The sequence below is a fragment of the Natrix helvetica genome (genome assembly GCF_964273705.1).
Source record: "Natrix helvetica genome assembly, chromosome: Z".
Classification (NCBI taxonomy): Eukaryota; Metazoa; Chordata; class Lepidosauria; order Squamata; family Natricidae; genus Natrix; species Natrix helvetica.
Genome location: NC_138554.1, coordinates 103,586,251 through 103,730,429, shown reverse-complemented (window position 1 = coordinate 103,730,429; position 144,179 = coordinate 103,586,251). Strand labels below are relative to the sequence as shown.

Sequence of the window (144,179 nt, the reverse complement as noted above, 5' to 3'; positions counted from 1 at the left end):
GTCACATCATCTGCCATTTAGAGCTAATAGGTTTGGATTTCAGATCTGACACTAAGTATATTGAATTAGTTGGATTTTAAATGCTTGGCTGGATTGCCTTCTGATTCCCAATACGGCACTAAAGTAAAAGTGCTTCTGTAGCCCTTAGCTGAAACCTCTTTCATAGATTTGAGAAATGAGGTGGAACATATTGGCCTCTCTTTGCCATCACCCTGGAAATATCGCCTTTTCTTTAAAAATAAATAAATAAATAAATCAAGCATTTTTTGAGAGCCAATATTTTAGGCATAGTTAATTCAATACAAACATTCCATGCACAGTTGAATAAATGAAAGACAGTGCTAAATAACACTCTATCTATAATACATATTTCATCCATGCATTGCGTAGACCTGCCCTAAGGCATATTTAAAAAAGCACCAGATGTTTCTTTGAGAAATGTATTTGTCTTTGTGTGATGACAGATGCTTTTTGAAATCACAGAGCCTGTAATGGCAGAGTTTGTCATTTGCACTCAGGAAATTTAATTTGTTTCCTCTAAGGCACAACTGAAGGGCAAACTATCCTTGTATTTTTAAACTATATAAATGAATCCTTATAAATGTTAAGGATGCTCTAATGAAGTTAATTTATATCCATGGTTTTGAAAACAAATGAGAACACCAATTTCTAAGATATTGCTACTATGAACATTAACTATGTCTGAGTACTATTTAAAAGGAACATTCACCTTACTTCAGCTGACTTTATTAAGCTGTATATCAACCACTATTATATAAAATGTCAGACTGCTGTATTAATTTTGAAATAAATAATTGTGTGAAAATGTGAAAACAACCTGAGCCTGTGGTGTGTAGCATCAAACACTTTTCTCCACTTAATTATTTATATATCAACATTATTATCCACCCATCTCCCTCACAAAGAGGGTCTGGATGAGGTACAATTTAATCAATGCAATAAAAATTTAAAAATAATGTAATATTATCAATTTTAAAATGTGAGACAATATAAAACTGTAAAAGATAGAAAGATGCAAGATGGGGAGTTGTTAATACAGGTGGGAGAATGTCATGGTGTTCCCCTGGCAAGACTTCACAGCCATGTTTTGACCCCTTTGTAGAAAATCAAAAGACTGGGGGCTTTATTCCGGGGGTGAAATGCTTCCGGTTCCGCCCAGTTCGCTGGAACCGGTAGTAACAAATGCTTCTGGTTCCCTGGACTGGTAGTAAAAAATGCTTTTAAAAAATAAAAAAAAAGATTTCTATGATCACACGGCACAGCTGATTGTTACAGCTGATGAACCTTTTTTTTTTACTTTTTAAAAAGCATTTAATACTACCTATTAGAACTAACTGTGACTGTGAGGCTCCTGCTTGTTGTATGAAGTCCACTGTTTCTGCATTGTATGGGAGTCAGTTGTGTAGGAGTCATTTGTGTAGGTTTTGTGTTAATTTTTTGTAAAGTGTGAAAGTTGGTTTTTGAGCTCCTTGTGGCTCTGTGAGGTTCCTGCTTGTTGTTGCAGGGGCCATTTGGGGTGCTTTTGATTGGGTGTGAGTCAGTTGTCTGGCTTTTGTGTTGTTTGTGTGTGAAGTGTGAAAGTTGGTTTTTGAGCTCACCCGGTTACATGACCATGACCACCAAGCCACGCCCATCCAGTCACATGACCACCAAGCCACACCCACCAAGCCACACCCACAGAACCGGTAAGGAAAATTTTTAGATTTCACCACTGCTTTACTCACCTCTATGGGCAAGATGTTGCACAAAGCAGAGACAGCGGCAGAAAAGGCCCTCTTCCTTGGCCCTACTATTCAGAATTTTCTGACTGACAGGGCGTGTAACATGGTTATAACTAGATTGGTATATTCCGTGCCATTTTGGATATATGCTGGTAGCCTCAAAATAACCTTCCTAATACCTTACAATTCCCCTGAATTCCAGCTAGTATTGTCAGTATTGAATAGGTATGCAATATAAATCTTCCAACCTATGGTCCACTCTCCATCACCTCTAGCCAAATAATATACAACCAGTAATCACCCCTTTTTCAATTAATCCTTCAGGAAATAAATAAATAAATAAATAAAACGTAACATTTTTAGTGCTGTTTTGAACCCTGCTTATCTGTCCGGCCATCATCCAAAAATAAGATTAATTCCTCACTCCCTACCTCTCATTTACATCAGTAAATGGTGCAGGGATCAGGAAAAGTAAATCCAAAATCTCAAAAAGCAAAGATTTTTTTAAAAATCAGTAAGAATAATTGAGATTTCAAATTAATTGAACAGTGGAGATGTGATGTTCTTTCTTAAAGAAAAGAAAGACCTCTGGGAATGATTAGTATCTATGTATAACTTGCTGTGCCACATTTAGAAAATGAAAAAACTCAAAATTCCATCTGATTCAATATTTCCTCTATCAGATGGGTAGTATACCTGATACTTTCCAGATGACTTGGTATTTAAAAAAAAACCTCCAGACTCCCTAGTTAATATGCTATGAAATGTGTAGTTCCAGATCTAAGGATACCTTGTTGCACGTTTGTGTTACTGCCAGATTTCCATTTTTCTGATGTCACATTTCTAAAATGCCAGCTATCATAAACCATTTCTTGGAAAAGAGATACCATGAATTGGAAGAACAGGAAACAAGAAAGACTAACTTTCTTCCTTTTGAATCTGGACCTAGAGGGGAAGGTTTTACCTTGTCCTTGGCAATTTTTTGAATTGCTTCTTTTCAACTAACTAGACTGATAGATTTTGTCTCTAATATTATGCTTGATATTCTTTTTATGAATTATTTTACGGTGGGAACATTCCATTGATCCATAGTAGGAACTATGTACCCATATATGGATGCATAGTTTGCTTCTTTTTTTTTTCCAGAAGAAATGAAAACCATGCATAGCATGGGTTTTCAGTGCAATTGCTTTAATTACTTTTTAAAATAAACTTCAAATGCTGGGTGAATGGTTTCAGTGAAAAGTGGAGCTACATTCAGTACCAGATATGCAACTGAAAAATTCAAACTACTGTGTGTGGTCTGAAGTAATGGCATTTTGTTCTGCTGAATTTTCTGAAAAAGGAAACAGACCTTCGTTAACACCAAGGTACTTCCTACTCCAATGCATCACCCAGTTAATTTCAATGCAAATGGACAACAGTAGAAAATAAAATATCTTTTTAAACCAGTTTTCACAAAATACCTGTAAGTATTGATAGGATGATTCTTGAATTCACAATATGGGCATTGCAGAAAGTGCTGAGTTTTGAATAAGTTCAATGTCAACATTATGATACACTGTAATAAAAGAAAGCAGTGTGTGTGTGTGTGTGTGTGTGTGTGTGTGTGTGTGTGTGTACTATTAAGGAAGATAACAACTAGAATCAAACTTGGAAGCTGACGCAATAATTTGCAATATGCAGATAGAACCACTTTGTTAACTGAAAATAAAGACAAAAGAACCTATTAAAAAGCAAATAAAAAGATAAAAATGCTAATATTAAAAACTAAACAAAAATGTCAATCAATATACTTAATGAATTCATTGTTGGCTATGAAAAAGAAAAAGGTGGTAAATATTGTTGTATATTTTACTTTTAAGAATAAATCAAGAGAGGGTATTAGAAAAAAAAGATTAATCTCAGAGAGAAACGCAATACCAAACCTAAATAGGATAAGGAAAATTGGAATATTTCAGTGACCACGAAATAAAAATTACAGTATCCCAGTGATTATTTATACCTATGTAAAATGTAGATACTGACAAAGATACAAAGACAGAAAAAGCTAATCCTGGATTAAAATATTGTCTAATTGCTTCCTTGAAGAGATGAGCAGCAAGTAGAAAATCTTCTGGCATATTACTTGAGTGGATGACAAGGAAAATATAGTATGTTTGACAAGGTTGAAAAAAAATAGAATAAGGAAAAAACAATACATAAAGTAAAGAGAGGGAATTAAAATGATTATTGGAAAGTGGCAGTTTAATAAATTTGGGGCCAAATACAATATCAGCCCTAGATTAACATTGCAGATAGATTCCTACAAAATGAGGGGCTAATACTATATATTCAACATGGAGTATTCCCCCCAAAAAATTGTTACAAAAGTTACTAGGCATTATAATTCCCACAAGTTGGTCACAAAGGGGGACTGACTTATTACAAAGAAAAGTAGACATGATAAAATTTGTCCATCCAGTCATTAGTAATTGAACCAAATTCAAGGTTTCTAAATTTAGCCCATATGAACCAAACTACTTTGATGTGTTTGGGAAATGTATCACATAACCATAGATCCAAAGACTGTCTCCAAATAAAAATAGGATTGGCGATTAAATAGATTTTTCCAACCTTGTCATTGAATAATAAACATGGAAGGGGTCTTTGGCCTATCAACTCCAAACTATTGTTCAGCACAGTATAACAATTCTTTTTCTTTCATTATGTTTTATATTTATGTGTTATTCTTCAATTCTGTACAGAGGATTTTAGTGCTTATTTTTTCTGGCTACATAATTACAGTACAAAGTAATTTTGGGCTTTAGAATGACCATCTATTCTTCTGAAATTTTTACCAACTTGCTTTCACTAACACATCATAGTGAGATGGCAGAAGATTCCTTGCCATTTAATAATGGCACTTTCAGCCAAAGTTTGGTATTACTCTCATACTATCGCTACACTCTTACATTCATATTGTCCATGACTAGTTAAATTGTTTTTATTCCTGCTTTCTGGCAAACACTCAAATGTCCAAACTTTCTTTGTGATTTGTGATTCTGAAGCTATATTGAATTTGGTGGCAGGTTATTTCATTGGAATGTTGCCTCCCTTACCTGAACTCAAAGCTTTTTATAAGATTTTCATAGTCACCTTGTTAATAAATCTAATGTTAATCCTTTCATCACTTTCACAAACTCTCTAAGAAAGTATCAAACTTATCCCCTGTTTATATAAGCAATGTGTTACAAACTCTTGCCTTATTCCACCTTCCAAGCTCTTGGTTCAAGTATTCTGTTATTCTCCTACATATATAGAAACCTTCACTGCAACCAATAAGTTGCAACTTGCTTGATACAGCTTCTGGGAAAAAAGAGTGCTTGGATGCAAAATGTCATACCATTATAGCTTTCCAAGGGAATTTACAGGATATGTAGAAATAGCACATTGTTGGTTGTTGGCCAAACTGCTGTAAATTGTGGCAGGAGCTCAAAATTTATGGAAAACAGTGAAACTGCACATAACATGTACTGAATATAGAGGGTATGGGGAGAATACAAATAATCCATTTCTCTTTTTCGATATGTATTGGATGCAGGGAGGCAGGTTTAATTGATATAGTGTACATATGGTTAGAATAAAGATGATTGCATGTTTAAAATAATTTGATAGGTGCCATATAGATGCCTACACACTGAAATAACATTGATTTGGGAATAAAAATGTTTTTGATATAACACAGGTTAATATCTGAATGTAGATTTTGTTTTTATATATAGGCATAACCATTTAAATTGTGTTTAGAAAGAGATCTGGAACACTTCATTTCTAACTATTGATGGTAGCATGCTAGGAATTGTAGTTCGTGATATGGAATTAAAACTTACCCATCCTTGTTTCATGTACTTATTCAATATATAATTTTTCACCCATCCTTGTTTCATGTACTTATTCAATATATAATGTACTTATTCAATATATAATTTTTATAATAGAATAGAGTAGAATTCTTTATTGACCAAGTGTGATTGGACACATATGGAATTTGTTTTTGGTGCATATGTTCTCAGCGTACATAAAAAGACAAGATGCATTCATTAAGAATCAAAAGATACAACATTTAATGATAGTAATAGGGCACAAATAAGTGATCAAGAAACAATCAATATCAATATAAATCATAAGGATACAAGCAATAAATTTACTGTCATGCAGTCATAAGTGGGGTAGGCGGGTGATAGGAATGATGAGAAGACTAATAGTAATAGTAATGCAGCCTTAATGAATAGTTTGACAGTGTTGAGGGAATTATATGTTTAGCAGAGTGATGGCATTCAGGAAAAACCTATTCTTGTGTCTAGTTGTCTTGGTGTGCAGTGTTCTATAGTGGTGTTTTGAGGGTAGAGTTGAAACAATTTATGCACAGGATGTGAGGGATCTGTAAATATTTTCACAGCCCTCTTTTTGACTCATGCAGTATACAGGTCCTCAACAGAAGGCAGATTAGCAGCAATTGTTTTTTCTTCAGTTCTAATTATCCTCTAAAGTCTGTGTCTGTCTTGTTGGGTTGAAGAGCCAAAGCAGACAGTCATAGAGGTGCGGATGACAGACTCAATAATTCCTCTGTAGAACTATCAACAGCTCCTTGGACAGTTTGAGCTTCTTGAGTTGGTGAAAAAAGAACATTCATTGTTGTGCTTTTTTGATGGCATTTTTGATATTAGGTCCATTTTACGTCTTGAGATGTAATATAACCTAGAAATTTGAAGGTCTCTACTGTTGATACTGTGTGGTTTGTATTGTAAGAGGTGGTAGTATGGGAGGGTTTCTTCTAAAATCTACCACCATTTGTACAGTTTTGAGTGTGTTCAGTTCCAGATTGTTCCAGTCATACCACAAGGCTAATTGTTCAATCTCCCATCTGTATGCAGATTCATCACTGTCTCGAATGAGATCAATCACTGTTGTATCATCTGCAAACTTCATATAGTTTAACAGATGGATCATTTGAGATGCAGTCATTGGTTAAAATCTAAAAGCTAACTATTGTTTCTGCCAGCCCAATTTGAAGTTTGTTACAGTACAGTAATCCAGCTTTAAAATTATTCAGAATAATCATAAACAAGTAGGTATAATTTGATGCTCAGGTATGAGCCCAATGATCATATTAAAATACCAGCAGAAACAAAATGTATATAACATGATTGGGTGATTAATATCATATTGGAAATAGAACAGACTTGGATATTTCACACAAGATTGTGTCTCAAGTTCTTGTATAAAATACATAGCTTTGTTAAAATATCTTTTCAACTTTCATATATTTGCCTTTGTTTTATGGCATTGGTTCAGTCATTTCTAAAGTTCAACTCAGTCTCAGACTCTTTAGGGGCATGACCTTTTAGTTCATTCATGGTACTGTGGTTGTCAAACAGAGAACAAATGTTAGGTGTTCTTTTTTGGCACTCAGAAGTGGCAAGTTTATTCAGAATAGCAGCCCCAATAGCTTTCAGAAGATGCAGATTTTTTTTCTTCAGGGAAAACATTAACTACATAACCTCAAGTAGCTTACAGTAACTTTGGGAACTGTCTGGTCCCAGTCAAAAGGTCATAAGATCCCGAGGCTTCAACCTAAACAGTGATGCAAATATGGGAAATGCTTTTATGTTATTTGCTCTAAATACTTACTCATTTTTGTTATGGTTTTTGAGACTTTCCTTTGGCATGAGATGACAGAGATGTCACTCAGGAAGATCAATGGATTTCTTTTTCTTCCTCCCCAATAAAAAAAATAAATTTTATTCATTCCTAATGTTGTTTGTTTCCCTTTTTAAAGTTCCAGCTCATCTTGAAAATGCATTCTTGTGTTCTGAAATTAGTTATTCCTGCACAACTATGTGTACTTTTCTTGTGGGTGGGAGATATATTTACAGTAATATCTCTTGAAGACTGAATATTTGTCATCTTGCCATAATACAGACATCCAAGTAAGCCATATTAGACATGAAAGTGAAAGGATGAATTCTGCAGGATTGCCTTGAAGCTGTAAATGCCTGAAGTACATTTCACTCTTTGGAATAGCTAATGTAAAACATTGATTTTTAACCCTGTTCATTTCCCGTCCTCTAAAATGCATTAGTTTTTGTAACAATTACTTCTTCATTCAGTATAGCTTTGAAGTTAAAGCAATTATGTGTTTACAGACACCATTATGTGTTCCTTTGACTGGAGATGAAACTTCACCAAACCTGAAGACTTATTTTTTCAGCAAAGGTGAGGATGGTTTCTGCTTCCCAGACACCATTGTGTAATTTGATTGCTTCAGTGGGACTTACATATTTATGGTATTGAGAACCTGTAATTGCCAGATTTTCTGCACGGCAGTATGCATTTTTCTTGTGGGTGGACTTTGAGGAAACTGCTTAAATGCACAATCCTGTAAAGTTCCAAAATAATTGAAGAACTGTATAGGATTTAATGACTAATTTTCTCTATGGTTCCATGGAGCTTCAGATTCACAATCAAGTGTTCTTTTCTAGACTGGGTAATATTACTTTTGATGTTATTATTATTAAGATATAGGCATACATGTTAGATTGGGTAATGGATAGGCACACACAGGCTTAACGGTAACAACAGCTCTTTATTAAGTACAACAAGTGAGAACAATCCAGCGAAGGTTGAGTCTGACAGCAGCCCTTTTATAAGGAGCTGTCAGACCCTTCGACCAATAGGATTAAACCTCTATTCCCACCGGAACAGAGGACATTGGTGGAAACCCTGTAGTTAGAAAAAGTATCTAATACCCCTCCCCGCTTGGATGGAACAATCCTACTTGTTACGTAGTCACGCAGGTAGGTGGGCTTTTGGGTAGCTCTGCCTGACCTGCACAGTTCAGTAGGAGGGGTTTCCTTGGACAGGTTGGACAGACCTGTTTTCTCTGCAGCTCCACTTGGTGGAAGCTCCTGGAACCTTTCACAGGCCGCGGCTGGAGCTTCTAGAGCTGGTTCGCTTGGAGCTTGCTGCGGGCCTACAAAATAACCAGATAAGTTTCCGGTACCCTCAGCCTTGAGCGGGCCATGGAAGGAGTGAGTGTTTGGGTAGGGCTTTGGCTAACTCGTGCAGGAGTTATCTCTGGTTGTCTAAGAGTGAAGTTGGAGAGGCGGCCACGGAGTTGGTCAATATGCCTTCTCCAATTCCTACCATTCTCAAGCTCTAGGAGGAAAGAGTGAGGGCTGGTGATGCCTATCACTGTTGCAGGAATCCACAGAGTTCCCCTGGCATAGTTGTGGGCATATACCGAATCCCCTATGCTAAATGTCCAAATCTTGCTTGTGGAGTCTGGGGACGATGAGACAGACTAATTGGGGTGTTGCCGGTCTAAGTGGGACCTTAGCCGGTGAGAAGCTCAGAGAGGCTTCTCCCTGTAGCAGCACTGGGTGTGATGTGCTGAATTAGCGGTCAACACATGTTTGCCAATCTCCTGGGCCCATCCTAGTGAGGGACTCTTTTGCAGATCTCACCATTCTCTCCGCCTGACCATTGGAGGCCAGGTGGAATGGTGTGACCAGGGCATGCCTGATTCACTGAACTGCTAGGAAGGTCTCAAATTGCATGGCCATGAATTGGGGCCCATTGTCAGAGACCAAGATGTCGGGCAGGCCGTGCGTGGAGAAAAGTCTCCATAGCACCTTGATGACTACTTCTGCCATAGTGAAAGTATCAGGACTACCTCTAACCATTTCAAGTAGGCCCCTATAGTGCGAGAAATGTCTGGCCATGAACTGGGCCAGTGAAGTCAATGTACACCCTAGACCATGGTGCTTGAGGTCGCTCCCACTCCTTAGCGGGCATCTCTGGGGGAGCTGGTCTGGACTCCTGACACGGTGTGCAAGTAGCCGCCCATTCTTCGATCTCCCTGTCCATGTTAGGCCACCACATGTAACTCCTAGCCAAAGACTTCATCCTGACAATTCAGGATGCCCTACATGTAAAACCTCTAATACTGCAATGCGCAGTTTGGCTGGAACAACGACCCGGTCCCCCACAGTAAACAGCCATTTACAACCGATAACTCATTGCATTTGGCAAAATACATTTTGAAATCAGCTCCAACAGGCCGCTGGGGCCACACCCAGTTCAAAATTTGTTTGATGGTGGAGTCCTTTGCAGAGTGACAGGCAACGTCGCTAGATGAGACAGGCCCAGTCTCAAAGCAGTCAATGAGGAGGACTGGAATCTCAGGGGTAGGGTCAGTGAGAAGTTCAGGCAGCAGGCGGCGGCTTTGAGTGTCAGTGGAGCCTGGTCGGTGGATGAGATGGTAGGAGTAGGCAGCTAGGAAGATGGTCCATCTTGTCATGCGAGGGGTAGATCGGTCCCCAGCCAGTAAGCCCAACAACAGTTGTGGTCCATAACCAGTTCAAAGTCATGGCCGTATAGATATTCATGGAACCTCTTTACTCCGGCCACTGTAGCCAAAGCCTCAAGGTACAGCTGGCTGTAGTTCTGCTCTGCGGCAGACAAGGTCCTGGAGTAAAATGCAGTAGGGGCTTTGGTTCCATTGGGGATGTGGTGGCTGAGGATGGCACCAACGTTGAACAGGGAAGCATCGCAGGTCCGCACCAATGGCAGGGTCTGGCTGTATTGTATCAGAAAGGAGTCCACCGACAGGAGTCGTTTTACCCTGGGAAATCTGACAGCCTCGGCTCTGCCCCAGCACCACTTTGTGTTCTTAGCCAGGAGATGGTGTAATGGCTCAGCAACAGTGGCTTTCTCTTTAAGAAAGATGCTGTAGAAATTAAGTAGCCCGAGTATTGCCTGCAGCTCAGTTTGATTGCGAGGTGTGAGGGCGTCCCGAATTGCTTTAATTTTTTGTGTGGTCAGGTGAATCCCAGAGCCATCGATTAGGTACCCTAAGAATTCAACCTTTGGCATGTTAATTTGGCATTTCTCTTTTTTGAGACGGATTCTCTAATTCGAGCCCAAACTGTTTGTACATGTTTGAAAAGTTGCGCCTCATTTGCAGCCGATATCAAGATGTCATCGAAATAGGGGACGACTCCTGGAATCCCCTGCAAAAGCCGTTCCATGATGCTTTGGAACAGTCCAGGGGCGATACTAATGCTGAATTGCAGGCGGTGGCATTTGAATGCACCCTTGTACATCACAATGGTTTGGGCCTCCGCCATAGCGCCATCTACAGGCAATTGTTGGTATGCCTGTGCCATGTCCAATTTTGCGAAATTTTTTCCGGGGCCTAATGAATGAAGGAGGTGCTGTACAATGGGTACAGGGTAGGCGCTTTGTTGTAGCGCTTTATTTAGTGTGCACTTGTAGACCATGCAGATGCGGACAGACCCATCAGATTTGACAGGTGTCACTATAGGGGCCTCCTGGTTTCTAGGCCAGCACATTAACCACTACCTCAAACTGCCTCTCTGCCATTCAATAGACAACAAGCATGGTATCTCATTATTAAACTCAGTAATGGAAATCTATTACTGAATGTAGGTTTTCACAAATCTGTCAATAATAGCTTGCCATTTTCATACCATGACATAGGCCCCCTGCCTTCAAATTGATAAAAATAATAAATAAAGGAATAATGTGACAAGTTTTACATTTGTATGTCCTGGAGCTTTCATGTGACAATATGGAGAAATTCTGAGATTTTCTGTCTTCAAATATTTCAATGATTTTATATTGTAGTACTCTTTCTAAAATGTAGCTATATTAGTCATAGCAAATATAAGCAGCGAGCTAATCTTGGTTAGCTTTCAAAGAAAGTAAATTAGCTACATGAGAGATTGTCAGTGATTTCACAACAATTCTAAATTGCTGGCATTTGTTGTCAAGAAAGTCATATTTATCTGGAGCCTTTACTTTTAGGTGCCATCTAGTGGTGTTTCAGGCAGTGGAAAATTACCCCAACCCCAACTGATGTCATATAAAATCTTGCTGTGGAGTTGTACTTAATGTTTAATTATGGAAATTCTGCTTTGAAAATTACACGATGCACCTTTTCTGCAAAGTGGACTGCATTAATTAGTCACACCCTGACCCAGGGTTTTCTTCTTTTTCCTGAAAAGAAAGCTCCCTGGTTTGTCATTAGGAAACAGCTCATTGTTCCTGATAATTGCTCATTTTTTGGAGGAAAAAGTGTAATTAATCCCTGAGAAATTTAAAGGCCAATAAGTAAAAAGAGAGCATAAATGAATGTTTATTTAAAATGACTAAATTTAATAAATGTTTGAATAAAACATATTTTTAAATTACGAATGCAATTCTTTGCATATTTATTTGAGAAGGAAATTCTGTTTGATCTATATTGTTCAGTGCAGGATTGTGAATAAAGCAGAGAAACCCTAGAAATTACTTTTGAAGACTCATATATAAATTGCATTGTCACTGGATAAATGATAAATAATATTGCACTCTTGTTTTTCACAGCTGTAAATCTATATGTCAAGTCATTTGCTAAGTTATGCCATGCCAAGGAAGACATCTGAAATTTGAACATTAGGCTAAGGTTACATGTTCTATTGAACTGAGTTAAATTGCTTCTGTTTTTCCATTTCAAATCTTTGTACTTTCATTAATTTTAATATGTTTACTCTAAGTGCATATTCATGAAGTGTAGACAATACAACATATTTTTTCTTAGTCCATTTTTTCCTTTTATAAATTCACTTCCAGAAAATATCATCAAGCCTAATGTAGATGCCAATCAACATAACTTCAACTACTACAGTATATCAAGCCCGATAATTTAAAAAATGACTGTCATGAGGTAAATTCCTGCAGAATGAATTAGTTAACTTAATTATAATCTAAAATTAAACTACTCAGAAGTTATTTTTTTGGAAATAAGCTACCGTAACCTCTGAGGTTACCTCTGAGGCTACCTATTTCAGTTACAGTGTGGTATTACTATCTATGATACAAAATTCAATAAAAATAATGAAAGACTTTCTATCACATTTATGCTTTTGGTTTTTTCCTTGATTCTTAAGATAAAGGTAAAATTCCCCTCACACATATATGCTAATCATTCCCGACTCTACGGGGCAGCACTCATCTCCATTTCAACTCCGAAGAGCCAGCACTGTCCGAAGACATCTTTGTGGTCTTGTGACTGGCATGACTAAACCCTGAAGAAGAGAACACTGTTACCTTCCCGCCAAAGATAGGTTCCTATTTTTTCTACTTGCATTTTTATATGCTTTTGAACTGCTAGGTTGGCAGAAGCTGGGACAAGTAATGGGAGCTCACTCTGTTATGCAGCACTAGGGATTCGAACTTCTGAACTGCTGACCTTTCTGATCGACAAGCTCAGCATCTTAGCCACTGAGACACTGCGTCCCTTTTTGATTCGTAGTTTGGGATAAATCTGTAATTCTATATCCTTAGCACAAGCATTGTTAAATGTCACTGGACAACAATTTTTTTCAATAGTTTTGCTTTTTAAAAAGCTTTTGGTGATTATCATAGAACCCTTCTAGAAATGAAGACAAAGATAATTTCAGAATGACTATATCACGTAAGAATCTTGAGAAATATGAAATTAACTTTTATTGACTATAATGTATTTAACCACATAATCTGACATGCTTCATGAGTTCAACAGGGTTAAAAATACTTTGCTGCTCATTTTCATTGGTACTCAGCGCCTGATGCATTGCAGTGTCCAACAAAAATCAGTCACCATTGATTGATTCTAGTTGCCCTGATACAGTTTTTTCACTGTTGCAATATCCTGTTGAAACAATACAATACAGTAGCAGAGTTGGAAGGAACCTTGGAGGTCTTCTAGTGCAACTCCCTGCCTAGGCAGAAAACCCCTTTACTGATTCAGACAAATGACTATCCAACATCTTCTTAAAGACTTCCAGTGTTGGGGCATTCACAACTTCTGGAGGCAAGCTGTTCCACTGATTAATTGTTCTAACTGTCAGGAAATGTCTCCTCAGTTCTAAGTTGCTTCTCTCCTTGATTAGTTTCCATCCATTGCTTCTTGTTCTACCCTCAGGTGCCTTGGAGAATAGTTTGACTCCCTCTTCTTTGTGGCAACCCCTGAAATATTGGAACACTGCTATCATGTCTCCCCTAGTCCTTTTCATTAAACTAGATATACCCAGTTCCTGCAACCGTTCTTCATATGTTTTAGTCTCCAGTCCCCTAATCATCTTTGTTGCTCTTCTCTGCACTCTTTCTAGAGTCTCAACATCTTTTCTACATCGTGGTGACCAAAACTGAATGTAGTATTCCAAGTGTGGCCTTACCAAGGCATTATAAAGTAGTATTAACACTTCACGTGATCTTGATTCTACCCCTCTGTTTATGTAGCCTAGAACTGTGTTGGCTTTTTTGGCAGCTGCTGCACACTGCTGGCTCATATTTAAATGGTTGTCCCCGAGGGCTCCAAGATCCCTTTTGCAGTTACTACTGTTGAGCAAGGTACCACCTATATTGTACCTGTACATTTTGTTTTTGTTGCCTAAATGTAGAACCTTACTCTTTTCACCAGTGAATTTCATTTTATTAGATAATGCCCAATATTCAAGTTTGTCAAGATCCTTCTGTATCTTTAGCCTATCTTCTGGAGTGTTGGCTATTTCTGCCAGCTTGGTGTCATCTGCAAATTTGATGAGTTCCCCATTTATTCCCTCATCCAAATCATTGATGAAGATGTTGAAGAGTACTGGGCCCAAAACAGAGCCTTGGGGTACTCCACTACATACTTTCCTCCATGAAGATGCAGTTCCATTGATGACTACACGTTGAGTGCGGTTGGTCAGCCAGTTATGAATCCATCTGGTGGTGATGCTGTCTAATCCAAATTCTTCTACTTTATCTAGTAGTAGGTTATAGGCTACCATATCAAATGCCTTACTGAAGTACAAGTAAACAATATCGACGGGATTTCTCTGATCCACTAATTTTGTCACATTTTCAAAGAATGCAATAAAATTAGTCTGGCATGATCTGTTTTTAACAAACCCATGTTGGCTTTTGGCTATTACTTTGTTTGCTTCTAGGTGTTCGCTAATTCGTTGCTTGATTATCTTTTCCAGAATCTTTTGTGGTATTGAGGTCAGGCTGATAGGTCTGTAGTTTCCTATATCTGTTTTTTTCCCCTTTTTTGAAGATGGGAACCACATCAGCTCTTTTCCAGTCCAGATCCCGGTGCTCCGGGATCTCTGAAAGATATAGTTCAGTGGTTCTGAGATCTTGTCTGCCAGTTCCTTCAGAACCCTGGGGTGTAATCCATCCAGTCCTGGTGATTTGAACTCGTCTAGGGTAGACAGATGCTCACTTATCATTTTCTTCCCTATTTCAACTTGTGTTCCCAATCTGATTTTTGTGGTGCTGTTTTTGATAGGTTGGACTGTTTTATCCCTTTGTGTAAAGACAGATGTGAAACACGAGTTAAATAGTTCTGCTTTCTTCCTGTTGCTTGTCACCTTCTTGCTATTTTCTCCCAGCAATGGACCAATTGTTTCCTTAACTTTTTTCTTGTTTTTAACATGTTGGAAGAAGCTTTTTTGTTATTTTTTACTTTTGTGGCAAGCCTTTCTTCATTGTGAGCCTTAGCTTTCCTCACTTCATCTTTACAGGCTCGGGCTATTTGCTTTCATCATGTTTTCATCATAACCTTTCATCATGTTCATCACTGACTGCACCTAGATTCTCGGAGGGAGGGGAGTTCATGGTGAATCTTCAGTGACATGTTGCACTTCAGACTCTTCATGTTAGAAGAAGTTTGCCAACCAACTGAATGTAGTTTGGTGCTCCTTGGTTTCTTTCCAGGAAATTATCTCTGGCCATATAAACAGATCTTTGAATTGCTTGTAATTGATGATATATCTCATTCCAACCAAACTGCCTCCCTTAATTTTAGCATCTTGGAAACATCTCTTTCAAATAATGAAAAACTTCATCTTCCTTGTTTATCACTTTCATGAATTTTTTCATCAGTTCAAATTTTATATGAAGTTGGGAAAAAAGTATCTTTGTTGGATTAACAAGGGGTTTATGTGCCACATTTTTCTGTACTAGAACCAAATTCTTTTGGAGTGACTATTTCCTTTTAATGTAATGCAAGTTTCTTGCATGGCTGTTCCATTCATATATGTAAGAACAGTACATGGTATATCTGAATTGCAGCAGCAGAGACACTACTTTTAGATCTCCATAAATATTCCAGTTGTTCTGAATCTACTTCAGTCATGGTCCCAGGTTTTTATATGTTTCTTTCGTGTGTGCATCATGGCCAACAGATACTGAAGTCTGTACATTGCCATTATGTAAAAACAGAAAATTTCTATAAAATGGTATAGGATAATTTAAATTATAGGTCATTTTTGCAATTAACAGCCCCAACATTTATTAGTTGTATTTCATTCTTTCTCAGTCCCTTAAATGGCCATATTTTACATTTTTTAAAAGCTTGCAGAATTCTTTCAGATAAACTTGCAGTGGAAGGATATCCTGAATAACACTACTGACTCATCCTGAAAGAGCTCAAATACTATTAGTATCACTTTCATACATTTTTATGATATGAACCCTGCATTTTCTAAAACAATGAGCAGCTTCAGGAACAACACTTACTAAAAAAAAATTCAGAAGGCTAATTAATTGAATGTTCTAATTTTCCAAAGGTGTTTCTTTATTTTAACTTACACCTTTCTTGGTGCCAGAAAAATAATTATGTTATCAATAAATAAAAAGCATACGTATTCCTACTGATCAAGAGTAGAATTCTTCTTTTAGCATTATATATTTATTTTCAACAGGACACCATGCCTCAAAAGTGTGTGTGTGTGTATACATACACACACACACACACATACATACACACACACATACATACATACATACATGCATGCATGCATGCATACATACATACATGGTGGCACAGTGGTTAGAACGCAGTACTGCAGGCTACATCTGCTGACTGCCAGCTGCCAGCAGTTTGACAGTTCGATTCCCATCAGCTCAAGGTTGACTCAGCCTTCCATTCTTTCAAGGTTGGTAAAATGAGGACCCAGATTCTTGGGGGCAATATGCTGACTGTGTAAAGAGGGCTGTATAGCACTGTGAAGCAATATATAAGTAAGTGCTATTGTTATATCTTTGTTGATTAAATATTACTTTTTATCTTTGTGATTGACACTGGCATGTCCTTTCTTCATGAGCTCTCTCTCTCTCTCTCTCTCTCTCTCTCTCTCACTCTCACTCTCTCTCACACACACACAGAGATCTGTCTCTGACTCTCTGTCTGGCGCTCTCCCTCTCCTTCTCCCTCCCTCTCTCTCTCTTTCTCTCTCTCACATACACACAGAGAGAGGGGGAGGGAGAGAGAGAGGGAGAGAGGGAGGAAGAGAGAGAGGCCAGGCAGAGAGTCAGAGAGAGAAAGGAAAATGCAAATTATATTTTTATTTAAAGAGTAGTATTTTTCCTTACCATAGCAAACTTTCTGAGCTCTTATTTGACCAAAGTCTAGTTTCATGAGGAAAGTTATTGAGTTACTTGACCCTTAGTTGAGCAAAAATGGAGAGCTTGTAGATTTTATATGCAACTAGCTGTTATTTTTTTCTTTTCTGTTGACTCATCTAGTCAATCCAACTATTTTCCCATTTTTTAATTTAAAGATTATGCTTATTTGGTAATACCTAATTGGAATCATTTAACGAAATTCCTTCTCTTTGAGGATGTTGAGTAAAAAAGGCATTTGATTTTTTTAGAAAGGTGAATTATTCATTTTAGCAACTGTCATCAAATTGGAATTAGGGAGAATTAGGGAGAATTGGGTTGGGGGTGGGGACACCTTTTCCTAACTATTAACAGTTTCTTTTGTGAAAGATGTTCAGCAACCAGTTCAGATTATTTTCATACTGCTCCATAAGAAAGAAATTAGTATAACTGCAATGCCTGTATTTTTAGACTTAAACAAGAATGAGAAAATTGCTATCTTTCTGAAAAAGAATTCGAAACAGGGACTATTGCTCATTTATGAAAAAATGTTTGTTGCTCAATCGTATGAGTTATTAACTGCGGGTGAAAAAGATCACCTATCTCCATATTTCCTTCTTTGTACGTTCAAAATTTTACCAGAAACATTTATTCAGTGTTTACCACTGTCTGACCTACAGAAGCCAGAAGGAGTAGGTAAGGTCTCTGTTATTCTTGATGCTATTTTCAGGGAGCTCAGTTCAGCTACCAAGATCTAGTTGGATGTCACTTCAGTACTTAATTTCCCCGTTCCCTAAAGTTTAATGCATTTTATCTTAACATTTCTTTATGAATTCTAACATAAACTCTATATGGTGTAGAGCAGGGAGTCACCAATGTTTTGGACTTCAGGGGCCACTAAATTCATAATTTTAAATCCTGCAGACCACTAATATAATTTGCCTAATGACCAGCTAGGTGGCCGTGGCTAGGTGGTTAGGTGACTGGGTGGGCATTCATGTCAAGGGTGCCTTGCCGGCCTCTATTCACCCCTCCCCTCTGAGCCACTCCTCCCCTGCCTGCTCAGGCTCCTTAGCAACAGGAAGCAGTTGTTGGAGCTAAGCAGCCACCATGAGAAAGAGTTGGCAAAACAGCTGGCTCAGTTCAAATTGGATCTGACTGAGAAGGAGGCTCAGCAGAAGCACCTCACTGGACTACAACCATAGGCTTTCCAAGCAGACTTGCGGGAGTGCAAGGCCAGGTACCAGTACCTGGAGGCTCAGTGGGCTGAGATAGTCAGCAAGTTCCATGATGCAGTCCCACTGGAACAAGGCCCTCCAGCTCTTTGGCACCAGAGGCGCTTCCCTCCAGCCTTCGCCCAAGCCCTGCACCAGGAGGTTGAAGCAGACCCCAAGTTGGAATTTCTCTTCCCCCCCGCCAATCCACCCAAAAAGACCCTGTAGGGGGAGACTCTCTACAGCAACACAAGTGTTCATTGCATGCAGGGGGTTGGACTAGAAGACCTCCAAGGTCCCTTCCAACTCTACTATTGTATTGTATTGTATTGTATTGTATTGTATTGTATTGTATTGTATTGTATCCAGCCCAGGGGCCATAGTTTGAGGACGCCTAATTTAGCGCAATATAAAAAATGCAAATAATTTTCTCATGGCCCACCAGTTGGTGAATGCTGGTGTAGAACACCGTTTCTCAATATCAGCAATTTTAGGATATGTGGAGCTCAATTCCCAGAATTACACAGCGAAATTATCCAGTCACAGTGATGGCAATTGAAGTCCACACATGTTAAAATTGTCAAGACTAAGAAATTCTTATGTACAGTATCTGAACTATGATGTCTGTCCTCTTTTTGTTCTTTATAGTCGAAGGATATTCCTAATAAAAATGTAATTGGTTTTATTCTCACAACCAAGGTTTTGTCTATATCTGGAATTTTTTTCCGTGTGTGTGTGTGTGTGTGTGTGTGTATGTGCATTATAAGGATATAATAGCTGGAAAGTGGAGGCATATGCCTCAGTTCAATATCTGGGAATACTTTATGCATTTCTCCTACTAATCTGTTGAATAAATCCTGTACCCAGGAGAAATTCAGAATAAGATCTATCCAATTTATCCACAAATTTAAATGAGAAGTTTGAAAAATAATTTATATCAAGCTTTGCAAGAAATGTTAATAAAACTGCTCCATTTTTAAATTGCTATCAAGTGTCTGAAATATTTAAAATATTTTCATTAATATTATCCATTTCTTCTATCTTGACTTGAACTGATAGAACTGCAAAATCAAGACTGTCAAACTATTTCTACCATTTTTGTTCATTCTGTTCATGGTTTCTAACAACATATTAATTTTTGGCTAATTTTAACCATAGGTTCTTAAAGAACTCTAGTCCTGATTTATAGATTGATGTTACGATATAAGTGTTTCACTTCACACATCACATTAAATCAGTGACGTGCAGTCAGGTGAGGCAAGTGAGGCACAGCCTAACCTCTCATCATCAGGGCAGCGAGTCATTCGATGGGAAACTTGCCTTTTGGGAGGAATGACCCAGCTTGGCTCCCGCTTTCGATCTGCCGCCCAACGACCGAACGGAGAAGCGAAGAGGCAGGAGAGACAAAGCAGGAGCCAAGCCGAGTCATTCCTTCCAAGAGGCAAGTTTCCTATCGAATGACTCGCTGCCCTAGACTTGAGGGGGGGGGGAGAGGCTTCCTCCACTCCGTCCGCTCCCCATCTGCGCTGCCCTTGCCCGACAAGCACGTCCCGGATTCCGCGCAGCTCTGGCAGGCGGTGCCGTGGCTGAATCCAAGGGCGGAGGGCGGCAGGTCGCAACTGAGCATGCCTGACTGTGGAATTCTGGGAGTTGAAGTCCACAAGTCTAAAAAAATTGCTGCCTCACTAGCTATAAGCCTCACCGCACGTCACTGCATTAAATCATATTTAACCAAAACATACTGTTCAATCATTGTCCAGGGATATAGAAATGTATTTTGAATTAATACTAGACCCATGCTTTTTAACTGATTGTCCAAAGGCAATAGAAGCAGTGAAGCAGAATGCAAGTTATGTGAATCTTAAACGTTTTTCTTCCTTGCCTCTTGCCTCCCATAGGGCTATTGTCACAACATTTCCATATTAAAATTGCCTGAAGGCAGAAGGAAAAGGAAAGCAGGCACCATCATTCACTGCTATCCTAGTGTCATTGTCACCCAACCTAAAAATTATTTATTTAATATTTATGGTGTTTTATGTACAATAATTTTTATTCTAGAAATCAGGATACAAATAATTATAATAAATAAATATTTGATCCCTCTCCTTAAGAACAGAGGAGAAGGCTTACTATGTGGATTCATTCTGATAACTGCCACTAGTGCATACAATTTATACATATACATATTCTCAGTATATCACTTTTGGGAACAGTGTCTGCCCCTCTACCTCTCTTGACCAAATGACATTAAATTCCAAGATATTTGGAATGGCAGCTCATAATAATGCATATCTCAGGCAGTGATTGTAATAAAATCTTTCACAGCTGGGTGGTATTATTGATTGATAACTGCTGTCATATGATGAATGTGCATGGAAGCTTATGTGTTGATGTAAAATACTGGCAAATCATGAGAAGTGAAGATGAGAATATTAAGATATGAAGAAGCCCAACAGCAAGCAACAGCTGTTGGGAAAATATTCTTGGGCTGAATGTCTTGGGGTTATGCCAACTATGTAGAAAGAAAATATTCTGCTAATGGGTTAGCCACTGAAAAATTATGCTGCTTCACTGGGCAGAAGTATATTCAGAAATAAATTAAAATGAGCTTCTCTTTATAATTCAGAAAACATTAAATGTACTATTAGAAGTGTTTTTTTACATTGATGAATAGTGGGGTAAAGGATATTAAATTAGCTTCACTCAAATAATAAACTGTAGAATCAAGGAGAGCAACAAAGATGATTAGGGAACTGGAGACTATAATGTATGAAGAATGGCTGCAGAAATTAAGTATGGCTAGAGAAAAGAAGTATTAGGAGTGACATGATAATAATATTTCAATATTTGTGGGTCTGCCACAAAGAAGGGGAAGCCAACCTATTTTTTAAAGCACCAGAAAGCAAGATGGGAACCAACAATGAATGGAAACTAAACAAGGAGATGAGTGACCTAGAACTAAGAAGAAATGAGAACAATTAATCAGTGGAATGGCCTTTAAAAGTTGTAGATGCTCCACCTTTGAAAGTTTTTAAAATGAGACTGGACAGCCATTTGTTGAAATTGTATAGGGCAATGATGGTGAACCTTTTTCTTATTGTGCACCAAAATGATGTTTGCGTGTGCGCAATTGTGCGCGCACGCATGCCCACACCAATTCAATCCTCCCTGCCACCTGCACATGCGCATGTGATGCCCCCTGCGTATGTAAGCACGATTCCTCCCCAGGCTCCAGAGGCTTTCCTGAAGTCCGGGGAGGGTGAAAATGGCCTCCCCTGGCCCTTTGGAAGGCCACAAATCAGCTGGCTGGCACACGCATATGCACCGGAGCTGACAGCTGGTATACCAGCAAATATGGCTCTGCGTGCCACCTGTGTGCCATATTTGCTGGCATACCAGCTGTCAGCTCCAGTGCATATGCGTATGCCAGCCAGAGTCGCCATCACAGAATTAGCTTGAACAAAGGGGTTGGACTAGATAGAAGACATCGAAGGTCTCTTCCAACTCTGTTCTTTTATGTTTTTCTAGGTTATTATTCTATGGTACTGACAACTAATATAAATGCTTTAAAACTTTATTAGAGAAACCTTTGGCCTCTCTATTAGTGATTACTATTCACGAGGATCAGGCTTTACTTTCAGAATCATATGTAGTCTGTTTCTGCTTAACTGCTGCTGGGAAACAGTATTTTATTAAATCTACAATCTCATATGTCTTTAAATCTGTTGCATTGTTTTGCTTAGTATGTCATGCCACTTTGAAATAGAGTTGTTATCTATAACTGTAGGCTTGAGAGAGCCTATCCTTGTTTTATAATGCAAATGATTAGGTGTATTATCCTCAAACTAATTGTTAGATCGGGTAATGGAAAGGCACACACAGGCTAACAGTAACAACAGCTCTTTATTAACTCAGTAGCAACTATGTACAATCCAGCAAAGGTTGAGTCTGAGAAGCAGCCCTTTTTATAGGGAGCTGTCAGACCCTTCGACCAATGAGATTAAGCCTCTGTTCCTGCCGGAACAGAGGACCTTGGTGGAAACCATTATAGCTGATGCTAGTATATAACACCCTTCCCCTCTTAGATGGAGTAATTGCTCCATTTGGGTAGGGCTTTGGCTATCTCATGCAGGAGTTACCTCTGGTTGCCTAAGAGTGGAGTTGGAGAGGTGGCCACAGAGTTGGTCAATGTGGCTTCTCCAATTCTGACCATCCTCGAGCTCTACAAGATAAGAGCGAGGCCTGGTGATGCCTATCACTGTTCCGAATTTTGCTTGTGGAGTCAGGGGGTCATGCGCCACAATAATTTGGGTGTAGCCAGTCTAAGTGGGACCTTAGCCGGCGACCCATGAGAAGTTTGGAGGGGCTTCTTCCTGTGGTGGCACTGGGTGTGATGTGCTGAATTAGCATTAGTGGTCAACACGTGTTTGCCAATCTCCCGGGCCCATCCTAGATAGAGCCTCTTTTGCAAATCTCCCCATTCTCTCTGCCTGACCATTGGAGGTCGGATGGAATGGTGCGACCAGGGCATGTCTGATTCCCTGTGCTGCTAAGAAGGTCTCGAAAGGCATGGCTGTGAATTTAGGCCCATTGTCAGAAACCAGGACGTCGGGCAGGCTGTGGAGAAAAGTCTCTGTAGTATCTTGATGACCGCTTCTGCCATAGCGGAGGTCATCAGGACTACCTCTAGCCATTTCGAGTAGGTGTCCACAACTACAAGGAATGTCTGGCCATGAACTGGGCCAGCAAAATCTAGACCACGGTGCTTGAGGTCACTTCCACTCCTTAGTGGGCGCCTCTGGGGGAGCTGGCCTGGACTCCTGACATGGTATGCAGGTAGCTACCCATTCTTCGATCTCCCTGTCCATGTTAGGCCACCACATGTACCTTCTGGCCAAAGACTTCATCCTGACAATTCCAGGATGCCCTACATGTAAAGCCTCTAATACTGCAATGTGTAGTTTTGGTGGAACAATAACCCGGTCCCCCCACAGCAAACAGCCATTAACAACAGACAATTCATCATGCTTAAAATGGTACATTTTGAATTCAGACCCAATAGGCCCTTGGGCCACCCCCTCCACACCCAGTTCAAAATCTGTTTGATGGTGCAGTCTTTTGCAGAGTGGCGGGCAACATCACTAGACAAGACAGGACCAGTCTCTAAGCAGTCAATGAGAAGAACTGGCATCTCGGGGGCAGGGTCAACAAGAAGTTCTGGTAGCAGGCAGCGGCTCAGAGTGTTGGCGTGCCCCAAAGTGGAGCCTGGTCGATGGACGATGTGGTAGGAGTAGGCAGTTAAGAAAATGGTCCATCTAGTCATTTTCAGTGATAATGACACAGGAGTAGGTCGGTCCCCGGCCAGCAAACCCAGTAGCGGCTTATGGTCCCTAATTAGTTCAAAATCATGGCCGTAAAGATACTCATGGAACCTTTTTACTCCAGCCACTGCAGCCTCACAGTCCAGCTGGCTGTAGTTCCACTCAGCAGCGGACAAGGTCCTAGAGTAAAACTCTATTGGAGACTCAGTTCCATTGGCCTTGTGGTGGCTGAGGACAGCTCCGACGCCAAACGGGGAAGCGTCGCAGGTCAGCACCAATGGCAGGGTCTGGCTGTACTGCACCTGGAACGTGTCTGCTGACAGAAGACTGTTTATGTGGCAAATGAGGCAGCCTCAGCTCTGCCCCAGGACCACTTCGCGTCCTTTACCAGGAGATGATGTAAGGGCCCAGCAATGGTGTTTCTGTTTAAAAAGACGCTGTAGAAATTAAGGAGCTCGAGAAATGCCTGTAGTTCGGTTTGATTGCAAGATGTAGGGGCGTCCTGAATTTCTTTAATTTTTTTTGTGGTTGGGTGAATCCCAGAGCTGTCGATTAGGTGCTCTAAGAATTCAACCCTTGGTACATTAATTTGGCATTTTTTCTTTTTTGAGATGGAGGCTTTTGTCTCTAATTCTAGCCAAAAGAGTTCGTAAATACTTGAAAGTTGTGCCTCATTTGAAGCCGATACCAAGATGTCATCAAAATAGGGGAGGACTCCTGGAATCCCCTGCAAAAGCCATTCCATGATGCTTTGGAACAGTCTAGGAGTGACACTAACTCCAAATTGCAGGCGGTGGCATCACAATTGTTTGGGCCTCTGCCGTAGCACCATCTACCGGCAATAGTTTGTATGCCTACATCATGTCCAATTTAGCGAATATTTTGCTGGGGCCTAGATAATGTAGTAAGTGCTGTACAATGGGTACAAGGTAAGTGCTTTGTTGTAGCGCTTTATTGATTTGTAGTCCACACAGATGCGGACAGACCCATCAGATTTGACAGGTGTCATTATAGGGGTCTCCCAGCGTGCTTGATCAACCAGCTCTAGGATTCCCTGGCCTATGAGCTTGTCAATTTCCAGATCAATTTTGGGGCGGGGAGCGAAAGGTACTCTCCTGGGTTTTAGCCTTATGGAGACTATGTTGGGGTCGAAATTAAAAGAGATTGGAGTCCTCACATACTTACCCAGACCGGCGCCGAAGACATCCTCAAACTCCTTAAAAATAGTTTCAGCACTCTTGTCTTTCAAGGCGTTGATACCGGTCACTTCTAGGCCCAGGGCTTTGAACCAGTCAAGCCTCAGGAGGCTCTGCAGGTCGCTGCTGACCACTGTCACTGGGAGCTGACCACTGTATTTCTTGAATTGCACCCAGAAGATGCCCTGGCCCACGATGGGGACTCGGTTCCCCTGGTAATCGCGGAGGTGGTTGTCAGGGGCATGTAGATGCTGCTGCTTCAGGCTAGGGATAGCCTGCTTGAGTGTAGACCATGGCATGATGGTTAGTGATGGAGAGCCCTTGATGAGGACTGTGACCTTCAGCTTTTTTGGGTGCCTAGTGCAGACTTGGCCGATTAAGGTGTGGTAGGTGACTCTAGTGTCGCCTTCTGAGCACCGTGGTGGCTTCTGCCATGCCCCTAGGTTGGGCCTCTGCTGACGGTTGGATCGGCTTCTTGGCTGCCAGGTCATCATGGGGTGCTCGCTTCTGCAAACCTTGGCTATGTGCCCCTTTTGCTCGCAATGCTGGCAGATAGTGTCGCGGAAATGGCAAGCCAATCAGGTATTATCTCCTCTGCAGCCAGCGCAAGGTGGGAAACCCTCTTTGAATTTGCACGCCGGCTTGTTGCCGCTACTGCGCATGCGGTAGCTGTTATCTTCTTTACCTTCTTCGCTCTCAGCCTCTGCAGCCTTGAGATGAACGCATGTGTTCTTTCGCGCATCTTGTGGAGTGCTTTGGCACTGCAGGGTTTCTGTTGACTTGACAGCCGATTCTGATGCCCTGGCTTTGTCCAAGGCAATTTGTAGAGTGAGGTTAGATTTGGTGAGTAACCCCCTCTGTAAATTAATGTCCCGCACACCGCATATGATGCGGTCAAGAATGAGTTTGTCAAGTTCTCGGAACTCGCAGTATACTGCAGCCTTTCATAGCGCCACAACGTACTAGTTGATTGATTCGCCTTCCTTCTGGTTGCGAATATTAAATTTGTGCCGGTGGACATGCTTAGATGGCTTGGGAGCATAGTGATCCTCAGCATCTGCTGGAGCATGGACCAAGTGACCGATTGTAGCGGCGTTGGTTCTGACAGGTTTCAAACACTTCCTGATCACAGTAACCAAGGAATATCTTCTTGCAGCCTTCAGAAAGGCCCATGAGGTCATTAGCTTTGAGGAAGCAGTCGAACCTCAGCATATACAAGTCCCAGTGCTCAGTAACTGGGTCATACAGAGTCGGTGGGGCATGCATGGCCATTTTGTGTTCTGAGGGCATTTTGAGTTTGCCGCTCAAAAATGGCTGCTCGAAGCCGTGCTGAGCTCCAGGCTGGATTTACTTGCTGGATTGCTACGCTCTTTTTGGTTCGCCTAATTGCCTTCCAATCCCACCTTCATCGCCAGTGTTAGATCGGGTAATGGAAAGGCACACACAGGCTAACGGTAACAACAGCTCTTTATTAACTCAGTAGCAACTATGTACAATCCAGCAAAGGTTGAGTCTGAAAGCAGCCCATTTATAGGGAGCTGTCAGACCCTTCGACCAATGAGATTAAACCTCTGTTCCCGCCGGAACAGAGGACCTTGGTGGAAACCATTATAGCTGATGCTAGTATCTAACAGTAATATTTTGTGTAAACATATTTTTTACTCTAATGTAGACTTTTCCAAATTTCACAACTGCTGGCTGAGGAATTCTGGGAATTGAAATACTCACATTTTAGAGTTGCCAAATTTGAAAAATATTGTTCTAATGTGCTTCAGAGATCCCTAAGCTTGTGAGCAGTTCATGCAAACTTAAAAATGTTAGATACATTTGCACACAATGTCTTTTATGAGGATTGACAATGTAATTAAAATGTTGAGCTTTGGAACATGTTAATTTTATTTACTTGACATGTGTCAAATAATTTTGTGCAGTAATGAATTCTGAAGCATCACATTTTCTAAGTTGGACTGGAATTCCAATCAGATTTATCTATTAAATGATAGAATCTGTGATTTCTTTATCAGTCTCCAACTATTTATTTATTTATTTATTTATTATTAGCGTTTATATACCGCCCCCTCTCCCGAAAGGGACTCGGGGCGGTGTACAGTCCGTATTAAAATATAACAGATTAAAACGTAGAAATAACTATATAAATACATGTATAAGAGGAGGGTAAAATATGCCAAACTGTACAGCTAATAAATAAATCAATACAAAAGTTTAAAATATCAAGTTAAATTTAAAACAATATCCCTCTAAAAACCAGTAAGAATGTGTATGCCAGGAGGAACTATACTAAACCATAATAAAAAAGTAAAGAAGATTGAACATTTACAAAGATATCTAGCCCAAGATAAAAGCAAGAGTTTGTAAATTTTGTATTTTTATGCTGGCACATCAGGAGTGATTGGATATTCATAGGCCAGACATATAAAGAATGGTACATCTTGAAGTCTGATTTCTACCATCACCATCCCACCCACACCATCCACTATTGGAAGACTTGGGCTATAATTTAGGTTTACCTTAATTCCACAGATAACAAGGTAAAAGTCCAATTTAGCATCATTAGTAGATGTACAAAATAGACATTGCTGTAAGGAACCTATACATACTGTATATACAGATGTATTTCTAAACCGGCAAATGCAATTTAGCTTGTTTATTGTGTTATGTGAACTCAGCCATCATGATTTGTAAACAATGATAATGGGCTAAATGTATGATGTATTACTATCAATGGTGGCTTATTCAATAAATTATAATTAAGCAAAGAATGACTTTGAAACTATGACACCAAGACTATTAGATGCCTTAGTAGAAGACCCCAGAAGCCAAGGTTTTATGGGCTTAAAAAAATTAATCTCTGATTCAAAATAAACATTCATTCAATTTGATTTGATTCAAACTTTGTGGCTTAAAATTCAGATACAAAAGCAAATAAGTCCTGATTCACAATAGAGGAAACCACAGCAGCTACAGAAACCACAGACTATAATGGACATGCCTGCAGCTGCTTTACTAGAACTTTTCAAGGATGTTAACTCTTCAAAGGTTCATCCAGATGGCTTCATAGATTTCATGGCAAAGATTTCTGAAATATTTTTATGACCCTGTTTAAGGCAGAGATAGCAGAAATGAAGGAAGGTTACTACAGTTTCCAAAGTGTCCTGCAAAGAGGTTAGAGAACTTGTCCTTGAGCAATGTTGAAAGAGTTGTACTTTTCAAATATTGGTTAGAAGTAAAGCCTTACTAAAACAGTATTACTGCCTATGAGTTGCAGAAATCCAGAAAGCAACTTCAGGGGAATTTTACTAATATAGAATGGTACTCTGGAATTTTGCAGTCCAGATATAGTAGGCAATGGGCCCCTGGTCCATATATAGATGCAGATTTGACCCCTAATTATTTTCTTTCATTATCTGACATACCCACAGGCATGTGGTTTTAGCATAGTTAATCTCCACATTACTTGTGAAATGTTTAAAAAATAACCATTGTATGTATGTCATATGGTTTCTTTATATCACAGCATATTGTACAAAGTAGTCCAATTATTTCAAACTTACACAAAAAAAGTAACTTCATTCATTACTGTAGGACTTTTGCCCTTGAGAGGATTTGTGTTAAGAATGCCCTTAAACCAGTGGTTCCCAATGTGGGGCCCATGCCCCACAGGGGGGTAATTTGATTTTTAATGGGGGAAATTCGAACCTTGTTTAGACCAAGTTAATGTCCTTTTAGGCTTTCTCCACGTGAGTAGAGTTTACTTTTTGAATAAAGTAAGAATTATAGATCACGGAGGGGCAGGGTACATTAGGATTTTAGACATGCTTAGGTAGGGCATGTCCAAAAAAAGGTTGGGAGCCACTTCCTTAAACCCTATTCCAAAACTGTTGGTCTTCGCACTTTAATGATAACATCGTTTGTTTTGTCTTTCTGACTGGTAAAAAAAAAAACACCTGGGTCTGAATAATGAAGAAAACAGATGCATTCAAACTAGTTATTTCCTGCTGCTATTTTACTGATACATGTGTCAACGTCACACCATTGAGAATGCAAGAATTGCAACATATTCTGTAAATCTGAATTAATCAAGAACAATCCTACATTACAGAGGGAGGAGGAGGAGGAAGAGTGGGGGAAAGGAAAAAATAGTGAAAACTGAAGGAATCAAAATGCCCTAGGGAACTAACATCAAGAGCTTAGATAAAGATGATAACTATCCTGTGCATTCTTCAAGATTACATCAAGTACACTGAAATCAAGAAAAAAGTGAAAAGTGAATATATCAAGAAAGTAAAGAAACTAAACTGGAGAAAATACCATCAGGGAATTCCAGTAATTAGATACACAACTGGAATAGTGGAGTAGACTCAAGCAAAACTAACAGCTCGAATAGAAAGACCAGAAAAATAATAACAATGGATCATGCCCTTCATCATTGCAGGATTGACAGATACCTACCAATGTTGCAAATACATGAGACAGTTAAGAAGAAGAAAATGGCATTGGAAAAAAATGTGAAGGATAATGAAGAGGATATGCTAAAGCTTAATATATCGGCAAGGCTTACTGGCTACTGGAAAAACTAAACTAGCATGCAAGAAAGACCAAATAAAGAACAAAACGGAGGCATGTTTTGACAAAGCATGACTGGTACCGATAATAAAAAGACCTGGCAATGACTAAGGGCAGAAAATGTGAGGAAAGAGACCGAAGGGCTAATTCTTGCTGCACAAGACCAAGCCTTAGTTAGAATTGAGAAAATAGCAACAGACAGCAAGCGCTGCCCATGTAAAGAAGCTGAAGAAATACTGGACCATCCGGTTAGCTACTGCAAGATTATACAGATTGACTGTAAGCAATGATATGACAAAATAGTAATAATGGTACATAAGCAACAACTTGTGGGAACATAAAATATTGAAAATCATAGAAAAATCATAGAAAATGAAGAAGCTAAAGTGCTCTAGGACTTTAGAATTCAAACAGCACCTGCAGCATAACACCCCAGACTGACAATTGTCAATAAGAGAGACAACAAAGTTTGTGTTAACAGTGTGTTGCCTTAGCAGACATGGCAGAACAGAATGGAAGAGAAAAAAATGGAGAAGATAACAAAACACAAAGACCTGCAAATTAAATAAAATGACTGTGGCAAAGGCAAGCAAGGATGGTACCAGTAGTAATATGTGCCTTGGTGCAATCCCCAAAAAACTTGGAGCACTACTTGAATACTTCTGGCATTTACAAATTCTCCATCAGTCAATTGGAAAAGGTGGCTTTACTTGGACAGTTTATATCCCTCTTTATATCTATATCTATCATCTATATCAGGGTTGTCAAACTCAAAGTCTGCAGGCCAGATCCAGTCCAGGGGATGCTTAGAACTGGCCTGCAGGACTGGCCTGGAAATGTCAAAGGGCTGGCACTTTTGATAAGAAGACAAATCCAGTCTGGCTAACTGTTTGTCAAACCATAAATGTATACAATAGGAATGTTGGAAAGAAGCGTAATCTATTCCAATATATTCCTATCAGTTTAAAGAGGTTTTTTTTCTTCACCACTACTAAAGGGTAAACACAAAAGTTTTCACCTGGCAAAAAGAGATTACCAAAATAAGAAAATATAATTAATTGGTACAACGTCCTTATTGATATTGGTTGATATTTAAATTTGCAGAGGTAACCATGAACCATTAATTACCTATTTGATGGAGAAAAATGCATGAGTCTGACAGAATTAGTGGATGTACTTGGCTGATGCACTGGTGGAACAGCACATTCTGGTACACAAAAAAGGAACACAAGAACGCTTAAATCCTGTACAGAACAGGAAGATCAGGGGGACATTCTTTGTTCTTTCACATTGATGCCTTGAGCTCAGTTTGATCCCTTTTCCAACTTTCTACAGGTAGAGGTCATATTGTGATTGAAGCAAATGTTGACTTCATCCAGCCTTGATTTTAATTACTAAGCTGAACAGCTGGCTAATAAAATTTGCAGCTGACTTTATTCCTGGCATTGCTGGTTTCTTATTTGTGTGATGTTACTTTTCTAGTATTAAACTGATGTTTTGGTTTTTGCTTTCTTATTTTATGGAATACATGTGTATATGGACACAATACACAGACATTGGTTTTCCAGGTAAAAAATAAAGATATTACAATTTAAATAATTGAAGCTATTTAAATAATAAGGGAAACAGCAATTCAAAAGTGACAAGCAGTTTCACAAGTATTTACCATACATAATTAATATTAATTTGTAATATTATATTTTGTCTGAATCATTTTAAACAGTTGTTTAAAAAACAACAGCAAGTGATGAAACAGTTATTAAGAATCCAGACTAAAAAATATTGTCAGAACCTTATAACAGAAGCAAAAAATAATAATTGAGGACAGCTTTTATCAATTCTACTAGTATTATATAAACAAACCAGGCTCAATCTCTTTTAAATAAATTAATTACATTAATAAAAGAAAATAAATTTGTAAGTGAAACTTTTTTAAAAAAAAATTCTTAATCTGTATTATAACGTAGAGACATGTTTGTGGGTCATGGCACCAGGAGTTTTGTCTACTTCGTTAAGCTTTGAAAACTGGTTATTGTTTTACATAAAGAGGGTTAGCTATTTTGTCTTTCAAAATTTTAAGTGCCAATGTATTGTTGAACAAACAAAATGTTCTGAGATAATATGATTGTCTTCCTAGAAAACTTCAGCTAAACGACAGGATGTTCATTTTGTGGCTTATCTTTGTAGCTAAGAACAAAAGTGATAGAAAACTGACTCTTTCAGTAAAATGCTGTAGGGGAATGTCAAAGCATTTTAATTATCCATGATTCTTTAAGTATTTTCTTAATCCTATTACAGATCTGTTTAGGTTGATGATTTTAATGTCATATTGCTCTTTTTTTCTTTCAACCTACTTTGTCATTTTACCTATATTACCATTTTTATAAAATATTTCTTTGCAAAACTTCCAAGGGCAATCCTAATTTTTTTTATGACTATCCTGTTAAATTTCTTTCTAAGTCAGTATTTTTTAAATTGTGGAGGACCAGATTAATAAGGAAAGGTTCTAGCACTAAAAGCTTCAGCTGGCATAGAATATGGCAATGTGGGCGGTTAATGGTGCCAGTTTCAGCACATGTGACTTACAGAACATTATCCATCTAGTTATTATCTACCCATCCTATACAAACCATCAGGAGAGTTATGCTATTAGTAGTATCAACTAAGGAATATAAGTTGGTTGAAGAGCATTTTCTGCCACAGTGCCATGGTGCCCATTCATTGAAACATTTTCTGCTTAACCCAACCTCACACACACACACACAAACACACACCGACATACATACATATTAATTTATGAGTTACCCAAAGCCATACATTTAAATTGGGTGGCCACAATAAACTATTAAAGTATATCTGTGCACACCCACTCTGTGAGAGTTTCAATCAGGGGGCATCATGGTAGCAAAATGGCTGTTTGATGAGACTTACAAATATCTGAAATTGAAATACTTTAGCCACCAAATGAGAAGAGAGTTGAGTGAAGAGAAGAAAATGCCTTGATGTTGGGAAAGATTGAGGCAAAGGGGGACAGCAGAGAATGAGATGCATAGATAGTGTCATCGAGACAATGGACATGAATTTGGGCAGATTCTAGTAGACAGAGGCCCTGGCATGCATGGTCCATTGGATCGTGAAAAGTTGGACACAACTTAGTGACTGAACCAGAACAACAATGTGACACTCTCCTATCTGTTAACATTAGATGTTAGAATGGTAATCTCAAAGGTGCTTTTTCAAAAGGCAATTGGACTGGGTTCTTTCCCTTGAAGAAGAAGAACTATGACCTGGATGACTGAGAATCTCCATAGATAATCACAATGGTATGTTTTCTAGTGCTGATATGGATAAATTTCCTGAACTCTAAAAGCTGAACAGAAAATGGGATTAGAACAGGCGTAAGATGTCAGTATCCCTCCTTATGTATTTTTTGTTTTCGAATAGTTTTCTGAGAATACTCACCTTGTGTTCTTGTGTTTTGTAGTCCAAATGCAGCCTAGTATTGTAGAAAAAGGGAAAAATCAGAGTGCCATTCCTGTAATGAATTTGACATTTATGATGAACACATAATATGTTGTTAACATGCTGCATGGCACATTGCTTCCTCTTATTGGGTAGAGTATTGATTGGCATAGAGGTGCTATGTGCTGTTTTATTCATCACTGTCCCTGGATTCCTAATGTTCTTCCTACAAAATGCACAAAATGGCTGTCTTGCTATCAAAAGATTAATGCAGCAGATAATGAAAGGATGCATTTTACTTATGCTCATACTTTTTAAGTTCCTTGAAGATGAATTAGAGATTGGCTTATTTTCAATCCAATCCCTTCTGCCTTTCAGTTTCTCTCTCTCTCTCTCTCTCTGTGTGTGTGTGTGTGTGTGTGTGTGTGTAAATGTGTATGCATGGTGCATGCCGATGCATGAGCATACACACCACAAACAGACACAGAAATAAAATAGCATTTACTCACAAGTAAATATGTATAGAATGGGAGAATTTGTATGCTTTGCAAATGATTAATTTCAATGTCTAGAAAAAAGTGAGGAGGGCTATTTTGTCAGCCCATGGAGTAGGAAAAAGGGATTGATTGACAAAGAGGAGAAAAAAAATGACAATTTTTGGCTCTTATTCCATCTTGTTCCAATGCTGTCATATTCAATTTTACACACTATTGCCTTGTGTTTCTGCCCACTGATTAATCCTGAAGAAATTTAGATCACACAGGGAAAATATAGTTTAATAATTAGTTTAGTGAATTTCTTTTATTACAAGGCTGTCTATCTAGCCATCGCTGATATGAATCCCTACCTTCATTACAGATATATAATTATATTCTGCCCTTGTCAGTGAAACATCAGTACACTGATGACTGGTTAGTGCTATATATAGATAGTATGGATTGCATATACATTTCCATGTATGGCTCACAGCCCTATCTTGAATCTTGTGTTTACAGGAATGATACACACTGTGTAATTGGGCAACTTAAGAGCTGAGACCTAGAGCCAAATATGTAATTGTTTTTTTCAGATCCATGGAATACTATTGAAAGGCAGTAGCAGTCATGTCCCTTCATCAGAATTGCATCATATGCACTATCCTATTACAAGTTCTCATGCAATATCTTATTTCAAGATAAAACAAAATAATCAATTAAAATGAGGGGGACACCAAGCCCAAACAGTGAAAAACCATTTTGTATAACTTGAAATATGCTCCTTAAGACTTCATATTGTACCATCTACAAAGGAGTGAAAAACCTATACAGGAGGTCTCCAAACAGAAGTTATGCCAAGCTCTAGCTGAAAATATTTTAGTGCAGCATATTTAAATACTATTCAAAACTAGCCACTAGAATGAAAAACTATGTTTATGCTTGGTTTAGAATAAACTACAATTGGTTGGATTGGCATAAAATACAAAGTTGTGCACAAACCAACCATATTTGTATTAAATGAGTATTATTTGGCAAGTTGTTCTCCTTCTCCCTCCCTCCCTCTTTCGCCTCCTCTTTTTGTACAAGTTGTCACCCGTTTTAAAGTACCCTTCCAAAACGGAATTTAGCTAGTATACTTTTGGTTTCTCAAATTTCAGATTCCTCTTTTAATGGAAACATTCCCATACATTTATGAAACATTGCTTCATGCAAGTTCCTTTATGTATTTCACAATATCTTTTAAGAACTTCTGCTTATTTCTCAGTGGAACAATATGAGTGAAGGATTTTAAATGGTATACTGAAAAGGCCCTTCTTTTTCTAAGAAATATGGACTTCTATCTTACAGTTGCACGTAACACATGGAAGACATTGTGTTTATTTTAAGCAACAGGGTAAACTAGTAGTAGTTGTTTATTGGGAAACTTTTGGTTACTAAAATGGTATGATTATAAGATTTCTTCATGCATATTCTCAAGGAGGCTAGGACAACAACATGTACTGAGAATTACTGGGAACAAATGCTGCTGACAACACTGTCAAAAATAGCTCCCCTGTTCCTATATTATTGATTTAAAAATGTGTTCTACTTCAGTATCTATCATCTTTGCTATCAAAGATGCTATTTTGCTGTTGCCCTCGATGGCTACACTTGAATTTCAATGCAATCCAATACTGTGTTGCACTCCAGTTCAGTATTATAAGGTAGGCCACACTAACATTTAGTACCTGAGTTAGGGATGTCTTCCATCTTTTTCACCTATAGTCCACAATAAGGTACAATAACAGTTACAATACAGATATAATACAATTTATATATTGCCCAATTCCCATGTACTCTTAGAGATAGCAATTATTTTCCTATCTTAAATAAATATTATGGAAAAATATTACATCACATATATTTTTGAGATGACAACTGGATGCAATGTGGTAATTTTTGACAGAAATTTAACAGATTAACAGAGTTGGAAGGGACCTTGTAGGCCATCTAGTCCTACCCCCATCCAAGCAGGAGACACTACCCCATTTCAGACAGGTGGCAGTCTAGTCTCTTCTTGAAATCCTCCAGTGATGAAGCATACACAACTTCTGAAAGCAAGCTGTTCAATTAGTTGATTGTTCTCACTGTCAGAAAATTTCTCCTTATTTTCACGCTGAATCTTTCCCTGTTCAGTTTCCATCCATTATTCCTTGCCTGGCCTTCAGGTGCTTTGGAAAATAGCTTGACTCCCTCCTCTCTATGACAGTCCCAATGGGGTTTTTGAACCGCTGATATAAGCCATCAGCTTTAATTCAATCTTTGTTGCAGAAAACAGTAACAAAGAGGAGGCTAAATCCTATGAATAGTTAAAATAATTGGACATGTTTAGCCTAAAGAAGATGAAGCTAAAGGGAGAGATGGATAGCAATACATGAAAAGCTTTCACAGAAAAAGGGTGTGGATTTATTCTCTGTAGTCTGTAGTCTCCAACAGCTATTAAGCAGTGGAAGAGTCCCTGTCTTGGAGTCATGGGTGCTCTATATTTGGAGTTTTTCAAACAAAGATTGAAGAGTCATTTGCCTGGGATGAGTTTTGCCCTTTTACAGGGGCTTGGACTAGAACTTCCCAGATTCCCTTCAACACAATGATTCTGTTACTTCGAATGGAGGTGGAAGGCTGCACACTTAGTCTGGAAATATTATTTTTTAAATGTTTTATCTAAATATATATATATATATATATATATATATATATATATATATATATATATATATATATATATATATATATATATATATATATATATATATATATATATATATATATACATACATACATACATACATACATACATACATACATACATACATACATATATATATATATATATATATATATATATATGTGTTTTCTGAGGTTTTCGCGGGTGTTTGTATGTATGTCTTTGGTTGTTCGGGTTTTCTCCCGCGTAGAATTGGAAGTATCTTCACGACGTTTCGATGAAGTCTCATTCATCATCTTCAGGCTGCTGCTTCCGGCTTGGTGCTTCTGGCTTGGTGCTTCCAGGAGCAATGTGAGATCTCAGCCGGTTCCTCTTTTTAACTGCCAGTGGGGGTTTGTGCTGATTGGCCCACCACGGAGATGTGGCACGACCACAAACGCGAAGCCAAACAACAGCAACGCAGCTCACCAGCTCAAATCCCTCTGCAACTCAGACTAACACAAGCACAACCAGGCCCCCACCCAAACAGAACACGCCCCCATCCAATCAGAGCACAGCCAAACTCCCATCCAATCAGAGCACAGCCAAGCCCCCTACCAATCAGAATACACCTCCACCCAATCAGAATGCAGCCAAGCTCCCACCCAATCAGCACAAACCCCCACTGGCAGTTAAAAAGAGGAACCGGCTGAGATCTCACATTGCTCCTGGAAGCACCAAGCCAGAAGCACCAAGCCGGAAGCAGCAGCCTGAAGATGATGAATGAGACTTCATCGAAACGTCGTGAAGATACTTCCAATTCTACGCGGGAGAAAACCCGAACAACCAAAGACATACATACATATATATATATATATATATATATATATATATATATATATATATATATATAAAGTTGTTTACACGGGAAAAGACCCGAATACAACTTTACACGGGAAAAGACCCGAATACAACAAAACCAGCATACCTACACCCGTGAAAATCTACGAATATATATATATTGTAATTGTACTGATAAATAAATAAAGACAATTACAACACAAATATAAAAAGGCAACAGTAAAAATAAAAATATGGTTTTCTGCCTGCATGGTCTTTGTGATAAGCCGAAGGACAGAAAGAGGGAGTAGTGACCTTCCTCCCATATTTAGTCATACCAGGGGTTGTAACACAAATACAAATACATATACATATACATATACATATACATATACATACATACATACATACATACATACATATATATATATATATATGGATGGGTCAATGGATGGGTGAGTGGACGGACGGGTGGTGGACATACAGAGATAGATAGATAAAGAAAGAGAGATAATAGAGATGCATATACACATACACATACAACATATATTCCCTTTTTATTGGGTTAGTGATCATCTTTGGTGATTTCATCAAAAAAAATGAAGATGGAAAGGAATAGATGAGTCATTTGGTTCTCCCCCAATAACTATTCAATTACACTAGAATGAATGTTTAATTTCTAATCGCAGCAATGCATGACACTATATGTGTAATGAGGCAGATCTAAATCATTAATGATAATGAACTCAATTTTTATTAAGCTGAAGACAGAAAGATTGTGTTGATCTCATAAATGTTACATATGGAAACATGATTAGCTTCCAATACACAAAGAAAGAAAAACATTATGGCTTTTATACAGTCTAAATTGTCTGTGAATTATCTGTCTAATTTGCAATCCTTCTAGTACTTTTCTCACAATATTTGCTGTGGCATTGTTGGAAGGTTGTTTTTTTACAAATAGAATATTTGAAATTAAGATAAATAAAACTTCTTCCCCAGTTTTGTTTGAATAAAGTTCAATTCCTTCTCACCATAATACCACATTGGCTGTATAGCCTGTACTGCTGAGTTCATTAATCCACATCTAAGAAGCAACAACTTCCCCATCCTTATTTCATAGTTATTGTCCTAAAAGAGTATTTCTCAATCTCATGAATTTTAAGATATGTGGACTTCAATTCTTATAAATTCCCCAGAAACCATACTGGTTAGAGAATTCTGGAAATTGAAATGTACACATTTTGAAGTTGTTCATGCTGAAAAACACTGCCCTAAGGAGTGAATAGAGGATGTGGTGGCTCGGTGGCTACGACACTGAGCTTGTTGATCAGAAGGTTGGCAGTTTGGTGGTTCCAATCCCTAGCGCAGTGTAACAGAATGAGCTCCCATTACTTGTCCCAGCTTCTGCAAATCTAGCAGTTTGAAAGCATGTAAAAATGCAAGTAGAAAAATAGGAACCACCTTGGTGGAAAAGTAACAGCATTCTGTGCGCCTTTGGCATTTAGTCATTCCGGCCACATGACCATGGACATGTCTTCAGACAACGCTGGCTCTTGGGCTTTAAAACGGAGATGAGCACTGCCCTCTAAAGTTGGGAACAATTAGGACATATATGTGAGGGAAACCTTTACCTTTACCTTTTAAGGAGTGAATGCATAGACTGTGTTATAAATAATCATTGACAAATTGTCTTTGACATTTACCTGTGTTGTGGGAATGGTGAAATATAAGAAAGGATATGATATATTTAAACAGCAGCAACAACAAAATACTCTTGACCAAAAATACTGAAAGCATTTTCCTTCAAAAGAATTCTTTCACTAGATCATGATGAAGTCATAGCTTAAGTTTCTGGTACTCTGAATAACTGAATGCTGTGCTACTATGTATGAGTCACTGTTCTAAAATGAAGCAAATACGCATACTAAGCAATTGGGTTCTTTATTTTTATTTTTTTGCACTAAGATGTATTTAGCATACATGTCAATGAGATGTATTTAGCCTACATGTCAATGAAATAATCTAGCTACTTTTTTATGTGAGTGCCTTGCAGCTGTTGTGACATCTCACACAACTGTTGCATTCAAAATCAAAGGTTCTGACTGACAGCAATCTTGAAGATCCTGAGATCTAAAAATAAATCTTATGGAAGTTTTGTTAATTACTTTTATTTGCTTTCCAACAATGCTTACAAATAAATGCTTCACTATGGTACAATAAAATGAATAACGATACCTTAACACTCTGCTATTCCTTTTATAGTATTTTATTCATCTAAATCAGGACCCAGCTGTCCCATTTTTTTAAAAAAATATATTTATTTATTTATTTTGCAGCTGCACTGAGAATGTGTTGGGCTGATTTTTTTTTCCCAAAGCAATGAAGGTCAGGAATCTGGCAAGGCAAGAATATGCCCAAAGTAGGCAAGTGAATTTCTTGAATCCATTTGTTGAAGAATCACACAGGAACATTGTTAACTGGAATAGGTATAGTTAAAATAGATTTAGAATTGGATGTTACAATAGTAAAGATAACGTAACCTACAGTTTGGCAGAAACTATGTACCGGTAACATTCATCTGAATGTACTTTAATATCCCTTTGTTTTTTTATTTAATATGGGTTTTTAGCTTTTAGTACCCATGTAATCTTGAAAGATTCAGTAGATGACTCTAGAATTAAAAAAAAAACCATCATGGCCTTATATCATAGGCTGCCATATTTTGACTGCAAATTTTGAATTACATTATTACATGAAACACATTATTACAAAATAAGCTTCAATATAAGTAAAAGCCATTCTCCATGGCGCTGCTTGGAGAGTCCAAGGAAGGGTTAACACAGCCTATCTGCCCAAGGACTGAGTTGATTTTTTCCCCTGGTCACGCCTCCTTTGCCTCCACAGGGTCAGTTTTAAAAACTCAGTCTGCCCTATAGGACGTACTCTGGGGAGTTCCCGGTCTTTGGACAAATAGGCTGGGTTTCCCAAGAAGAAAATTTTTTTTAGCTAGCATAATACCTATCAGGATTTTTTCCCATACCAATTCGGCCTTTTTTATTATTGGCTTTTATTAAAATGGACTAAATTAAAACAGAGGCATTGGAGGAGCCCACCTGTTGCCCTGGCAACGTATTCAGCTGTGACCACTAGTCCGGCGTCTGCCGGCGAGTGCGAGGACGATCCTGGCGTTGGCTCGCCCCCGGCCGCTTGCTAAGGGGATTTTCGGCTGGATTTCGGCCGCGGTGGCGTCCTTGCTAGCTCCGGAGGTGGCGGCGGCCATTTTGAAAGCTGCGTGTTGGCGCACTTTCCAACGGCCGTTTTAGACGTCTGGCTGCATTCTGGGCGCGCTTTTAAAGCGCGCGAAACTAGCGGCGGCCATTTTCCCTGCTCACTTTAACAACTAGCAGCAGGGAAAGAGCTTGGATTCTCCGCACCTCTCTGCCTCTCAGCAGATCGCCGCGGAGAGCTTGGAGTGTCCTGCTTGGGTCTCCAGCAGTACCGGAGCCTCTTGAGTGTCCCTTCGGCTGAAGGAGCGGCTGTGGAGTGTCCTGGTGCCTTCTTCCAGCCTCCAGAAAATTTGAAGATCTGCATACGCTTTGGACCCGGTTGGCCAGCGTCAACTACCCTTCTCCTGCAGTTTGAATTGATCCAACACCCGTGCAGCCATGGCAGACGAAGGTTTGGAGCAGAGGGACGAGCTGGCTGGGCCATCCGCTAAGCGCAGTAGGCCAGATCCCTCGGGCCAGGGGAGAAAGGGTGGAAAAGGGGCTGGGGGAAAACCCCCCCATAACTCCTCAGGGAACAAGGGCCCCAAGCACCTAGGAGATAGGAGACTTGAGGGTTCCAGAGAGCAACCTGACAAGGCCCAGGCCCCTCATCTTCCTCAATCCTGTGAGGCCGAGCTTGGCCCTGTCCTGAGCAGACGTGAGAGAGAGGACTCTCTCTCTAACCAAGGGGATCAATCTCCTTCCATTAGTGGTAGGGATTCCAGATCTGTTTCTCCTGCTGCATCTCTGGGTTACCCAGATTCCCCCAGTTCCTCTGTAAGGGACGATTTGGGGCCTTTCCCTGGCTGTTCCCACATGGAGGGGCCTTTAGCTCCCACTCACTATGCAAGGGGTTCAGGCTCTTCTAGGCCCAGGCCTGTTGAGGACAAGGGCCCAGCTATTTCGCCAGAAATGCAGGAAATAATTACTCAGGCCATCTGTCAGGGCGTGGTTGAGGCCTTGCGCCACATGGAGAGCAAAAAGGGTAAGGCCTCAAGGCCTACACCCTCTCTAGCAGCGGGCAGGGGCTGTGAATCTGGTTCCCCAGGCACCTCTGTCACCACAGAGGTGTCCACATGGGAAGATGAGACTGCAGATGAGTTCCAGCTTTCGGAGGATGAGGATATGCCCCCGGACAAACCTGCCTTCACTGGTTTGTTCAAGCCTTCTCTGTTTAAGGCCATACTGCACAAGGCTAGAACCTCCACAGAGTTAGGGACTAAGCCTAAGGATAAGGCCTCTATCCCCATTCCTCAGGACCTTAAAGCGGGTCTCTTCAGTGAGACCACTCCAGATCCGGAACTTATCCCAGTTCCTGACATGTTTATGGACGTGGTGCAGCATCAATGGGTGCAGCCGGGGACCCTGGCCAACCCCAGTGGCGCAGACAAATCTCTGTTCCCCCTGGAACAAAAGTTGGAAGATGTACTTAAAATGCCTGAAGTGGATGCTCCAGTAGTTTCTCTGACCTCCCCTTCCTCCCTCCCAGCTGACCTGCTGGAGGGTTTGAAGGCAGAGGATAAGAGGTCTGAGAAGGCCTGCCTTAAGACGCACCAGGCGGCTGCCTGGGCGATCAAGGCCTCCACCTCCTCTTCCTTCTTCACGAGGGCTTCCTTGTTATGGTTACGCCAATTGAGATCCAAGCCTCCCTCCAAGGCATCTCGCTGGCGTCATGATCTGGACAAAATAATTACGGCTGTAGAATATTCTGCCGACGCTTTCCTAACAGCTGCAAAATTTGCATCCAGGGCGCTCGCCTCCAACGTGACCTCACGTCGCTTGCTATGGCTCCGGCACTGGCAAGCTGACATGAAAGCCAAATGGAAGCTGGCCTCAGCTCCCTTCAAGGGGGGGTTCCTCTTCGGGGATGCATTAGACAAATTCGTAATAGAGACGAAGGACAAACGTAAAGTCCTTCCATCTACTTTCAAAAAGAATGAAAGAAAAGGTTAAGGGTCCTTCAGGAAGCAGCCTTTTCGTAATCAGGATTCCACCCAGGCCTCCACCTCTTCCTATTCCTATCAGAGGCCCTATAACCAGTCCACTGACAGGGCACAGGACAGGGGTAGTTTCAACCCCAGGGGTAGGCAGCAAAACCAGGGCTCCTTTCGTAAGCCCTTTCGAGGGGGAGGTAACAACCGTCAGTTCAGGCGTGGCAAGTGACCACCACGGGACTGCTCCCATCGGCGGCCGCCTGCAACTTTATGCAGATCGGTGGGAGGAGATTACCACGGATTCGTGGATCCTAAACACTGCCAGGAAGGGGCTGACTCTAGAATTTCTATCATTCCCGCCCCGGACTTTCATTCGTTGTCCTGTAGCCAGAAATCCCATAAAAAGATCCCTCATGCAAGCAGAGATCGATCATCTTCTCTTGATAAGGGCCATAGAGCCCGTTCCCCCAGAGCAGGAAGGGCAGGGATTTTACTCCATTCTATTCCTGGTCCCCAAGAGCTCGGGGGGGTGGAGGGCCATATTAGACCTAAAGCGCCTGAACCGGCATCTGGCCTACAAGTGCTTCAAAATGCAGTCCCTCCAGTCCATTCTCAGCTGCATTCGGCGAGACGACCTGCTCACCTCCATCGATCTCAAGGAGGCGTATCTACATGTGCTCATTCATCCGGCTCACAGGAAGTTCCTTCGGCTGTTCTACAATGGCAAACATTATCAATACAAGGCACTGCCGTTCGGACTCTCTTCAGCTCCACGAACGTTTACGAAGCTTCTTGCAGCTGTGGCGACCCACCTGCGCAAGCTTCCCATCCGTCTGGAGTGCTACCTCGACGACATCATCATTCACTCGAGGAGCCAACCACAAGCAGCAAGGGACGTAAGTGTCACCATTCGCACCTTGCAGGACCACGGGTTCTCTGTGAACTTAGAGAAGAGCCACCTGGTCCCTGCCACTCGCATACAGCACCTGGGCACCATCATAGACTCGGCCTCGTGCCATGTTTTCCTGTCTCCAGACAGACTGCACAATCTCAGAGCCAGAATCCGTCAGTGTCGCAAGACTACCACAATGCCAATCGTCCATCTATCCCAGTTACTGGGGGATAATGATATCTTGCATCAATGTGGTTCCCTGGGCGCGTCTTCATGCCAGGGAATTGCAATGGTTTCTCCTGCCAATGCAGAGGGCGAAGGCAAGCAACTCGCCCAGGAAAGTTCGACTCCCATTGAAGGTGTCCCGCTCCCTGAAATGGTGGCAGTCACGAGCAGTGGAGAAGGGCTGTCTGTTCAAAGAGCCCGACAGGATTGTGGTCACTACAGATGCAAGCCTCTTCGGTTGGGGAGAGCATTGTCAAGGTCAGCTGGCACAGGGCAAGTGGTCTCGTGCAGAAGCGGCTTGAAACATCAACTGGCTGGAGCTGAGAGCTGCCAGACTCGCTCTGAGACGGTTTTGGAAACAACTCCGGGGCCACCACGTGCTTCTGCTTACGGACAATATTGCCACAAAAGCACACGTGAACAGGCAGGGTGGCACTCACTCCAAGAGACTCATGGCGGAAGCAGAGGCCCTGGGTCGTTGGGCAGAGCTTCACTTAGCGTCGCTGAGAGCAGATCACATCTCAGGCACCAGCAACGTAAGTGCAGATTGGCTGAGTCGTCGGGGATGAGCAATTAGCCCCGGTGGAAGGGGCGCGCAACTTAGGCGTCCTCCTTGACGATCGGCTGACCTTAGAAGATCACGTGGCGGCCGTGGCAAGGGGGGCGTTCCACCAGGTTCGCCTCGTGCGCCAGTTGCGGCCCCTTTTGGACCGGGAGGCCTTGCGCACAGTCACTCACGCGCTGGTGACGTCCCGCCTGGACTACTGTAACGCTCTCTACATGGGGCTCCCCTTGAGGTGCGCCCGGAGACTGCAGTTGGTCCAGAATGCAGCCGCGCGGGTTATTATGGGGAGATCGAGATTCTCCCATATAACACCTATCCTGCGCGAGCTGCACTGGCTTCCTGTGGCCTACCGGGTGCGCTTCAAGGTACTGGTTACCATCTTCAAAGCGCTCCATGGCACAGGGCCTAGTTACCTGCGGGATCGCGTCCTGCCCCATACATCCCTGCGACCCACTCGCTCACACAGGGAGGGGCTACTCCGGGTGCCGTCCTCTAGAGAGTGCCTGGGGACGGTGCCCAGGAGTAGGGCCTTCTCTGTGGTGGGCCCTACCCTTTGGAATGACCTCCCCCCAGACATCCGGACAACAACCGATCTTCGCTCCTTCCGTATGAAGCTGAAGACCTACCTGTTTTGTCAAGCCGGCCTGGCATAACGTTACTATCTTGCCACCCCAGGTCATTTTACAATGGGAAATATTTTGTTTTTAATATTTTTGGGGTTTTAAACTTTGTAAGTATGCTTATTTATGGACTTATTTTTACCTCCTCTGCACGATTTTATGGTGCTATCTTGATTATTGCTCTGTACGTCGCCCCGAGTCCCTGTGGGGAGAGGGGGCGACTAATAAGTTCAATAAAATAAATAAATAAATAAATAAACACTCGACAGCTCCGAGTGGAGATTGCATCCAGATCTGTTCGACCAGATTGTACAACGGTTTGGCCCGCCACAAGTCGACCTCTTCGCCACGGCAAAGAACACTCACCTGCAGAGATTCTACTCTCGGTACCGGTCTCATCAGGCGGAGGGGACGGACGCCCTGAGGTCCCAGTGGCCTCCCGGGCTGTTATATGCGTTCCCGCCTCTACCTCTGATTCCACAGGTAATCTCCAAACTCCTGAGGGAGAGGGCGGAGCTCATCCTGGTAGCTCCATATTGGCCCAGGAGATCCTGGTTTGCGGATCTGACCGACCTCTCAGTGGAGAGACCATGGAGAATCCCCCCACAGAAGGTGGTACTGACACAGGGGGCAATCACTCACCCAGAGCCCCAGTGGCTCCAGCTAGCCGTCTGGCGCTTGAGGGGCAGCTCCTGAGGGACCTACACCTCTCGGACAAGGTCATTCAGACCATACAAGCTTCCAGACGACCGGCCACGACTCGAATTTATGAAGCAACTTGGTCTGCGTTCTCCACTTGGTGCGAACAGCGGAACATTGTGAGCGCTGAGGCTTCTGTGCCTCAGTTACTGGACTTTCTTCAAGCTGGGCTGGACAAAGGTTTGGCACCAGCTACTCTTCGAAGGCAGGTCGCGGCCTTGTCTACCATTCTGGCGAGGCACCAGTCTCAGACATTGAGTCATCACCCCCAGATCAGGAGCTTCCTAAAGGGGGCCTCCAATATGCGACCCCAGGTGGTGCATAGGTACCCAACCTGGAACCTACCATTTGTTTTGCAGGCTTTAACCTCTGCGCCCTTTGAACCGTTAAGAAAGGTCTCCCTTCGGCACCTGTCTCTAAAAACTGCCTTCCTGGTAGCTATCACCTCGGCCAGATGGGTGTCGGAGATTGCGGCCTTCTCTGTCAGAGAAGAACTTTGTATCATCCACCCAGACCGTGTCATCCTACGTCTGGACCCAACCTTTTTGCCAAAGGTAAATTCTCCTTTCCACAGAGCGCAGGAGGTGATACTCCCGAACTTCTGTCCCAAACCTCAGCACCCCAGGGAGCGCGGCTGGCACAAACTGGATGTGAGGCGTGCTGTTCGGATCTATCTGAAGAGAACTAAGGACCTCAGACGTTCTGAGGCCTTCTTTGTATCCTTTCAACCGGGGTCGTTGGGACGCAAGGCTTCCTCATCAACTATCGGACGTTGGCTCCGGGCCTGCATTAAAATGTCTTACGAACACCAGGGCAAGACAGTTCCAGCCCGTGTGACGGCTCACTCCACGAGAAGCGCGGCCACGACTGCAGCATGGGCGACCCAGGCGTCCATCCTGGACATTTGCAGAGCTGCTACGTGGGCATCTCCAACTGCCTTCATCAGAAATTATAAAGTGGATTCCTTTGCCTCCGCCGAAGCCTCTTTTGGGAGGAGAGTATTGCAACAAGTGGTTGAGGCTCCGGCCAGTGGTGACATTTCCCTCCCTGGGACAAAATAGCTTGGGCATGTCCCTTCCTTGGACTCTCCAAGCAGCGCCATGGAGAATGACCGTTGTCTTACCTGAACGGTCGTTCTCGGGGCGCTGCGGGAGAGTCCAAGACCCACCCAGGGTTCATAGATAAATATGTGACAATTTCCGTGAGCTTGCAGAGGCATTGAACTTCCTCGACGGTCAAGACTTCGTTTTTAAAACTGACCCTGTGGAGGCAAAGGAGGCGTGACCAGGGGAAAAAATCAACTCAGTCCTTGGGCAGATAGGCTGTGTTAACCCTTCCTTGGACTCTCCCGCAGCGCCCCGAGAATGACCGTTCAGGTAAGACAACGGTCATTATGATGAAAAGAAAATCATAAACTTCTTTTGGTCAGCTTACAATTCAATTATTGTCCTTTTGGGTCAACCTTGATAAGGAATGCAAGGGTTCTAAATAAACCATGTATGTTATTTATCTAGTTGTATATTGTTATGTTTAGTGCAGGGGTTGTGCCAGTAAAGACAAAGGCAATCATGGTTAAGTACTTCAACTTTGTTGCTCACAATTTAAGAGAACTTCAACCAACATTTTAACTAGCAGAATATGAATGCCGGCTCCCGTTTGACAGCTCCTTTAAATAGATGCTGCCAATCAATGGCCGCTGTTACTCCTGCTTAAACTGCAACCAATCAGATAATGATGCTCAACAGTCCTTTCCACCACATTTGCGCATGGGTAGTCTTCTAAGAATGCCGGTCAGTACCAGATATGCCCTGACCTTCATAGTTCCATTGTAGTCTTTGGTACCTCCGGACATAGGACTGGATGCTGCAGAGGATCTTCGGCCTGACACCCAGATTCCTGCAACTGAGCCCCCATTGGAACCCGACCTGCTTCTTGCGGTAAGTCCTTTTCCATTTTGCCATCCTTCGGGCCGTTGCCAGTCGTAGGTTGAGTATGTTGTCTGTTGCTGTCATTTGGAAAGTTGTCTCTTGTTGGTTGGGTCGGTTGCAGTTCTCCTCCGGCCTCGTAGGTGGAATCGAGATTTCTGGACGCACCCCCTCAGTTTGTATTGGCACTGGTAGCTCTCAGCGGCTTCTCAGGTGGTTGATGTGGTGCCTCCAAATCTGACCATTGGTCAATTCCACCATGTAGGAACAGGTGCCAGTTATCCCCACAACTTTGCCAGGCATCCATAACAGGTGGCCTACAAAATTTCTAATATAAACTGAGTCCCCTATAGCTAACATCCTGTGGACTCCAGTGGAATCCCATGGTTTCTCTGGGGCAAAATTAAGATGTAGATGATCTAGCACCGTCCTTAGCCTCCTGCCCACTAACAACTCAGCAAGACTTTTATTTGTGACCGGGCACAGTGTGGAATGTTGTATTAGCAAGAACTGGCCTACTCTATCCTGCCAATCACAGGGACCAAATTTAGCCAAGGCTTCTTTAGCAGCACGCACCATCCGTTCCACCAGCCCATTGCTAGCTGGGTGGAATGGGGAGATTAGTACGTGGTGTATGCCCAGACCCGCCAAGAACCCCTCAAACATGGTAGTCATTAGTTGGGGTCCATTATCTAAGACCACCAGGTCTGGCAATCCGTGAGTGGTGAACAATTTTTTTAAAACCTTAATGACAGCCTCCAACATGGTGGACAACATGAGGGAGATATCCAGCCATTTAGAAAAAACACCAGCCACCACCAAGAAAACTTGGCTCTGGAAAGAGTGCGCAAAATCTATATGTATGCAGGCCCACAGAGATGCCGGGGTTTCCCACTGGTGCCGGGAAGACTTAGGCGGAGCCAGCCTACTCTCCTGGCATTTAGTGGCAGCTGGTCACCCATTCGGCTATAACGTCATCTACCTTTGGCCACCATAGGTAGCTCTGGGCTAAAACCTTCATGCGGACTATTCCATATGGGCGCTATGGAAGGTAGTTAGGATAGTGTTCCTTAGGGGGGGGAATTACCACCTGAGGGCCCCAAAGCAAACAACCCTTCTGCACCAATAGCTCCAACCTGTGAGTTATGTATGGCCTAAACTCGACTCCCATGGGTTCAGTGGGCCAACCTCTTCTAACTCAATCTAACACCTGGGAGATTACCTTATCCTGAGTGGACAACCTGGCAATGTCCATGGCAGTAATTGGAAGTTCCAGGTCTTCAATTAACAGTACTTGGGAGGCTGGCGCTCGATCCTCCAGATTGGCTGGCAATGGGCAGCGATTCAGTGCATCTGCATGGGCCAGATATTTGCTTGGCTGGTGAATCAATGAATATTGGTAGGTGGCCAGGAATATAGTCCACCTAGTGAATCGGGGTGACAATACTTGAGGAGTTTGTCTGTCACCGGATAGGATTCCCAATAGAGCTTATAGTTCATTACTATCTGGAACTGGCAGCCATATACATAGTCATGGAATCTTTTTATGCCAGCAACTATAGCCAATGCCTCTTTGTCCAATTGGCTATAGTTGCGTTCAGCAGGTGCTAAAGTCCTTGAAAAAAATACAATGGGGCCTTCCCTGCCATCTGGCAAAATGTGGCTCAGATCAGCCCCTATCCCACACGGGTATACATCACAGGAGAGACGGAGCGGCAAAACTTCGTTGTATTGGGCTAAGACCATATTAGACATTAAAAGTTGCTTGACAGCTCAAAAAGAATTAGCTTCCCATGGACCCCACTTCCAAAGAGCTCTCTGATCTAGCAAGCGATGGAGAGGCTCTGTGACTGATGCTTTATGTGGTTAAAAAATGGCATAAAAATTAAACAGACCAAGAAAAGCCTGTAGTTCCACCTCACACATTGGGGTCAGTGCATCTTTGATTGCTTGCGTTTTGATTGGTATTGGATGCAGCCCCTGGGCATCCACTAGGAATCCCAAAAATTCAACCTGGGGAACTGCTACCTGGCATTTGTTCTGCTTTACTTTTGGCGGCATCTGTTGAAACCGTTGTAAAACCTCCCTCAATCTGTCTAGCAATTTGGTACAGCTGATGGCAGACACAAGCATGTCATCAAAGTATGGTATGATGCCAGGGATTCCTTGTAAAAGCCATTCCATTAGACTTTGGAACAGCCTGGGCACCACATTGACCTCAAATTGGAGCCGCCTACATTTAAATGCACCTCTATGGATGATAATGGATGATGACTCCTTTGTCGTTTTCTACCGTATCCTGGCTGCTCCCATGCCCCCGGGCCCTGCCGGCGCCAGCGGGGGACGCCGAATGCTTATTACGAACCTTTGTGAAGTTTGGAGAATCTTGGAGAACTTTACCCTAAACTTTACCCTAAACCTTGGAGAATTTAGGAGCGCCGGGTGGAGGCCAAGGTGGAGTGTGCCCACCGGGTGTTCTGGATGGGAGCCAGGAGTAAGGACAAAGGTACAAGACAACGGTTGGGGGGGGGCTGGGACATCTGTGGCCTCCGGAGGCCCTGTTTCAGGGTCATGGATAGGCCTGAACAGTCACCTAGGCCAAGAACAATTAGGCCAAGAATGCCCCCCCACCCATTAAGGAACCCACACTCCTTTGGAACCACCTTGGACAGTCTCCCACCTTTTGGTCATCTCTGCCATTTTGCACCACCTGGGGATATTCGATCATTCCCCCCCTCCCTTTTTCATCTAAGTACATTAAAGCCTCCTACCTCCTATTAAGACTCTAACCCACCGTCTATCAACTTTCCTCATCAGCGCCCAAATGTAGACATTGTGCCGCTCTTATTGCGTCCGCGGATAACCGCCCTGCCGCCCTGTTTAGGGTGACCCGCTCCCTCTTATCGCAGAGGACGCGGGGGGTGCCCTTGCAGGGCAGAGCAGAGGAGTTTGGGGAATATCTGCAGGACAAAGTTGCTCAGATCTGGAGCGGATGGGCCCCCTCCAGTGGACCGGACGAGCCGTCAACAGTGAGCCTTGTGAGAACATTCTGGGAGGAGTTTGATTCTGTTGCCCCCGAGGATTTGGACAGATTGCGTGGACGGCTGCGACCCACCACATGTTCAATGGACCCGTGTCCCTCCTGGCTGGTACTGGCAACCTGGGAGGTGACCCGAGGCTGGCTTCTGGGCCTGGTGAACGCCTCATTGGGTGAGGGATCCTTACCAACTGCCTTGAAAGAGGCGGTGGTGAGGCCCTTACTTAAGAGGCCTTCACTCGACCCAATGGAGCTAGCTAATTATCGTCCAGTCTCCAACCTTCCCTTTCTAGCGAAGGTTGTTGAGAATGTGGTGGCACAGCAATTTCCACGACAGCTTGACGAATCCGAATATCTAGACCCACGCCAGTCCGGCTTCCAAACCGGGCACAGCACGGAGACAGCCTTGGTCGCGTTGGTTGATGATCTCTGGAGGGCCAGAGATAGAGGCTGTTCCTCTATCCTGGTCCTATTAGACCTCTCAGCGGCTTTTGATACCATCGACCATGGTATCCTATTGCACCGGCTGGAGGGGATGGGAGTCGGAGGCACCGTTTTGCGGTGGTTCGGCTCCTACCTCTCCGACCGGACGCAATGTGTGTTGACAGGGGGGCAGAGGTCGACCCTGAGGCCACTCACTTGTGGGGTGCCACAGGGGTCGGTCCTCTCGCCTCTCCTGTTCAACGCATATGTGAAGCCACTGGGGGAGATCATCTGTGGTTTTGGGGTTGAGTATCATCTGTACGCTGATGATACCCAGCTGTACATTTCAACCCCAAACCACCCCAACGAGGCTGTCGAAGTGATGTCCCGATGCTTGGAAGCTGTCGGGGTCTGGATGGGGGACAACAGACTCAAGCTCAACCCCTCCAAGACTGAGTGGCTGTGGCTACCGGCACCTCGGTTCAGCCAGCTGATTCCATCGCTGGCCATAGGGGGCGAACAATTGCCCCCTGTGGAACGGGCGCGCAATTTTGGCGTCCTCCTAGATGCCCGGCTGTCAATGGATGACCATGTGGCAGCCGTGGCAAGGGGGGCGTTCCACCAGGTTCGCCTGGTGCGCCAGTTGCGCCCCCTACTGGACCGGGATGCCCTGCGCACGGTCACTCATGCACTGGTGACGTCTTGCCTGGACTACTGCAACGCTCTCTACATGGGGCTGCCCTTGGGACGCGCCCGAAGACTGCAGCTAGTCCAGAACGCAGCCGCGCGGGCTGTGATGGAGAGTACTAGGTACTCCCACGTAACACCTCTCCTGCGCGAGCTGCACTGGCTGCCTGTGGTTTTTCGGGTGCGTTTCAAGGTTTTGACTACCATCTTTAAAGCGCTCCATGGCACAGGACCTAGTTACTTGCGGGATTGCATCCTCCCACACACATCCCTGCGGCCAATTCGCTCTCACAGGGAGGGGCGACACCAAGGAGTAGGGCCTTCTCTGTGATGGGCCCAACCCTCTGGAATGACCTCCCCCCCGACATTAGAACCACCACTGACTTCCGCTCCTTCCGACAAAAATTGAAGACTCACCTGTTCCGATTAGCAGGCCTGGCATAATTATAACTGTAACCTCCTGGCAGACATATTTTTAACTGGTTATTTTAGGGGTATTGCTTTTAATTTAATTTGTGTGATATTTTTAGGGGTTTTAAAATTATATTTATACATACTTTACTCAGCTGTACAGTTCTTTTTACCTTTCTTTTTAACCTCCTCCATATTTAACTCTACTTATTTAACTCTAATTGTTCAGCTATTTAATTATATTATGATGTATTTTTTGTATAGACTGTACACCACCCCGAGTCCCTTTTGGGAGAGGGGGCGGTCTAGAAGCGCAGTAAATAATAAATAAATAATAAATAATAGTCTGTGCCTCCGCTGTTTCATCATCAACCAGCAGTTGCTGGTACGCCTATGCCATGTCCAGTTTTGCAAAAATAGTGCCTTCTCAAGCGAATACAGGAGGTGCTGGACCACAGGCACAGGTTACGCATGGGCAGGTAGGGTGTGGTTCAGAGTACCTTTATAGTCAGCACACAAACAAACGGACCATCTCTGATTTGATGGGAATAACAATGGGGGTCTCCCATTTTGCGTGGTCCACTGGCTCTAGTACTCCCTATCTGATTAGTCTATCCAATTCAGCTAAGCATACACCTTAGCTTTTAGTGTGAAGGACACCCTGTGCAGCTTCTTCCAAACTGGTGCAACCTGGGGGTCAAGGTTAAAAGACACCGGCTTCCCTGCATAAGTCCCAAGCTGGCTATCAAACACAGCAGGAAATTCCTTCTCCAAACTATCCAATTCTGAGGGTTGGACTTGGTGAATGCCACTGATTTTGAGATGCAGAGCCTCGAACCAGTCCAACTCTAGGAGACTGGGTAAGGACCCTTCAACCACGACTAAAGGCAGGTGTCCTCGAAATTCTTTAAATTGGACCCTGAACAACCCACTGCCCAAAATTGAAATATTATTCTCCTGATAGTCCCTCAGGATCAATCCCTCTCTCTGTAAACACTGTTTTGATAGGAATGGCACTCTTCTTTTCATCATACTCCAAGACACTATAGAAGTAGCAGAACCAGTGTCCACTTCCATGGAACAGTCCACCCCCTCAATCTGCACTGTCAATTGAATTTTCTCCTTCAGGCCGTTGCTTATTTGGTGAATTATTTCCTAAACTTTGGTGTTAGACCGGAAAATAGCATGACTGTCATCTCCCAGACAAGACATTTTCTGGGGTGGCCACCTATCAGCATGAAACATAGTCAGTTGGACTATAGAAGGGTGCACCGCCTGACATACCCTGGCCAGGTGACACTTCTGGCTGCAATGCTGACAGACAGCCGATTTAAATTGATAGTCTGCCCGTGAACTATTTCCCCTGCAACCCATACAGAGAGCAGCAGGTGGTTTCTAAGCCTTTGACTGAACTCCTTTTCTTCACCTCCTTTAAGCAGTTCACCACCTCCGTCCCAGGCTCTGACAATTCTGTATGACTGTGAGCGACTGCATAGACATCTCACCTGCCCGAGCCCCATCCAGAGCAGATTGGAAAGTCAAATCAGGCTTAGCCAATAATCGCCGTCGAAATCCTAAATCTTTGACACCACATACTAATCGGTCCAACAATGAGTCATCTAAATCTTTAAATTCACAATGCAAGCCTTACAGGACCCAAAGCTGAAACTCCTGGTTGCTAAATTTCACTGTGCTGCACAAGATGCTTTCCCAGCAAGAGCAGCAGGAAAGAGAAAACAGGTCGACTGATAACACATGGAACAGCTCCATGTGCTCTCCAGGTCAGCAGCTGCTTCTCTCCACCACATCGCTTTACAGATGGGACAGTAAGAACCTTATCCAAACTGCCTCAACCCACTTGCACCTGTACTGGGACCCCGTCCCCCGCGCTTCCCCCCATGGTTCTTCGGCTGAGCGCAGCCGGCCACAAGCCGAGTAAATTACTTTGGCCCAGGGGAGGATGTAGTTTAAGGCCAGGGCAAGGTTCTCTAGGTGAACATGGGCAGTGGGCCTGGCCACAGGGACTTCCAGGAAGGTCACAAGAAAGGCAGGAAAGCATGGTGGGGCCATGTGCCATGTGGAAGGGAGCAGGGGAAGGCCGGCAGGGATGGTGGGAGACAAGCTAGCTAGGCTGTGACTTGCAGGCTTACTTACCCAGGCAGGCAAATCAGGGCCATTCAGTTGGACCACAGCAGGCACTGCATGAGATGGCAGACAGGCCGTAGAGACTTTGTGGTCAACAACAAGTGAGGAGCCACACAGGGTGCTATGCCAGGGAGATGAGGAGTGAGTGGGCAGGGCAAGTGGGTGGGTGAGGCAAATAGCGAGTAGGCAGGTGCGGGACCAGCTAGAGGTGGTATTTGCCAGTTCTACGAACTACTCAAAATTTCCGCTACTGGTTCGCCAGCTGAATACTACTTCTGCACTTACACACACACACACCCCAAGGGAGCCTCAGGCAGGCTCAGAAGCTGCTCATGAAGCATTTGCAGCTTGTAGGACTTGGCCTGTTGCTCAGCCAACATTCTCAGCAGAAGCCAAATTACCCGTTTCTCACAGCTTATGACAGAGGTGCCCAGCTGCTGAAAGAATCAGCTTTCTTAAAGATGCAGCCTTGTGCCACTATGCAACTAAGTGCCCATTTTCAACAATGTTTGGAAAGTTCCATTTTCAAGAAGCCTACATTTTTAAAAGGAGATGGAAACCCCTGGGTGGTAGGATGGGAGCAAGAGATAAGCAGCGGGGCACTGTAGTTTTAGAATTACAACTCCACAATTCCTTTGGTTAGATTGGAAATTGTAGCCTTAATGCATCTGGACGGCACTCAATTTGGGATGATGAAGTAGTGAATATAGCTTGAATCCATGGGCAGAGGAACACAGGATAAATGAAGAAAGACCATATTTAAATCAATAACTGCACTACAATCTGTGTTGCTTTTGCAAATCGGTCTGTTGGAATGTTTAATGGTTTTGCTAATTGGCATTCATATTTTTCTTCCCTTTTATCTGACTTCCTATTTTAAAAAATGGACCAATTATACCTATGTTATGTCAGCATAGTCTGATAATCACATTAAACCTTTTCATAGATCCTTTTCTATTTCTATTCTGTGCTCTGTCATCAAAACATTTAATTTAAAAGATTCCTATACAGTTTGTTTCATCTCTTTGCCAAAAGTAACAGTCCTTCCTGCACATCGGATTATTCATCACTTGCCAGGTCTTCAGAATATTTCCCAGTTCACTTTTTCCCTTAAAATGACTAATTCCAATGCCAGATTCATTTCTAATTTCATGGGCTTCCTAGTCACAATTGTAGATTTTCTTCAGGCTATTTTTCCTCTCTTGGAAATCATCCCAGAAGTCGTGCAACCAGTCACAATATTGTAGAGAATGTTTAGTGGAGTCTTTGTTTCACTGCACATTCCTTCTTACCACCATTTCTGATATCAGTTTGAGACGAGTTGAAACCTTGTCTTTGATGAGAACTATTCATCAGTAAGACATATTTACAAGAATGTTGAAGAATCAACAGTTACCTCTTATCATTGATGTTTGGCTCCAAGAAAATAGATAACTGATGCTTACGCAGTCATACATTTATTTATTGTATGTCTATCTTCTGTTTTACTACACTTGTTATGAAGAACCTCTGTCTGTCTTTATAGATAGTAAAATGTCGTGACATTTACGTGTGTGATTAGTAGATTGCCTCCATATCCAGGACCCACAAAGATACCAATTTATTTCCACAATTGGTGGAATTAAAACAAAGGAGCCAAAGATTCATCTAGAAATGAAAATTAAAAACCACACATAGATCTTCCCTAGGATATTCTGTCTACAGCTTAGCTCTTCAGATGCCCCAAAACTGGATTGATTGTCACTGTAATCAATTTCATCCATCCTCTTTTCCTCTTCATGTCTTTCCTTTTACCTGTCCCAGAATTATGGACTTCCAAAGGGAGCTGGCTCTTCACCTGTCCTAAGTTTAAAATGTCAGAAGTATGATATCTTATCTTCAGTGCCTTAAGTGAGTGCAAGTAGTTCATTTAGTGACCATTCCAAGTTACAATTGCACTTAAAAAAGTGACATGACCATTTTGTACACTTATGACCTTTGCAGCACCCCATAGTCATGTGAACAAAATTCAGATCCTTGGCAACTGGCTCATATTTAGGATGGTTGCAGTGTCCTGGGGTTATATGATCACCTTTTGTTACCTTCTGTTGAGCAAAGTCAATGTGGAAGCCAGATTCATTTAATCTGTGTTTCTAAATTAACAACTGTAGTGATTCATTTAACACTTAACTGTAAAATAGAACAAAACTTACTTAACAAATGTTTTACTTAGCAACAGAAATGTTGAGCTCAACTGTGGTCATAAGTTGAGGACTACCTGTATTGTAGGTTGATTTGTCTAGGATCCATTTGTTACTCATGATACACTTAGGAATCTTCTCCAACACTGATGTTCAAAGTTCAAAGTTCTTTCTAACAGATTCTACCTATGATCCCTTCTATAACAGAGGTGGTATTCAGCAGGTTCTGATCAGTTCTGGTGAACCAGTAGCGGAAATTTTGAGTAGTTCAGAGACCTGGAAAAAAGCACCTCTGACTAGCCCCGCCCCCGTCTATTCTCTGCCTCCCAAATCCCAGCTGATCAGGAGGAAATGGGATTTTGCAGTAACCTTCCCCTGGAATGAGGTGGGAATGGAGATTTTACAGTATCCTTCCCCTACCACACCCACCAGGCCACGCCCACAGAATTGGTAATAAAAAAAATTAAATCTCAGCACTGTTCTATAGAAGATCACAGAGAGATCTATTACCTCTGTATTTCTTATCTTTGTAAATATAGACCAGGGGTGTCAAACTTGCATCATCAGGGTGGCGTCATATGACACATCATGATTTCCACCCCCTTCACTAAACTAGGAGTGGGCATGGCCAACACATGACTCATCCACAAGTTTGACAACCCTCAAAGAGTATAGACTCTTTGCAATGCTAAAATATTGAAGCAGTGACTGATATCAGACAACAAGATGGAGGACTGAGTTAAAACTCCATCTTTCTTTGCTTAAAATCAGTCTTCATGTTTGTATATGTGTAATTACATCAGTCCCAGGCTGGAAGAGACAGCTTAACTTTCTTTCTCAATATTGGTTTTCTAAATCTTCTCAAAGGTTCTGTCAAATATGGACATCATAAAGCAAGTACAGATCCTTTCTCTTTCACCTATGTAAAACAGCAATTTAATTGAAAGATGGGAAATGAACTAAGGCAGGAAAAGACAATCTGGTGGCCACCCAGTGTTTAGACTTCAGTTTCTATCAGTCCTTGCCAGCAAGGCCACTAGTGAGGCACAGTAGGAGATACAATTGAAAATATTTGGCATGCACTAGCTTGTATAAGGAAAAAGAATTAAACTGGCCATGGCACAGATCCAGATTAGCGGCTCCTCTCTCTATTACTACCTTGAAACAAAGAAAAATACTTGAAAATATCTGATCATTTCTCCTTTGGCCTACAGACAGCTAGTCTGCATTGCAAATACATTAGCGATGAAGGCACTCTCAGGGCCAGCATTACATTGCTTCTGATATATTAAAAAAGCCTTTGTTCTGTTAAAAACTGGCTGAAAATGATGGTGATACCTTATGATAACAAATGTAGAGGATTCATTAAAATAAACGAATGTGCTTTGAATGTGTGCATATATATTGTAACAACTGATGTTTAGAAGAGACAAAGAGATATTATATTGCCGATTCCATTTTTAGTGGAGTTGTGTTCAGTTTGCCAATTTTTCCCTGAAGCTCACACCTAAGGCATATACATTTTAAACATATAAAGTGCTGATTATAATGCTAGATATATTTGTATCCGTGCATGTAGCCATTTATGTATGTAAACCTGAAAGAGAGAGGAATAAAGAAAGGATGAAGATCTAGTCTTTCCGTCAACTAAGAATGGAAAAGGAGGAAGAGAATAGTTACGTTTCTGGCGGGAGAGGTGGAAGGGAAGGCATATTGCCAGAAGTTATTTACATGCACATATCTATGCCTTGTTTAATGATGTAGGAATTAAACTCTCATTATCAGTAAAGAAAGGAACAGTGAGGCAGCTATTAAGTCTAATGATCATTCTGCCTGTTTTCAATTTTCATTTTCTTTATCCATCAGGACAACTCTAATTGTTTTTAAAATATATATATTATCCCCCCCCCCAAGCCCCTCTTTAACATTCCAGTATGGTTTGAATTTGCCTTTATAAAAATGGCTAAGGTCTGAATGTTATCTGTTTCACTGCTTCACCACAAACATGTTATATTGACAAAGCACATAATCAAATATAATCCTCTGCCTTGGATCTTTAAAGTGTCCCTAGATTCCCCACCCCCACCCTGGCCACTCTGCTTGCTAGGAAACAGCTTCCTATTCAGATGTTTACTTTGTTAGCTGACAATGGAATCTAGCTAAGGTCCTTGGATGGGAGAATGAAGGGGACACCGTTTGGATGAAACAAGAGTCATGTTATAAAGGTAGTCCTCTATTTATGGCCACAATTGAGCCCAAAACATCTGTTGTTACAGGAGACATTTGTTAAGTGAGTTTTGCCCCCATTTTATGACTTTCTTGCCTCAGTTGTTAAGTGAATCACTGCAGTTGATAAGTTAGTAGCCCAGTTGTTAAGTGAATCTGGCTTCTCCACTGACTTTACTTGCCAGAAGGTTACAAAAAGAAATCACATAACCTTGGGACACAGCAACAGTCATAAGTATGAACCAGTTGCCAAGCATCTGAATTTTGATCCCGTGATCAAGGCGATGCTACAAAGATTACAAGTGTGAAAAATGGTTATAGGTCACTTTTTTCAATGTCTTTGTAATTTGAACAGTCACTAAATGAACTGTTGTAAGCTACCTGTAAAGTCCATGTTGCTATTAAATTGTTTTATCTTAGGAATGTTGAGAAAAACAATCCCTTTCACAGGAATGCCTTCTCTATTGAATTGTGCATTGTGGGAAGCAGAAAGCTGAATTTTGAAGATGTAAAACAGATGTAAGTCCCAGAGAATTTGATCTAGAACTCAGCAAATTACTGTCTACATTATGTGGGCATCTCTTGGGGGCAAAGGAGCTATTAGCTTCAGCTTTATTATTTTCCAAGGTGATCAAAGAGGAGTAATGATCTTCCATAATGATCAAAGAGGAGGACTACAGATCAATTGCCCAATCATAGCAGATCAAAGGTATTTGATTGCAGTTTCCTCCTCCTTTCTCCCCCCTCTCTCCCTATCTCCTCTAAACTCAAGGGCTTCCACTTCTGTTAAATTCATAATTCTCAAACAACTGATTGATACTTCATGCCCCTTAAAAAATACCAAAATCCAACATTTTGCCTTTGAAGACCATTGATAGCATAGTGATTAGAATGCAGCATTGCAGGTTCTGTGCATAGCCTGGATTTCAATCTTGATGGGCTCAAGGTTGACTCAGACTTCCATCTTTCTGAGGTTGATAAAATGAGGACCAAGATTATTGGGGACAATATGCTGACTCTGTAAACTGCTTAGAGAATTCTCTAAAGCTCTATGGAATGGTATTTTAGTCTAAGTACTTTGCTATTCTTTCAATGGAAAATGACTACACAGTGGGCCCAAACTAATTCACAGACCCTGTGCAATATTCATTTGGAGTAAACAGAATCACTGTAAGTGTTCTTGTGCTATGTAATGGATATTTAATAAGTTATAACTTGACCCTAAATAAAAATATGTTGCAACTACGATTGGTTTTGTGGAAAAAGGCAATTTTAATTATGATAAAGATTTCAAATGGTTTCTGATGTTGATAATGGCACTAATCTCTATTCAGGTAATGGAAATGATTGAAACTTTCATAACTCCAAACTCCATTAGGCAACTCAAGAACAGTGTCCCGTCAAGAAAATCTGCTATTCTATCACTATGAAATATGAATATGTATTCATAGATTTTCAATATTAAAAAGAACATTTATAATGAGGGTGAAGGTTCATTCTCTGAGCTCGTGAGTTGGTTTCTGAATGTTTTATTGCCAGGCTAGGTAACATCTTCAACGGAGTTTAGGGGATGTCAGTGACAGTGTTCTTCTGTTTATAAGGGCTTCAGGTGTGGGTGTGTCGAGTGAAGGTCTTGTAATAGGTATTGGGATGGGTCAGGTATGAATGTGACCAGTGAGGGTTTTGTAATTCCCTAAACTGTGCTGAAGACATTTCTTAGCATGGTAATGAAACATTTGGAAACAAACCCACAAGCTTGGAGAATGAAGTTTCACCTTCATCCTCAAGCTACAAATATTCACCTCTATTGCAAACATTTATAACACCTTCCTCAGGACAGTAAAATCTTAGCAAAAAATTAAATATTTTAATTGATGCTTTTTACAGATATAGTAGCTGGCACCTTCTCCTTCCTGCAATGTTTTCTTTACAATTTTCTTATATTATAACATTTGCTTTCATATTTAGCACTTACATAGAAGACATGACACTTAATTATTTAGTCATCAATAATAGGCAGGGGCTGACTCTAACAGGTCGGCTGTTTTCTCTTCCTCTTGACATATCCATCACTATGTCTGATATATCCACAAAGAATTATAAGTATTGATCCTCTACTCCTTGTTAAAAAGGGAAGTATCTCTGATACTACACCTGCCCATAGGACACTGCCATTAGAAAGACCATTTCAGGATTATTAAAAACTTGAAAGTAGTTCTCTGACTCTTGAATGCATATATTTGCATGACTGACTTTTTTTTTTACAAAAATGAGCCCTGTTTAGATACCTACATTTGCCTGCAACACAGCTATATGTGAATTGTAAAAACCACTTCCAAAACAAACACCACAATGATTATGACAATCTAGATATCAATTCATTAGAAGGAAGGAGGGAGATTAACTTTTAAGAACTCTTTTGGGAAATTATTAATTTAGTACATCATGATAATGATGTTGGTATAGCATATCTGAATTTCAGCAAAACATTTGACATCATTTTATTCTGCTGCCCAATTGATAATACTATAAAATGTGAAGTGAAAGCTATTATCCTCCTAATTGCTGATCAAATATTAACTGTAATGCTATTTATTAGAAGCATTCAAATTTTGTTGTTGTTTGTAACTAAGACTATATAAATATCATTCATGGAAACAATATTTTTCAAGTAACAAAATAATAGAATAAAAGGGTTGGAAGAAACCATGGAGGTATTCTAGTCCAATCCCCTGCTCAAGCAAGAACTCTAAACCATTTCAGATAAATTGTTGTCCAATCTATTCCTAAAAACATCTAGTGTTAGGAGTATCTACAGCTTCTGGAGGCAAGTCATTCTATTGATTAATTGTTCTACATGTCAGGAAATTTCCCCTTAATTCTAGATTGCTTCTTTACTTGATTAGTTTCCATCCATTGCTTCTTGTTTTGCCTTCAGATGGTTTGAAGAATTAGTTGATCCTCTCCTCTCTGTAACACCCTCTTAGATATTGCAACACTGCGTCCCTAGCCCTTCTTATCATTAAGCTAGACATAATACCTGGCCAATTCCTTCAACATTTCTTCATGTATTTTAACTTCCAGTCCTCTATATTTGTTGCTCTTCTCTGCACTCTAGAGTTTCAACATCTTTTTTATAGCGTGTTAACCAAGTGGGTCTTACTAATATTACTGGATCTTGATTGTATCCATCTATTAATATAACCTAGGATTGCATTAGGTTTTTTCGTAGCTGCAGCATTTTTGACAAATGATGATCCAGCCTGTTTGAAAACTCCAATGAAGAGAATTAACAACTTTCAGATATTTGAAGAGCAATATCATATCTACTTTAGGCATTTTTGGTTGCTAAATTTATTCAGATCCTTTAACTTTTCATCATAGAGCTTTGTATCTATCTTGGTAATCCGTCTTTAAATTTTCTCTGATTTGTCACTGTCTTCTTTGATATGTTTAGATTTGGATACAGGGGTCTACTGTAAATGAGTGTGGTCAGGAAAGGGTAGAGTAGATAAATTCCTTTTTGTAATTTGGCTTCTGTATTTTTGTTAATGTAATCCAAGATAAGTATTCATAGATCATCAACATTAAAAGTAACATTTATAATATTCCTTTGCCTTTTTCAAACATTCATTACAGCATGGCTCATCTTTAATTTTTTCACACTCTTATAAACTTGGTAAATGTCCCTTGAATTCCATCATCCATCATGATAAAAATGTTTGACAACAAAGACCCAAGAAATAGAATTTGCTATTCCATTTGGTATTTTTTCCCAAGATTAAATAGAGCCATTAATGAACATGTTTAGGTGTGGTCATTCAGCCAACAATGGGTCCATTTAAAATTAATATAATTCAGACCATATTGTATTAATAAGAAAAATATCTTGAGCAATTTTGCTGGTGTTTTTTTCAAGGTCCAGGTAAACCAAATACCAGTATTCCCATGATATAGTATGGTAATAACTTTGACAAAATTACTTTGATAGGTACTCTAACATGATTTCACCCCCATCCTGACCCCAACTGTAGTTTCTCATAGTTATAAGAAATGTATCCAAATGTTCACAAGTACGCTACTGGATAATCTATTTGAAAACTTTGAACAGTGTAGATGTCAAGCTGATATATTTCAGGTGAAGATGACATTTGCTTTCCTCTAGTCTTCTGAAACTTCCAATATCTAAGGGGCTGCCACAAAGAAGAGGTGTATATATAAAAATTTTAGATGATGAATAAAGTGAAATGTTTACCGCTGTTATTCTATATAATAGACTAAGGGAATTGTAATGAACATTGAACAGCAAGGATTGCCATTTATAGACAATTAAGGGTAATTAATTTAAGATATAGAAAATGGAGAGAGAACATGAAATACACCTACAATGGGAAACTATTGAGATTTAAAGACAGAATTACTAATTGGGGGCATGTAAGGATATATAATTATATAAAGATAATGAAGAGAATAGCTGGGAATTGTAACCAGGTCTACATCTTGGCCAAAATTAGGCTGGGGGGGGGGGAGGATTTTAAAAGTGCAATCACTATATACAGTATGTATACATTTTGTTCTATTTTTTTAAAAAAAGGAGAATACATGTTAAAATTAAATATGTATATTGAAAAGGAATTATAAATACAATCAACATAAAATGGAGCTCGCTCAGAAGCTGGAATACACCAAGTAAATGAGATGAAGAGTGGGAATTAGAGGAGAGAGTGAAGAAGAGAGGGATAGGCGAGAGGACGAGGGTGGGGGAAAGAGGAGGAGAGAAATGAGGAGTGGAAAGGGGACAGAGGAGAAGGAAAGAGGAAGGGGAAGTAGAGAAGCATGACAGAGGGAAGAAAGGAGGTAGGGAGGGAGAGGAGAAAGAAGAAAGTGCTAGATAAGGTACAAATATGGTGTATGGAGAGCAGAAGAGCCAATAATTGTTTTGGGGAGTTGATGGTAAGACTAATCGATGTAAACATTTAATAATACAATATGATGTTGGCTATGTAATAGTATACATATGATCATATGTTATGAAAATAAAAAAAACTTTTTTAAAAAAGAAGCAATGAATGGAAAGTAATCAAGGAAAGAATCAACATAGAACTAAGGGGAAATTTCCTTACAGTTAGAACAACTAATAAGTGGAACAATTTGCCTACAGAAGTTGTGGGCACTGCAACTCTATATGTTTTTAGGAAGGGAATAGACAACTATTTGTCTGAAATGGATAGGTTTTCCTGCTTGAGCAGGGTGTTGGATTAGAAACCTCCAAGGTTCCTTCCAACTCTTGTTCTGTTATTCTAGAGTTATTAAAAGTAATTTTGTAACCACTTCTATTACTTCCCTTAGTGTCCTAGAATATAATTCATCTAGACTTTGAATTTCTTTAAATTACTTTTCTTAATTTATTATTGCTTGTTCTAAGCTGCAGTTGCTTCATATCCCACAAAGCATAATGATGAGAAACTAGGGCTCCATATGGTTAGTTTCAAATGAAGTTAAATTCTGGGATATAGCCAGGTGTTTGTAGTATGAGAAATACTGTAGTGAAGATGAAGATAATTGAAGATCAACAGCAATCAGAAGCACACCTAGCTGATCACCTGAACCTGCAATATGTAGTCTACTTTCTACCTATATTGTGGGCAATGGCATCATTATAGTGGAGGGAAACCTGACTTGCCTTTTGACATCACTTGAGCTATTTCTTGAAGATAAAAAGCCATGCAACCTGAAGTAATTTCCCAACATTCTAGGCAGCGGTTGTAAGCAAATGTTAAGCCATAGTTATTTTATTTATTTTATTTGGCAAAAAAACCCATGTATTTTAATGGGTCTTTTTTATTCCCCAAAACTGGCAAACAAAATGACAGAAATCATCAAAAAACTTTGCGAAATGTGGTTATGTGATTGCAAAATACCAGAATGAGTCATAAAGCTGACCTGCCCAACATGTAGTCATATAATTGGTTGTTTCATTTCCCCAATGTACAGATCTGCACATGGCTCACTGCATTGTACTGCATATACCACGTTGCTCAGTTTCTGTCTGGGTGTTTTATCTTTGGAGTGGACAAGCTTCTGCCTTAATGTATTCTTGGGTTTGAAGTGTAAATGGATGTTATGTTGGCTGAAGACTTTCCGATATGTCTGCAATGTAAGGAATGATAACGTTACTTCATTTATTGTTCTCGTCATTGTCCATTACAGCTCCTGTATGGTCTTTTTTGAGATTTAATGAATCTCAGTGTAGGGTTCTGATGACTTCCATTTAGTGTTCCAGTGTCTGGTGGATGATACGTGGGTCAAGATCAAAACACAGGAATTGGAAGCATCACCAAACATATCAGCTCTGTGGACAGATACATCAAATTCACATGGGAAGACATTAAGGCAAATAGCTTAGCCTTCCTGGACTGTGTAGTACACATTAAGGAAGACAGAAATCTTAACATTGAAGTTTACAGAAAACCCACTCACAATATTGACATTTTGATTCCCAACACCAATTGGAGCACAAAATGGGAGTCATCAGAAACATACATTACTGACCTGAAGTCCTGCCTACCAGCAAAGATGGGAAAGAAAAAGAATGTAAACACATCAAGGAAGCCCTCAAAACATATGGCTATCTCAAGTGAGACTTCATCAAATCTCAAAAAGGACAAAGCCAAGATAATATATCCTGTTTCTCCAAAAATAAGACCTTCCCAGATAATAAGCCCAATCAGACTTTTGAGCCCATGTGCTAAAATAATTCCTCCCCTGAAAAGAAGCCCTCCCCAAAAATATTACAACACAGCAGCAGCCATGAGGCTACCACACTTGCTGCCTCCTGCACCTCAAAAATAATAAGACCTCCTCGAAAATAAGGCCAAGTGCTTATTTCGGGAGGAATAAAGAAAAGAAAGAAAGAAAGAAAATAAGACCCTGTCTTATTTTTGGGGAAACACGGTACAAGTCCAGTTGCCTCTTGAAAAAAACAGCATCTTTGGGACTTCAACTCTATGCTTTGTCTAAATCAGCAAACGTACAATGTTTTTTTTAATCTCACTTTCTCACAGTGACTAACTGAAGAACAAAACTTTGATCTGCACTCTTTACGACTACTATGTATAAAAACTACCTACATTTTTCTCATTTTAAGGGGTTGTCCTTTTAACCTGTTTTAATTTTTATTATCTCTGTACAGACCCTATATTTAATTTGTTTTTAATAAGGGGTATTTAATATTGTTATTGTATATACGGTTTTAGCTTCTGTCTGTACACTGCCCCGAGTCCCCTTGGGGAGAGGGGGCGGTCTATACATTTAATAAATGAAATGAAATGAAATTATCACTTTACTGTATCATTTGAATCAGAATTCTGCAGATACCTTTCAGGGCTTACTACATCCTGCAATAACTTTGTTTCATTCACTCTTGATATCATTCCCTTTACATAAAGAAACAATAATGGCATTCTTCCAATCCTCAAGCACGGATGCAGTTCTTATATACATATTAAACAAATTGCAAATGCAACCACACCCTAACATTCCTTCAGTTATACTGTTTTTGGGTATATGCAGAGGAGAGAAGAAATAAAAACATATACAGTCACTGTACTCATGCAAATGCTGTAACTTATGTACTGGCATCAGATGTCCTGAGGTAGGGAAATAATAGTAACATTTGTATAATTCCATTATGCTACTAGCGCCATCTGTACCTGCAGCTTAACTAACTGCTTTTTTTTAATGTTTTCACATTTATGACTTTCTTGTCAACCATTTTTTTCTTGGACACAAACATTTATAAAATATTCCAACTCTAGTCTCCAACATATAACTATAATTTCTATACAAATCTCTAGAATATTTCTTCAAGCATTCCATCATTTCAGTTTCACCGTATTCATTTCATCAGTTTCATTTTTATGTTTTGTTTGCTTTGCTGGAGGCTCCTTATTTAATCCTTTCCACCTGCTAATGACTTTCTTTTGTCTTTTTTTTTGCATTGACCATTTCCTTATATACCGTATTTATTCGAGTATAATGCACAAAATTTTCTACCAAAAAAAGAAATCAAAGTTTGGGTGCGCGTTATAAACGAGGGCTGGGGTGGGGTGGCAGTGGCGGCCGGTCCATTGAGGGCGCAGGCGAATTGTAAATTCGCACTGCGCCTTTTCCGGGCTGCAGCCGCTCACTGTACGCGAGGGCGAAGGAAAAAAAAAGTCCCCTCGTCGCGTACAGTGGGCGGCCCGAACTGGGGGTGAGAATTCTTATTATCTGCTGTATGGTCGGCGCTTCATTTCCTCTCCTCGCTCACACGTTACGGCATCAGCAATAAAATGGACGGCACAGAAGACTACCTGCTGTGGAATTCAGACTCAGAAGAAAGCGAAGAAACTGGAGAAACAGATGTTTCTGCCAACTGGGACACTGATGAAAAATTAACTCGAGAAGAATGGGAACAACTCTTTAGTGTATCTGATGATGAATCTGACTTTGAAGCATTTTAAATAAATATTGTTACCGGTAATTTTATTTCGGTATTGTGTTTATACCAGTTTACGTTGTCAATAAATGATTTTTATCATGGCCGCACGTGTTCAACAACGTTTTTTTGTCAATTACAATGCTTGGTGTGAAACAAAATTTTATACCGATTTTTAATCGAAAATTAGGGGTGCGCGTTATACACGTGTGCGTGTTATACTCGAATAAATACGGTAAATTTTTAATCTCATTTATAGGATCCTTCACTTCATTGAGTCTTAATCATGTTTTTCACAGATATAATTACACATTTCTATTGCACTTTGAAACATAATTCTTTTTATATTATTCCAAGCAATATTCAAATGATTTTGTATATGTCTACTTTTTATTCATCTATTAAGACAGTGAAGGCTTTTGTCCTCACATGCTGAGGCTGGTGCAGCAGGCTCCTCAGCACCAGCCTCAGATCAGCGCGAGCCACGGTCCCCTTTCCCTGCACACTTGGTCCCATTCCCCTCCTTCCTGAGCCAACATGAAGGGGACCGCGGCTCACGCTGATCTGAGGCTGGCGCTGAGGAGCACAGCGTGGCTCTTCTACGCAGCGCAGCGGAAGGAGTTGCTGTCCCCGCCACCATGATCCTGGAGTATTTTGCTTGCACGCGCAAGAAAGAGATGAAAGAGAAAAGGGGAGAATTTTTTTTCTTTTCATGATGAGAACAGTGAGGCTCTGCCTCCCCTGCCTCTCCTGACTGCACGTCACTGCATGACACCCTTGCCCCAATTTGAGCCTAACAGGACTCCCTAAAGCCTCCTGGGACCAGAAATGGGGCACAAAGGTGGGGCACGTGGGATATGTGGGGGGTGCAGCACTCCCCCGTCTCCCACATGCGCCCTGCCACCCACACATGCATGGCAGAGACTCAAAATCAACTAGCTGACAGGAGGCATGCGCACATGCATGGTGGAGCTGAGCTGGGGCAACAGCTCGTATTCTCAGAGAGAGCTCCACGTGCCACCTGTGGCACGAATGCCATAGGTTCGCCATCATGATGTTAGGAGATGAACTTTTTCCTCTAATACTTTCTCATAAAAAGTTACCCGTTCTCTTTCTGTGGTTGTTCTGATGTAGTTTTTCTTCCACGTCCATTTCCCTTTCCACACACAGACATACTTTGGATACCTCCAAAAACATTCAGGACCTCTCATTATTCTTATAGGTAAAGGTTTCCCTTGTACATTCATGCCTTTAGGCATTGGTGCTCATTTCTATTTCTAATCCAAGAAAGCCAGCATTGTCCAAAATCATTAGTTTCTGTAATCATGTAGCCAGCCAATAAGCTGAGGTGCATGGAAAACTGTTACCTTCCTACCAAAGTGGCACCTATTTATCTATTCACATCTGCATGCTAGGTGGGCAGGAGGTGGGGTGAGCAGCAGATTTCCTAGTTTCACATTGTAGTCTACACTTCTGGTATTTCCAACCATAATTAATCGTATCTGAATTTGTTTAGCTTTTCAACATTAGCCATAAACAGTCTGGTTTTACCTAATTGAGGATTAATTAATTAGAATAAATCAGCTTTGTTGTTATTTTCATTTCTTAAAGGCATCTATTTTCTATCTGGCTTTCAATGTTGCCAAGAGTGTTGGAGAGCAAAATTAGCTGGATTATGTTATGGTTACTACCTATCCCACCAAAAGTACACAGAACTGAATTTCCTAATTTTGTATCTTTGTTTTGTTTCTTCTAGGTTTAATCTTATTCTCACCTATTAAACATCACACTTAAATCTGACTGACTGATAAATAAGGCTTAAATGGCCACTATTAATTTATTCCTATTGATTTTATTCTTCGATCTACATAGGACAATTATAGCTATAGTCAGGTATTTGCTTGAAAACATGAAGTATTAACAGTAGATAGTGTCTCTGGACAAGCACCTTTGTCTTTTATCCTTGCATTTACATTAGGCAACCCTCTTTCTTACTCCACTGGGCAACAAGTTCTGAAAAAAGTTGGAACTTGAACAGAAATCTTATTTTTATTAAATTATTAGAAGTTTATATGCAAACATGTTAATAAGTTCAATTGTTCTACTAAAGAAGAATTTTATCAAAGTTAATTGTTTGGCTTAGATTCATACGTAAACCATTAATATATAACCGCAATGGGCAACCTATGGCACTCATGCCACAGGTGGCACACGGAGCCATATCTAGTGGCATGAGCCATCAGCTCCAGGGCACATGCACGCACCGCCCAGGTGATTTTTGGCATTTTGGAGGGCCGGGGGAGGCTGTTTTTACCCTCCCCAGGCTTCAGGAAAGCCTCCAGAACCTGGGGAGGCGAAAAATGGGTCCAATGGGCCAACCAGAAGTTCGGAAACAATCTGTTTCCAGCTTCCGGAGGGCCTAGGGGGCGGGAGGCCGTTTTTGCCCTTCCCAGGCTTCAGAAAAACCTTCAGACCTTGGGGAGGACAAAAACTACCTTCCACATGGGAGGGAAGGTGTGTATCCATGCGTGGAAGTATTGTGTGCACATGTGCAGGTGGGCAAACATGTGCGCTATTGTGTATGCGCACAATGTTGGCACAAGTTTACAAAATGGTTTGCCATCATTTATATATCATTTATTTACTATGACATTTTTGGGAAGATAAATGCTATTGAAATTTAGCCAAATTATATTAGAACTTATTTGAAAAACACAGAATTTATTTGTTTCCATTTGTGTTATACAAAATATTACATTATTGTTGATATTGAACAGAGGATATTGAAATACGTAAGAGTGTGCACGACAATTAAGTTGATCCATAAACTAATATTGCAGAACCATTACTGCACAATTTGAAATATTTACTTTACTCGAAATCCTACTAGGTTCAATGAGATGAATTCCCTTGTCCTATTAATTTTATTGAATACTGAAATTTTATTTTCTACTTCATGGCTTCACCATATACAGGAGGTGCCCAATATTTTTTACCACACAAAAAAGGAGGGAATCTTCAGCTGAAAAGGAAGAAAACAAAGGTGGTCATGGCCAAGGTAAAGTCTCTTCAAAATGCAGAAAAGTAGAACCTCCAGATTTGGCAGAACCTCCAAGTTTACATTAAAATAAAAACTAGTAAGCACCTTTCCAAAACCTGGCATGAATAAAATACATTGGCAAATCTCAATGGGAACTACACCAAACCTCAGCAGTACAAATGAGTAGGAAGGTTCCTTAAAAAAAAAAACCAACTCTGTGGAACTTCAGTGACATCCCTGATAAAAACCATGAGCTATTAAAAAGGCTATTCTGTAATTGTTGCCTGTATATTTTCAGTTTCCAGCAAACATCACCATCACACAACTTGCTAGTCGTATGTTGGCTTCCATTCAGTTGAGATCATTTATTAGATCTCCATCCTGCATTTTGCATAAGAGATCAAGGTTAATTTATAATTCTGTCAGAAACTAAAACCAAACACAAAACACGTTACCTCTAGCAATGGTTATCATAAAAAAATCTTGTGTGGAAAGTTAAAGGAATCAGAGGTGTTTGGGGGAGTGGTTGTGTTTTAACAGCTAGACCTGCTTAGCAACCACTTATTTAGCTACTGTTTGGTTACAATGGTGCTGAACAAGGAAATTTACAAGCAGTCTTTGAATTTGCAGCTGTCCTCATGGTCAAGTTATATCATAGTGTCCCATGGTGATATGATTGCCATTTGTCACCTTCAATACAGTGTAATGAATTTGGGGGTGACCCTGGGGAGTGAGGGAAAGAGACTGACTAGAAAAAAAAATAAGACAAGAGAGGGAAGAAGTCCCAAGGACTTAATGATCAAAGGAAGACTCTTAAGGATCCACTTGTGTTGATCAGATGTTTAAAAGTAGCAGTGAGAATTTTGCATCTTCAGGTTTGCAAGGTTTTGTTAATGTACCCTTATAATAGAACAGATTCATATAATATAGTCTTACCAGGGGTGAAATTCAGCATGTTTTGACAGGTTCTGGAGAACCGGAAGCAAAAATTTTAAGTGGTTCGGAGAACAGGAAAATACCACCTCTGGCTGTCCACAGAATGGGGTGGGAAAGGGGTGGGAATGGGGATTTTGCAGTATCCTTCCCCTGCCATGCCCACTAGGCCACACCCACAGAACCGGTAGTAAAAAAAAATGAATTTCACCAGTCTTACTTCCTATTTGATTTACCCAAGTCTGTAGGCAGCTTCTGTCAAGCAAAATCAATGGGGAAAATGGCAAGAAGTTGCAAGTTGTGGTAGTATGACATCACATTTAATGATGTCAGCCAAAGTAATGGAACTACTATTAAAAGTCAGCCCAATCACAATTTTTCACTTTATAGTCAATCTGGCAAATTTTCAGTCCTATTCTAAAAAAATGATCTTTAATGAGACTAATTGTTCTTAAATGTATCTATTTTCTATCTGGCCTCCAATGTTGCCAGGGGTTTTTGGAAGAGAAAAATTAGCTGGGTTAATTTGTGGTAACATGGTTGTAAGTGAATCTGGTTTCCCCATTGACTTTGCTTGCCAGAAGATTGCAAAAGGTGATCACCTGAGCCTAGGACACTGCAACCATCATAAATATGAGCCAGTTGCCCAACATCTGAATTTTGATCGTGTGACTGCTGCAACAGTCTTATGAAAAATGTCATAGGCCTCTGTTTTTAGTGCCATTACAATTTCTGTCACTAAACAGAAGGTTGTAAGTTAAGGACTACCTGTATGTTACCAGAAGCAATGTGAAAAGGTACTATGTTGAGTAAACATTGGAGTTTAATAGTTCATTAAATCAATGTATATTCTGAAATTAAAGACTTGCATAAAATAGGACATGCTCAGGAAATTAATTTGTATGTTTTTTTAGATTAAACCAAAGAACACACAGAACAATGATTTTAAGAAAATTGGTTTTACAAAAATACAGCTCATGTTAAACTTATATAAAGTTTCTAATGTAGAATTGATGCCCTTTGGTATGTTTACTTCTATTTGATCTGTAGCTAATTACATGTTTTCTGGATCATATTTTATTTTAGTTAAAGCTGCCATGGGAAAAATATTTTTAAGCAGACAAGGACATTTTTTCATAGTGTAATAAAATTATTTAATACAATATCTCATTTTAAGCATTCTTCTGTGAAGCCTTTCCAGTACACATCTACATTCTAAAAATAAACCATGTATTTTACTTAAGAATATACTATTCTCTTTTGGACTGGTATAAGGAGATATTTACTCTCAATAATTTTTAAAAACTGCAGTTTATATGTAGAAATGTAGGTGTGAATTGTTTATGCCAACCATTTTCGACCTGGGAATTTTTGATTGTGCTGTTTGAACTTGCATTCCAATTTATGGGGAGGAGAACCAGGTTGGAAAAGCTTGCTACCCACATGGCTTTTCTCCACTTTAACTTGGAATCTGCTAGGCTTTGTCACCCATTATCTTGGAGGGAGATCAGATGATCTGCAATTCTTGCAGAGATTATGGAGGCCCCAACTGAAGTAGAGCCAGCTTTCAGCGGGGACAGCCCATGTTATGCAGATATTGTGTCTTACCACTCGCGGGGGGTGGACGGCAAAGATCCCCCTGCGAACTATTTCCGCCGCGCCTATATTTCTGGCGCTTCATTTACAAAGAGGCAAATTCGCCTCAGAAGGCCCCTTAAGGGCTACTACGAAGGTAGGCAGCCGTGTGCCAAGGCGGCCCGGAGATCCTCCTGTGGCGCCGAGGGAAACTCCGCTACCCGCTTTTACCCCCCCCCCCCCCCCGTCGCTTCAGGCTGCTTGCTTTCCTCCGCCTGGTTTCCGATCGCGGCGAGTCTCCGCTGCTCAAGCCACACTGAGGCCTCCTCGGTGGGCTGTGGGGCGGACCCGCGAGGGAGGAAAGGACTGGCGGCTTAACCGGGCGGCTACTGACCAGGAGCCCGCGGCAAATTGCCGCCACAGTCCAGGAAGACAAGCAGAGATCGGCGGTGGGAGGAGAAAACACGAAACGTAATTAGGCCCTCTGGCTCCTCGAAGAACGCCGCTGCTGACGACAGCGGCGAAGCGAGCTTTGCAGAGAGGAAGGGAGGTTTCGCTTCCAGCCGTGGCAGCCGCCTAGGTCCCTTTGCTCCTGACGAGAAGGGGAGGAGAGAGCCAATCGGTCCGCCGGTCGGCAGCGGCAGCCGCCTCCGCACCTGTTTCGGAGACCCCGCCCTGCGGCTGCCCAGAGGCACCCGCCCGCTCGGAGGAGGAAGAGGAGGAGGAGGAGGGGGGCGACCACGACAACAACGGGGGAGTGGGTGCTGCCGGCGCCGAGCACCTGGCTCTGCAGCCGCCACCCCCCCACCCCCCGCTCCTCGTCTCTCGCCTTCCTTAGTCGGCCGCCCCTCAGGGGACTCCGTGTGGCGGGAAGAGCGGGGGCTCTGCGTGGCGAGTAGGAACCACACGCAAGGGCCGGGTCAAGCAGCGGGTGGAGCCGGGACTCGCTTCGGCGAAAAAGCCCCCTTCAAAGCCGTCGCTGCCTGGCGCGGTGCCCGGAGCTTTCTTTTCCTTTGCCTTTCCCGTTTGTAGCCAGGAGTGAAAACTCAAAACTCTGTGCCGAAAACCCCAGTTGGCCGAAGAGGAGCTGTGGCGTGGGCGGCAGGATGAATCCCAATGTCACCTACGCCAGCCGCAAGCGGCGGAAACCCGTGCAGAAGATGTAAGGGGAATGTTTTGTCTGGGCGCTGAAGGAAGGAAGTCTTCGGGAGAGGGGAGGGGGACGGGGAGGGGGGGCGATGTTTGGCGTGTCTTCGCAGCGCATCTGGGCTCCGGCCTCTCCCCTCCTTTTATGAAGTGACACCTCTGACCCATTGCGGTGTCCATTGAAATGCGCGGTGTCTTTCTCCTGGCCTCTCTGGCAGTTCTTTCCTGACTTGCAGCTTTGTGTTTTACTTCATTTCTCTGCCTCTTTTACGTGCTTTTAAGGGGACCAGAGGAATTCAGGGTTGCAGGCCTCATTCCTACTCCCATCTTTAAAAACCCGTGCCGGGCTTTCTAAAAGTAAGAGACCCTTACAAGCCTCGAAGGGTTTTCGGTGGCCTGAATAAGAGCTTTGCGCAATCTCTGCTCATCTCCTCCCTCCCTCCCCCAGTCGCTTCTAGTAACTCCTGGGATGTTTGTAAATAATTAGTGAGCGACTGTTTTTGGGCTATATAAAAAAGTTTACTTTCAAGTCAATGAAACATTGACGATATTTTTTTAAAGAATGCAATATTGAGGCCTGGGTATTGCTATTTAGATTCATACTGTGAAAGGTAGCATTTTAAACATGCCCAGAGGCTTTCTTAAAAGTATATAGACTTAGAATACGGAGAAGTACAGTTCAAGCCTCAATTCAGTGCCCTGATTTTATGTGGCTCTGTTAAAGCCAGGTGACTGATTAAGGTCAGAAGAAGCCTGACAAGTGGGAAAGGATGAAGTCATACGTTTGTAAATCACTTGGCTTAGTTTCCTAATCAAGAATTTGAGATATTTTAAATAATTACTATAATTTTAAATAATTACTGAAAGTAACTTTTTACTAAAGTTAGCTGTGGGCCCTGATTGTTGTTATCTAATAGATTGCAGAAATGCAGAAGGCTCTTGGGCCACAGTTTGGTATATAAGTGTAGAAAGCCAGTTTGTGCAGGCTGTAATCTGTAACTATACTGCTGGATTTCTCTTTGGTTTAAGGATTAATATTCACTCCAGGTCAGAATATTTTCATTTATGCATTTTTTTTATTTTATTCTTCTACTTTTAAAGTATTGAAGAGCAAATATAAGTGCAGGTGGTCCTCAACTTACGACCACAATTGAACTCAGAATTTATATTCTAAGTGAGAAATTGTTTGAGTTTTGTCCCATTTTATGACTTTTCTTGCCACATTTGTTAAGCCGTATTCACTTAACAACGCTACTACTACTTTAACACTACTGTGTTAAATACGGCTTCTCCATTGACTTTGTTTGACAGAAGGTCACTAAAGGTGATCACATGACCCTGGGACACTTAAACCATCATAAATATGAACCAGTTGTCAAGCATCCAAATGTAAATCACGTGACCATGGGGATGCTGTAATGGTCATAAGTGAAAAATAGTCATGTCACTTTTTTCAGTATTGTTGTAACTTTGAATGGTCACTAAATGAACTGTTGAAAATTGAGGACTACCTGTATTTTATATTTGCAGATGGTCATTTATTGAAATCAGAATGAAAGAAGGGTAATACAGGTAGCCCTCGGGCTACAACAGTTCATTTAGTGAGTTTCACCAACTATTCTACTAGCAAACATGGATGACTTAAAGTTCTTTGGGACTTGACTCAACCTTTTGGAAAGCTCTGGATGTTTTTTGTGCTCAGATTCACAGCCTTACATTCATAGTCAAACAATAGTTCTGTTTCTTCAATCTAATGATATTGGTAGTTCTCGAATTACAACAGTTTGTTTAGTGACTGTTCAAAGTTACAATGACACTGAAAAAAGGTTAATAATCATTTTTCACACAAATGTTTCAACATCCCTATAGTCACATGATCAAAATTCAGCCTTTTGACAACTGACTCATGATGGTTGCAGGGTTCCTGGGTCATGGGATTACCTTTTGCAACCTTCTGACAAACAAGGTCAATGGGGAGTCCAGATTCATTTAACAACTGTGTTATTAACAACTGCAGTCATTCACTTAAATCTATTTTTTTTAAATGTCTGTTTTAGCATCTGCAAAACCTATCCTAGCAACTGCTTGGATAGGTTCATGCAGTTTTCTTGATAGGATTTCAGTAGTGGTTATTGCTTACTTCTAGGGCTGAAAGAGAGTGATTAGGCCAAGGTCATTTAGGCAAAATTAGAACTCCGTTTCCTAATTAACTTCATTGTTACTTGATTTTAGGTGGTGGAGTGCTAAGATTATTTTCATTTAACTTAAAATAATCTTAATACTCGACCTTAAATCTAGTCCTTAATACTCGACCTTAAATCTAGTCCTAAACTTTCAAGAGTTGTGACCATTTGAAGTTACAACGGTCCTGTAATGATCATTTTTCAAAGTTACCATGTTTGCAGCATCCCTATGATTGATCATGTGGACGCTTAGAAACTGGTTCATATTTATGACCATTGCTGTGTCCTGGGATCATGTGATCACCTTTTCTGACCTTCTGATAAACAGAATCAATGGGGAAGCCAGATTCACTGAACAACCAGCTGACTAAGTCATCAACTTATCAATTCAGTTAACAATTGTGACAAGAAAGGTCATAAAATGGGGCAAAACTCACTTAACAAGTATCTCACTTAACAGATATTTTGGTTTTAATTGTGGGCATAAGTCAAGGACTGGGTGTACTAGTCTGCATTAATCACTACATATTGGGTCGCTATGCAATATTTGCATCAGGTTTTAAGAAAGTTCTTCATTTTATGAAATCAGAGTTAATCTAGGTATTCATATCAGGAAAATGTATTGAAAAACCACTTAAGGCAGAATTAGTTAACTAACATTCATTTCTATGTAATTATATATAAAAAGATTGTGGCATTGGGAATTTTTTAAAAATGTCAGTGACGGTGTAAATTCTTTAAAAAATACTTCGATTAGTAAAATTAACTTCATTGTTACTTGATTTTAGGTGGTGGAGTGCTAAGATTATTTTCATTTAACTTAAAATAATCTTAATACTCGACCTTAAATCTAAATCATATAATGCATAAATTTTATTTTGATAATTTGGTCATCTGATAATGTCAGATATGACAACTCTTTTTGGCTTTATTAAAATACTAACTTGTTTACTGTCTTAAGTAGGAGTGCTGATGAAATATTCACTAGCATAACTGCATTGAGTCTACAGATATTTCCCAAAGATTACCCCGAAAGATTATTGGTAGTCCTTGTCTTACAACCATTCATTTAATAACATTTTGAAGTTATAAGGGTACTGAAAAAATACAAAACCCAGTCGTTGCATTTAGACCACAGCATTGTCTCCATGGTCACAATTGGGCACTAACACGATTGTTAAGTGAATCTGGTTTCTCCATTGACTGTTTGTCAGAAGATCGCAGAAAGAGAATCATGTGACTCCAGGACACTATAATCGTTATAAATGTGAGTCAATTATGAAGCTTCTGAATGTAAATCAATTGACCATGGGGATGCTGCAATGGTCATAAGTGTGAAAAATAGCAATAGCAATACCACTTAGACTTATATACCATTACACGTACATCGCAACCTTCTTCACAGAGTCCACATATTGCCCCCAACAATCTGAGTTCTCATTTTACCAACCTCATAAGGATGGAAGGCTAAGTCAACCTTAAACCTGGTGAGACTCCACAAATTAGCCTACAATATTGTATTCTAACCACTGTGCCAGCACGGTCATAAGTCACTTTTTTTCAGTGCCGTTGTAACGGGCACTAAATGAACTGTTATAAATCAAGGACTACCTGTACATATTTCTAATAGTAGCTGACATATCAGCAGATGGGCCAGGCTCTATGTTTCTCCACAATCACATATCAATCACATAATCCCTAACGAGCCTCCATTTGTGTATATTGGTTTTACATTTAGATATTCCAACTCTCAACCTTTCAGCGTCCCCCAAAACAAGGCAGGTTGGGTCCTTCAGCCATATCCTCCCTTAATGTTATTCCTTGGTCATAGTCTCCTTCCTCTATATTTTAATAATATTTTGTTCTTGTGTACCCTGAAGACCGTTCATTTTTGTCATAAAGCAGTTCCTAGGTCTATGTCGGTAGGCTTGGGGCATTTTTGTATTCAGAGGATGTCAAGGATCATTCTCTTGCTTAATTCTCTTGCCATCTGTTGGTATTTTTTCAGTCAGTTCGGTCTAGTTTTTACGGCATCAGACTAGAAACAGAGAGACCACAAGTTCTAGACCTGTCTTTACCATGAAAGCTGTGTAACTTTGGCCTAGTCACTCTCTCTCATCTTAAAAGTTTGCTGTGCTGGAAGAAATGGGCGGAGGAATGAATATTAAGTATGTTCATTGCTTTGAGGTATTTATAAAAATAATGAAAGGAGAATATAAATAAATAATAAATAAATAAATAAATAAATAAATAAATAAATAAATAAATAAATAAATAAATAAATAAATAAATAATCGAAAGGGTAACATTAATACACTGATACCAAATGTTTATCATAGTGCAATTGTCCTCTGTAGTGCAAAAATGCATAGGCTATTTATTTTTCAGATTCAGAATAGTTTGGTCAGTATATTCCATGTGTGACTTTGCAGTATGATAGTGTATGTGCTTCTAAAGTAGCCTTAAGAGATGAGATACCAGTATATTATATACTGGTTTCTAGGCTTTATATAAAAGTACTACACACCCATAAAATGAATGTTCCCAGAGTTTATTTTAGAGGTGACAGTTGTTTGTTATGCAATATTTACTATTAAGCAATATGGTTCGTTCTGTAAATAATAATGGACTCACTGGTATTCAACTAGATTTTAAAATGTTAACTTGTTCAAACATTTTCTAGCATAACGTAGTTATCTTAAAATAATTCCTAGAACATTGTCTTTTTTTGCTAGCTATTCAGTTTTTCATATGAAAATGTCCTGAAAGGAATAAGATACTTACAGCCAAGTCAAGCAAATAGATATTTCAATACATTAATATTAGAAAACTGATTTTGACATAAGGCCATTCAATGAACTCTTCATAGAATTAAAAATTAAAATTGACAAGAACAAGTTCTGATTTTATTAGCATATAGATCAATAGATGCCATCAGGCCATATAAACATGCCAACAATTCAAAAGAAGGGATAACTGATTTTCTCTCCCATTCCTGCAAACAACATTCCTTATGTATTCTTAAGCTATTAAAATGGATGTTGGGATTGTTTTTGAAGCACCTAGAAGTTTTATGCAATACCCTGCCCCCAACTGCAGAAAAGTACCTTACAAAGTAACTAAAGAAAAATAGAGAGTTATGTGTTACGAATATAAATTCCTAGTTTAATTTTTGTGTTTGAACTGAAATTTAGCTGTATATTTTAAAATATTTAGTAGTCTAAATTAGATAGCTCAGCAAACTGGAATCTTATAAAAAATTACTTTTAAGTGTCACTGAATAGATTTCGAGGTATACAATATGTGTGTGTAAAATTTTACAAGAAAACATTTTGAATTATGATGCCTAAGTAAATATTTTTTTCTTCTCTCTATTACTGGAATAGTAGAGTATGTTTACCAAGGGAGAGCTGATGCAGTCTTGTCTGCTTCTTTTTCTGTTTTTTTAATCTGTCTTAAGTATAATACGTAACAAACAAAGTAGCCCATACAGAAATCAGAGTTAAGTAATATGTAACAGCTTACTATACATATAAGGGACACTATGACTTAGTGGCTAAAATGCTGAGCTTGTCGATCAGATGGTCGGCAGTTCAACAGTTTGAATCCCTAGCACAGTGTAACGGGGGTGAGCTCTCGTTACTTGTTCCAGCTTCTGCCAACCTAGCAATTCAAAAGCAAGTAAAAAATGCAAGTAGAAAAATAGGGACCACTTTGGTGGGAAGGTAACAGCATTCTATGCGCCTTTGGTATTTAGTCATGCTGGCCACATGACCACAGAGAAGTCTTCAAACAGCGTTGGCTCTTCGGCTTAGAAATGGAGATGAGCATTACCCCAGAGTCGGAAATGCATACATGTGTGGGGGAATCTTTACCTTTACTATACATATCTTAACTATGCTGTTTTGTTTCTTTACTAGCATATTGATCCATTGGAATAATTGAGAAAAATCATAAAGCTTCTAAGCTTGTATGTTTTATGCTACTGTTAAGGATATGAAGTACAGTTTGAGTTTACCATGACTTCCTTTTGTACATTTTCTTTGAATATTTCTTCTTCGTCTTCTTCTTCTTCTTCTTCTTCTTCTTCTTCTTCTTCTTCTTCTTCTTCTTCTTCTTCTTCTTCTTCTTCCTCCTCCTCCTCCTCCTCCTCCTCCTCCTCCTATTCTATATTATTTTTATATTTATTTTATCTCTCTCACATACACATACAGAATAATAGAAGTGAGTACATCTCACATTTTGTAAATAAGGATCTCTTTTCATGTGACAACACTCATTGGTTGACTAGGGCTGGTTTCCAGATGTTTGGTAGGCGGGAGGTATCATTATGTTTATTCATGTTGTGGGGGTGTTTCTCTATTTCTATAGCTTCCATAATTATTCTCTTGCTGAAGTGTTCTGTTTTGGAGATTAACCTGGTTCCTTCAAAATTAATTTCATGTCAGGTAGCTTTAAAGTGCTGGAAAAAGGAGGAAGTTTTTTCTTTTTTCTTTACTGTGTTCTTGTGTTCTGCGATGCGTGCATTTATTCTCCTGTTCGTTTGTCCTATGTATGTTGCAGGGCAGATTTTGCATGGTATTTCGTAGACTCCTTGGTTTTCTAGCTGGATTTTGTCTTTGGGGTTTCTTAAGATGTTAGCTATTTTTTGGTCAGTGGTGAAGGCTGTCTTGACATTGTGTTTGTGGAGATTTTGCTGATTTTACCTGTGGTGCCTTTGATGTAAGAAAGGAGGGCGATGCCGTTGTCATGTTCGGTGTCTTGGTTTTTGGGGGGAGTCTCCCTTTGGATTTGGTTGGTAATTGTTTTTCTTTGGAATCCGTTGGAGATTAATACGTTTGTATTAATTAAAATACGTTTGTATTAAATTAAAATACGTTTAATATCCAATTACCAACCTCAATCTTACAATGGAAAAGACCCGAATACAACAAGACCAGTATATATATTTACACATATACATACACACACACACACACACACGCACACACACGCACAAAAGGCTGTATATTTGTATGTATGTTCCAGCATAATTCTGGAGTGCTTCAAGCAATTTCAACCAAATTTGGTACACAGATGACTTACCCCGTGGAAACAAATACACGGAGTGAGTGTGTGTAAGACACTCCTGGTATGTGTGTGTCTGTGTGTTCCAGCATAACTCTGGAATGCCTGGCCCATTAAAGAGAGCGAGTGCATTGTCTTTGAGCGGCAAATGTTTGTGATGTCATGGGAGGGAGAAGGGAGATCCCTGACTGCTAAGGAGAGTGAATGTGGCATCCTGGAGTGGCAATTATTTGTGATGTCAGGCAACGCTGTGTTATCAGCTAGTAGACTATAAATCATTGGTGAGTTTCAATTTTTTTTACTACTGGTTCTGTGGGCATGGCTTAATTTGTGGGTGTGGCTTGGTAGTCACGTGGCTTGGTGGTCATGTGACTGGGTGGAGGTGGTTTGGCGGTCATGTGAATGGGTGGGCGTGGCCAATTTAGCCATCCATTTTGCCAATTTAGCAGTCCATTAAATAATACACAGCAGCCCCCTTTTCTATTCTTTTTATACCTCATGAAGTTTTTGTCTAGGTTTTTTGTACTAGGAGGGAGCGGTTGGCAATGCCTGGGGATTTCTGGGAACTTCTCCTTTGTATTAGAGGCACCAAAATAACCAGGATGGTATAAGGTCTCCTGCTGAAGTAGGGGGTTGGGCTAGATGACCTCTGAGGTCCCTTCCAGGCCTGGATTGCTGTTCTGTTTCTAAACATCTTCTGAAGCTGCGTCTAGTGCCAGGTTTGTGGTCCTTCTTTCCTCTCCTTTTTCTCTCCCTCCCTCCCTCCCTCTATCCATCCATCCATCTCGTTCACTTTCCCTTCCCTCCCTCCCTCTTTCTTTTTTCTTTCTTTGCCCTCTTTCTTTCTTTCTTTCTTTCTTTCTTTCTTTCTTTCTTTCTTTCTTTCTTTCTTTCTTTCTTTCTTTCTTTCTCCCTTCCCTCCCTTTCCTCCCTTCCTCCTACCCTGCATCCCTCCTTCCTTCCTTCTTTCCTTTCTTTCTCCCTTCCTGTGAAGAACCCCAGAAGATCTTTCGTATGAGGAAGAAAAGCCAGACATTTTGAAATGGAGAACATGCCCATTGATCATCTGGCATTCTTAGAGCTCCACTATTGATTACCTTAGCCTGGGCAAGGATAGCTAGCAGCCCTTTCAGTAAGCTCTCAACTCAAGCTTCATGCCAGAGGTCTTCAAACTTGGCAACTTTAAGACTTCAAACTTGGCAACTTTAAGACTGTGGACTTCAACTCCCAGAATTCTCCAGTCAGCAGAACTGAATTCTGGGAGTTGAAGTCCACAAGTCTTAAAGTTGCCAAGATTGAAGACCTCTTGGAGATTCCCAAACAGTGGGGATTTCTTTCTTTCTTCCTCTGTGGAAGAACTCTCACCACAGCCTGTTTTTGCTCCCTGAAGCCCCCTGCATGCCAAAACGGGCCTGGGGACACCCCCCTCCTATTTTGGGCCTAGCAGGCCCCCCTGAAGCTCCCTGGGAGCCATAATGGGGCTTGTGGTTACTCCTGGAAGGGGCAGGGGAAGGTAAGGTTGCAAGCATGGTGGAGGGTGGGTGCAACAAGCTCCGGAGAGGGTGGGGCTAGCAATTCTTACCTGTAGGCAGAAGGTGGAGGCAGCTCAGTTGGAGTGCAGGGCAACCACCATGTGGCAGCTTAGGCAGGTAAATCACCCGTGAGGTGAGGAATAAGTGCATGGGGCTGGTGGGTGGGGTGAGTGACCAGGGAACTGGTTCGGAGGCATGGTAGGCCCGAGTCGCTGCCAATTCCAGTGACCCAGCCCACTAAACCACTATCGGTTTGGCTGAACCAGTCTGAACCAGTAGAAACTCACCACGGCTATAAATGGATATTATGAGCCAAATTTGTCCTGTAGAATATGAAATAGTTTTAGGGCATAAGGCATCTTTTTAACTATTATGTTGAACTGTATATGTTTGAATGAGAAGAAAATCTGTTTGATATCTGTCTTTTGAGCTTTGCCTAAGAAATGTACCAGCTTCTATAGTTTTAATAAACTATATATCCTTTGGAAGGCAGTAAGACTTGTTGATAAAACTGTGATCAAAGAGCTATAATTGGCTTATTAGGAGATTTGTTGTCTTCAGTAATTTAGTATCTGATGACAAAGGCCCGAGAAGGTAATATAATTGGATGATACATGTGCTCAATCTAAATTCCGCTCCTAACTTTATTTTCCACCTAAGCTGTTGTTTTTGGCAGATTTCTTTGATATAGATTTGAAAATGTTATGTAGTTCTTCATTCCTATATTGGTGTTCATGAACATATTTAACATAGTAGTTTTAAGACAACATTCTATAACAACAGAATATTTAAATGTTTACTTTGGGAAACAATCATTTATAAAGAAAGTTAGCTTTTGGTGTTTAACTTTAGTTTTTTTAAGTTATATGTGTGTGTATGTTTGTTTGTTTTATTTATATCCTATCTGTCATTTAAAGTCTCAAGGTAGCATAAGAATATCAGTAGCATATTGATAATATCTAATTCCTTGCACAGGTGTTAGCCCTGTGAAGTAGTTCAGACAAGATGCACAAGTAGGATTACTAGCTCTATTTTTATTATAGAGTTATATTAACAGAATCTTGCATAACTGAAAGTATTTCTTTCTTCCTTTTCCTAGGGAGGGTCCCTTTGAAAATGTATCCTACACCTTCCTGCTTATATGAGATGAGATATCTTTTACATGCCATTTGAGTAGTCTGGGTCTGTGGCTCCTATTTCTTAAAATAATTCCTATATACCACTACAACATGACAACTCCATCCAACAGCTTCACATAGTTGTTAATTAGGGCTGAAAAGAGAGTAATCTCTGAGGAACCTTACAACGCATGGGTTCAATATTCAACTGCGCTCTTTACCAACACCAACTGGAACTGATCCCAGAGTAAGGAGAACTACTACAACAGGGGTGTCAAACTTGCAGCCTGAGGGCTGGATGTAACACGCACTGGCTATGCCCATCCCTGGTTTAGCAAGGGGGGGGGGGAGTTGCGATACATCACATGACGACATGATGCCGTGAGTTTGACACCCCTCTACTACAATACTGTGGTCTCTGTTCCCAAATTCCTAAGCCAATCCAAAATGATTTCATGATCAATGGTATTGAATTACTGTGAAATTCCATTACTAAACATTGCAGTTGTAAATAAAAGAATTGCATGACTACTGAGTTATGATGACAGTTCTGGCACTTCTAATTGCTGTCGTTTAATGAATTACTGTGGGTTGTTAAGTGAGGATTTCACATTACCATGGTTTGTGCCATCTTGCTGGCTTCCATATTGACTTTTCTTTGGAGAAGGTGGTAGGGAAGTTTGCCTGTGGTGATCACATGAGCATAGGGTTGCACAATGGCTTTAAATTAGAGTCATAATTTCCCCTTGTTCAGCATCATTGTAACTTCAAATGAACATATAGTCATTAAGTGTACGTTACCTGTAATTTTAATTTTTTTATACTGTTGTCTAATGGCTAAATAAAATGGAAGCTCTTTCTCTTTCCTGTCACAAGACATGGATAACAGTTATATTTTGGAATACTTTGAAATTCAATTTTGTAATGTCTATACAAATTCCTTAAACATTAAGTAATGTTAAGAGAAAGTAGTATATATTTTAGTGGCCAAATAATATTTTATATTTACTTACACACACATACACACACAAACACACGCACACTGTATGTACGTATGCATGTATGTATGTATGTACGTATGTATGTATGTATGTATGTATGTAACTAAATGATTTTAATTTATTATCTAGGAAAATTATATATCAAAGAGACAAATCTGTCTATTTAAAAAATTAAACTAGTGTCTGTTTTCACTGGCTTAAGTTATAACTTATACTTCAATAATAATTTTATTAATCATCATAAATTCCTGGCATTTAAATTTTATAAAACCACTTTTGTATTTTCTAATCACAATTATTAAGGTTGTTTTGATTTGATTTGTCTAAAATAATGTACATTCAATTTGATTTGTCTTCTAAAAAATAAGAGTAGTTTGACAAGTTGTGTGAAAAGTTCTGCTTATACTGTTTAGTGTGAGGAAATATAGGTAATTTTCAATTTACAACAGTTCGTTTGTTGTTGTTGTAGTCACGAAGTCATGTCCAACCCATTGTGACCCCATGGGCAACATTCCTCCAGGCCTTCCTATCCTCTACCATTCCCCGGAGTCCAATTAAGCTCATGCCGACTGTTTCAGTTGATTCCATCCAGCGACCTCATTCTCTGATGTCCCCTTCTTCTTTTGCCTTCAATTGTTCCTAGCATTAGGCTCTTCTCCAATGAATCCTTCCTTCTCATTAGGTGGCCAAAGTATTTGAGTTTCATCTTTAGGGTCTAGCCTTCTAAAGAACAGTCAGGGTTGATCTCTAGGACTGATCGGTGTGATCGCCTTGCAGTCCAAGGGACTCACAGGAGTCGTCTTCAGCACCATAGTTCAAAGGCCTCAATATTTTGACGCACAGCCTTCCTTATGATCCAACTTTCACAGCCATACATTGCAACTAGGAAAACCATAGCCTTGATATATGCACTTTGTTGGCATGGTGGTATCTCTGCTTTTTAGTATGTTGTAAAGTTCGTTTAGTGACTGTCAAAGTTACAACTAGAAAAAATGACATGACCATTTTTTCACATTTATAACTCTTGCTGCGTCCTTGTGGTCATGTGATTTATATTCAACTGACTCACATTTATGACAATTGCAGTGTCCCGGGGACCTTTTGTAACTTTCTGAAAAGCAAAGTGTTAAGTCCTCAAGGCTACGACACCATTGACTATCATTGCCGGCCCCTGATTGGTTGAGACATGAGCAGCCAGCTGGCGGGAGAATGCAGCCATTCTATTGGTTCAGCGTCTGACAGCTCTAGTATAAAAAGGGCTGTCAGCTGTCAAATCTTGCTGTTTGCCGGGTCGAAGTTTGCCTTACATTTTGCCATATTATACTGTTAATAAAGGTTGTGTTAGCTTCAACCTGCCTTGCCTCAGTTCCTGTCTGCCTCGTTCTCGCTACAGAACACTGGCAACGAAGGTGGGATCAGAACTGAGGTAAACGAAAAGCGAAGTCACTAAGAAGGGCTGCCTCAAGTTCCGTCCTCCTAAGGATGGCTAATCTACCGGCGTTCACAGCATTCAGCCTGGCCACTGAAACATTGGACGCCTACCTCGAGTGGTTCAAGTGCTTCCTGGAGGCAAACGACTTCACCGGTTTGTCCAGTGGCCGTAAAAGAGGATATGTTCTCAGCGCATACGGTCATGAGATGTTTGGAAGAGCCAGGGCTTTAGCAGCCCTCAATCCGTCCATTCGATGCCTTGGGAGACTCTTTTGGAGAAACTTAAAAATCATTAATCTCCAACTCCCTTGCGCATAGCCAGACATTATGCGTTTAGACAGAAGACCCAGAGAGAAGGGGAATCTGTGAGCGATTACATGACTTCCCTCAGAACAGTGGCCCTGCACTGTGACTTTCCTGTGCTGGATGATGCCCTGTTAGGACAACTGGTCTGTGGTATCAAAGACCTCAGACTTCAGCGACGCTTGCTGGCACGAAAAGAGCTGAGCCTTCAGGCAGCCATGGATGAAATGTTGGACAAATCCACCACAGAAATTCAGAGATTTCTGCCACCAGCCACCCATGCCAGCAGGGGCCATGCTGTCCACCATGAAGAAGACAAAGAAGACTTCTCGGACGAGGAAGAAGAGATTAACCGCCTAAAACTGGCCACCAGGAAAAAATGGACGGGCTGATTTTTTACCTTAGGCGGATTGCCTGAGTTGTGGCGGGAACCATGCAAGGTCAGTCTGCAGGTTCAAAGCCGCGATATGCCATCGGTGTGACAGGAAAGGACATTTAGCCAAGGTCTGCAGAGCAGCTATGCCAATCGCTGACCCACCTCTGGAGCATGCCTTGTCTAGACAATTCATAAAAAGACTTCCCAAACACCACGAAGACTGCTTTGACATCACAGGTGACCCGCAGCACCCTGATTGGGCTATCAGCCATGCGTCCCTGATTAAGCCTACCCATAAGATATACCTGACTGTGCGCATAGAGGGAGAGCCCTGCAAGATGGAAGTGGACACTGGCTCTTCCAAATCCCTGGTCTCTTGGGCTACTAGTGCCCAGCCTAACCAAAGCTCAACTCAGGCAGTGCCCGCTTCGCCTCAGAGACTATCAAGGACAGCCAATACCCATTGTGGGTTGTGGCACATTCACCATAGCCAGCAATAACTTCCAGGGGCCTCTTCCCCTCATCATTGTAGATGGCCATCTGCCCAGCCTCTTGGGGCTTGACTGGTTCTCCGCATTGGGGCTCAACGTCTCCGGCATCCACTGTTGTTCCAGATTCCGTTGCCGCGCTGGCCAGCGAGTTTGCAGACGTATTTGACAACAAGCTTGATAAATATAATGGGACCCCCATTTCTTTTAACTTGGACCCCCAAGTGGTGCCAATACATCTAAAACCCAGCAGAGTGCTTTTTGCTCTTCGGCCCAAAGTAGATTTAGAGCTACATAAATTAATAGCACAAGGAGTGCTCGAAGCCGTAGACCACTCTCCCTGGGAGACCCCCATAGTAATACCTATTAAGCAGGATAGTAGTATTAGAATTTACGGGGATTTTAAATGCACCATTAATAAAGGGTTGCAAGCCAACCCTTACCCAGTGCCAGTGGTTCAACATCTGCTCCATTCCTTGGGCCAGGGAAACATTTTTGCCAAGTTAGATTGACCCAAGCATACCAGCAGCTCTCAGTGGACGAAGCCACTGCCATGGCTCAAACTATCGTAACACACCGGGCAGCTTTCAAATGTAAACACTTGCAATTTGGGGTCAGTGTAGCCCCGGGTATTTTCCAGAGCCTAATGGAGCGAATGCTCCACGGGCTGCCAGGGGTGGTACCCTATTTCGATGACATGCTTATATCTGCTTTAGATCAAGCTGAGCTTGTCAATAAATTAAGAGCAGTCCTGACCCATTTCCGCCAGTGGGGCGGAAATTCAAACAAGAAAAGTGTAGGATAGGGATCACCAGTGTAGAATTTTTGGGGTATCTAGTTGATTCCAAAGGCATCCACCCTACTCCGTCCAAGGTAAAGGCAATTAAGAAAGCCCCCACGCTCTCCTCTAAGGCTGAACTGCAAGCCTTTTTGGGGCTGCTTAATTTTTATTATTTTTTTACCCCATAAGGCGTCTTTGGCAGAGCCTCTTCATAGGATCCTGGACTCCAAGACACCCTGGCATTAAGGGTCTAAGAAAGCCCAAGCCTTTAGGGCAGTTAAGGATGTCCTTACATCCAAATCTTTATTAGTGCAATGCAGTGATCGCCTCTCATTAACTTTGGCGTGCGATGCATCGCCTTATGGCATTGGGGCCGTTCTGAGTCACATCCTACCTAATGGCTCAGAAGCCCCAATTGCTTATTATTCACACACGCTCTCAGCAGCTGAAGGAAATTACAGTCAGCTGGATAAGGAGGCCCTACTTGCTGTAGCAGGGGGTAAAGCAGTTTCACGATTACATTTATGGTCTTTTTTTCACTTAGTGACAGACCATAAACCCCTCTTGGGTATTCTGGCGGGGGATCACCAGACAACTTAGATTTTGTCTCCAAGAATGTCCAGATGGACAGTCTTTCTAGCGGCGTATAATTATCAGCTACAATATAGGCCAGGAAAAAACTTAGGGCATGCTGATGCCCTCAGTCGCTGCCCTCTGCCAGTGCCTGTTTTGGACCCTGCTCCTACAGTTTTGGTCTTAATTGAAGAGTTGGCCATGCCAGTATCTCCCCGGGATATTGCCAGGCTCTCGGCCACAGACCCCATTTTGGCCCAAGTTTTGGACTGGGTGCGCAGGGGGTGGCCACAGGGACCAGTAGATCCTGAGTTTCACATGTATTATATACGGCAGCATGAACTCTCCATCCTTAATGAGTGCCTGTTATGGGGCAATAGGGTGGTAGCTCCCCAAAGCTTAAGTCCCCAATTTTAAGTTGCCTGCACACTGCTCGCCCAGGCATTATGTGCATGAAGGCTTTGGGCCAAAGCTACGTGTGGTGGCCCAAGATTGACCAGGAAATAGAAAACTGGGTAGCCACCTGCCAGCAGTGCCAGCAATCTAGACCAGCTCCCCCTTATGTGCCCATCAGGGAATGGGACATGGCCCGGGCTTCATGGGCACGAGTCCATTTCGATTTCGCCGGTCTGTTCTTAAGGCAGAACTTCTTGGTCCTCGAAGTGGGTGGAGCTGGCACTCATGCCATCCACCACTTTGGAGGCCGTAATTACAGTGCTGGGGAGGCTATTTATGATCCATGGGTTGCCTGACGTGGTGGTGACTGACAATGGGCCCCAGTTCACGTCGGCACCCTTCCAGTTGTTTTTAGGCCAGCATGGCATACGAAATGCCCCGACGGCCCCGTTCCACCCGGCCAGAAATGGCCTGGCAGAACGAACTGTCTGGTTGGCTAAGGAGGCATTGGGCTGCCTGGGGCCAGGGAATTGGCACGACAAACTGTCCCAATACCTCCTGGCACAGCATACAACCCCATGCCCAATCACCAAGCAAAGTCCCCGCAGAACGGCTTATGGGTTGTCTGCTCTGGACAACCCTAGACCGGTTACACCCTGGTTATGCAGCAGAGAAAAGCCCTCTTGCAGGCAACTCCACACGGGCCTTTAATGTGGGAGACCCAGTCTACGCCCAAAACTATGGGGCCAAGCCAAGATGGCTTCCCGGACAAATCACGCAACTAACTGACCCTACTCTTATAAGGTCCAGCTCAATGACAGGTGAATGTGGCGCCGTCACGTCAACCATCTTAGACGGTGAGCCACCAGCGCAGCAGACCAACGCCCGCTATAGGCCCAATCCTGCCCCGGAGAACTAATATTGACCGAAGCTGCTACAGCTCAGACAGCCGGACGCAATCCCCCTGATGCGTTCTTGTCACCAGGCTTACCTGAGAATCTGGTCAGTCCCACGGTGGTCCAGTTTCTCACCAAATCAGCTGTGCAGTGTCCTGGTATTCCACAGGACTCTCCACCAGCAGCTCCTCCTTTGGCCACCGCCCCTGAACTAAGGCGATCTGGGCGGAGCCGATGTCGGCCGGCGTATTTGGCTGACTACTTATGTGCTAACTGGGAGGAGAGGGGTGTTAAGTCCTTGAGGCTGCGACACCATTGACTATCATTGCCGGCCCCTGACTGGTTGAAACGTGAGCAGCCAGCTGGCGGGAGAATGCAGCCATTCTATTGGTTCAGCGTCTGACAGCTCTAGTATAAAAAGGGCTGTCAGCTGTCAAATGTTGCTATTTGCCTGGTCAAGGTTTACCTTACATTTTGCCGTATTATACTGTTAATAAAGGTTGTGTTAGGTTCAACCTGCCTTGCCTCAGTTCCTGTCTGCCTCGTTCTCGCTACAGAACACAAAGTCAATGGGGAAACCAGGTTCATTTAATCACCATGTTACTAATTTAACAATTGCATTCAGTTAACAAATATGGCAAGAAAAGTCATAACATGGGGCAAAACTCAATAAAATTTCCCTTAGCAACATAAATTTTTTTGGGTCAATTATGGTCATAAGTAGAGGACTACCTCTCCTTATGGAAAATGCTATAATATGACTCAAAAATTTTAGGGCAGACATGTCCCTGTTTGCATCTTACATGTGCCACTATATGTTGGACTGTGTCTGAGACCTCTTTGCACAGTCTGCATCTCAGGTCTAGTGTGGTAGATCCCTGTTTCTATAGATTTGATATCCATGATCAGTGCCTCAGTGCTGTTTTTTAGTCCTGCCTTTTGTAGCCACTGATAGCATTTCCCAATATCAGTCATCTTAGATCATCCCATATATGGTGTCATCTACTGTCTCATTCTTTTAGTAGCTCCTCTTTATGTACCATTTTATTGATGTGTTCCTGCAGGACAGTTACTTTTGATATTCACCAGATTGCCTGTCCTCTTTCTGGTCAATGTAAAATCTCTAGTGTTGGATTTGGGTTGGAAACATCCATATCTTGTGAGATCTTGGAGATTTCACTTCAGCAACTTCCACATCTTCCTTTTTGCCAATTCACTACACCCACGTGCATCTGATGATTGGCAGGCTTTTATGTTGATGATATGAACCTTTTTCTAGCTCTTCAGGTCATATTTTTGGGTGGTACTTGCTTGCTGGCTTTTTTTCTTTGCCTTCTCATGGTTCTAATATGACTGTGAGATACCAAGGTCCTTGTAGCTGGTCAGTATGTAGCCTGCTCTAGTTCTTATCAGTTTCAACTACTGTATTTTTCGGAGTATAAGACACACCGGAGTATAAGATGCACCAAGGTTTTGAAGAGGCAAATAAAAAAAAGTTTTTGCAAACCTCCCAAAAATGGCCTGTTTTTCATGAAAACGGGCCTGTTTCCCCCCCCCCCCAAGGCATGAATAGCCTTTAGAGGGCTTGCAGAGTGCTCTTGGGGGGTGGGGAGGCAGAAATGAGCAAACAATGGCCCATTTTGTGTTCATTTCTGCTCTCCCCAGCCCCCAAGAGCTCTCTAAAAGCTTCCTACAAGCTATGCACGGCCATTTTAGTGAAGGGGGCGGAATTTCGGGAGACAAAAAATGCTGTATTCAGTTTATAAGATGCACCCAGATTTTCAGCCTCTTTTTTGAGGGAGAAGGGTGCGTCTTATACTCCAAAAAATACAGTACTTTCCCTCTCTTTACTTTCATCTGGCCACACTTCTCTAGTCCAAAGGCATCCCAATCAGAGGTGGGTTCCTACCAGTTCAGCCGAACTGGTAGTGGTATGCCAGCCTGGGGTTGCAGAACCAGCAGCGACCCAGGCTGGCCATGCCCCCAAACCACTTTCCCGGTTGCCACCATCGCCGGTACCATCTTTTTTTGAAGTTCTGTGCATGCGCAGAACAATTTCCATTGAATTGCGTATGGTCGCAAAGTGCACGCACTAGCAAACTGGCAGTAACGTTGGATAGAATTCACTCCTGATCCCAATGTCATCATTAGCTTTATGTCAGTTTGTTCCATTCACTCATAGCATACTGCTTGTTATCATCCATGTAGAAGAGGTGGTTGGCGGTAGTTCCACTCTTGAACTTTTATCCATGTCTAGTCTTTCTGATTATATTGCTGAGGATTCTAAACTGTTCGGAACAGCAGCAGAGACAGTGCATTACTTTAGTATACGTCACATATGGTGGTCACATATGTGACTGTCTTGAGTTGATTTCCATTGTTGTTTTTCACAATTCGATTAAGTTGTTAGGAAAGTCCATAGTGTGCTGTTAACTTTGTATAGTATTCACAGACTCACACATAGTCAATTCAGGCTATACTCAGATTGGTCTGTCTAGAACTTGAGGCTTGGATGACTGCTCTATGAACCTGATCTTGTCCCCAATGCCCTTCTGAGCTGTGCTAGTGTAATTATCCATATAGTCTTGTAGCACAGTGGCTATAATGCTTGATATAATTTTCTCTGTTGTGGGGAAAGAAGTTATTGGCCTATAGTTAGATGGTGCTGTCCTTTGTTAGGGTTTTACCTAAACATCACTGTCCTTCCTTGTGTTAGTTAGAAAGGTGGGAGCCTGCTCTTAGATGCTGGCTCATTTGTGCTACTCTGGGTGGAAACTTGTTACTAACAGCTGTTCATTTTTGCTGCTAGCATTCATGCTAATTCTTAGCCCGTAGATATGGATCATATCTGGGCCAGGTGCCGTCCAGCTCTCCATTTCTTGGCCTGCTATTGGATGCATTGCTACTGTGCCGATCATTAGTGCCTATTCTGGGAGATTGTTGTGGTATGTTCTCAAGTGCTTTGCATTGGGATAATAGGTCTTTTTCTCCTGTATTTTTCCACGCCTATTCAGTTTTTGGTATTGGTATGCTGCTATTACTATATTGTATTGGGGGTACCTTGGATAGTTATTTGGAAATAAGACATTTATCTTCTTGCCCTCTCCTTCTGTAGTTCCTTAGCCTGGTAGCTGTGCTTTGAACCCTTGTTTAGCAGGTTCTAGGGCCTCAGATAGAGTCATGCCACTGTATTTTTTAAATAACTGAATGTTATCCTTAATCTTCACATCCTTCTGTAGTTCCACCAGCTGACTAACTTTCGTATAAGTTGCTGAGGAAATAAGGCGCATGCTCCAGCTGCCAAACTTAATGGGACAATATAAATAATGGAATTGTCATTGTTCAGATACACTGACCTCATGCAATGTATGGCGGTACAACATTTCATTTTCACACAATTATCAGATAAAAAGACAGTGTTTGTTTCTTGGATTATTGCCGCCCACGCAACTCTCAGAATTTGGAAACTTATATTTATTATGGCCATTTTATGTATTATTTTTTGCAACAGTATTCTTGACTAAATTTCTACAGTATTTATTTTGTTATACTACAGCTAATATTGTAATCTGATTCCTATAATATTTATCATACTTTACCTATTTTGTTTTTGTTTCTACAATTGCTGCAGTCTTTTTGAAGCTGTAGTGAACTGTCCTCTTAGTCTGCATTTTCTAAAGATTCTGAAAGTACTCAATGCTATTCAGAGAGTAAGCTGTTTTGCAAGTTAAGTCTTTGGAGAAATTAGTTGTAGTACTAGGGTCCTCTTTTGATTTGTGACTGCTTCTATTTGTCCAATAAATCTAGCTTAATCGGGCTTGACTTGTTTGTGAAAATACAAGAAGCAGAGTATGCAATTAAGAGAATTAATTCTGGTAGTATAATAGCTTCAAATTGTACTTGGTGGTAGTTAGTAGTAGTAGCTTGAGATCATGATATTATTGAAAATAAAGCAGAAGGTTCTTCTATTTGGTAAATTCATATGCTGCTTTTAAAAGCTTCTAGCAAAGAAGCATAGTGAAACAATTATTCTTCTAGTTGAATTATAAAAGATCTTACAGAATTTTAGGTAGGTTCACCTCTTTGTGTTATGTGTAAAAATAATAAAGGAGGAATTAAATAAACTAGCTTTTTCACACATAATGGAAGAAATCGTAAACAAGCCATGAAATGTTGTAAAATAAGATATTCCATTTTTAGTGTCATCTTATCTAGTCACATATCCTTTAAATATTTTAGGATGATGACTCTTAAAATCAATAGTCCCCTATGAACTTCGAAGGTAATATTTTTGAAAAATTTGAAAGAATGACTAGTTTTGTTTTGACTTCATGATCAGACTGAACCCTTTCATTTACAGTGAACATTCAAGGAGACCTGTTCCATTGTATGATTCACTCTTTTAAAAGCCTTTTTAAAAATCTAGATATTTATTGACTCTTACATTTAAGTTTTTATAAGGATAAAGACATATAATTATTGTAAAAGTCACTCATGATGAAATATTTAACTTTTATCTGGAACAGAATATACCTGATCTAGAAATCAGTAGATAGATGGATTAAAAGTTTCTTCAATTAAATACATTTCTTTGTGCCAACAAAATATATTTTCAATAAACTAGGAGGAATGCCAACTACTGGTTCCATGACCCAATTCACACATTAACCTTGTTGTGTGGGTGGATGTTTGAAAAGCAACTATGTGCATATTATCTGTTTCATAAGCTATTTATGTAACTCTGTAATTCTGGGGACTCAGTTGTACAGTTGCAAATGAAAAATATGTTTCAACAACATAGACACACATACATAACTAAGCCTGCAGTTTAAGGTTCCAAGAGTTCCAAGAGACAGTGCAACATCTGAGGAGAATAGCAACTGAATCTGTTTGATTATACCATCTTATGTAAATATATTTTCAAGTCTTGATAAATGTATTTGTATTCTCTAGTCTAGGATTTAAATATTATAGCTCTGATTGGATATAATAGTTACAGTAGATATAAAAAGTCTATACACCGGTGTTAAAATGCCAGATTTTTCAGTTGTAAAAAAATCAGACCAAGATTAATCACTTCAGAATTTTTTACTTATTATATAACAAATTAGTTGTACCATTTAATTGAAAAACAAACTAAAATCTTTTAGTTTAACAAAAATAACAATAAAAAACATACAATGATGTGAATGAATAAGTGTTCACACCTTTAAACTAATACATTGTCAAAGCACCTTTTAATTTTATTAGTTCTTCGGGGTAGGAGCCTATCAACATGGCACATATTGCCTTGGGAATCTTTGCCCACTCTTCCTTGCAAAAGCACTTTAGATCTGTTGGATTGTAAGAGCATCTCCTGTGCGCAGTCCTCTTCAGGTCACCCTAAATATCTTGGTCTGATTTATTTATATTTTTACATTTCAAAACTTTGGCATTTCAACAGATGCATGTTAGACTTTTTATATCTACTGTATATGACTGTTTGTTTTTATACTGTGTAGGTTTTATAGTGGGTATGAGCTATCGTGAAGTGTGTATAAACTAACTGAAGATTTATGTAAGTGTAGTATATTAAGTGTACATTAATATCAAGCCTATTAAGTATATTATATTAATATTAATATAGGTAGTATATTAATTTCATAAATGTATGTGTAATATTTGAGATCTGGTGTTGTATAGTGGGCAAGATGCTGGATTAGGAACAGAAAGGCCCAGATTGTAGTCCTTTTTTAGGCATAATCAGCTAGGCAACTTTTGACCAGTCACTGTCTAGCTGGCAATTCAAAAAATTATCTAACCACTGGATCAGCACAGCTGATTATAGTTAATTGCTGTCAAAAATAGTAATGTGTAACGTTTTTAAAAATAAAAAATAAAATAAAAAACTTAAATATAAAGTTTCTCTCTTAGTTATAGATGATGCTTACTGATAAAATAGTTGCAAGATACTATTACTTTAAACCCAGATGCATGATCACAATATCCTTCAGCTCTACCTCTTCCCTCCTCCTTCTGCTTCATCTCTTTTTAACAGCTTAACATTCATTTTAACGGAGGAGATACCTTTTAAAACAAAAAAAAAATGTTTAGGACATTTATATTTCACTAGGACCAGTAAGAAAATGTATATATTATTTTGGGATACTTCTGAATGAAACTTGTTATAGGTGAAAACACACACATTTTAAATGTGATCTCACTGTGTCCTATTATTGCAGAATAAAACCTTCCCCTCCTGAAGGAGTGAAGTCAAATCCATCGAAAAGGCATAGAGATCGATTGAATGCTGAGCTGGATCGTCTGGCTGGTCTTCTGCCATTCCCTCAGGATGTTATTGCCAAATTGGATAAACTGTCTGTACTTAGACTGAGTGTGAGTTACCTGAGAGCCAAAAGTTTCTTTGATGGTAAGAAATATGAATTTGTTTTCCTAACTGACCATAGTGTTAGTATTTTCTTGCCCGCTTTTTTCTTCCTCTTTTTTTTAAAGAATTTGATTTTTTTTTTTAAATAAAGTTGTCTTCCTTTTAAAAGTTATGCTCCTTTTAAGCAATATTCTTCTGGCAATTTATTGATGTGCTTCCAACATCTTACCATGTCATTTATTTATTTGTGTGTATGTGTGTATTAAAAAGGACATATTTCTTTCTGAGAGTTAGAAAATAAATGAAAACCTTGACTGAGGAGGAGTTGTGTGTACAATGTTTGTAACTGTACTTTGTACAGTTGCAATTGTACTTTGTATCAATGTGCTATGGAATTGTACAAGAGATTAGAAATGGTGTATATTGTCTCTCATTATCAAAGTGAACTAAATATCTATTAATAATAGGCCATTAGAAGCAGAGGTGGGTTCTGACTGGTTCGGACCAGTTAGACTGAACCGGTAATAACTTGGCGGCCTGGGTCATTGGAACTGGTAGCAACCCAGGCCTGCCACGCCCCCAAACCGGTTCTCTCGGCAGTGTCATAGGTGCCTCTATCTTGTTTTTACCTTCTGTGCATGCACAGAGCAATTTTTGTTGCACTTTGCATGCACACATCAAGCACGTGATGCCCATGTGGCGCATCCCTGAGCAAACTGGCAGCAGCTGCAGCCAGCACCCACTCCTGATTAGAAGGGCTACAATAGAATACAATCACACTGTAGAAACAATGTTCAGAATCTGAAATAATTCTTTAGTTGATTAGATTTGAGAACCCTTTCAAGACCCACTATAGGTTTGGGCTGTTTCTGTCCTTTTCCATCCCTAGTCTTCACATTTCCAGGAAGACAGTCTCAGTGCATAATTTTACAAAATGTACAGAAAAGTAAGTATGGATACCTCTCAAAAACAGTCACAGAAATGAATCTATAGCTTTGTTAAATATTGGTCTTATGAGTTGAGTTACCAGTGGAATTTGTTAGAATAGATAATCTCGTGGAAACAAATCCAAGGCAAAACTTGCATGCTACATTAATTTGGTACTGTGAGTTTTTGGATTTTTCGGGAAAATTTAATGATCAGAATATGTTTTAGAGTAGAGGAATGTTGAGTAGTTGTAAAATACTGAGCTTTTCCCATCTTGTTAATTTCTTCTCAGTGCTTAGGATAGTTCCTTATCAAGGATCTTTCTCTACTTACATCTCATCACTGCACATACAAGATATTCCTATTTTTTGTTTCTATGTATCCACACGATCCTTTCTCTCTGGTCACACGTGTGAGACATCTTAAATCAATCTCAGTTGTTCTTATGCTATGCTAAAGTGCTGTTTTTGTCCCTCGAGCAGACAGCAGTAGTACTAGTTTCAAGATGTGTTAAAATGCCAGCCAAATAGTTGAGTGATTAGTGAATGTCAAGATCAATTTAGTATTTATTAGCCACTTAGGTTGGTCCTAGAATACCTTCATCTGGGCCCCAGACAAAGTCCTCTATTCCCATTTCATTTTTATGTCAAGAGTGCTTGAAAATGTGCCAACCAGCCCATAAATAGGCATGTAACCTTGAAATACAGTTAGATACTAGCAGAATAGTGAGGTAGTGCAGACAAAGCCTTAGTGCTTTTCATATTGACTCTGTTTTTGCCTGTTTGCACTTTTTCTTTTCTGAGTAAGCCTATTTACCAGCCTGTTCTGTGAGTTTATGAAGCAAAGAAGAATAAATTGAAGACAAGAATTAGATTCACTCTACTGTATTTCAGCTATATTGGACAATCCTTTCACCCCAAAATAAAATTCAAAAATAAATGGTTGCTAATAAGGACACTTAAGTTTGGATTTTGGCTATCTATTCTCATATATCGGGGTGGGAGGGGGGGTGATGGAATAGCGAGGTGTAAGAATATAGCAATAACACTAGCAATAGAATGTAGACTTACATATCCCTTCATAGTGCTTTACAGCCCTCTCTAAGTGGCTTACAAAGTCAACCTATTGCCCCCAACAATCTTGAGTCCTTATTTTACAGACCTTGGAAGGATGGAAGTCTGAGTCAATCTTGAGCTGGTCAGGATCAGAGTTTGCGTGCAATACTGCATTTTAACCACTGCACCACGACAGCTGCTAATGTTGTTAGGAAAGCCAATTTGGTGTGGAGGTTAAAACATCAGGCTGGAAACTGGGAGACTAGTTCCACTTTAGGCACAAAGCCAGCTGAATGATCTTGGGCCAGTCACTTTCTTTCATCCTAGAAAGGAGACAATGGCAAACAATTTTTTTAAAAAAACCTTGCCAATAAAGTTGCAGGAACCTTTTCACGCAATCTTTGAGAATTGGACATGATTGAACAGAAATAATAATAAAAAAGAACATATTAAAATAATGGATGTGTCTAGTTCTATTTGAACAACTGATATCAGTGAGTCTGTTTTAGAACTATTATAGTATAGATCAAGGCATAGACTTATATTAGATGCTTAAGCAACCTACACTTTGCATTCCTGCTATATAATCTTCAGTGTCGACAGAGATTTAGATTTAGAAATACCTGTAAGGTGATTTCAGAAAAAAGCCACAATGTATTGTTGTCTTTCACCTTCTTCTGTATACATCCCCACCCCATGCAGATATGACTTCATCTGTTTGTAGCATGCCAGGCTTATGTAGCCTGCAGTATAATAGTGTTTTATGGAAACAATAACCAGTAAAGTTAGAAAGCTCTCGTCGGCTGGCAACCATATACATGCCTCTCTTGCTTGTTGGCCTCCTTTGCTATAGTTAATCATGGAGTTACATGAAAGAGAGCATAATTAGTGGAAAGATGTAAAAATACAGTTTTACACATGAAGCAGGTTCTAACACATAAGTATTAGTTAGTATTGTTAGTTAGTAATATAATTCAATAAAGTATTGAATGATAAAATGTCTTGTAAATGTAAAAATGTTCTATTTTGCTTGTGGGTTTAGTTGATAGGTTTTTGTTAAAAGTTTGTTGAAGTAAAAGGGAAATGCTAAATGAATAACAGGATACAAATGAGGGGTGTGTGAATTCCTGAGGAAAGTTAAAATATAAACCTGCAATCATATGATCACATTTAAAAGGAAACCGAAGCTTTATCCGAAACAATAGATTTTTCTTCCCCAAAGAAAACACTTGCCTTTTTCTAGATTTAAACAATCCAGTTAGGAAGTTGGTTAATCCAAGACCAGAACAGGCTTACTTGTGAGAATGTTTTATGAAACAGTACATCTTAAGCAATATGTTATTTTTTAAAGTGATCAAATGGCAATGTTAAAATATTTGCTATTCTTGGCATTCAAGTATTATTTCACTCCTTATTACAGGGGTGAACAATTAATTTTCCCAAAGGGCAACATGAGAAACTGGGACTATTGTGGAGGGCTGCCACTACCCATGCTGCTACCCCATCCCACCAATGCGAGACTCCCAACATTCCATTCTCCCCTGATACTGCACCTCAGGCAGCATTGTCCTCCACATCCCCCATGCTATGAGATCCGCCAAAGGTGCTGCTAATATTGTGGGTCAGACAAGGAGAACCAAGGGGTAACACGAGGCCCATGGATGGTAAAATGCAAGGTCTGCTTTATTACAATTGAAAGAAGCAAGTTTGCACACACTATTCTCTGATGTAATGTTAAATTTTCTATCAAGCATAAGGAATCGGGAGCATGAGCGGTAAAAATGAATATAGGCTTATTGCATGCTAATACTCTCTGCAGGAATCTGAGCTATTAACAGTCAAAGCAAATTTGTTGTAGATAAGAGTCAATAGAATTCAAGGTGGGTGGTGGCCTACTCTTGTGGGCAGGAAAAGATGGAGATTAATGATGCTCTTGACCCTTCCCTCGGGCTCATCCTGGTCATCTCCTACATTTTCACTTTTTATATCTCTCTTTCTACTTTTGTATAAACAATGTTTAAACTAAGCCAGGCAGGTCATATTGAGCATGGTTTCTAGAATTCTTCTTTTCAGGAAAGCCTCCGGAGCCTAGGGAGAGTGAAAGCTCCCACACACCGGGGGGGACGGACGCATGCATTTGTAGGGGTTTGTGCTTGCATGTGCCAGTTGGGGGTTGTGCACACATGCACAGATGGGGGGGCAGGCATATGCGTGTGATAGCATGCGCACACAGTTTTGGCACACCTTTAGAAAAAGTTAGCCATCACTGTCCTATACCATTTCAGGCAAAAGATTGTCTGGTCTCTTCTTAAAAACTTCCAGTTTTGGAGCATCCACAACTTCTGGAGGCAAGTTGTTCCACTGATTAATTGTTCTAACTGCCAGGAAATTTCTCCTTAGTTCTAGGTTGCTTTTCTCCTTGATTAGTTTCCATCCATTACTTCTTGTCCTGCCTTCAGTTTCTTTGAAGAATAGATTGTACCCTTCTTTCTTGTGGCAGCCCTTCAAATATTGGAACACTGCTATCATGTCACTTCTAGTCCTTTTTAATAAAGTAGGCATACCTGATTTCTTCAACTATCCCAATCCAGTCCCCTAATCATCTTTGTTGCTCTTCTCTCAGTCTCAACATTTTTTTTATTGTGATGTTCAAAACTGGATGCAATATTCCAAGTATGGTCTTACCAAGGCATTATAAATTGGTATTAACACTTCACATGATCTTGATTCTGTCCTCTGTTAATGTATCGTAGGGCTATATTGGTTTTTCTGGCAGCTGAAGCACACAGCTGGCTCATATTAAGATTCCAAGATCTTTTTCATAGTAATTACTATTGAGACAGGTACCATCTATATTATACTTGTGCATTGGGTTTTTCTTACATAAATGTAGAACTTTTGCCACCATTGAATTTCATTTTGTTAGATAGAGCCCAATGTTCAAATCTGCCATGATCCTTCTGCATCTTAGTCTATCTCCTAGAGCAGCGATGGCGAACCTTTTTTGGCTCGCGTGCCATAAGTGGGGGGAGCGCGGGGGGGTCGTGTGCGGGCGTGCCGCACCCATAATGCAACGCGCCCCCCAGTGCGCATGCGCGCACAACGCGCCCATTTTTGCATGCTTTTTTCGCCCTCCCCAGGCTCCAGAGGCTTTATAGGAGCCTGGGGAGGGCGAAAAGAGCCTCCCCCGGCCCCCGGAGGCCCTCTGGAGGCTTCAGGGAACGTCCGGAGACTTCCCTGAAGCCTTCGGAACACTTAAAACCACCCTCCGAGCAACCCGGAAGTGACTTCCGGGTTGCTCGGATGGTCGTTTTAAGAGCTCTGAAGGCTTCAGGGAATCCTCGGGACGGTCCCTGAACAGGCACGAGACGTACGTCTCAATCGCCCAGGCTCGGAACACCTCCGCTGCGCGGCACCTCGGGCCCGGTGTCCTGACACCGCTCCGCCCAGCCTCTGCGCACTCGCCAGGGCCCGGCGTTCACATCGCCGCCGCCGCCGCCAGGGCGGGCGCAGCTGAGGCCTGACGGATTTCCCTTTGGCCAAGCCCGTCCTGGTGGCGGCGGCGGCGGCAGCGATGTGAAGGCCGGGCCCTAGCGAGCGCGCAGAGGCTGGGCGGAGCGGCGCAAGGGATTGAGGCGGCTGCGCGGCCGTCAGGTCTCGGCCGCGCCGCCCTCGCCTCCTCCTCTAGCCGCGCCACGCCAGGCAGGCCGCACAGCCGCCTCGATCCCGGCCTTAGGCGGCGCCGCGCCGCGCTCAATAGTCGCAACTCAGCTGCCTGCTGCTTTTCCCCTCCTTTGTCTCCCAGCCGGGGCGGCCCGCCGCCGAGGTGCGACTATTGCCGCCGCTGCTGCCGCCATTCACAGGACCCGCCTCTCACCCTCTTCCTCCAGTCGGCAGGCTCCGATTCATTTGCTGCCTGCCAGGCCCTGGCGCCGCGTTCGAGCCGGAGGGGGAAAGGAGGAGAAGGAGAAGGAGGACAACAAAGCCCCCTTCGCTTTCCCCGTCCCCCCCCTTTCAGCTTAATCCTTGCGACGCCCGCGAAAAGCCCCGAGGGGACGGATTCCTGTGCGGGACACATGGCAGGAAGGCCATAGAGTCCCCCCTCCCTCCGCCGTCCAGACGGTCCCTGAAGCCTTCAGAACGCTTAAAATGACGCTCCGAGCAACCCGGAAGTCACTTCCAGTTTGCTCGGAGGGTGGTTTTAAGCGTTCCGAAGGCTTTAGGGACGGTCCCTGAAGCCTCCGGGGGGGAGGCTCTTTTCGCCCTTCCCAGGCTCCTATAAAGCCTCTGGAGCCTGGGGAAGGCGAAAAAAGCTTTTAAAAAGGTGAACTCAGCTGGCCATCGCGCGCATGCGCGCTGGCCAGCTGACAGGGCAGCGCCTTGCGTGCCCTGACAAATGGCTCCGCGTGCCACTTGTGGCACGCGTGCCATAGGTTCGCCATCACGGTCCTAGAGTGTTGGCTATTCTTGCCAACTCGGTTTTGTCTTCAAATTTGATGAATTCCTTATTTACACTCTCCTCTAAATCACTGATGAAGATATTGAAAAGTACTGGGCTGAAGACAGAGCCTTGGGGTATCTTACTGCATACTTTCCTCCATATAGATGCAGTTCCATTGAGGACTACACATGGAGTGCGGTTGGTTAGCCACCATTTGGTGGTGATGTTGTCTAACCTGCCTTTTCTATCTTATCAAGTAGTAGATTGTAGTCTATTTTATCAAATCTCTTACTGAAGTACAAATAAATTATATATGCAGCATTTCTCTGGTCCACTATTTAGCCAAATTAGTCAAAGAATGCAATAATATTTGTTTGGCATGATGTATTTTTGATAAACCCATGTTGGCTTTTGATTATGAAATAATGAAAATATTTTAATAACGTTTTGAGTTCAATTCAATATTGAATGGCCAATTCAATAGCAATGTCGCAATTTTTCATTGTATTAGAACAGGAAAAATTGTAAGTTTACAATCTTGAGAGATTCCACTTACTTAAATAGCAGGCAGGATATTTCTTTTGTTTGGGTCAATAAAGTTTGCAGCAATTATATGGAGTGGAATTTTTCTGTGTGGCAATTTTGGTTATAAAGTTGATTTATTACCATAATTTGGTGTACTATTTTTAACTTAGTATTGTAACATTGCTAAAATCTGTTTTTACTATCAATAATATAATGATATTTAAATTGGGCTTGTAGGTTGCATATTATATTTTAAAAATCTGTGTCTAAAATTTAGATTTTATTCTGCAGTGATCAAGACAAGAAATTTGCATGTAGAAGGTAGGGATAGGGACAGAAGTATAGATTACTTTGTCATGATTCCATAATGCTTTGCAATAAATAATGGTGTACAAATAATAGTTTGCTATACATTTTTCATCAAATTGTTTTGAAGTTTTGAGATATCATCTGGATTTTAAATACTAAGCAAACAGATACATGTTTTGTGAACCATGAAGTTGCATTTTAATTTGATATCTAATTATTTCCTACAGCAAAGGATAGGCATATAAAATGTTTTAAAACAGAAGTTAAACTTGTCTTATCCTGTCAGTTCTGTTGATATATTAAAACAAAGATAAAGATGGAAGAGAAATATTATTCAGGATTTTTTGTATTGAAGTTTGCAGAATGAATATCATGTTCCATATTTTTCTTTTTAAGTAATCCCCTTTTTATAAGCATCTAAGAAGACCTTTTCACTTTATGTAATGATTTGTTAATATAGTTAATAAATTATTATTTATAGCCAATATTAGTACTGATAGTCAGCAAGTGCAAACCACCATAGCTACAAACCATACAAAATAAGCTCATGTGTTTGTACCTGCTAGGATTACTGGTTACTGCCAGATATTGGTATGATTTGAATAGTTAACTATTAACAACTTGTTTGAAAAACTTTGTCAAATTACAGCGATGGAAACATTTCCAAAACATCTCTACATTATACTACAAATTGAGATGATTTTCAAGTGGAATAATCTTGTTTCATTTGTTAATATAAAATTTAATATGATTGTCTAAATTATATTTCAGTTTGTATAAGAAGTAGCTGTAGATATGTTTAATATTGAATTCCTTTTTATTGGTTTAATGTAATTTGTATAATGATTAAAAATTAACTAAGATAATACCTACCAAAGATAAAGCAGAGACTATTTTGATGGACCTTCATTTATTACTTAAATTTTGCATATCCTTTCTTAAAATAATTAAAATTTTATTTCCAGTTAATTACTAAATATGGAGAACAAAGCTCTGTAAACTACAAACTCGCTTATATAAAGTTATACTCATCCTACAGTAAATATCATGTTTTCCTTCTATCAGGAATTTTTCTGTGTAGTTTTTATATTGCCTATTTATAGCTTTTGAAAATTTTGCTTCATTGATTTTTTTGGTTCTGAAGGTTATTTTCAAATTGATTTTCAAAGTGCTTCTCAGAGAAAGTATTTATTTATACAACCTCTTCTTTGAGCATAAGAGGTCCACACAATTTAGTTTATGATTTGTTCTTATCCATTTATATAGGAAAACATTTGAAAAAAATAAATAAACTTAACAGCACAAAGCTATATATGTATGTTTTGTAGTAATTAAGTAATAAACGCTAGTGGGGTTTAATTCAGGTAAATGTAACTAGAATCACAATTTTAGTATATCGATAGAACTGGGTGTATTTCAAACTTAATTTAGCAGTAATTCAAATACTGTTTTCTTAAAATGCTGACATACCAGATCTTAACTCCATATTTAGCAAACTTGCTTACAATACAATTTTCACAAACAAGCTGTATAAACTATACATATTTATCTACTTAACTATTTGAATTCTAAATTTTTCCTCATGCCTTTTTGAATTAACACACTTCCAATCATTCTTTTTCTGGACTTGAGATTTAGAGAAATCTATTTCGTGGACTAAGTAACAATTATGTCTAACATGAGTAGTGTCACCTGGCTGTCCAAGCACAAAAATCAGTAACATTAATTACAGTTAGCTAAAGCACATTGCACAATGATTACAAGTCAACAGATACAGGTCAACAGACATATCAAGTTCTCCTTAATAAAATGTTTGTTGTTGTTGTTAGTTGCGAAGTCATGTCCGACTCATTGCGACCCCATGGACAAGATTCCTCCAGCCTTCCTATCCTCTGCACTCCATTTAAGCTCACATTTACTGTTTCAGTGATTCCATCCAGCCACCTCATTCTCTGACGTCTCCTTTTTCTTTTGCCTTCAATAGTTCCCAGTATTAGGCTCTTCTCCAGGAAGTCCTTCCTTCTCATTTGGTGACCAAAGTTTTTGAGTTTCATCTTCAGGATCTGGCCTTCTAAAGAGCAGTCAGGATTGATCTCCTCTAGGATTGACTGGTGTGATCGCCTTGCAGTCCAAGGGACTCACAGGAGTCTTCTCCAGCATCATACTTCAAAGGCCTCAATTCTTTGGCGCTCAGCCTTTTTTATGGTCCAACCTTCACAGCCATACGTTGCAACTGGGAAAACCCTGGCCTTCATTATACACACTTTTATTGGCAGGGTAATGTCTCTGCTTTTTAGTATGCTGTCTAGATTTACCACAGCTTTCCTCTCCAGGAGCAAGCATCTTTTAATTTCTTGGCTGCAGATTGCATTTGCTGTAATCTTGGAGCCCAGGAAAATAAAATCTGACATTACCTCAATTTCTTCTCCATCTATTTGTCAGGAATTGACAGCCAAATACCATAATCTTAGTTTTCTTAATATTGAGTTTCAAGCCAACTTTTGCACTCTCCTCCTTTACTCTCATCAAGAGGCTCTTTAGTTCCTCTTCAATTTCTGCCATTATAGTGGTATCATCTGCATATCTGAGGTTGTTGATATTTCTCCCGGCAATCTTAATTCCAACTTTTCAACACAATTCCAGCACAAAATGTTATAAACCATAAAAGAAGGATCTGTATAATTCTCATTAAAAATATAGTTCAGAACCTGGTGGAACAGAAATAACCAGTTCTGAAAATCTTGACATGCAAGACAACTTTATGGAAGAATTTTTTTCTTCTTTTTTACCCTTCATGTAAGTATTTAAACTAGATATTAATAGAACAATGAAGGTAATTATTGTATAATGGACGTTTACATATTTTATATCAATACTTTGGCTCGGTGCCAAAGTAAAAATTTTAAACACGCTTTACAGGTAACTTGATATAAGCATGTTTCAGTAGTCTTAACAAAAGGAGCTTAAGTCATGTAACAATTGTCTTCTCTGACTTTTCGGTATTGAGTACACTAGACTTTGCTAAAGAGAAGCACTGCTGACTATTGATAAATCTGGATATTCAAGTTCAAAGCTGAATCTAAGAATGAGTATGTTTATATTGGAAACAGTGTTGTGCAGTTGTACAGATGGAATTCTTTTCCTTCTGTAGTTAGTAAGTTAAATTCCACTCTGAAGATGTAGGTTTCATTCTTTTTCATTTAGCAATTATAGTCTTTTTAAATTTTGCTTAAACCTGAGAATTCCAGTAGTAACTTGAAAACTCCATTCAAACTGTATGCTAGAAAAAAAAAGAGGCAGGGGGAATGTCAGGATTAAAGAAAGATCACAAGTATGAATATCCTGTATCTTTTAGCATGACCTTAACATCAATATTTATCCCTTCATTTATTTGCTGTATTGTTTGTATTTTCCTGGGTGCTGCTTAGAGATTTCAAGCATGGGTTAAATACAGCCAATCTGCCCAGGACTGAATTGAAACTTTAAGCCATGCCTCTGGTGCTGACTATTCTTCAGATTTTTTCAATTCAGCTAGCCCAGTGGACGCACTTCGAGTTTGTTTTCAGTCCTAGGAGATTGCTTGGACTCTCTTCTGCTTAATCTTTAAAACCTTATTTTTTTACCTGTCCCTTTGGATTGTTGAAGTAGGTTTGGTGAGTTTTTTTCCCTGTAACTCCCCTGAAATCTCACCAATTCATTCTCTGGTGTCCTGGGCTTGTTGAGGCGCTGTGAGGCTGCAGGCAGCTGTTGGAGGAGGTGCGTACGTCGGAGTGCCGACGCCAGCATGATCGCAGCAATTCCGCTGCAATCTAATTCCCCGCTGAGACCTTCGTTGCTGCTGACCATGCTTGCAAAGAAGCCGGCGGTTTGCTCGGAGCCTCAGAGCATTCCTGTGAGTGTGGGCGGCCATTTTAAGAAGGTTGCATGTTGCGGTGGCCATTTTGGGAGTCCCAAAAGTTGTGGCCGCCATTTCTTTGCCCTAAAATTACCACGCAAAATAGCCTCAGCTGCCTGACTGCCTGTCTCTTGCAGGTTGCCACCTGGAGCCTTCCTGTCCGGTCATTCCGGTGGGGTTTTTGCCTCATACTGCATCCAAATCGCTGTGAAGGCGGAATTGGAGGCTTGCAGCCACACGAGGTCACACTCAGAAGCAACTGACCTGCGAGGGATGCTGGGAGCTTCAAAGCTCGTACTGATCTTTGCTTATAACGAACTGCTGAGCCTTGCTTGCTTCTGCCTTCAGTGTCTCTTCACTAGAGCGCTAAGGCTTTCACAACTGCGAGGTGGTGAGTGAGGGAAGTTCCCTATCCAGGCCTTTTATCCCCACAACCAGACATGGCAGTCCGGGCCCTTGAGGAGTCACAGGCAGGCCCATCCACCAGAAGGGCCTGTACCAGACAGGCTGGCAAGGCAGCCAGAGAGGCCATCAAGGCAAGCAAGCCCTATTTCAGGCAGGGGACTAAACAGGGTTTAGGCCCAGACAGGGATGCCCTCAGACGCCAGAAGGCTTTGGAAAAGCAGTTCTCCAAGGCCCAACAACAGGCCCAGTCTTCCAGGTCGGTTTCCCCTGGCAACCAGTCACCCGTGATCTAGACGGGACAAGAACAGGGGGTGTCAGATATTGAGGATGAGGGCCAAGAATTTTCTTCTGTGGCTTCTTCACCATGGCAGGCTTTCCAGGGGCATCTATGGTCGACCAAGCCGACCTATTTGCTTGTCCATCTGACCCTGAAGAAGAGCCGGTTCTGCTGGGCCCTTTCGCTCCCCAACAATCGGTCAACCTCCTTCAGGGACCGCCCTCCGGAAGATCGGGGCTCCGATCTTTCCATTGAGATGCAGGATGTCATAGCCAGGGCCATATTGCAGGGAATAGAGGCAGGCATGTTGCAGCGAGCAAGCACCTGCTCAAAACCCAACCTTCCCCGGTCACAGCACCTTTTCAGGAAGCTTCTCAGGAAGTTTCTCAGGCCCAGCACCCTCAGTCTCCACACTCCTCTATGGCCAGCAAGGATTCGGACTGGGAGGAGGACATTGGTCCGGACCCAGAACCCGAGTTCTCTGGGGATGAGGCTGCTGTGCCTGACAAGCCTGTCTTCTCTGGCCTGTTCAAGCATGCTAATATCAATACTATTGTGAATAAGGCTAAAGCCTCGACCCGTTTGGATACTAGCACCCCAGTCCCTGCTCCTGCGGACCACAGTGAGGGACTCTTTGAGGAACCAGAACCAACACAGGAAATTGTGCCAGTTCCAAAATTGTAATGATAAGAAGTTGTACACTGTAGATGCGAGTCTAGAGGACCTTCTGAAATTGCCTCCAGTGGACGCGCCAGTGGCGGCTTTCACTTCCTCCTCAGTCCTTCCCACCCCCGAGCTATTAGAGGGGTTCAAGGCGGAGGATAAGATGGCCAAGAATGCCTGCCACAAAACTCATCAGGCGGCAGCTTGGGCCTTTAAGTCTTCCGCCTCTGCGTCTTTCTTGTCCAGGGTGGCCCTATTTGGTTAAGGCAGCTTCTCACTAAAATCCTGGTGGGGGACACCAAATTGAGGCAGGATGTTAATAAGATAATTGCGGCCACACAGACTGACACCACTCTGAACCTTCCAAATTCGCATCTAGGTCTCTGGCCTCTAATGTCACCACCCGACACCTCTTATGGCTCAGACAGTGGAACGCGGATATGCATTCCAAATGGAAGCTCGCTTCTGCTCCCTTTAAGAGTGGCAAGCTTTTTGGAGAGGCCCTTGATCTTGTCCTCATAGAAAACAAGGACAAGAAGATGGTCATGCCTTCAGTCAATAAGAAGTCTGATCGCAAGGGTTCCCAATCCTACAGAAGGCAACCCTTTCGGAACACGGAGCAACCATCCACCTCCGGTTCCTTCCAACGTCCCTTTTTCCAGGGCACGGATAGTCCCCACGACCGTCAGTCCTTTCATGACAGGGGCTGCCAGCAGGCCTTCTCCAAGCGTCCCTATCGCAGGGGGTCTGGCCCCAGACCCTTCAGATGATATAAGTGACTGTCAGCGGACGGCTCCCATTGGAGGGCGTCTGCAGCTGTTCCACGCCCAATGGGAGCAGATCACATCAGACCAGTGGGTCCTTCAAACAATATGCATAGGTCTGGGGTTAGAATTCATATCCAACCCCCCTGATGCTTCATCCGATGCCCGACCCCCTCCTCCCCAGTCAAGAAGGCTCTAATGGAACAGGAGATCCTTCACCTCAGGGAAATCAGGGCTATAGAGCCGGTTCCAACAGGCCAGGAAGGGTCAAGGTTTTATTACATTCTCTTCCTTGTTCCGGGGGGTGGATGGGGATACTAGATCCATCACATAGTTTACAGGAGGTTCAAGATGCAGTCCCTTCAGTCAATCCTGGACTGCATCAGGCCGGGAGATCTCTTAACATCTATAAATCTCAAAGAGGCCTACCTCCACATCCCCATTCGCAAGGCTCACCGCAAGTTCCTGAGATTCTTTTATGCAGGCCGTCACTACCAGTACAGAGCCTTACCTTTCGGCCTGCCATCAGCTCCTCGATCCTTCATGAAGATACTAGCTGCGGTGGCGGCCTTCCTAAGATCTCATCCAGTGTGACTACATTGCTACCTGGACGACATTCTCATCCAGTCATCGGCACGGCAACAAGCAGTGCAGGACCTGCAACACACACTACAAACCTTCCAACAGCACGGGTTCTCCATCAACAAAGAAAAAAGTCATCTGACACCGACCACCAGGCTGCAGCACCTAGGCGGCATCATCGACACCATGAACTGTCAGGTCTCCCTGTCTCCGGAGCGACTGGCAAGCATCAGAAACCAGGTGCTGCAAGTGCAACGGTCATCGCAAGCATCAATAGTACAGTTATCCCAGATCTTGGGGAAAATGATCTTGTGCCTATTAATAGTGCCATGGGTACGCCTTCATTCCCAACATCTACAATGGCTTCTCCTGCCATACCAGAGGGCCAACCAGAGAAACTCTCAACGACTGGTCCTGCTCTCACCGAAAGTACGCCAGTCCTTCCAGTGGTGGCTGTCTCCTGCTTTGACAAGGGGCACCCTATTCAATGAGCTGGACTGTCTCACCATCACGATGGACGCCAGCCTCTTCGGCTGGGGTGCTCACTTCCACAACCAGATTGCACAAGGCAGATGGTCGAAGTCCGAAGTGGCACACAGCATCAACTGGTCAGAGCTGACAGCAGTGCGGCTCGTCCTCCTTCACTTCCAAGGGGGCATCATGTGAGAATCCTAACTGACAATGTGGCCACAAAAGCGCACATAAACTGCCAGGGGGGCACTCGTTCCAGATCCCTGATGGCAGAGACCGAGCACCTGGGAAGGTGGGTGACAAACACCTGTGCTCAATACAAGCAGAGCACATCTCCGGGATAAACAACATCCAAGTGGACTGTGAGCAGGGCTACGGTCGATCACTCGGAGTGGCGCCTGCATCCGAACCTGTTTCACCAATTGTCTCTGAGTTTCGGCTGTCCTCTAGTCGACCTGTTCGCTACCCCATAGAACACACACCTTCCCAGATTCTTCAGCAGCTTTATCACCCCGCTAACTGAGTGGGTCAACGCTCTTCACTGTCTATGGCCATCCGGATTGCGGTACGCATTCCCCCCATTGCCTCTTCTTTCCAGGGTGATTCGGAAGATCCTGTCGGAGGATGCGGAGGTCCTGCTTGTGGCTCCCTACTGGTCCAGAAGAACCTGGTTCCCCAACTCTCTCAGCCAGGGTGCCCTTCAACATCCAGAGCCCCAGTGGTTATAACTAGCCATGTGGCACTTGAGAGGGACCTCCTAAGTCGGGATATTTAATTTAATTTAATTTAATTAGCACTTCTAGACCGCCCCCTCTCCCAAAGGGACTCGGGGCGGTGTACAGTCCATATCAAAAACATCATACATAATAACAATTAAAAATTATTAAATGGATAAATACATAAATATAAATAAGAGGAGGATAAAATAGACAGAACTGTAATTGCTAAATAAATAATTTAAAATATACAAAATTTAAAACCCCAGTGTCCTATAAAATTAAGTCCCCTAAAAAACCAGTAGGAAATATATATGCCAGGAGGTAGACGTTAAGAATTATGCCAGACCAGCCAGTCGGAACAGGTGTGTCTTCAGTTTCTGCCGGAAGGAGCGGAAGTCAGTGGTGGTTCTAATGTCGGGGGGGAGGTCATTCCAGAGGGTTGGGCCCATCACAGAGAAGGCCCTACTCCTTGGTGTCGCCCGTTGTCATTGCCTAGTGGACGGCACCAGGAGAAGCTCCTCCCTGTGAGAGCGAATTGGCCGCAGGGATGTATGTGGGAGGACGCGATCCCGCAGGTAACTAGGCCCTATGCCATGGAGCGCTTTAAAGATGGTGGTCAAAACCTTGAAACGCACCCGAAAGACCACAGGTAGCCAGTGCAGCTCGTGCAGGAGCGGTGTTACGTGGGAGTACCTAGTACTCCCCATGACTGCCCGCGCGGCTGCGTTCTGGACTAGCTGCAGTCTTCGTGCGCGTCCCAAAGGAAGCCCCATGTAGAGAGCATTACAGTAGTCCAGGCGAGACGTCACCAGTGCATGAGTGACCGTGCGTAGGGCATCCCAGTCCAGAAGGGGGCGCAATTGGCGCACCAGGCGGACCTGGTGGAACGCCCCCCTAGCCACGGCTGCCACATGGTCGTCCATTGACAGCCGGGCATCTAGGAGGACGCCCAAATTGCGCGCCCGTTCCACAGGGGGCAGTTGTTCGCCCCCTATGGCCAGCGTTGGAGTCAGCTGACTGAACCGAGGTGCCGGTAGCCACAGCCACTCAGTCTTGGAGGGGTAGTCTTTCCACCAAGGTCATTCATACCATCCAGGCATCCAGGCGGCCTTCTACGATCAGAATATACGACGCCACTTAGAAATCCTTCGACACCTGGTGAGGAGCGCATGGCGTTGAGATGACTATTTGTGGCCAGAGTTCCACAAATTTTGGATTATTTACAGTATGGACTTGACCAAGGCTTGGCTCCTAATACTCTCAGACGACAGGTAGCTGCCTTGTTCACAATTCTGGCAGTGGACGAACTTGGCCGGTACCCATCCTGGGATCTCAATGTAGTGTTACAGGCCCTCATTGGCTCACCCTTTAAGCCACTCCGGTCCGCCAGTCTTAAACATCTGACATTTGAAACTGCCTTCTTGATTGCCATCACATGCTCGGCAAATTTCTAAATTGGCAGCCCTGTCAATTCGAGAGGACTTATGCCTAATTCAACCTGACAGGGTGATTCTCTGTTTGGACCCGGCATTTATCCCTAAGATCAACTTCTGGTTTCACCGGGCCCAGGAGGTCATCCTCCCAGATTTTTGTCCGCACCCCAAACATCCTAAAGAAAAGAGATGGCACAAGCTAGATGTTCGCAGGACATTACGCAAATACATTAAACACACAGCTGCTTTCTGACATTCCGTGTCGCTTTTTGTATCCTTTCAATCTGCTTCCCAGGGCCACAAAGTCTCTTCTCCTACCATCGGATGTTGGTTGCGGGCCTGTATTACCTTGGCCCACGTTCTACAATCCAAACCTGTGCCACGCCATATCACCGCACATTCCACCAGAAGCGCTGCCACCACGGCGGCCTGGGCCACTCAGGCACCGATTTAGGAGATTTGCAGGGCAGCGACCTGGATTCCTTGTCTCCTTTTGTTCGGAACTACAAATTGGACAAATTTACTTATGGGGAGGAGGCTTTTGGGAGGCGAGTTCTTCAGGGCATCCATGCAAGCGGAGAGATCCTGGAGAAGCCTGGAGGCTTCTTCTTCCTGCCCTAGTGACATTTAACTTGGGTATGTCCCATGCTTGGACTCTTCAAGTAGCACCCAGGAAAATGACCATTGGCTTACATGAAGGATCGTTTTCTGGGTGCTGCAAAGGAGAGTCCAACTCCACCCCGAGGTCTGTCTCCACCTTTTGCTGCAGACTTTTGAACTGGACATGTGACTCTTATGCAGACTTTGTATGACCTTGTTCCTGAACTTTTCAGTGCACAACGTCCACGCCTCCACGCCAAAAAAATCTGAAGAATAGTCAACACCAGAGGCATGGCTTAAAGTTTCAAATCAGTCCTGGGCAGATTGGCTGTATTTAACCTATGCTTGGACTCTTCTTCGCAGCACCCAGAAAACGACCCTTCAGGTAAGCCAATGGTCATTCTATATATTTGCCTATTTTATCAACAAATATATGAAGTTGATTATAAAATTATCCAATAATAATCTCCTTCATAGCAGCTATTATCATTTGGTTTTGATCAATATATGATATACTTATTCTTTTAATCTTTAGGATTACATTAATGGATCCCTTCTCTTTTACCCCACTTTTTATTTCTCAAATTTACAAATAAATTTGTATCCAGATCTATTCAGAGTAAACTCCTCAGACAGTTTACCATCTCATATTATCTTCTGGTTGATCTAATCTATCCTGATACTTTTAAAGTCTGTTATTTCCCATATCCATGTTAGCAAATATAGAGCGTATGCAAAGTCAAGGATTATATAGTTGGGTTCTCTTAATTTTTAATGAAATTAAAGTTTTAATTTGATTTATATTTTGTAAATCCATATTAAAATCAAAAAAGTGTTAGCTCCCTTTCTATGAATTTGTATTTTAAATAAATTAAAGTTTTTTTTTATATCTAATTAAAAATTTACTTCTTAAGGTAAGAAGAGTAACCTTCATTTTTCTGTAATCTTAGAATTCAAGTTGAATTTAAAAGCTGGTAACATTAAAAGAAATGAAAACATATTTTATTCATATCATTAATAATGTATTGATGTCAATTAAAGAACATCTGTTAAATTGGAACACACCATATTATTTCAGCTTTTATAGGACATCTGTGCCAAAAATAAAGTAAAAGCGTTCATCCAGCAAATGGACAAAGAAGATTTTTGAGAATTAACACGATCTATGCAAAAGTAACCTATTATAGAATATATATATATATATATATATATATATATATATATATATATATATATATATATATATATATGTGTGTGTGTGTGTGTGTGTGTGTGTGTGTGTGTGTGTGTGTGTGTGTATGTGTGTGTGTTACAATTTATCAGTACAATTACAACATATATATATATGTATGTATGTATGTATGTATGTATGTATGTATGTAACAAACATAGTAATGAAAAATGACATCCGTTTGTAAAATATCATGTCTTTTAAATAGTAGCATATATTCAGTTAGTTATCTAGTTAGTTATATAACAGATTATAAATATTACACTTTTAGGTGAAATGTGCTTTACTTTAAATGAGATATTTAACTACTTTCTAGTTCTCCAGAAAATGTAATGTTTTAGATACAGAATTCTGTTTATGCACAATTCATTTATAAATTAATCTTGAAATGTATTAACAGTAGCTGACCTTCTAAGTAAAAACACCTACAACTCAATTCCAAAATAGATATTTATTTTTTTAAGAAGACAAATTGAAACAACACATAAGTTGTTTAATGATTTTTTTTAAAAAAAATCCTACATTATAACAGACTAATTCTGTTATGAATGCCAAATGCAAGACAGTTATATGTAAAAATGTGTTCTTGGTTTCAAATGTTTGGCCAAAGAAATGCATAAGGCATTTCGGGCATAGGACAATCCCTTATATATCCTTATAATAAATAATTTTAATCTTAAATTTATTCTCTCATTAAATTGTACACAATAAAATCCTAGCACCAGTTTCATCATGGAACACTATGACAATTACCATATTTTTCGGAGTATAAAACACACTTTTTTCCTCCCTAAAAGAGTGTGGAAATGTTGGTGTGTCTTATACATCGAATAAAGCCATTTTTTGCTTCCCAAAGCTCTGGCCCTGCATCCCTTTTTTGTGAAAAATGGGTGAAAAACAGGCCATTGTTTCGCAAAAATAGGGGTGTTTTTGCCTTCCCACAGCCCTGCTAAAGCCTGCAGAGTGCTCCTGGGGACCAGGGAAGACAAAACCCTTTTTTTCTTACTTACTCTTCGAAATCTTGGTGTGTCTTATACACTGGTGCGTCTTATAGTCCGAAAAATATGGTAATCTGCATTGTAAGACAATTCAAATCATATACTTCAAATGGTGACACATTTGTGTGACTCTTCGAAATGTGGTACACCTAAAATACAAGTTTCTAAATTCTAATTTGATTCACCTTCTGTTAGATGGCAGTATGACAACGAACACCCTAGTGGTCCTTTAAGGATCAGTGAAAAAGTCCCTCCATCGCCAGAATAATATTCAGAAAAATTGAAATGAGAAGAAGAAACATGCATGCATTCTGTATTAATTCTCCATTTTTTTTTGAAATTTTGCTTGTCTCAAAGAATTATTTAGAAAAATATCAGTTTCTTTATCCATCAGCTGAAGCTACACACAACTAGGTCATGCATCAAAGCAGTGAGATACGCAAACAACTTCAAGAGATTTTTTTAAAGCATTTTGAAAAATGCTTTAAATGGCTACATCATAATCCAGACTTGGCAAAAGAATAATGATAGTTTTATTGTGTAAACAAAGGTATTCCTGAGAACCTGTTGAATTCCTGCAATTTTTTTTTCAATTTCAAATATGCACAATTATGATGATAATTTAAAGAGGAGAAATTTGCTAGTATACTTTGCAGTTCACACCATTCTTGTTTATTTCCATTTTCATATAGAGATCATGGAATTTGTATAATGGCTTCTGGACATAGCAATAGATAAGGAGTGATGAACAACAACATTGGCAATTTGTCACTTTCACTCATTGTGGTTGATCATGTGCCACTGCTTTTATATTGTCATCTTTTTTATTATATATAATTTATTGTCTGAATATTTTAATACCAGTTTAAGTGCTCACCTTTAGTTCTGAATCAATGCATTCAATTATGTTATGGAACCGCAGTGGCACAGAAAAGATTACCGTACCTGTCCATGTCCCAAAGAATCATTTTATAAAAATGGCATCAGAGAGTGAGCTTATCAGGTGGTAGTGGGAAAATAGCTGACCCAGCAGCATGATGGTGTAATTTGATTGTAGTAAAACATTTTGACAGACATTGGCCGAAATCCTTCTTAAAGAAGTCCACTGACAGTTCTAATGGCATAGAGTTAGACCCACAGGAAGATTGTATTGGGTGAACTGAAAACAAGTTCACTATGCTTGCAATAAGAAATGCCTAGGGCACTGAAGATGGGTCTTGAACACCAGCAAGTTGTAGGAAGAGACAGAGAAAACTAGCTTCTTGTGCATGAGACCCATATTTAAAGGGGCACTTCATAGCACAGCCTATTATCAAACACTACATAACTTTAGGGGTAGATCAAGTTAAATCAATATTAAGGCAAATAATTTTAGTCATAGAACCCTGAACAGAAATTGCTGTTTTCTCTCACAACATATTTTCCTAATCAAATTACAGCTTCTATACCTGCCTCATATTTACATCAAATCAGAGTTACAAAATTTAGGACAGCTTCAAGTTTAGTTCAGTTTAATATTCTCCTCACTGTAGTTTTGAAAGGGAACTAAAGGAAAACTCTTTGTGAAACACAACATTGGTCCTGTGATATGATACTATAGAAAGAACAACCCTCATTCTTTTTACTAACAATTCTACAGGAACATTTCTCACCAGCTGATTATCCCCCTTTTATCTAAATTTCCAAGGTGTTCTAATAATTTTTGTTTGCAATATTTGTCAGATAACGTTAAATAAAGACAGTAAAAGAGAGTATAAGGTGTGCTGGAATAAATAGGCCTAAAAGAACTGGAGTGAGATGATTTATTAATCAAGTAAACACATTTTTTTTGTTGAGGAAATACGTAGTCTATTGCCAGAATTGCTCTTACCTATCGTTGAATTGCTTTACTCCAGAATAAAATCAGGAGGTCAGTGGCAGACAATATACAGATAAATCAGTTGGCTCATGCAATCATGCAGATGATACCATAGCTAGTAGAGAGAGAGAACAAACAGCTGAAGTTAGCTGCTGCTACACACCCTTCTGTTCCAGTTCCTCCAGAAAGGCTGCTCTGCTTTCCAGGCTTCAGAGGGAGGATTGATGTAATGGTTCCAGTGTCATGAGAGTTGATAAGTATTCAGGACACTGTATATTAGCTAGCTTTTTAGAAGCTCCTTTGTTGTCACTGAAGAGACCTGCTAATTCCCGGAAAGGTGGTTTATAAGGCAGAGTGGAAAACTATGCCCCTTTATGACCTGTGAATTTCAACTGTAGTGAACCAACCGATACAGGAACCTACCTCTGACACACATATATACATTTGCAAAGTTTCATATAGAGAATAAAATTATAAAAGCTGGTAGAACATGGTCAGTTTAGTATAGTGGTTAAGGCAATAGGTTAGAAATTGGGAGACCATGAGTTCTAGTTGCACCTTATGATCACAGCCACCTGAGTGATATTTGGCCAGATTCTTTCTCAGCTCTAGGAGGCAGACAATGGAAAGCACTTTGGAAATCTTACCCAAAAAAATCCTGCAGTGACTGGTTCTAGGATTTTTTTTTAAAAAAATCGACACGATGTAGTATAAGATAATGTTAAAGGCAGAAAGAAATTGAACTAGAAGATTTCCAAGGTCCCTTTCATCTCTGTTCTTCTGTTAAATGTATAGAACTGTAGAGAAGTAGAACTAAGTAGTATAAAAAGAGTATATGGAGGAGAATTTATTTATAGAGTTATATGGACTTGTGCAACATCTAATAAATACCTTATGAATTTATTTTGCTTTATAATTAAGAACCCCTGATTGAATGTACAATATATGCCTCATAATCAATTAGTGATCAATGTTGTTGTTGTTGTTAGTTGCAAAGTCATGTCCGACCCATCGCAACCCCATGGACAATATTCCTGCAGGCCTTCCTGTCCTCTACCATCCTCTGGACTCCATTTAAACTCATTCTTACTGTTTCGGTGATTCCATCCAGCCATCTCATTCTCTGTCATTCCCTTCTTATTTTGCCCTCAATCTTTTCCCAGCATTAGGCTCTTCTCCAGTGACTCCTTCCTTTTCATTAGGTGGCAAAACTCAAAGTATTTGAGTTTCATCTACAGGATTTGGCCTTTTAAAGAGCAGTCAAGGTTGATCTTCTCTAGGACTGATCGATTTGATCACAAGGGACTTGCAGGAGTCTTCTCCAGCACCATAGATCAAAGGCCTCAATTCTTTTGGAGTTTTAGCTTTTCTTAGGTCCAACTTTCATAGCCATACATTGCAACTGGGAAAACCATAGCCTTGCCTATACACACTTTTGTTGGCAGGGTAATGTCTCTGCTTTTTAGTATGCTGTCTAGGTTTCCTATAGCTTTCCTCTCCAGGATCACTCCCCAGTGATCAATGTAGATCTTTCAATATCAAATACAGATAATTTCTGTATTTGGCACCACTATACAGGATAGATGTTGAATTGTGTACCACTTCCATCTTCTAGATACTTTTCAAATGTAATTCCAACAGACTGAGTTGTAGTGGTCAAGCAGAATGAAACCAAACATTCTCCTTCTCTTATGAAGAGCTGAGCCTAATGAGTTTTGGAGTAACTTTTCCCTGGAGCCACTTTTTATTCATTGAAGAGGTCTGTGAGTTAAAAAAAATAATTTTCTAAATACTGGAAAATTGCTATAAGAAAGAAGGAAAGAATCATTCTGCCTGAATAATGTGGATAATGTGGATGATGAAATATTGTATATAACTAATGTGCTTTTATGATACTAGTTTTATTTGTTTTATGAAGCATTCCAGAATTAGAGGTTGTTGGACTAGTAAACCATATGGAGAGTTTCACTAGTTTTCCTCTTTTAGTCAGAAGTCCTTTTCAAGTATACATTTTGTATTCAAAAAGAATGTTACATGTGACCCTCCTTTTAGAAAGAACATGTTTAAGATTCACTAATGTAAAGTAGTTCTTATTTAAAATACATTATAGAATTGTGACTTTTTTATGCTAAGTGAATGTACAGTATACTATAAAATTGTTCAGTGTTATTCAGTTTCATATCTTTGGGGACATTATTTATATAATCAATTTCATATCATGGAAACAAGGAAGAATTAAGACTGAAAGGAGAACTTCACTGGATGAGGAACAAATTTTGAGTGAATGTGGGTTAGAGCTGCTATTACCAAGCCTATCTCCTGACTGTAAGGGCAGAGAAGGACAATACTTTAACAGAATAGCAGAGTTGGAAGGGACCTTGGGGGTCATTGAGTCAGGAAAATGGTTGTCCAATCTATTATAAACTTCCAGTATGGAGGGATCCACAACTTCTGGATGCAAATCATTCCACTGATTAATTGTTCTGTCAGGAAATTTACCCTTCTAGGTTGCTTCTCTCCTTGATTAGTTTCCATCCAATGCTTGGTATAGGTGCTTTGGCCAATAGTTGATCTCCTCTTCTTTGTGGCAACCCCTTATGTTGAACCCATCTTCTGGAATGTTGCCTATTCCTGCCAGCTTGATGTCTTGTGAATTTGATACGTTTTCACTGCTATTCCATCCACCAGTAGCTATTCTGCAGTCTTGTTTGCGTAACATGTGCCCTCTTGATTCGGGGGATTGAGAAATTCTCCTACAAGACCATGCAGAACTTTTTTGCTCAGCATTTCTCAGACAAAATCACTGAGATTTGTTCTCCGTTGAATGTTGACCTTGCTACAGGTCTTAGATAGATGCCCAAGGCAGATTCTTGCTATTTTAAATGGTATCTGTTTGAACATGTTGAATCTGAAGACATGGACAGGATCATTAGACATGTAGTTTGGTCACATGCTTTTTGGATCTATGCTCTCCTGGCTAATAGCTTCCCAGAAGGTGTTTTGTGGGTAGATTCTGGCAGTGATGAATTTGTCCTTGAGTGAGAGATTTGTTCCTCCATTGGTTCACCCACTCCTCAAACTATTTAAGGATCTCACCATACTGGACTTTGTTTGCCCAGTATCTAACCTTTTCTTATGGAGAAAGGTGGTTGAGAATATAGTTAGGCAGCAGCATGTTGGGATGGAGGAAATGATCATCGCTAGTTGAGTTCTACTTGCAATTTTAAGTGTTGTACTTTTCCTCTATGGTGCCAATTTTCATCTATATCTTAGAAAATTATATATTTTGATACACAATACACATCTTTGTGATGCCAGGTTTTCTACCTAATATTTGTTAAATTCTAGAATGCTATATTTCTTAGAGCTAAGGTGAATGTGAGAAACATTTTCAGGGAGAAAAGAAATTTGGGAGCCTAAAATCTTTCCCAATAATTTCTTTTTCTGGTTAGCTTTCTTTCTTTTAGAGACTTACAGTCTTTCAATCAACTGTTTTTGTGGTGACCTAAAACTCATTAAAATAAGGCCAGATATATTTTGAGAATAAACACAATATTTTTCTGAAAATGCTATTGTTTAGAGGTCTATCAGCATTATTAAAAATTTTACACAGCCGAGTCAGCTTAATTTAGGTGGTAGTTAAATTAGATGAAGATTGGATCAAGAAATGGAGAAGAAATTGGGTTGGGCATAAATGTTTAGAAGCTGATCCACTAGAGCTAGGGTTCATCTACTTGCTCTCAGGCAACTCATGACTTTCTATCTTTGTAAATAACTCCATTTGATATTAATTATACTCTTCTCCTTCGTCAAGCTTTCGGTCTCATATTTTTAGAATTCTTTCTGCAAAGATATATACTTTTGCTTCTTAAAGGAGAATGAAGGTCATAGCTCACCTCTGCTTGTGAAAAAGAAATGGAGCAATAAGGACAGACATTGACAGGTTTGATCAGTAATTTTTAGTAAAAATCAAGTCTTCCAGAGGCTCATATTGCTCCTATCCTCCCATTGTTTAAAAAACAATTAAACATTTGTTCATTGCTTTACTTCTTGGGTAAGAGTGACAAAGGGGCGCGGTAGCTCAGTGGCTAAGATGCTGAGCTTGTCGATCAGAAAGATCGGAAGTTCGGTGGTTTGAATCTCTAACGCCGCATAACAGAGTGAGCTCCGATTACTTGTCCCAGCTTCTGCCAATCTAGCAGTTTGAAAGCATGTAAAAAAGTAACAGTATTTGCGTTCAGTCATGCCGGCCACATTACCACAGAGACGTCTTCGGACAGCTTTGGCTTTTCAGCTTTGAAATGGAGATGACCACTGCCCCTTAGAGTTGGGAATGACTAGCATATATATGCGAGGAGAACTTTTACCTTTAAGGGTGGCAAGCTGGTACAGGCAGTCTTCATATTATAACCATTTTGCGACCATTTGAAATTACAATGGCACTGAAAAAGGTGACTTATACTTAGGACAGTCACACCGTCCCCATGGTCATGTCATCCCCATTTACTATCTTTCTAACCATTCTTCTGACAAGCAAAGTCAAAGGGGAAAGCCTGCAGGGTTCATTTAATAACTGTAGGTATTTTCGTAACAGCCATCGCAAAAAAAGCTTATGAATTTCAATACAACTCAATAATTGCCTTGCTTAGCAATGGAAATTCTGGTCCCAATGTAAAATAATGGACTATATGTAGTGGCTTTTATTTTTCTATTCAGTTATAGTGTAAACACGTCTCTGATCAGTTTTCTGTTTGGTTTAGAGTTGGTGGTGGGGTTTTTTTGTGGGGAGGGTATTTTTATTGCTATAAGGTCATCATGCCCTTATAAACTTGATAATCAAGGTTGTCAGTTGTTGGGAAATTGAGCATTTGACTATGACATTACAAGTTTCTGACTTGTCTCATTCTTAACAGCAAGATGAAGGTTTTGTACATCTTGATAATTAAGGAAAAGTTCAATGTCTCTCACAACAGTTTCTCTTTCTCCAAACATATTTTCATCTGGCCAGTATAGGAACAGTTTTCATGAAATAACTGTTTTAATTGTTTAATAATTTATTAAATTTTACAAAGTATACACATAAAATATACAAACTAATATTAATTTGTGAAGATACAGTTGCTTCAGAATATATTTCTGGAGTTGTTTATTTTTCATCATACCTATTGGTTTGAAGGATAAAGAAGGATTTTAGTTCCGCAAAACTTGCACTTTTCATTTTTAAAAAAAATCCTACCTAGGTTTCCTTTGAAATGATCCTTACTATATTTCATCCATTTTTATTTGATTCAAAAGAATGGAGGAGTTTCATTTTAATCATCCTGAAAAGAGAAATTAATTAGTTATATAATAAATTAAATAAATACAATTGTATCTTGATAACCATGTTCTTGCATAACAGAACATGTCATGCATAACAGAACAGACTAACTATATTCATGTTCTTGCATAACAGAACAGACTAACTATAAGAGAAAAAACAGCTAAACAGCTGAATTGTATTTTACAGTCAAATTGCAGTTCAGAAAATTATGTCCTTTTTCTGCTACTGCTGTAGTCTCACTTAAACTAGAATCTCCATTGAAATATTCAACTCTTTGTGACTTCATGGAAATATCACTGTGGTTTTTTTGCCAATTGCAGAAGTGGTTGCCATTGCATTCTATCAGAGTGATTTTCCAGTAAGCCCCTTTAGCACTAATATTCTTTGGACCTCTTTAACCATATTTGACCATGCTTAATTTCTTGGCCCAGACAAGGCTACCCTGTGCCAAAATGTTGCTAAATTTCCACACAAAAATAACAGGATTTACTTGCAGCTTTTAGGACTCACACCTTTTATTATTTAAATATTTCGAAGAAATAACTTGTTTTGGCAAATCTAGATGAGACTAATTTGTAGTTGCTTCTTAATAAGAAAAACTGCTTTCAATGTTCTTTGGCTTTTTAAATATAGGTACTTTATATACTCTATATTTCATCCTTACTGAAATTTACTTCTTACTACCATTGTAGTAAAATTCAAATACTATATGTGTTTAATATTTAAAAGATTAACTCTGTTGTAAAATATAATGCATATTGGAACTAATCTTTCCAAAATTCATTTTCTAATCAATTTTATTGTGTGTAAATTGCATACCACTCTGGAAAAGTGGGAAACTTTGGAAAGCGCTGCAAGATCATTATTGTAGCTATCCTGCAGTGACAAATATTCGACAGGTGACAAAATTACATTCTTAGTTAGCATCATTAGTATAGGCCAAAATAGATTTTATGTTACAGTGACCAATAGAGATGTTAAATATATGAAATTAGCTTTGGGATTAGTCATTAGTAGTGTTGCACTTGAACAGACAGGATAGATTTAATAGCTTGAGGTGGGTTGCTTGGGTGAAGCAAAGCAACAATTTTAATCTATTCCAATAAGGCTATGCAAGACATTTGGAAAAATAAGCTTTACAAAAGATACTACCAAACCAAGTTTTCTAAAAACTTCACAGTAGACACGCTATTTGGAAGAAGTGCAAGGCTGTTTGAAGGCTGCCCCTAGCGATGATGCACAGCTGCTTCACTTTTAGAAAAAAACAATTGGGGACAGCCTTTAAAACAGACATAACATTTCTTTAAAATGTAGCTGACTTAATATTTCAAGGACTGCTGCTTGATTGGCTTGGCTTCCTTTGTAGATATCCAATCATCAAGAACTTACTTTCTTTTTCCAATGGAGAAGTGGGAGGATGCCTAAACCCATCAGCAAAGCAATCTTCCAATTGCAATATTGCTGTGTTGGGCAGTTGGTTCTCCATTGGCTGGTGGTATAAAGGGAGGATCAAGCAAAGCCAGAGGGGTTTGCTTAGTATTTCTTGCACATCGAATCAGAATACCACCATTTGCTGGCAAACCAGAGTAGAGATAGGTTAAGAATTCATGCATTTTAGACCCATATAACTGTTTGACTATAGTGACTAGATAGAATTTTTGTGTTGCTGTATTGCTTTTATTTTCTTCTATATTTCATATTGTCTACACTCAGTGGTATGTATTTTATTAATATTATTTCAGAATTACATTTTGGTTGGGTACATTTATCCAATTTACTTCTGTGAAATGCTTATAATACTTTTTGAATATTTCATTCTTCCCCCTACAGTTACATTGAAGTCAAGGAGTTCAGCAAAGCCTGAAAGAAACAGCATGCAGGACAGCATCAGCACCATGCAGACCAGAGGGAGAATGAATATGCTAGAAGGTGAACTTTTGCTGCAGGTAATTATCATCATTACTGTGAATATTTCAAAGGAATTTCTTACAGCAATGTACAAAGGAACTTTATATTGCAAAATGCCTTAGGTCTGCCTAGTTATTATTATTAATACAATTTTGGGAGTGTTCTTGGAGATTTTCTTCTTTTTTGTTGTTCCTTTTTTTGCTTTTCCTTTGTGTTTCTACTTCAATAGTAGGAATCACTTTCCCAACTTCAAGGACTTCTGAATTACTAATCTTTTAACAGACTTGCTTTGCTATTTGAGGAAGGGTTATGATATCATACATCTGTGGAGATTTCAATTGTCCCGGTCAAGATTATCCCAAAGATGCTTTTCCAAAAGGCAACTGGACTTTACTTTTTTTCTTTCAAAACATTTCACTTCTTATCCAAGAGACTTCTTCAGTTCTTTAGAATAGAAGAAACTTTTGGATGAGAAGCGGAAATGTTTTCAAAGGAAAAAAAAAAACCCAAGAAAGTCCAGTTGCCTTTGGAAAAGCACCTTTGGGAATCATCATTCATTTCCCCACTGATTTAATAGGACAGCATTCTCTTTCTCAGCCCAGATTGTAGTAGCAGATGATTTATAAATAAATAAATTTTGCCTGGCAGTTAAACAAATGTTGGATAATAGTTTGGTTGTAATTCTTCTGGCAACAAATTGCAGTTGTTTTCCTAATAGATCAAATTAAGGGACATTTTGCTTGCTTGATTCTTATTTTGTACAATGTATGAATCCACTCAATGTTAATTTTTATGTATGAATCATCCCACTGGTTTTCTGAAAAATCTATGATTGAAAAATCTCAATTTCGTGCCATTTAGCCACTGTATGTCAGTAGCCTAAAAGCTTCCATGTCTTACATTTTAAAAAAAAACCAAAACCTCAGTTTCTCTTTTAATTCTTCTTGTTGTCTATCAGGTTTTGCCTTTATATTTAACTCTTATGCCAATGTTAAAAAAATACCTCCCAAAATCTAAAAGGGGTTTTTTTTCCAGATTTTTTTTCTATTTCATCTCCCTGGTCCCTTAAAAACTATTCACAAAAACTGGTGTGCTTTCTCAAGTATTACTTTAAAGTAAAAAGGCTAGAATTGAAAATATAATTCTGCTGCTTGTTTGGTGCATACACAAAGTGTTGTTAAGATTATTGTATCACACTATTGCTATTTGTGTGCTAGTAAATTGTTCATGCATGATCAATAAGTCATTTTAAAACCAATGCTTTTTTAAAACCCATATTGCTATTGTTTTCAGGCATTAAATGGCTTTGTGCTAGTTGTCACATCAGATGCCCACATATTTTATGTGTCTTCTACAATCCAGGATTATTTGGGTTTCCAGCAGGTATGCATTTAAATTATAGATTTTTAAAACAATTTATATTATATTGTTGTTATCTAGTGAAATGCAACTTTTTTAAACATCACTTGCTTGGCTCACTGAAAAAAATAGTGGGGTGCACAGATAATCCAGGAAGTGTTGTGGGACTCATTTTAAAGAAAACGTATTCATTTTTCTCTCTGTTCAATTTTTCCCCCCAGAGCTGTTAACTTCTCGGAGCATAGTAAATTATGGTTTGTCCTCATTATATGTCTCTCCCTAATGTCATCTACTGTTTTCACAGATAACAAGCATTCCAATGAATATAGGAAGCCTTAAAAATTAAGAAATGTTATTAAAAAGGCAACATGGTGGCTTAAATATATGTTAGGGTTAGGTTTTTAAACTACTATATAAGTTTAAGTTTGGATTCCAACTGTATCCTGTAATCCTCTTCTGTGGATGAATGGACTAGATTCATTTCCATGTTCACATCTCTTCTTAAGAAACCCACTCCAGATTTCTTTCTGTTCCACATACATCTAGTTGTCAATTGAAGAGAATATTTGGAGTTCATACTTGAACTGTGGCATTCTTGGGGCTCTCTGAGCTTGGTTGTTTTGGCTACAGACATTGGTTGTTTTCTTGGAGAGAGTGAAACCTCTGCTAAAAAAACAACCAACCGCAGAAGGCACCAAGGACCCTACATTTCTAGATTCTAGATGTTTAGTCTATCTATGCTTAGTCTATCCTTTCTTCGCTAGTAATATTGTTCCATAATGATAAAAAAGTATTTAACTTATTCAGTAGGTTTTTTTCCATGTAAATCATTTCCCTGTGTTATTTCTCAATTATACTCAGATAAACTCTGGCGCTCATTCTATTAATCAGATTTGGTGAATAAAATGCCTGAAATATTTTTATTATTATTTCTTCAATGTAGTCTGACATTATACACCAGTGTGTATTTGAATTAATTCACACAGAAGATAGACCAGAATTCCAGCGTCAGATTCACTGGGCTCTTAATCCTATACAATCCACAGATTCTGGACAGATAATGCAAGGTGAGGATCTGATAACTGCAAGTAAGTACATAATCAGTTTAAAATTTACAGATAACTGAAAAGATAATTCATAATGCATTTGCTACTTTACATCAGAAAACTACAGCTATACAAGATGCCCTTAATTTTATGCATCTATCAGTTTTTAAAGGAAAAGTTTAAAAAAACTGCAATCTCTTTAAGAAGTATAATTTGAGGCAGATAGAAGTAATAACTACCACTTATTTTAAGTACATGTCAACTTTATAAAATATATAGCTTACTTTGCTCATAAAAACATTTTGATACATTAAATTTAAAGGTTTAATTTAGTCAGACAATAATTGTAAATTAGAATTGATTTTCCATATGATCTGTGTGAGGTGGATAGATGATAGATAGATAGATGATAGATAGATAGATAGATAGATAGATAGATAGATAGATGATAGATAGATAGATAGATAGATGATAGATAGATAGATAGATAGATAGATAGATAGATAGATAGATAGATGATAGATAGATAATGGATATATAGAGGATGGGTGGGAGGGTAGGTAGGTAGGTAGGTAGAGGTAGGATGTATAGATAGATATTTGATAAAGGGTGGATGGCTGGATAGATAGATAGATAGATAGATAGATAGATAGATAGATAGATAGATAGATAGATAGATAGATAGATAGATAGATAGATAGATGATAGATAGATAGATAGATAGATAATTGATAGATAATTGATAGATAATTGATAGATAATTGATAGATAATCTATATTTTTAATTCCAATGGTAGGTAGGTAGGTAGGTAGGTAGATAGATGATAGATAGATAGATAGATAGATAGATAGATAGATAGATAGATAGATAGATGATAGATAGATAGATGATAGATAGATAGATAGATAGATAGATAGATAGATAGATAGATAGATAGATAGATAGATGATAGATTTGAAATTAAAAATATATATCAGTTAAATTTGTCTGTTTAGAAGTGAGTAAATAATGTTGAAAACAAAAAAAGCAACTAAGGGAAAACAGCGGAGGTTTTGTGTTATGAACAAAAAATTACATGAGTTTTCAGGAAAGAAAAATTGAGAAGAGAAAGCCTAAGAATACATACCTTTCCATATGAAACAATCTCATTCCTAAAATCTAAAAGGTTGTCATTTATACTATGTGTGTGACAAATAAAATGTCATAATTAAATAATAAAGTAATTGAATACAATATTTCACTTAATTGTTCTTCTTCACTCACTTTTTGTTGCTGCATACCTTCTTAGCATGCCATTCAAAGTCTGGTTGGGCAGTGACTTAAATTGCAAGTTTTATAATGCAAATTTTATTCAAAGGGGTTCTAAGGTTATTTTCCCCCTTATAGGAGATAATGGCTTTCAACAAACAGCAACATATTACAACCCTGACCAGCTTCCCCCAGAGAATTCGTCCTTCATGGAGCGAAATTTCATTTGTAGGTTACGCTGTCTCTTGGATAATTCATCTGGATTTTTGGTGGGTACATAATTATTTGATTTCAGTGAATGGTTTAATTTCTCATGATAGCAATGCTCTATGGCAAATCTTTGGTTTATAGCCTCTCCATCACACCTTCGTTATCCTACACATATTATCCTATAAAAGCTTGTTACCACAAAACATTACATAATATCTGCTAATTACCATATTTTTCGGAGTATAAAACACACCGGAGTATAAGACGCACCAAGGTTTTGAAGAGGCAAATTTTTAAAAAATGTAGGTAGGTAGAGGGATAGAGAGGAAGAGAAAGAGAGAAATGCAGTAGGTAGGTAGGGAGAGAAAGGGATAGAGAGAGAGAGAAAGAGAGAGAGAGGGAGAAATACAGTAGGTAGGTAGGGAGAGAGAGCGTGTGTGTAGGTAGGTAGGTAGAGGGATAGAGACAGAAATAGAAAGAGATAGAGAGAGAAATACAGTAGATATGTAGGGAGAGAAAGTAGGTAGGTAGATAGATGTTTCCAGATGTATTTATCCATGTGCTGGAGAAGAAAATCGCTGACAATCTGCAGCACCTAAGACTTTGTTTCTGCTGGTACAGCACTTGATGAAAAGAGTAAGGTTCTACATTTAGGCAACAAAAATGGAATGCACAGGTACAGTATAGGTGGTACCTTGCTCAGTAGTAGTAACTGTGAAAGGGATCTTGGAGTCCTAGTGGACAACCATTTAAATATGAGCCAGCAGTGTACAGCAGCTGCCAAAAAAGCCAACACCGTCCTAGGCTGCATCAACAGAGGGATAGAATCAAGATCACGTGAAGTGTTAATACCACTTTATAATGCCTTGGTAAGGCCACACTTGGAATACTGCATTCAGTTCTGGTCGCCACGATGTAAAAAAGATGTGGAGATTCTAGAAAGAGTGCAGAGAAGAGCAACAAAGATGATTAGGGGACTGGAGACTAAAACATATGAAGAATGGTTGCAGGAACTGGGTATGTTTAGCTTAAGAGAAAGAAGGACTAGGGGAGACATGATAGCATACTCCAAGGCACCTGAGGGTAGAACAAGAAGCAATGGGTGGAAACTAATCAAGGAGAGAAGCAACTTAGAACAGGAGAAATTTCCTGACAGTTAGAACAATTAATCAGTGGAACAGCTTGCCTCCAGAAGTTGTGAATGCCCCAACACTGGAAATCTTTAAGAAGATGTTGGATAGCTATTTGTCTGAAACGGTATAGGATTTCCTGCCTAGGCAGGGGGTTGAACTAGAAGACCTCCAAGGTCCCTTCCAACTCTACTATTGTATTGTATTGATCAATGTAATTCTCATCTATCAGTTAAAGAGCTGATTTTCAAAAGGGGAAGAAAAATGTGTTTGCACTCTGCAAACCTCCCAAAAACAGGCCCGGTTTTTGTCAAAAAAATTGCATGCATAGCCTAATGGAGGCTTATAGAGTGCTGCTGAGGGGGCGGGAAACGGCCCGTTTTTTGCTCATTTCTGCCCTCCCCAGGCCCCAGGAGCTCTCTGAAAGCCTCCATAAGGGTATGTACCACCATTTTGGTGAAGGGGCGGGGCTTTAGGAGGCAAAAAATACTGTATTTGATGTATAAGACGCACCCAGATTTCCAGCCTCTTTTTTGAGGAAAAAAGGTGTGTCTTATACTCCGAAAAATATGGTAAGTACACAAAATTGTGTAGAGCATAATCAGTGAAAAAAATCTTTGAAAGTAGCTACATTTGGTAGGTCATAATGTCTCAAGACTACGTTGCAAAATAGGTATAGTATATTTTAATGTGTCATAAGAAACCTGCAGTTGTGGCATACTACTAGCAGCAATTTTAACACTACTGCATAAAAGGAAAAGAAGTGGGGGGAAGCCATTATAGAGAGATATTAGAATTCATAAAAGTTCTTGTTCGATAAGTTTTCCCTCATTCCCAGAAAAGTAAATGGAACTAGGGAGGGAAGACTACCACAGAATCTACAGAAAAGTTGGAAGAAGATTTTTGAAAGAATTCTAAAAATATAATTTTAAATAGCATAGGAAATAATGAAAATCAGATATACATGTATTCTGAATGCAAGAAGGATTCCCTTGACCTTTTGCATTATTAATTTGGCCTACACTACCAGGAAATAAGAGCAATTATTAATCAGATTCACTTCTGCACAGGTCACATTGAATAGCAAAGGAAAATAGCCAAAACATTACAAAGGTTACTAAAACATTGTTAATTTTGAGAATTCACACATTGCAAACTGTGATTTATGAAATCTTCAATATCTGAAAAGAATAAACAGTAGACAGACAATGCCATTACGTTAACTCATAAATTAAACTTATTTTCCATTTTAAAATGGAATTTTTAGAAATAGCAATATCCTGCTTATTAGGCAGGCAAGAACAATTTTTTAAAGTCAAAATGGTTCTTAATTAATCTTAATTTCCTATCCTGAGTTTACTTTTTTATAAGTAATGAACATCCATAATACTCCTTCATCCTCCCATTTTCCCCACAACAACCATATGAGGTGGGTTCGGCTGAGAGAGAATTATTGTCCCAAAGTCACTCAGCCAGCTTTATACCTAAGGTAGGACTGGAACTGCACTTTCCTGATTTCTTCCAGTACCTTAAACACTAGACCAGACTGGTTCTAAATATTTAGGCTTTAGGATAATTACATGGCACCTATTTTAAGTTCACAAGAAGCCGTTTCCTTTATGGATATCTTAACACATTCTATAAGAATATGAGGAGTTGCAATAAAAAAAAGATGTTTTCAAGCTAAACCTTAAAACGGGGTGTTTATATCTCTCATTCAAAGAGTTCCATTTCTAATTCCAGTCTTCAATATACATAAGAATCACAGTAGGACATTGAAGTGCAGTCCTTTAAGTTTTCAATTGAATGCCTTTCAGTAGTTAAAAATGTTTACACCTGTTTACCTTGGAGCCATTGCACATATGTCAGATTATCTTGGATTTTTTAAAGGTATTTCAGTGCCACTCACAATGAAAAAGAAAGCTTAGGATAACCATAAAACTTCTGTAGTTATTATTCTGAGGCGAACCTTCAAGCGTCAGAAAACTGAAAAGTAACTTCCAAAATTTTGAAGGATCTAAGTTGCTTTTAAGACATTGCCCTTTATTTATCCCTTTGTCTTTTAAAAGGCAAAATAATTATTTCTTTCTTGACATAATAGAAGAGAGAATGGTCAGATTTTAAACTGGGCTCGAGACCCTGCTTTGTACCATAAAGTTGAAAAGGAAACACCCCCACTTTTCTTGAATCAAGATTTCAGCAAACAGATTGCTTTGATTTTCATATTAGACCTGCAGCCAGAAACTATCATGAAATATTTTAATTTAGAATAATAATTTCAAGAAACGTTAACATTAATACAGGTAGCCCTCGATTTACAACCACAACTGAGCTCAAAATTTCCATTGGTAAGCAGACAGTTGTTAAGATAATTTTGCTCCATTTTATGACCTTTCTTACCATAGTTGTTAAGTGAATCACCACAGTTATTAAAGTTAATAACATGATTGTTAAGTGAATCTGGATTCCTCTTTTTTACTTTGCTTGTCAGAACATCGAAAAGGTGATCACATGACCCTGGGATACTGAAACTGTAATAAATATGTCAGTTGCCAAGCAACCAAATTTTTATCATGTGACCATGGAGGTGCTGCAAAGTGTGAAAAACGATCATGAGTCACTTTTTTCAGTGATGAATGGTCATTAAAGATGGTTGTAAGTAAAAGACTATCTATATACCAAAGTATATATTAGTGATACTAATATAGGTAGTCCTTGACTTAGACCAAAATTTAGCCCTGAATTTCCACTTCTAAGCCATGGTTAAATGAGTTTTGCCACATTTTACAATCTCTTTTGCTATAATCGTTAAGCAAATCATATGAGTTAAGTATATCATGCAGTTGTTAAATGAATCTGGCTTCCCCTATTGACTTGCTGTCTGAGAATGCTACAAATGGTGATCACATGACTTTGGGACAGTGCAATTGTCATTAATCCATGCCAGTTGCCAAGCACCAAATTTTGATCACATGACCATAGGGATGCTACAGTGGTCGTAAGCATGAGAAACAATTATAAGCCACTTTTTTCGGTGCCATTGTAATGTTGAACGATGACTAAACAAATACCAGTACCGGTAATTGCAAATTTCTCTTTCACTGCAGTTGTCTTTTGTGAGGAGATAAATATGGATTAAAACTGAAGAATATGATTACGTCTTTTTTTTTCTTCTAAAGGCTATGAATTTTCAAGGGCGATTGAAGTTTCTCCATGGTCAGAACAAGAAAGGGAAAGATGGAACTGTTATATCGCCCCAGCTAGCATTGTTTGCAGTGGCTACTCCACTTCAGCCGCCTTCCATTCTTGAAATTCGTACAAAGAATTTTATTTTCAGAACCAAACATAAACTGGACTTCACACCAATTGGATGTGATGCAAAGTAAGTTTAAAAAGATAAATAATGAACATTTTTGTGCTTGTTTGCTGAGTAGTACACCATAATTTCAACATGTAAGGACAGTTCTTTAAAACATCAGTACCATTTGCTTTTCAGTCTTACTTCATTTGTTATATAAAGAATTATTGCTCAGAATAATCATAATCCACTGATACTTTTCATATAATAGGTTTTAGAAATATATTTAGGAAGGCAGCTACATTTGGTTAGGTCATTTTTCTATACAAGTATTGTTAGCAAAATCCTCTAAATTATGTTATATTCAGTTTTATGCCCACATTGTTGCTTTATTTATTTAATATTAATCTTACTTTTCCCCCAAGTATTTTCAGACAATTTCAGCATCAATCACAAATAATTAAGAATATGCATTCTTTTTCTCATGCCCACAAAACATGTAAAAATACATGTGAGATTCTTTTCTTAAGGCTTTTCTTGGGGATTCTGAAAGGCGCATCCCTTTTAGAATGTCCTCTTGGGCATTATTAAAAGAGAGGGCAGCATTGTTTGTAACACCCTCCCAATCCAATGACTGTTTTGCTGCTGGGAGCAGGTAAAACAGTTTTCTTAATCTCTGCTTAGAGGGTGTCATGCCCCAGAACATTTTTTTCTTTTCCCCCAAGGTTTTGAAAAGTCATAAATCCTGGTCAGAACAGCCCCTGCTGATTCTGTACAGCTCAAGGACTGATATCTTGAGATAGTAACTGCAGAGAGCCAGACCGTGTTTCCCTTTTCCCCATTATTTAAACAGATGCTCTGACATTTCCACTCATTCTGTTGTGAAGAACAGTTGTAGTAATGCTCTTGCTTGTAGCTGTTCTTTCCAACTGACCCATTGAATGCTGATACTGATGATGTGGTTAGTAATTTTTTTTTCTCTGAGTGACTGATAAAAAAATTGTGTCAAATATATCTTTCAGGGGAAGAATTGTGCTGGGTTACACTGAGGCAGAACTTTGCATGAGAGGAACAGGATACCAGTTTATCCATGCAGCCGATATGCTTTACTGTGCTGAGAACCATGTCAGAAGTAAGAGATATATCTTGATGAGAGCTTGATAAGGAGAGAAATAAGTGCCAGAATAAGTTTTTAAGTATATCCTAATATATATTTTCTTTTCAACTTTCCTTTAGACATCTCCTTTTACTAATTATAAGTTTATGTTGGAAGAGGCAGTATTTTAATATGCCCATGTGAATTATTTTTGCTTGAACCTACATATTCTGATCACATCCCACTCTGTATTTTCTGCCACTAGATCCGTTTTCAGTTGGAACATGTATATTAAAGGCAAAGAATGTATTGCAGTATTTTGCTGTATTTAAATATTTTTAAATCAACACTTTATGTTGATTGATTGAACTTCTTCTAAAAATGTTTTATCAGAAATACTCTTCCCCTTTCCTTAATGGAAGTATTGTCATCGTGTTTCATTTGTTCTTATAAACAGCTCTCTGTTTCACCAATACAGAACAGCAAGTAAAGGATATCTTTATCTTATTTAAATATTGCTCCTCTAATAAATGGTGGACAATATTGATAACCAATGTATATCTATTGAGTGCCAGACCTGTTGAAAGTAATTATTAGGATATTTTAAGAGTGTTAAGATCTTTAATTTTGTTTTCACCCAAGGTATGGTTTACTCAGCTGTATAAGAATTTGATGAAAGTATGCTAATAAATATGAATATTAAATATAAGTATATTAATTGAAATATTTCTGTATTTACTTTTAGTGATAAAAACTGGAGAAAGTGGCATGACAGTATTTAGACTTCTTACCAAGGAAAATCGATGGGCCTGGGTTCAAGCAAATGCTCGCCTAGTTTATAAAAATGGAAGACCAGATTATATCATTGCTACACAGAGACCTCTTACGTAAGTAGCTGCCAAGATAAGTTTATAACTATCAACTCCTAAATCAGATAAATCAGCATATCCTAATATAGATCAGGGCTGGCTTATTTTCCTTATTATTTCATAGAGGTGTATTTGATGATGAAAAGTTCAAAATGTTCATAATTCATATAATTAGTATGGCTTGTTTTAAAGTAAATAATTGGAAATGTGTACTGCTGAAAAATGATTGTATTGCCATTAAATTTTGATTATTGTTCACATACTTTTTATGTTTCACATAGCTCTTTGTGGTTGCAATCATTTATGAAGTAATGAAGATTTGTGGCCATTTCAAATATTTTCCCCTACTATTTTATGTTTTTAGGTTTGTAACAAAAATGCTTCATAGAAGGCAAATCCCTTTTATAAAATAAAGTGGTTGGAATAAAATTTAATAGAATTATTAATAGAAGCATCCACACAAAGAATAGTCCCTTATGACATTAAAGATTTAAAGGATACATTTCACACAAAAGTAAAAATAGAAAATAGGATATGCACAAATGATAAAAATGCTCAGTCATATTTTCACTTTCCCTTTTTTGATTTTTTTATCCACTCTTCTTGTAATCAGTTTTTTTGTAAAAAGAAATTCTCTGTTATAGTATTGGAGGAAGGCAAATCATCATTTAAAAACAAACAAATAAGCAAAAAATCCCAAACATTGAGCTGTGGTGGCACAGTGGTCAGAGTGCAGTACTGCAGACTACTTCTGCTGACTGCCGTCTCACTGCAGTTTGGCAGTTCAAATATCACCTGGATCAAGATAGATTCAGCCTTCCATCCTTCTGAGATCGGTAAAATGAGAACCCAAATTGTAGAGGACAATATGCTGACTCTGTAAACCCTTAGAGCGGACTGTAAAGCACTGTAAAGCAGTGTATAAGTCTAAATGCTACTGCTATTGTAAGCTTGATTTTTAAAATAAAAAAGCAATAAAATTTGGTTTGGGAATGCAATTCTTGTAGGACCACAAAGAATTATACAGTGATCAATTTAATGATGCGTCCCACCCATCCTGCAAGTGTTATTTTTTACTAATTTATATTTCTTATGTATTCTTAATTTATAGCTTCTGCATTCTGTAAGCTCCTATTCTCTCACTTAGACGTGTTCAAACTCATTTTAATAATCAAGTTAATAGATTATAATATATTTATAATTATTAACAATCTAGATTTTCTGTTAGATTATTTCTGTGCATACTTAGATATTTCACTACTAAAATTCAATTAATTTTACTCTCTGTATTTTTCAATTCAGAGATGAAGAGGGGGCAGAGCATTTACGAAAGCGCAATATGAAACTGCCTTTCATGTTTGCTACAGGTGAGGCTGTATTGTATGAAATAGTATTTCCTCAGCCTGGTATAATGGATTCATCTCAGACAAAGGTTAAAAGTGGTATTGGAAAAGGAGCTGTTTCCAAGGCTGTACTGTGCAAAGACTCTGTTGATCCCAATTCACTTTTGGGAGCAATGTTGCAGCAGGATGAATCAGTTTATCTTTGCCCACCTGCTTCAAATAAAATATCTCTTGAGAGGGACTTTTTTGCAGACACTAGAGGTGAATTGAGCAGCATGATGGCCAGAAATTGGCAGGATGCTCTTTTATCAGTAGGGAATAATAGCATCCTCAAACAAGAGCTGACTGACTGTCCTCAAGATAGTAACTTGATGGTCCCCGAAGAAAATGTAGGGCTTTTTCAGGATAACAAAAACAGTGAATTGTTCAGTATCATGAATATGCTCGAGACTGACTTTGATGATATAGACTTTAATTTTCAGCAGGACAATGACTTTTTTAAGAATGATTTTGCTGGTGTGGATGAGATTAGAGATGGTGACATAACTGATGAAATCCTGACCTATGTTCAGGAGTCTTTAAATAAGACAGATGTCTTGTATACAAGTTGCCAGCAACAGGAGCCCATGTTTCAGAATTCTGCCTGTTTAATGCAGCAGCAAATAGATCAGCAGCAGATACCAACAATGATGGAACCGCAGCTGCCACAGCAGCTGCCACAGCAACAGCAACTGTGCCAGAAGATGAAGCACATGCAGGTAAATGGGATGTTCACAGACTGGAACTCTCTCAGCAGCACAACTTCTAACACTTCCCAACAGCAGATACAACCATTTGACTTTTCTGACATACAAGAAATAACTCAGGAGTTCCCTTACAAATCTGAAGACAGTGCAGCATCATATGCCTGCAGAGAGGAATATGCTCCTTACAAGCAACCTACCAGCATGATGTCACAATTCCCAGATTTTACAGAGGTAGACTTTTTCACTGAAAACTTTAATCTGTCTACTTTTCCAAGTTCTTCTGATTTAGATTTTCTCAACTGTTTTCAAGTCCCTGAAAGTCAGTCCTGTGAGCAGAACTCTCAGCAAGTTACAGAAACTTCGGAGGCATGCTATGCTGGTGCTTTGTCAATGTATCAGTGTATGTCTGAAGCCCATGCAAACGGGTCAGAGCAAATGCAGTATGATCCTGTATTATTGGAACAACAGCCATCAAAGGTATGGAAATAACACTTTTAAAACAGTCTTGTAGAGTTTTTTACTGTTATATGTGCTCACTGTTATAGTAGGCTAAAATATAGAAAATTCCAGTTTATCTTCTGAATATTGTTCGATTATTATTTGTGCAATTAAACGAATCAGAAACTAGCAGGGATAAAATAATACAAGTCCAAGAAAATAGCACAGCTAATAGCAAGTGATACCCAATAAGACTTAGAAGTAGCACATGAAATAGACAAAATGATGTGGAAGTATACACCAAATGAACTGCCTCTAATAGTAAATAATAAAGTATACAGGATTTATAGTTTTTGAAATGTACCATATTTATCAAACTCTGAGAAAAATTTATAACAAGCTAATCTGAAATATAACTCACGAGTGATATTTTCCTCTGTTTAAGTCAGGTAGCTGTTTTCCCCCTTACAGACCAGTGTAACAGCCTACAGATGGGCCACTGGACCTCAATATAACAGCAAATCTATTTTGTCTTCAAAGCCACAATCAGGTAGCTCTGTGCAAGCCAGTATAGTCCCAGACATCATCATCATTAAGATGTCATAGATACTTTGTAAAGCAAGATTTTTGTTGAAGAGAGAGAGAAATACTTCTTTATTAATAATAGAATAACTAAATATATTGGGCTGTTTCCACAGTGGTCTGAGGATAAGACAAAATCATTGTCCAATAGAAATGTGGGGTTTGAGGGATTAACCACTCCTAAATTAACTATTTCGAAATTAGGTTAAGTTAACTTTTCATAATGAATAAATGTATCATATTTTTCGGACTAAAAGATGCACCGGAGTATAAGATGCACCATGATTTTGAAAAGCTAAACTTTAAAAAAAAGTTTTTGCCCTCCCTGGCCTCCAGGAGCACTCTGCAGGCCTCCCAAATCTTCTGCACGCCCCATTTTTTGTGAAAAATGGGGCATGCAGAGAGTTTGAGAGGCCTGCAAAGTGTTTCTGGGGGCTGGGAAGGGCAAAAACGAACAAAAATGTGTCTGTTGTTTGCAAAGAACAGGCCATGCAGAGGCTTTGAGAGGCTTGTAGAGTGCTCCTGGGGGCTGGGGAGGGCAAAAAGGAGCAAAAACTGGTCTGTTTTTTGCTTGTTTTTGCCCTCCTAGCCACCAGGAGCACTTTGCAGGCTCCCAAACCCTCTACACGTCCATTTTTGAGAAAAATGGGATGTGTGGGGGGCGGAGTTTCGGGAGGCCAAAAATGCTATATTCAGTGTATAAGACACACCCAGATTTTCACCCTCTTTTTTGGAGAAAAAAGTTGTGTTTTATACTCCAAAAAATATGGTATATTGATTTCAGTGCAACTTGGGACAATTAGTTAAGTCCAATTCTTTCTATTTAAGCAATAAAATTATTTTTTCTGGGTGTAATATCATTTTTAACTGGTTGTAGATTAAGATAGATTAGATGGTTTCTATTTAATAAAAGTTTGTCTGTTTTCCAGTTTCAGAGTATGTTTGCTGAAGAAAACTTGCATGATGATTATCTACAGCAATTAGATGCTGTCAGCACTCAACCTGGGACACATCTTCAGCCACTTCATCATTCAACTGAATCCAGATCATTCTCAGATTTAGCATCTAATGGTTTTGTGTAGTTCAGCAACAAAGTCCTGCAGAGAGTTTGATCAAGACTCTTAAGTGGAGAATGAAAATCAGATGTTGCACTTAATATGCATGCATATAGAATACGTCATTCAAAACTTGATATTTATATGTGGAAGTTGGACCTATTCCTATAGCCTAAAAGTGTGCACATGTCAGTGAGAATATGCACCATTGTAATATAATTGCTGCATCACATTTAGAGCATAAGATAAGGCAAATGGTTTTATTGTTTTAAAAATAAAATGGATATTCAGAGATTCTCATTTGGAATAGCATAAAAATTTATTACATTACTTCAAGCTTTTTTGAACCTGGTGTTCTAGTCAGAAGAGCAAGTAAAGCATATAGCTTAATTGCGTACTTGCTTATGATTTTCCATTTCTTCTTTTATTTTACACTTCAGGTTCTAGCACTTTAATAGAAAGTTTGATAGAAAAGATGAAATGCAGTTTTAGGTTTTGTACAACAAATTTCATTGCATTACTTCTTTACCGTTAGCCCAAGTGCCTAACAAAGTAGCTTCGTTATCTTCAAAAGGCACTTGTAGGAAAGGAGAAGTTATTCATTATGAAAATTAGTAGTCTTCATTTTATGGCTGTTCTTTTGTTGCTGTAGTTTGTTTGAAAGCGAAGGATATTACTTTAGCTTTCTATTTCTACTAAGTATAATTCTGCTTTTTAGGGCTTCAGGTAAGGCTTCTTGTAAGAGATTAAGATTTTTTATTTTATGTTCAGCTGCTTTTTTGCATTCTTCAGGTAGAACAGGGTAAAACAGGCATCTTGTAGGAGTATTCATCTCCTAAAATTGTTTTTGAATTTCATATATTACAGAAAAAAACATGTGCCTTATCTTGTGTTGCAATGCTTACTCAGAAGTCTTTTTTTTAAAGCATAACCCTGTTCTATGCAAATAATTCCATTAAAATTGTTAATAATGGTTAATTTTTTTAAAATAGCATAAATAGCAGTAGTAAATACTATTAACTTTTACTTTAGCTAACATTTCTACACTGTGTCACATATGGATTGGCTGCTGTTTCCTTCCTTCTGTTTCAGTGGAAAAAGAGTCCACTGATATTAAACATCCTGATGATTGCACTCTGAAACAAAAAGCTCTTTCTATTTTGCAAATTCACTTTAAATGTCATTGTTCACCTGATAAAATTTAAATTTTATTTTAATTCAAATTTAGAAAGAAGTTATCCTTGAAAGAGAAAGGATACTTTAAATTTTGTTTTAAAATGTAAAGAAAAACTCCTAGTAGGGATTTTTTTTAACCTGAAGATTTTTTAGCAATGTAAGCACCAATGTTTGGTGTTTTGTAGTAGTTTAAGTGAGGGCAGGAAATATACATGTACAGGCAAATGAATGCCAATATATGATGTGTAGTTAACATATAATAAGTTCCATTTATAACATTATAAAATACTTTTAAAAAGTTAATTTTAAATTGTTATCAATACATAACATATATTGCATAACTGTATATCACAGATTACAGAATAGTGTTGTTTGATTTTTTTTAAATGAAAATACTGCCTCAGGAGTATGTTCAGATTTTTGATGAAATAACTGTTTCAGTCAAATTTAATGAAAAGAATACAAGGAATGTTTTGTAGGGCATGACTGTAGGTGACTTGGTTTCAAGCAATTCAAATGAGTTAAAAAATTTGTAAAAAATGCTTCCAAAATGTAGGTAATACTGGTCTTCTAGCAAAGATTATTAAGTAATTTGTAAAACTTTTGAGTTTAACAACTAGCACAACTTTTAAAGAGCTTTAAAAATTACTTTTTGATTGCATACTACAATCAAATAACATAAATAGACATGATTTTAGAACCATATTGTCTCATAAGGCACTAGAGGCTTTGCTCAACCCGTCCCTAAATTTATTAGTTCAGTAGTAACTTCATTATTTCTGAAAATTTCATATGGTCTTGTTTCTAAATGATTTCAATTTCTAAAAAAAAACAGTATATGATTACTATTACCATTACAAGAGTAATGTTAACAATCAGAAAAAAAAGTCAAGGTTCAAAGGGATTGCATACTTTTTATATAAAAAGAAAAATGTGGGGAAAGCCACAACAAAAAATTTCTGTGTATCATTTCACTGCTATGCCAAATATTATCCAATCACGTAAGTGCCAAGGTTGCAATACAAACTGTGTGCTGCCTTATTGTAAGTTAGTTTATGTTATGCATAATATCAGCTGTTTTTCTTCATTAGGTTGTGCCTATATACAACAAACCTGTGTATTGGTGTTGCACTTTTGATCTACATCATACTCTTAAAAGCAATGAAATTCTGACTTCGTCCCTTGAAAACTTACCTGTCTTCCCCTCATTCCAAAGAAATTATTGCTTTGTTTTAATCAGTATTAGTGCACCCTTTTGTAGTTTATGTCTTGACTTTTTCTCTTTCCCTTCAATCCCCATTCCCTCTTAGTCTATGTTTTATGTTATACAATTAATTTCTTCTCTGTAAGGTTATAATTTTGTAGTGCTTTTAATGAGCTTCAGTAAAACTTGTAAAGCTTAATATATGGTAATAAAATATCTCCTGAATACTCTGATCCATAATTTATTTTACAACACATCATTGGCTTATTTTATTAAAAACACATTAAAAACACATTATTAGGGAAAAATAGACATTTCATACTATGTCATCAAACTTTGTTTTCAGAAGTGTTTCCCCTTCAGTAATTTCTTGCATGAATCCCTCGATCACTGTGGCTATCAACAGAGAATTACTCAGTGACGAGAGGTTGTTTTTCAATAATAACATTTTTTTCTGAACACATCAAATACTTGGGGTACTCTTATCATTTTATTGACAAAAGAAATTTTAATTACAGGTAGAATTAAAGGAGAATAGAATAAATAGAAATAAAGTCAAGATCTAAGTTTTATTTGCTGCTATTTAGATTTGTTTACTGGTCAAGTAGACAGCAGTATAAAACTATTTCTTTAACCCTTTTCTAGCACCAACTCTCAAAATGCTTCATAAAGTTGATGTATGTACATAAAAGTATGTGTTTAAATATTTTTATGATGCCTTTGAGGTCAATAGCACTTATTCCATTCTAGACTGAATCTAGAAATAATTACTGAATTCCCACATCATGTAATGTAAATCTGGCTGGTATTCAATTGATGCAGTTATATGTGTGAAAATCCTTGGGCTGAGACCATAGTACTTCAGTTCTGAAGAAATAGTCTTCAGTGTATTATTCTATTACTAAAACTCCATTCTAGTAATATTTGGAATAGATCGTATGTATGGTAATCCTTCCTTACAATGTATAACCATTAATTTTAGTTTTTTTAAAATTATAGAATAAATAATTTAAATAGATTTTTAGTCAACTTTGCATAAAAATATCAAAACAATTTTTTAAATAATCAATCATACATAGTTTTGCTAGGATGAAATATACCAGGTTTTTTTGTTCTGTGCATTATTCTGAGATTTGCATTTAAAAGAACAGCTTGAAACAGAAGTGGGGATTTTGGGCCTTGGGTGTGGACTTAGTTCTCAATTTCCTACCATTTATTTAGAGATTCAAAGTTATAACAGCACTGAAAAAAGTGGTGTGAATGATCCTTGCATTTAGACCATTGCAAGATCCTCACTGTCACCTGATTAAAATTCAAGCACATATATTTATGATGACTGCAGTCTCCAAGGATCATGTGATCGCCATTTAGGACCTTACCAATTGGCTCCTGGTAAGCAAAGTCAAAGGGAGAAGCCAAAATCACTTTAATAAGTATAGGGATTTGCTTAATAACCATGGCAAAAATGATAGCAAAACCACACATGATTCACTAAACAATTGCCTTGCTTAGTAATGGAAATTCTGGTCACAATGATGTTCATAAGCCACGAACTACCTATACAAAGTTACTTATTACAATATTTCAGAATTAAAAATAGCTGGATTCAGAGTTATGCCACAATCGAACTAACAATTCGTTTGGAGGGAGACCCAATAAAACAAAATCAAGAAGGAAAGAAATAAAATATGAATAAAGACACTATAATTGGGGGGGGGGGGAGCGGAATGGAAAAAACCTGAAAAAATAAAGTAACAGTCTCTTGCTTGAATTCGGAGAACACTAGGAAACAGTTTGAAACCATGAAAATCCAACATTTTTTGCCATAAAGTTATGCAAATAGGAGGGACCATTAGTGTGGTGGTGATAGAAATAGGAAAGCTACTCCATACACCTTATAAAAAGTGAATTCTTCCTTCACTCCATCTTTTGACTGGAGGAAAATAAATTAGGAAAAGACATTTGGTTTTAAAGGAACTTGGTAAGAAGTTCGTATGGAGAGAGTTTGGTCTGTATTTCAACAGATTAATTCAATTCTGATTAGTCTGTTTAATTATTGTAATATCTCCTGTTTGTATTTTAGTTTGTTGTGAATAAAGTTTTTAAAATTGAATCTTAAACTTTGTGTTTTATAACACCTTCATTATTTACTGGCCTTCCAGAAATAGCTGAAAATAAACATTGAAAAAGGAACACAATTAGAATACATCAATAGGATACCAAAAAGATGGGTTGGTGAACGCAAAGAACAAGGATGGAAGGTGTGTCAATCTTGCAACCACCTCCAGTATAGAACTCCCCTGACTGGTTCGGGACAAACCGGCATATTATCCTCAATTTATCTTTAAATTTAAATATATCTTTGTCTTTCATTTTGTTTGTGTAAGACATTTTTGGTCATCAAATATCTTTATTATGATTTTTCACCATTCTTCAGAGTGAAAAGCAGGAATAGTTTGATGCAACAATTCATTTATTGGGAAAGAAAAAAAAACAATAGGATAAACCAACATAGGAAAGGATTGGGTTGGAGCTGAATATGTATTCATAGTCCTCACTGGCCTCAAAGGTTATAATGGCTGGATATAATATTCCTTCTAATGTGAAGTATTGCACATAAAACTCAATTGGAAACTGAACAGCTACTCCAATTCCAGGAAAATGTATAGATCAGTTCTTTTGGCAATCTACCCCCCAAACCAAGCTTCAGAATGGATTGATGCAAAGAAAAGAGTGTAGTATTTTTTTAAAGGCTATAGACATCACCCCCCTGCATAAAAATGTATTGATAACTATCTGGCTCTAGCCAAACCCCCTCCCCAACAGACACACACACACACACATACAAACACAAACAGAGAAGCCAAGAGAGACAGACAGAATTACCTGTTAAATTCTTCCTATTGAACAGATGGGTACCTTAAATAGTGCCATCAATTAACAGTCAACCAACACAATACGGGAGACACGCATAACATTTAGCCCCTTGATCACCATAGTATGAACTTATCATATCTAGGCTTGATCAGGTTCACTTTTAGTCTTCACCAACACTCCAGGCACCACTTCTATCACTTCAGCTCCTAAAGTT

At 39.9% G+C, this 144,179-nt stretch overlaps 1 protein-coding gene across 1 annotated transcript; it reads left to right on the top strand.

Moving 5' to 3' along the window:
• The first annotated feature begins 72,519 nt into the window (after positions 1-72,519).
• AHR (aryl hydrocarbon receptor) lies at positions 72,520-141,315 on the top strand. Its single transcript, XM_081933743.1, has 11 exons — positions 72,520-73,407; positions 95,758-95,945; positions 124,210-124,325; positions 125,581-125,670; positions 126,590-126,713; positions 128,080-128,210; positions 132,461-132,663; positions 133,602-133,711; positions 134,421-134,562; positions 135,847-137,110; positions 138,583-141,315. The coding sequence occupies exons 1-11, from the start codon at positions 73,352-73,354 to the stop codon at positions 138,733-138,735; spliced, it is 2,577 nt and encodes an 858-aa protein (XP_081789869.1). The 5' UTR covers positions 72,520-73,351; the 3' UTR covers positions 138,736-141,315.
• Positions 141,316-144,179: the final 2,864 nt, after the last annotated feature.

Coding starts and splice junctions, on each gene's coding strand:
- AHR (XM_081933743.1), top strand. CDS start 73,352: ATGAATCCCAATGTCACCTACGCCAGCCGCAAGCGGCGGAAACCCGTG. Junction 95,946..124,209: donor AGCCAAAAGTTTCTTTGATG/GTAAGAAATATG, acceptor TTCCCCCTACAG/TTACATTGAAGTCAAGGAGT. Junction 132,664..133,601: donor CCAATTGGATGTGATGCAAA/GTAAGTTTAAAA, acceptor TATATCTTTCAG/GGGAAGAATTGTGCTGGGTT.